Raw genomic sequence first — 108,322 nt, 5'->3', positions numbered from 1 at the left:
TTTTCAATGCAGGCATCCAGAATATCTGCAGAATTTTCCAGAAGCTCAAGATACTTACCAATCCTTTCCCTAAAGCAACTGAGACAGTCTGCCCACTTATTAGACCTGTACCCCTAGAATGGCCTGCGACAGCCTATCCCTCAGGACAAATACTTCTTTTTTTATGTCAGACTGGCTTTGTGGCTTTTGCCTCAATCGGCCCCTGCGGCTTTCTTTTTCCCAGAACACTCTTTCAGTTTGACTCAAATCTGTGTTTCTTGAATTACAGTTCTTAAGGCCCCCCAAATAAATGTTCTTCTTATCTGCAGCTTTCTGTGGGTTTTGTTTTGGGGGTGAGGTTCACCTAGATCATTCATCATAAGGACTTTGGCTTTATTTTGAGCAAGTGGAGAAAACACTGGCGGGATGAAAAAGGTCTCCCTTGCTACTATGTTGTTGAACACAGGTGGTGGGGACAAGGGCTGATGCAGAGAGACCAGGCAGCTGGCCCTGGAGTTGATGCAGAGAGAGATACTGATGCTCACACAAAGGTGGGAGCTGTGGGATGGTGAGAAATGGTTTTGCTCTGGATGAACTTGAAGGAACAACTAACAGGATTTTGCTGGTGCACTGGGCTGTGAGATGTTGAGGAAGTGTTTAGCCTGAGCAGCTGGGAGAATGAAGAACCTTAAAAATCCAGCAGGGGGACTTCCCTAGTGGTTCAGAGGTTAAGAACCCACCTGTCAATGCAGGGGACATGGGTTCAGTTTCTGGTCCGGGAAGATTCCGTATGCCACAGAGCAACTAAGCCCATCAGTCAGTCAGTTCAGTAGCTCAGTCATGTCCGACTCTTTGCGACCCTATGGACTGCAGCACGCCAGGCTTCTCTGACCATCACCAACTCCTGGAGCTTGTTCAAACTCATGTCCATCAAGTCGGTGATACCATCCAACCATCTCATTCTCTGTTGTCCCCTTCTCCTCTTGCCTTCAATCTTTCCCAGCATCAGGGTCTTTTCCAGTGAGTTAGTTCTTTGCATCAGGTGGCCAAAGTATTGGAGTTTCAGCTTCAGCATCAGTCCTTCCAATGAATATTCAGGACTGATTTCCTTTAGGACTGACTGATTGATCTCCTTGCAGTCCAAGGGGCTCTCAAGAGTCTTCTCCAACACAATTCAGAAGCATCAATTCTTCGGCACCTGTGCACTGCAGCTAAGCCTGTGCACTGCAACCATTGAGCCCGTGCCCTCGAGTCTGTGCTCTGCAACAAGAGAAGCCACTGCAATGAGAAACTTGCACACTGCAACTAGAAAGCCCGTGTGCAGCAACAACGACCCAGTGCAGCCAAAAACAAGTAAATAAGTTGGAAAAAAGCTAGCAGGTAGGACAGCAGTGGTGGGGGGAGGGGGGTGGATCTTTATGGTCATTCCTCAGGACTGGGTGTTGATGCTGTCTGTCCATCTGCCTCTGTGAATTCTCCTTTGCTTCATATACTCACCTCCAGGTTCCAATTGTTCAAATGAGGACAAAGAGTCAGGAGTTTTTAGCTATAGTAAAGTCTAAATTCAGACTTAAAAATGACACATTTTTTCCAGCCTCCGCTCTCACATCAGCATCACATTTTGACAGTGTTCTGACTCTGGTTCCCTAGAGTCATGGCTTCTCAAGCGATGTCCTTTCCCACCGCAATTTCTGCTTTACATTTGTTTGTCAGAGTTGCCCATGTGAGCAGTTTTCCCCAACAAAACCATCTGTACCAGAAGGGCATTCAAGCCTTTAAAGCAGCATACACACACATACACACACACACACACACAACTACAGTGTCTGTAGTGAGTCTTTTCTGTATCTACCATTCCTGATAATGGTATTTAATTTTTAATTACTTTTTTTGTTGGACTATAATTGCTTTACAGTGTTGTATTAGTTTCTGCTGTACAACAAAGTGAATCAGCTATATATATATATATAATATATATATATATATATATATATCCCTCCTGAAGCCTCCCTCCCACCTGCCCCATCCCACCCCTCTAGGTCATCACAGAGCACCGAGCTGAGCTCCCTGTGCTATACAGCTTCTTCCCACTGGCTAGCTATTTTACATGGTACTATATATATATATATGTATATATGTGTGTTATATATATATTGCTACTCTCCCAATTCATCCCACCCCCAGCTTCCCCCACTGTGCTCACATATTGGTTCTCTACATCTGCTTCTCTATTCCTGCCCTGCGAGTAGGTATTTTACAGTCAAATCTCAGCATTTAATCTCTTCTCTACATCAGTGGTCATAGCAAGAGCTCTTGGTCTTGTGTAGCTCAGCCCTGAGGTAATGACTGAGAAGGCCTATCCACAACACACCCACATTTTATGTGTTTGGCCCCTGATTTGGTGGTGCAGGTTTTGGGTTGGTCAAAAGGTCGTTTGGGTAAACCTGAATGAACTTTTTGGCCAAGTTAAAGCTTTTTTCCTGTCCTGAGCAGGCGTGGCCTAGGACTTTGGCTCTCTCGTGAACTCTGCCTGAGATCTCATCCTCACTCAGCAGTGAGATTTCAGAGTCTGGAGAGACCACAGCAGGGCCATGACCTGCTGCAGAAGGAGGTGACGTGTACATGGGAGGAAGTGAGGACCCAATAGTCAACAAAAATTGGTGAGCTTGACGTGCCAGGTGCTGGACTAGAATCACGATCTTGCATGTGTGTTCATGATGCTTCTCCATCATGGAATTTCATGCTTCTAAGGATTGGTGAGAATTTATGATCCCTGCTCATAGACCGAAAGAAACTTACAAGACATACCAACATTATATGGACTCTCTTTGGAGCTTGATTTAAACAAACTAAAGTTAAAATTTTTTTTTCCAAATAACCCAGAAAATTGAACCCAGGAATTATTGTCTGTGTTATTGGGTGTAAATGAATGTGTTTATAGTTAAAGGGTTCCTTTGATGAGGAGTAAGATACTTGGTGGTGGTGGTGGTTAGTCACTAAGTTGTGTCCAACTCTTTGTGACCCCATGGATTGTAGCCCGCCAGGCTCCTCTGTGGGATTTCCCAGGCAAGAATGCTGAAGTGGGTTGCCATTTCATTCTCCAAGGGATCTTCCCCACCCAGGGATCAAACCCACATCTGCATCACAGGTGTATTCTTTATTTCCGCTGAGCCACCACGGAAACCTACTCACATGCTCTCAAGTATCTTTCCTCAAAGAGTAACAGTGCAGTGGAGAAACTGGACAATACCTCTCCTAGATCATAATTGACCACAATTAATATAACCAACATGGGATAGCATGCCTCTGGATCAATACCCTGAGAACAGAAAATCACCCCTGGGTCATTCATCCCAGCCATAGATTTATCACCTGAATCTAACCATAAAGACAACAGAAACCACAGAGATACAAATTCTATGAAATTACTGACCTGTATTCTTTAAAAATGCCAGTATCTTAAAAGACAAGTGAAGTGTGAAGAATTGATCCAGGTTGAAGGAGACTAAGAGCTTCCCCAGTGGCTCAGTAGGTAAAGAATCTACCTGCAAAGGCAGGAGATGCAAGAGATGCGGGTTTGATCCCTGGGTCGGGAAGATCCCCTGGAGAAGAAAATGGCACCCCACCCCAGTATTCTTGCCTGGAGAATCCCATGGACAGAGGAGGGCTACAGTCCAAAGGGTTGCAAAGAGTTGAACATGACCAAGTGACTATGCATGAAGGAGACTAAAGAAACATGACAACTAAATGGTGTCTGCCATTGTGGACTGGACCTTGGTCTAGAAAAAAAAAAGCTATAAAGAAAGTACTGGAATAATCATTTGCATTGGAATGAGGACTGCAGATTAGATAGATATACCAGCGTTGGAGATCCCCATATTGATGACTGTATTGTGGTTGTGTAAGAGAACATTCTTGTTCTTAGGAAATACACACAGAGAATTTAAGGGGTAAAGAGGGCACGATCCGTGTAAACTGTGATGGAATGGTGCAGAGGTGAGTTATAGTATGTACACACACACACACACACACACAGTCTCTTTCTCTTCTAATATTTTAGTGTCCTCGTCCTAGTTAAGTATCCTCCACCTGTACTCATCTTCTCTGCACTCCTCAAGAAGGGAATCTTGTTCGAGATCAGATCCCTCCTCCTTTGCTTGGAATATTCATCTGCTCAGGAGTTCACTTGGTTGCCTCCTCCTCCTCTCACCTCTTGGCTCACCTCTTCAGAGAGACTTTGCTTGATGGAACCTGAACTGTTCCATCTCCCACAAAGCCCTTATTACTATCTAAACATATAGGATTCATTTCTATACTTCTTTTTTCTTTTGTCTGCCCCCTTTTACTAGAATGTACACAGCATGAGAAGAGGCACCTTGATCAGGACTCTGTTCCCCAGTAACTAGAATAGCACCAGAAACCTAGGTTCTCCATATGCGCTTGTTGAATGAGTGAAGGTGGGCTGGGGTGAGAAAAGCTGGCAACATGAACATGATTATTGGAGAGACTGTGAGTATGTGTCCATGCATGTGCTGATGTCTAGCATTCTCTCCTATACCAAGTACTTTTATTATTATTATTTAAATTAGTTTTTACTTTTTGGCTGTGCCATGAGGCATGTGGGTTCTTAGTTCCTCAACCAGGGGTTGAACTCGGTACCCCCTGCATTGAAAGCTCAGAATCTTAACCACTGGATTGCCAGGGAAGTCCCCTAAGTACTTTTTTTTAGAAGAGATAAAGAAAAAATTGTGCATAGTTTGTATTTGAATCTTAAGGTTGATCACAATCAGCAGTTTTAGAGAAAAAGAGGAATCCAAAGAGAGGAACTCTATTCCCATGTCCATAACTTAATTGTAGTATCAGCTGTTTCTTTCTGATGGCAGGGTCTATATTAAAATTGCAGTTAGAATGGAGAAAGGATCTGGTTCTTACTTACATCTGCCTGGATGGATTGTCCTTTTTTTGAGAAGTTTCCCTTCCATCTTCTCCTGTTGAGAACAAGGGTATAATCTCCCCATTCTGAGGGATCAGTGCCTGGATCTCATCTTTGGCTCTCTTCCTTTTCATTTCTTTGTGATTCCTCTTTTATAATAATTTTGTGTGTGGGCCTGTGATGTGTGTGGGCCTATGATGGGGCTTTAGTTACAGTGTGCTCCTTGCATCTCCTGTATCACTTGGGAAGCCTGTTATCAATGCAGATTCTTTAGCCCCAAATCAGAATCTCTGGGAGGGGGCAACAGGGAAACTAACTTTTAAAATTTCATATATTTTTGGAGAAAACTACATATTTCAGACACTAAAAATGTTCTGAAGGATGTGTTGTAAAGAGTTTCCATCTGGCCCTTGTTTTCCAACCACTCACTTCCCTTTCTCAGAAGTATGTATTAGTATGTTTATTTCATATATATTTTTTCTGAAGATTTTTTTTTGTACATAGACAGTTAAATACATGCATACATTTTTCTCCCCTCTCCTTATTACACAAATGATAGCCTACTATACTCATGGTTCCTGTTCATTGTTTTCTTTTCACTTGCCTGTATATCTTAGAAATTATGCCAAGTTTTGGGGGGAGCATTTTTCAGTTATCATTCCTTTTGTTAATTTCTGGTTTAATTCCATTATGATCTGAGAAATGCTTTTGTATGACTTTTAGTCTTTTAAATTTGCTAAGATGTGTCTTATGGCCCAGAATGTGTTCTTTTGAGGTGAGTGTTCCGTGTGGGCTTGAGAAGAATGTGTATTCCTGCTGTGGTTGGATGAAATAATCTATAAATGTTAACTGGACCAAGTGATTGATAATGCTGCTCACATCAGTTATATCCTTATTAATTTTCTGCCTGCTTGATCTGTCAGTTACTAATAGGAATATGTTGGTGTCTCCAATTATAACAGTCAAAAGCAATTTGTCTATTTCTCTATTCAGCTTGGACTTGAACGGCTTGAAGATTGGTATAATCTTCTTGGAAAATTGACCCCTTTATCATTATGCAGTGCCCCCTCTTCATCTCTGAAGAGTTTCCTTGATTATGATTCATGACAAAATGTTTGGTCTAAATTTTCATCAAATCTATAGCAATATTTTTTTTCTGGCATTTTTTAATTCCTTCTTTTTTTTTCCAGCTCCTCTTCTCCATTCCCCACCCCCCTTGTTGTTTCTCTGAACAGCTGCTATGCTAGTTCCAATTTGATTACTCAGTTTTGAATGGATTTCCCACCCCCATGGAGTTGCATATATGAAAGGTGAGTGTATTTCTATCATAGATGCCATAGAAAGAAGTTTTAGGATGGAGTGCTTAAAGGCCTTCTGATACTTCTGCACAATAAAACTTGAGAACTGTTGTTTATGATTTCCATGGAGCTCAAGAGAATTGGTGGGGTATGTGAACCCAGCTAAGCTAAAGCTACATTTCTTAGAATTTCCTTCCTTGTGTGGTTCCAGGTTGGGGTTGATGATAGAAGACTTTTGTGTCGGATCTTGAAAGGTGGAATGGAAGAAGCAGTCTTGTTTTCTCTAATTTAATTTTTATTGACGTATAGTTGGTTTACAACATTGTGCTGTTCTCTGTGTCTGTGAGTCTTTTTCTGTTTTGTAGGTAAGTTCATTTGTGCCGTATTTTAGATTCCACAAAGAGGTGATAACATAGGGTATTTATCCTTTTCTTTCTGACTTACTCGACTTATATGATAACCTCTAGGTCCATCCATGTTGCAGAGAGAGAGAGAGAGAGACAGAGAGACAGACAGACAGACAGAGAGAGTTGCACACTATACGGTTATAGTGTATACATTGTAACAGTTATAGCGTATAACTCCACTATATACATTTGGGCATTCTTTTCTTTTTTCACTATGGCTTATCACAGGATATTGAGTATAGTTCCCTGAGCTACACAGTGGGGCCCTGTTGTTTATCCACCCTACGTATGTATTAGTTTATGTCTGCTAATCCCAAACTTCTAGTTCTTCCCTCCTGCTTCCTTCTTCCCCTTGGCTGCCGCAGGGCTGTTCTCTATGTCTATGAGTCTTTTTCTGTTTTGTAGATAAGTTCATTTCTGCCATATTTTAGATTCCACATACAAGTGATATCGTATGGTATTTGTCATTTTTTTTCTGACGTACTTGACTTAGTATGATAACCTCTAGATCCATCCATGTTGCAGAAACAGCCATTTTTAAAATGCTCTCAAGGTCAGTGGAGGGCATCAGTTGCTATTGCAGTTCAGACACATCATTACTGATCTGCTGGTTTATCTTGTTGGCCTCGAGCAGAAACCTGTAGCTCCTTCAGCTCCTGGTGGGCCTTTTCCTTTGACTTCTCTGTGCTTTTGGTCAAAGGAGAAAATACAGCTCCATGAGGAGAGATGACAGAGTCTGGAGAGTGAGAGCTGCCCTGGGACAAAACAGAGAATGAGCAGCTGTCCATTTACCGCGTTAAAAAAAGAGAAAGGCTTTGGTCCTCTTTATTGCTAGGGAATGAAAAGAATGTGCTTGCCAGATCAGTAGTGTATACCACGTGACAGAAACTGTGTTGTTCTGTTTCAACAATGGTATCACCTCTGGTGTAGCACCTGTGATTGGGACAACTGTTACTTCAGTTTGTATCACTTTGTAGTAGTAGCAGTTGTAGAGTTCCCCGTGGCTCAAATGGTAAAGAATCTGCCTGCAATGTCGGAGACACGGGTTCTATCCCTGGGTGGGAAGATCCCCTGGAGAAGGAAATGACAGCCCACTCCAGTATTCTTGCCTGGAGAATCCCATGGACAGAGAAGCCTGGTGGGCTAAGTTCATGGGGTTGCAAAGAGCGACTAACACTGAGTAGTGAACCAGCAGCTGTCAAGAAAGGTAAATTAAACTGGGATATGATGGGGACTATCATCTTTGTCTCCTTTAATTCTTTGAAGGTGGTACTGATTTCTGTAATTCTTCCCAGTATATGGTATTTCTTCTGATCCACACTATCATGGGTAGAAGAGAAGGCAGGAAATTTCAGAGGCTTTCACTTCACCATTTCTACCTGAAAGGTTGTTGTTGAATCACGCGAATACACCGGGATTCTTGGCCCCCGGAGGAGAAGAATTCAATCCGGGGCCAGAGACGAGGCTTGATCGCTCAGAGCTTTTGTGTAATAAAGTTTTATTAAAGTATAAAGGAGATAGAGAAAGCTTCTGACATAGGCATCAGAAGGGGGTAGAAAGAGTACCCGCTTGCTAGTGTTAACAATGAAGTTATATACTCTCTAATGAATCCAAAGAATGTCTGGAGGTTGTAAAGACCTCATCAGACCTACTCCCATAATTTACATTTTAAGGTAACACTGTCCTCAGGCAAGATACATCCTTGTAAAGACCAGGTCTACTCCCATAATTAACATTTTAAGATAACAGAAGGTTGAATCCAAAGACTGTCCTTAGGCAGGATACATTATTGTTATATAATCCTAAGGAATGTCGAGAAAGAAAAAAAGTTTGTCCTTTCTTCCTCCTTGAGAATTCCAGACCCCTCTCTCCTTGGGGACCCCTAGACTCCCTATCAACTTGCCTAGGAAATGACTCTCTCATACCCTAATGACTGTTACAGAACAGGCCAAAGGAATAAATCCGAGGGGTTTTCCTGTTTTTAAGTATTAATACATCCATCCTAAGGATGCACCCAGGGCCTTGCCAAGCACTGGCAGGTCTGTGCACCCATTGTATATCCACCATGAGATGAACTTGGGCTAGGACACCATTTCTCTCCTGGCTTTCTTTTTATTTCTTTTCTTTTTTTAAAAATATCTCATTTATTTATTTGGTCACACCAGGTCTTAGTTGTGGCATATAGGATCTAGTTTCCCGACCAGGAGTGAAATCCAGGCCCCCTGCACTGGAAGCATGGAGTCTTAGCCACTGGACCACCACAGAAGTCCCCCTATTTCTTTTCTTTTTTAAGAAGAAAGAAAAGAGAATTTTGTTCAAGCTACGTTGAAGATTATAACCTGGGAAACAGATTCTCAGAAGCTCTGAGAACTGCTCCATTGATCAGGAGTTAGAGATGCAGTTTTATACATTTTTGAGACAAATTATGTATCATATTGGCAGGTTAGCATTGTATCCATAGTTCAACCAACAAGGTTTTTTATTTTTCTTTTCAATTATGCATGTGCAGATAAGACTTTGGTCAGTGTAACCCACTGTACCCTTGTATGAGATGAAAAAGAAATATATTAATCATAGAATTACAATATTGCAATGCTGGCATCTGAAGAAAGGGGTTAACTTTTTCTCACAGATTTTTGTCCTCCTGTGTTGAGGAGATCTAGTTAATGTATAATGGAGGTGCACTTTGCACATTGGGAAAGGCCTGCCACAAAGGGGGCATGTCATTTGTCTTCCTTTTTCTTTCTGTTTTAGTTTGATTGTCTTGCCACAGAATATTTATGATTTTCTTCATCAGGTTTCATCAAGTACCAATTGCTAAAGGTCTAAGCCTGAATGTGTACTTCATCTCTTAGCCACAAATGCTATATGTTTCCAGTTATAGCTTTGGAAATAGTCTAGGCTGTATCATCAATTTGTGTTTCATAGGTAGTGTTTATAAACTGCTAATGATCTCTATTAAAATTTCAGTATTAGAATATTTCAAATTTCTTGTACCGTCTCCATCTTCATAACTTCTTCAGCACCTGGAAATTTTTAAAATTGTTTTAGTAAGATCCCCTGATTTTTCAGGGTGAATTGTTTTTCCAAATTTAACATGTTTGGATATGTGTTCAATACATGGGCTGGGTTGGGAAATATATTTTTATGACATTGTGTTCAGTCACTCAGTCGTGTCTGACTCTTTGTGGCCCCATGGACTAGAGCCTACCAGGCTCCTCTGTCCATGGGATTCTCCAGGCAAGAATACTGAAGCGGGTTGCCATGCCCTCCTCCAGGGGATTTTCCTGACCCGGAGATCAAACCCGACTCTTTTGTCTCCTGTACTGACAGGCGAGTTCTCTACTACTGGACCATTGGGGAAGTCCCTGTCTAACATCCTTGAGTTCCATTGCCATACACGCCCCAGTTTCTGTTGCTGCATATTGGCCAGGTATTCAGATTCACAGACTGCATAAGCCATATGCTTCCAGAGGAGGAATTCCCCGCTTGGGTTCTGCTCATACTTGCCCCTAGTCATTGGTTTGAAGGCAAATGGGCAAGATGGAACCAGAGTTAGAGGAGAACAAGCAGCATTTTGTGAACTACCTGCCTCAGGTGTGGTCTGCTGGGGGATCTCCATTTGAATGGAGTCTGTACTGCTTTAGCAAAGGGGAGGGAGCATCTTGGGCCAACCTGGAAGATTAAGAAGTATTGGGATTCCAGGTGGTTAGGCTCTTGCACCCAGATATCCCCATCTTAGGTCTCTGATTCTCACTATCATGTCCTTGATTTTGACGTGAGACCTCTTTAGGCTATTCAATGTTCTTTGAGCTCTGCTAGCCCAGCAGTTTGGTATCCTTGGTGGCTCAGTGGTAAAGAATCTGCCTGCTAATGTAGGAGACGAGGGTTCGATCTCTGGATCAGGAAGATCCCTTGGAGAAGGAAATGGCAACCCACTCCAGTACTCTTGCCTTGGGTGATGGTCATTGTTCTGGAAAATTATCCTCCAGAGAACAGAAGAAGGGAGAATGAAGCAGGTAAGGAGGAAAAGATGACCTGAGAGCACCTCAGTGAGTGGATCCCCTCTGGAGAACTAGAGGGGTCTTCTCAACCCCATGGACTGTAGCCTACCAGGCTCCTCTGTCCATGGGATTTTCCAGGCAGTAGTATTGGAGTGGAGTGCCATTTCCTTCTCCAGCGGATCTTCCCAACCCAGGGATCGAACCCAGGTCTCCCGTGCTGTAGACAGATGCTTTACTGTCTGAGCCACCAGGGAAGTCCCTTGGCTATTGGGAGCCCCTAAAAATTGTTTCAGTTTTGACCATTGGGAACTCCTTCAAACTGGCTCATGTGGACTATTTGACATGATGCCAGTGAACTTTAAGAGCTTCCTTGTTTTCTAGTATGACTCGGTATTGCAAGCTCATTCCTGCTCCAGATAGGAATTCATCCATTTTCCCAAGCAGACCTGGTTCCTTTCCGTGGGAAATGGTATTTAGATAATACAGTCTGGCCACTAGGGGTCCCCATTGGGCTGGTCATTGCTTCTAGGTCGTTTGCCTGGGCAGCGCTAGAAACATATATATATATATGAAAATATCTTCTAAGTTAATACTCATATTTCCAATTCAAACATATATATGTTATTTAAACATATATACCTTCTAAGTTAATACGGATATTTCCAATTCAAATAAAGCATCACATTTTCAAAACCTAACTTTGATTTTAATTTGTGTTTCTTTACTCTTACTCATTAGCATCATTACTTAATTTGCTTTCGCTTATTCTATGTCTGTATATAATAGTTTCAAGCACCATTAATGAATTACTTATTTGCTTTATCCTATTATATGTATATGGAGAAGGAAATGGCAACCCACTCCAGTGTTCTTGCCTGGAGAATCCCGTGGAGAAGGGAGCCTGGTGGGCTGGTGTCTATGGTGTTGCACAGAGTCGGACACGACTGAAGCAACTTGGCAGCATTATATGTATATATGTGTGTTTAATAGTTTTATACTTTTATTATTAGCAATATGACCCCTGAATACAATTTAAGATAACTTTGCAATTCTGTTTTTCTTTTGGACTGTACCCTATAGGAAAGGTAGAAATTGCTGTATTTTCAAGTTATTGAATTAAATCACCTCTATGTAGTTAAGCCATCATCTTGATATATTTGATTTTTTGTTCTCAGCTTTCAAGGATTAATATTTTCTCATGTTGATTTAAATTTGGTTTTATGAGTACTAAACCATTTTATGAGTACTAAACCTGGAAAATCCCATGGATAGAGGAGCCTGGTAGACTGTAGTCCATGGGGTCGCTAAGAGTCGGACACGACTGAGCGACTTCACTTTGACTTTTCACTTCCATGCATTGGAGAAGGAAATGGCAACCCACTCCGGTGTTCTTGCCTGGAGAGTCCTGGGGACGGGGGAGCCTGGTGGGCTGCCGTCTATGGGGTTGCACAGAGTCGGACACGACTGAAGCGACTTAGCAGCAGCAGCAGCATGGACTGTAGCCTGCAGGCTCCTCTGTCCATGGAATTCTCCAGGCCAGAATACTGGAGTGGGTTGCCATGCCTTCTTTCAGGGGATCTTCCAGACCCAGGGATCAAACCAGCATCTCTTACATCCTGCATTGGCTGGCAGGTTCTTTACCACTAGTGCCTCCTGGGAAGATCCCAACCATTTTCCATTGCATTTTAATTTATTCTTCCATTTTTGAAAACATACATTGTCTCATTTTTCCTCCTTTTTTTTGGTAAAGGTAGAATACTATACCTTTTATCTTGCACCTTGCTTTTTTCACTTAGCTGTGTGTCATGGAATTTATTCCACAGTGGTACATAGGAAACATTTTTTTTTTTCATAGCAGGATTATTCTCCATTGTATGAATTTATCCAGATACAAATGGAAGACAGCACCAAGAGATTTGGAACCAGTAACGAGAAGGATAGAATTATCACTTAGTGTAATGGGAAAGACAGCAAAAGGAACAGGTTTTGGGGGGAGTATCAAGAGTTTGTTTGAGGAGGCATTTTGTTTGAGATGCCTGTTAGACATCCAAGGAGAGTTATTAGTAGACAGTTTTGACTAGATGAGTCTGAAGTTCAAGGTGGACAAAGAGGCAATGGTTGCCTCAGAGCAGAGTAAGGAAGAGGCTGGAGGAAATGTAAACTTGTTTTCGCTGACCTATTTCTGCCAGCCAGTCTTCTGCTCTGGGCTCTAGCCAGCCCATCTGCCTCCACCTCTTTGAGCTACACTGTTCCCACCTCCCCAGAGGTCTCTTACTGTCCATGTCATTAGTTCCTGGAATTTATGTTCTCTTGAAGCTCTTCCCTGTTTGATTTTGGGGAAGGGAGCCAACAATCTATGCCAGGAACCAGAAATTCTATTTGAGTTTTAAAATTAAACAAGGGAGAGGAATATTTATTTTTTCAAGAGGAAAAAATACGGGAGGAACTGCAGTTTATTGCCTCTTTTCAAGTATCCTATGAAAACATCCCAAAGAGACTGAACCTGATTAGAGTCAGGTTCAGGAAAACAAAGGTTCAACAAAGCTGGGAACTACAAACTGAGAAAATAAAAAATTGACTCTTTTTGAAGAAATGTTATAATACAAGGCCTCTGAAGTTCTACTATGAGTAAACAAGTGTCATATGTCCTTAAGAGGTATTTCCCTAGGCTGTAGCATGCATGGGAAAGATTTCAGTTCATCCGTATTTGATAGACAAGTTACAATCAACCTTAAATATGATCACTGTGAAAATAATAGAAGGGATAGATTATAAAATGAAACTAGGTGACATAATTTGAGGTCAATAAAATATAAAAAGATATTTTAAAATTTCAATGGAAATTAACATCTACATTTTATATAAGTTCTAGTGATTGACTCTAGGTTCTTAGTATTTTTTCTTTTCTATTTCTTTCCTGGTAGCAACTTAAAATTTTTTTTTTACAAGTGTTACCTGCTTATTATCCAGTAATACAAGTGAATATGGAGTCAAAAGTGAGAGTTCTCTGATAAAACTCTCCTTTCATGAACTCAAGACAATATATCTCCCAGAGATAAACATTCTTGGCAATTGTGTATTTCTCTTTCCTGTCTTAGTCTGCTTAGGCTGCTCTAACAAAAATATCACAGATGGGGTAGCTTATAAACAACAGAAATTCATTTCTCACAGATCCAGAGGTTGGAAAGTTCAAGATATAGCAGATGAACCTGCTTCCTGGTTCATAGATGGTCATCTACTTGCCATGTCCACAGGCAGCAGAGAGACGAAGGAGCTCTGTAATACTCTTTTAAAAAAGATGTTATTTATTTTCGGCTGTCTCAGGTCTTAGTTTCGGCACATTGGCTCTCTAGTTGTGGTTTGTGAGCTCAGTCGCCCCATGGCATGTGGGATCTTAGTTCCCTGACCAGGAATCGAACCTGTGTCCTCTGTATTGAAAGGTGGATTCTTAACCCCCTGGCCCACCAGGGAAGTCCATGAAAGGCTCTTTTATAAGGGCACTAATCCTAAGACCTTTCAAGGTCTCACCTCTAAATACCATCACATTGGGGATTGTTTCAACATATGAATTTTTTTGGGGGGGGACACAAATATTTAGTCCCTTGCACCTTTTTATACACATTAAACCATTTTTACATGCACACACATAAAATAGATCATTATAAATTCATTTCTGAAATTTATCATGGGTATGTTCTCATGTTAGTACATTTAGATTTATGTCATTATTTTGAATAGCTGAAATTCATCTTGTGCACATATTAGTAAATTGTATTTTTATTTAATTGAAATGGCATACAAAAAGATCAAACTGAAATGAACCATGCCTTCTTTTATTCTTTTTAAGATTTATTTTATACCTTCATTTAAAATTAAACATTGTAAACTGAAGTAGTACCTGGTCATGGATCCCAGTTGTATCTCTTCTTTTCTAAGTTGCCATTTTGTAACTTCTGTCCCTTCCCTAAAAGAGATCACAAATCCACTGATCTGTACTGTAAGGCTAAGGTGTGGAAAGCAATGCTTTTTGTAATGGAAGCAAATAGACTCTTGCATCCCTTATTTTTAAGACTGGGCAGTGGAGGGAAATATTTTCAACAATTTTTCAGATAAGAAAACAGAGATGTAGGATTAAAATTAAGGTTAAAAAGAATTTGTTAGGGATTCTATGGGATAGGCAGAAAAACTTCATGCAAAAACCCTTTCTCTAAGGTGCTTTCTCTTATTTAAGGTTGGCCTAGTAAAGAAGAAAGGAGTTTCATTCTTAGACAAGAGAACAAAACCTCAAGTCTTTGAGGTTAGCCCAGAAACAGAAACAAGGAGAGATTTCTGTGATGTCATAGGTCAAACTAGCTCCAGGTACATTCTCTTCTCTAGGTAATCCAATCTTGCTCTTCAATGGCCATTTTCAGCTTTTAGAATACATGTCTAAGGTCTTTAGAGATTTAAAGCCCAAGCAGTGAGAAAAAACATTTCTAAAGGGAAAGAGAAATTAATGCTATCAAAAACCTTCTCTCTAAGGAATATGAGGCTTGACTGCTGAAGGAGAAATTAATGTCAAAGGAAACTTCTTGCATTGGGGAACAGAACTTCATGTACTTATGAGAAAGAGGAAGGAGGGGGGAGAGAAAATATTTTTGATAGAAAGGAGGAAATAACTTCAAGCAAAATTTCTTAAGAGCCCTGCCTGATTCAGTATTTCAGGCCTCAGAAGGGTTACCATATGGAATGAGGATTAGGCCTTGTTTGCTGTGGCTTTGGGAGGGCAAATTAGATTGTGGGGTGGTGGTCATGGGTAACCATCATGACATAATCCAATAGTGGATTTCAGCTGCATAACCACCAGCTCTTAGGAGCTGATAATGTCCAAGCAGGGATGAAGTTACTGAGGATTACAGAAGCAATTCCTACTTGGTGGGGATTAGATTGCAGACCTCTGAGACCTTGCAACATTGATATCAGCGCTATTAAACACACACTTGAATCCCCTTCAGCTGGTCTGACACTGGACACGGTGGAGAGGTGGGTGTTGTGGGTGTGTGGCTCTGTTGTCATAGACTTTTGGTGAATGGGGTGGTGAGGACCTTAGGAAATATTTCTAGCAGAGCCTCATCAGTCCAAGCAGTCTGATTTAAAATATATTGCATGGGACTTCCTGATGTCCAGTGGTTAAGATTCCACACTTCCACTTCAGGGGGCCCTGGTTCGATCCCTGGTTGGGGAACTAGGATCCCCCATGCTATGTGTCCAGAAAATACATGCAGTGAAGTGAAGTGAAAGTTGCTTAGTCGTGTCTGACTCTTTGTGACCCATGGACTATACGGTCCACAATCTCCAGGCCAGAATATTGGAGTGGGTAGCCTTTCCCTTCTCTAGGGGATCTTCCCAACCCAAGGATTGAACCCAGGTCTCCCGCATTGCAGGCTGATTCTTTACCAGCTGAGCCACCAGGGAAGCCCAAGAATACTGAAGTGGGTAGCCTATCCCTTCTCCAGCAGATCTTCCCAACCTAGGAATCAAACCGGGGTCTCCTGCATTGCAGGCGGATTCTTTACCAGCTGAGCTACTAGGGAAGTGCTTATATATAATATATATATATATATATATATATATATATATATATATATACACATATTGCAAAATTCCTGGGTGTGGGTGGAGGCAGGGTCAGAGAGCTACCCTAAGGAGAGAAACTGGAGCTGGCGGGGCAGTGCTACAGAGTGGCCCATGTGCTGGAGGAGATTTAAAGCACTTCCACCAAGAAACTTCAAAGCCTGGGATGTCCTGAGGCACAGACCCCCAACAGAAACCCCCTTTGTCCCTATCTGAAGGCTATTTGTCCTTTAATCTGAAATTGCCATTCTAGATTTACATAGAAGGCATGAAATTAAAGTTAGTGGATGAATAGCATCTGAGGCAAATACATTGAGTGTGATTAAAATTAAAGAAGATTTTTATTATTCCATTTTAAACTAAATTTTTGGCCAATTATTTTCCTTTATACATAAGAACATGTAGTTTAGCATGTACTAGAAACTGGAAGAGATAGTGTGTTATCAATGAGATTAATATTTTAAAACCTGGGTAATGATGTCATAGAAGACAGATTTAAAATTAAATTGTTATTCCACTTGGAAGTTAGTCAGTGTTAGTGGCTTGGTCGTGTCCAGCTCTCTGTGACCCCATGGACTGTATCCCGCCAGGTTCCTATGTCCATGGAATTCTCCAGGCAAGAATACTGGAGTGGGTCGTCATTCCCTTCTCCAGGGGCTCTTCCCAACTCAGGAATTTCACTTGGAAAGAATTATATAAGATAAAGCCAAAAGGCAATGAAGTGAAATTCTTCAATGTGTAACATTTCTGGCCCTAGTTTCAAGGTGAAAGAGAAACAAGGTACACAGATTTTTCTCAAAAGAGAAGTCAACTTTCAGTATTGAAGGCTGAAAAGAAATCTGTATTCTGAAAGAGCAAGTTAACATTATGTGAAATGTCTCTATCAGAAATCTACTTGTCTTAAAAGATTTTATTACTGAAGGAGAGAGTGGTTGTCTGTAAATAAAAATCTCTGCAACAAGACAGCGGAGTTTCACTACTTTAAGGTCAAGGTATTAAAGAGAAACATAAACATGTTTCACGGGAATGAGGAAGTATAAAAGAATAAAATCTTATCTCTTAGGGTGGTTGAATGAAAATGAAGTAAATGTGATGATAATAAGTACTCAGTTGTGTCTGACTCTTTGTGACCCTATGATCTATAGCCCGCCAGACTCCTTTGTCCATGAAATTTTCCAGGCAAGAGTACTGGAGTGGGTTGCCATTTCCTACTCCAGGGGATCTTCCCAACCCAGGGATCAAACTTGCATCTCCTGTGTTGCAGGTGGATTCTTTACTGCTGAGCCATCAGGGAAGCCCATAAGAAAATAGCTTCATGTAAATCTAAGAATCCTACTATAGCCCATGGAATTCTCCAGGCTAGAATACTGGAGTGGGAGTATTCTCCAGGGGATCTTCCCAACCCAGGGATCGAACCCAGGCCTCCCACATTGCAGATGGATTCTTTACCAACTAAGCCACAAGGGAAGCCCAAGAATCCTACTAATAGTCTTTAAAGCTATTAAATACTGATGAGGCATAAACAACACCAAAACCCCTGAGGTCGTTAAGGAGACAGAGTGAAGAAGAGATACGTCTAATGTCATGGATGAGTAACCCCATGCCATACCTTCTCTCTAAATAATCCTCCTTGGTTTTATTTTTAGATTCTTCCCAAATTAGGGCAAGTGTCCTTTCTCAGTTCAACTATATGTTGATGCTTTTTGATCCTGAGATGGAAATTTCAGAGCCCCAGAGCTAGAGGCCATCAGAGGATTTCTGATCATTGTGACCTTTATGACTCCTGTCCTCTGCTTGATGTTGTTTCCTTAAAGTTCCCAGTGGTCCAGGGACTTCCCTGGTGGTCCGGTGGTTAAGAATTTACCATTAAAAACAAAAAAAAAGAGGAAATAAAAGAATTATCCTGCCAGTTCAGGGAAGGTCCCACATGCCGTGGAGCAGCTAAGCCTGTGCACCACAACTGCTGAACGCCACGTTCTCTCGAGCCTGTGCTTTGCAACAAGAGACGCCACTGCAATGAGAAGCCCAGGCACTGCACCTAGAGAAAGCCAGCTCACAGCAACGGACCCAGCACAGCCAAAAATGAAAAACAGATACATTTTAAAAATTAGAAAAGTTCCCCTCGGTCCTCCGCCCAGACTCAGTGTCTTTGTCCATAAGGACATGGAGGCGAGAGGGCAGTTGAGTGTCTGCAGGTGTGACCTGGTGACATGTCCAAGGACTTGGATTGTTTTTTACTCCATGTGGTAGAGCAGATACTGTGGGTTCATGGAGATGTGCCATGACATCCTCTACTTCATTTGGGTCACCAAAGGGCAAGTTTACTCCTGTCCTTTTAGAAACATGAAAACATACAGCTCGGTGTTTTCTGGAAAGAGCAGCTTTTAATGGTGTAAGAAAATCATGACACTTGGGTTTGCTGTTCAGCCTGGCTTCTGGGAAGAAGTTTTAAGCACACCTTGCTTAAGTACAATAATTAGAAAAGTGTTAATGTTAGTAGCTCAGTCATGTCCAAGTCTTTGCGACCCCTTGGACTGTTAGCCCACCAGGCTCCTCTGTCCATGGGATTTCCCAGGCAAGAATATTAGAGTGGGTAGCCATTTCCTTCTCCAAGTGATCTTCCCGACCCAGGGATCGAATCTGGGTCTCCTGCATTACAGGCAGATTCTTTACCGTCTGAGCTAACAGGGAAGCCCAAAGTGAAAGTGTTAGTTAAGAATGATAATTAGGAATAGTTTCTTAATCTCATCTGCTTCCCTTGAGAAGAAAGAATCACTGTATGGCTGGATTATGGTCCTTGGCTCCACACTGAGGTATCTGTACCTCTTATGTGCTCAGTCGCTCAGTTGTGTCCTACTCTGTGCAACCCCATGGACTGTGGCCCACCAGGTTCCTCTGTCCATGGGATTCTCGGCAAGAATACTGGAGTGGGTTTCATTTCCTCCTCCAGGGGATCTTCCCCACCCAGGGATTGAACCTGTGTCTCTGGCGTCTCCTGCATTGACAGGTGAATTCTTTACCACTGAGCCACCTAAGAAACCCTATCTGTACCTCCTACATTGATTGTTAAAAATTGGACTAGAGAAGGAGAAAGTAGTTTGGGGGAGAATCTTTCTAAGAACAGGAAGAAGAGAAAATAATACTGGGGAAACCGATTGTATTTAATATAAGAGAACAAAACTTAACATCTATCAAACCAAGACACACAAAAAGATTATTTGAGGTTATTGAAGGTTTTGGGGGCCAGTAAATTCATACCCGTGTTCCCTGCAGAGTTCTGATTCAAGGGAGAAGAGACCAAAGAGATGGGCAGATGGAGATTAAAATATCAGCTTCACTGTGGAAAGAAAGCTAAACTGAATGACACAGCTTAGATCTGTGGCCAAAAGGGCTTGCACATTCTTTCTTTGAATTTGAGAGGCTTGCTTAGTCTGGCATAGCAGGAAAACTGCAGGTTCCTTAAGCCACAGCAGAGAGGAGAACAAAAATGCACTCTCACAAAGCAGGCAGATCTCTCCTAGTCTTCCCTTCCTTGGTTTTTCTGCAGCATTTCACCCCCAATCACTGCCTCCCACCAAATTCCCTTGGCCATCCTTTGATCTCACTGGCTACTCCCACTGGTTTCCTGGCTGGTTCAACCTGTTTTCTATGAACTATGATGCTGAAATGCTGCAGGGCCCACTGTCTCCTCCCTTCGCTTCCACTCCTCTCTGCTTTATACTCACTTGTTTAGTGACCTCATTCAATACCAAGCTATATGCTAATGCCTCCCAAATTTACATCCTCCCTTAGGTATGCGTGCTAAGTAGCTTCAGTCCTGTCCGACTCTTTGTGACCCATGAACTATAGTCCACCAGGCTCCTCTGTCCGTGGGGATTCTCCAGGCAAGAATAATGGAGTGGGTTGCCATGCCCTCCTCCAGGCGATCTTTCCCACCCAGGGATTGAACCTGCGTCTCTTTGGTCTCCTGCACTGGTAGGCGGGTTCTTTACCACTCGCGCCACCTGTGAAGCCCGAGGGCGTCTCTCTGAACTCCAGACCCTTATATCAGCTGCCTAGTCCCCATTTCCACTTGCACGTCTGATTGGATGTCCAGTTTAGCACATCCCAGCACAAACCTCTGACCTTCCCTTTCCAGCCTGCTGCTCCTCTGATCCCCTTTTCCAGTTGCTCAGGCCAAAGCTCCAAAGCCTCCTTGGTTCCTCTCTCTCTCATACCTCACATTCAATCTGTCAGCAATTCCCCAGGGGTCTACCTTCAAAATAAATTAAGAATCTTAACACTACTTCTCACCTCTGGGACCACCACCCTAGTCTGAGCCACCATCAGTTCTTGGCTGAATGATTGCTGTGGCCAAAAGTTGTTCATCACTCCTACCATCCTCATAGTCTATTCTCAGAACAGCAAACTGACCCAAAAGAATCCCTTTAAAACAAGTTTTATTTACTTATTTATTTTTATTGAAGCCTAGTTGATTTACAACATTGTGTTAGTTTCTGCTATGCAGCAAAATGAGTCAGTTATTCATATAAATATATCCACTTTTTTGATTCTTTCCCCATATAGGTCATTCCTGCTGCTGCTGCTGCTAAGTCGCTTCAGTTGTGTCCGACTCTGTGCGACCCCATAGATGGCAGCCCACCAGGCTCCCCCGTCCCTGCGATTCTCCAGACATTACAGAGTATTAAATACAATTCCCTGTGCTATACAGGAGGTCCTTAATACGTAGCATTTTTGCATATATTAGTGTGTGTATGTCAATTTATCCCTCTCCCTGCCCCTCTCCCCCTTGGTAACCATAAGTTTGCTTTCTGCATCTGTGACTCGATTTCTGCTTTGTAAATAGGTTCATTTCTACCATTTTTTTTTAGGTTCCACATAGAAGTGATAAAATCCAAGTCTTTTAAAATCAACACTTCTGTGCCCCTAAACTTTAAATCATTCCCTGTTTAATATACACTAAAAGCCAGTTTTTGTTCATACCTGCAAAGTCCACATAACCTGTTTCTGCTCGGGCCGTATCTGAGCTCATCTTTTGCTAATTTCCCCCGAGAACCATCCTTTCTAGCCACATTCTTGCTGGTCCTGAAACAGTCCAGGTATGCCTTGGGCTTTTCACCTGCTATTCCTGCCATCTCCATGTTGAAATCCAGGTTCAAATGTCGCCCTCTTACTGAGGTCTTCTCTAACCATCAAATTCAAAATTGGAAATCTCCTCCCCCATTGCCAGTCACTTCCACACTTCGTTTCCCCTTCCCTGTTCTATTTTTATCCATGACATTTATCACCATCTGATACATTGTATATTTTATTTACCTATCTTGTCCCTGATCTGGCTCCATTATTTTGTTTGTGGGTCTAGAATAGAGCCCAGAAAGTAGCAGTCACTCAAATATTTGTTGAATGAATAATTTAAAAAGTGAATGAATGAATACGTACCAAAGGGGAAGCAGCCATGCTAATGTGCTTTCCTTCCTTTTTGCTGACCTCACCAATCAGAAAACACTTCTTCCATGGTGCTCTAGCGGAAATGCTGCTGTATGGAAATCTGGAATTGGGAATAAGTGTTCCTCCAAAAAGTGATGGAGAGAAATATAAAAACCCATATCAAAGTATCTCCTCAAATAAGACCAGTGCTGGATTTTAAGACTGCTGAAGCAGAGGAAAGATTGGCTTCATGCAAAGTTGTCCAAGTGAAGAATAAAACTCAGGTTTTCATGATTATCTCATTCAAGGACTTCCCTGGTGGTCCAGTGGCTAAGACTCCATGCTCCCAATTCAGGGATCTGGGTTTGATCCCTGGTCAGGGAACTAGATTCCACATGCCACAGGATATCCTGCTTGCCACAACTAAGACCTAATGAAGCCGAATAAATAAATAAAAATATTTAAGACTGACTCTTACAAAGAAATAGATGACCCAGTTGTGTTGGGAAGGAGAGAATACCTTTATGCAAAATTTCATCTGTAAGTCTCCACCTGTGGTCTCTAAGAATGGGGTAAGGGAATAAAAAAGTAATTACTTAGATGAAAGAATAAAATGTAGAGGTTTTGATGACTAAAATAAAAAAGAAGATTTATGATAAGAAAGAAGTAGAATGAGATTTGAAGAACTGGATACATAAAAGGCAGCTTTATACACATAGTTTCTAGAAAATTTTCTCAGAGCCTTTAGCTCTTTAAGGACAAGTGCTTGGAAGGAAACCAAAATAAAAGAAAAAAGAATGAATAAAAATATTTGTGGTGGCAATGGTGGAGGAGATTCATTTGTTTCACAACATCTGCATAGTCTATGACTACTTACATCCTCTCGCCTCTGCCATTTTTCCTCTCAGAACTTCAGATAACACCCTGGAAATGACAAACCCCAGGCTGATAAACTAAGCTTGTTGCCAAACCCAGAAGAATGGCCACAAGTATTATACATGGCAATCAGGTTTTATCAGATTATATTAGAGACAGATTATAATAAAATATTTAAGGAATAATAAGGTGATGATGAAAAATATTTACAAAATAATTTTTATGACAAATATTTGAGAAATAATTTTTAGGTTTAATGTAATTCAGAAGTTACCTTATTATATAGGCTTCCCTGGTGGCTCAGATAGTAACAAATCTGCCTGCAATGCAGGAGACTCGGGTTGGATCCCTGAGTCTCGAAGGTCCCCTGGAGAAGGGAATGGCAATCCGCTCTAATGTTCTTGCCTGGAGAATTCCATGGACAAAGGGAACCTGGGGGGCTACTGTCCATGGGGTCTCAAAGAATCCAACATGAATGAGCAACTAACACCTACATTATTATAATATGCTTCAAATAAGGAAAGCTGAAACTGTTAATTGTATAGGAGTGATAATGGCTGGGGCTTCCCAGGTGGCGCTAGGTAAAGAACCCACCAATGCAGGAGACATAAGAGATGTGGGTTCTGTCCCTGGGTCGGAAAGATCCCCTGGAGGAGGGCATGGCAAGCCACTCCAGTATTATTGCCTGAAGAATCCCATGGTCAGAGGAGCTTGGCGGGCTATAGTCCCTAGGGTCTCATAGAGTTGGACACGACCGAAGCAACAGCATGCAGCATGTGAATGATGGCTAGTATTCAGTATGATTGTATGTTAAGGAGAACTTACTTTTTATATACTATACCTCATATGATGGCCATTTACTTTTCCTTGTAACAGATCAATATAGAAGGTAAGAGTTTATTTCCATACGTGTGTGTTGGGCTGTCATCTAAGGCGATAGTGATGCCTGGGGCATCACTCAGGGCAGAGAGATCCAGGGAGCCGTGGTGTCTGTATGTGATTTGGTTCAGTCCTCAAATGGTCCTTCTCTGGTGGCTCATAGGGTAAAGAATCTGCCTGCAATTCCGGAAATGCAGGTTCGATCCCTGGGTTGGGAAGATCCCCTGCAGAAGGAAATGGCAACCCGCTCCAGTATTCTTGCCTGGAGAATCCCATGGACAGAGGGCCCATGGACAGAGGAGCCTGGTAGGCTGCAGTCCACGGGGTCACAAAGAGTCGGACAAGACTGAGCGACTTCACTTTCACTTTCACTTTTCAGATAGTTCAGTCCTGTGGGTGCCTGGCTGCTGGAGTGGCGGGCATGTGTCAGGCTGGGAGTAGATAACTCGCATTTACAGCCAGGCTCCTGGGAGAAGGAATGTGAGTTTTTAAAGTGTTAACAGGTTGTATACTAAAAAGATAAATAGCGTCCACACTTTCCTTCTTGCTAAAACAGAAAAGCAGGTAAAAAGTCAGAATTTGTGCCTGGTCTCCACTTCTGGTTTCCTCTATTTTCTCCACATAGGAGCCAGCTAGATGCTATATGGACAATAAAAAAGGCTGAGCACCGAAGAATTGATACCTTTGAACTGTGGTGCTGGAGAAGACTCTTGAGAGTCCCTTCGACAGTAAGGAGATCAAACCAGTCAATCCTAAGGGAAATCAACCCTGAATATTCATTGGAAGGATTGATGCTGAAGCTCCAATACTTTGGTCACCTGATGCGAAGAGCCGACTCTTTGGAAAAGACCCAGATGCTGGGAAATATTGAGGGCAGGAGAAGAGGGCAACAGAGGATGAGAAGGTAGGATGGCATCATCGACTCAACGGACATGAGTTTGAGCAAACTCCTGGAGATGGTGAAGGACAGGAAAGCAGTCCATGGGGTCTGGTATACTGCAGTCCATGGGGTCGCAAAGAGTTGGACACGACTGAGTGGCTGAACAACAACAAGATGATACCACTTTTATTGATAAAAGTCTTTCAGGGTCAAGGCCTTGAGGTCATTGGTATGATCTGGCTCCTGTTACCTCTTACTTGTTACCACCAGCTCTTTGCACAACTGTCCTCCAGGCCCACTGCTTTCCTCCAGAAAACCAAGCTCTGTTCTGACATGGGCACAGTCAACTTTTACCCATTCTCTAGGTCTTAAGTTCTCAGAGAGTCATTTCTTCGCCCCCATCCCCCAGTTAAGCTGTGTTTCCCGTGTAACTGACTCGTGGTACTGGGTTCCTCTCAGTCATAGTGTTTATCACCATTCAAAATGATAAGACTATTTATAAGTTGCTTAATGTCTGTCTCCCCTACTAGATTGCTAGGTCTTTGAAGGGAAGGGTCTTGCAGAATTTGTTCCCTACTTCATATCCAACTCTGGGGAAAGAATTGGCCAGGCGTGGCCCTTGAGAAGGCTATAACCAGTGGACTCTAGGGCCCTTGATTCCAAGTGTCAGTGTTGCTTATTCTCTATTATGATGTCTTGTGGAGATGCAGAGATGACCAGAGGTGATTATTAGAAAAGCTGAGTCCACCTAACTGGAGGGCCAGTTGGAAGTCATGAGGCATGTATGGAGTGTATAAGCATTTTTGAGGGTTACATGTGCAGTGGGACTGGGTTTCCTGAAATCAAACAAGATGGGTGCTTGGACATGGCACTGATATGAAGAGGTGCAGTGAAAGAATTTGAGAATATCTGGATTACAGGAATCAAGGAATGTGAACTTAAGAAGAAAACATTTATAAAAAGTGGTATCCCCTGATTAAAAATTGATTTTTTTCTAACTTGACTTTATTCTTCTCAATAATGTGATATTCATTCATGAATTCCAATTTATCCAACAGACAGCTGAGACAATGTGCTTTGCATTGTGTAGGGCTAAAAAAGATGAAAAAAATCTCACTTCTTTTCTTAAATAACTCAACGTTTTGTGGTAGACAGATATTCAAATCATTACAACACTGCTGCTTATGATAAATCCTCTGAGAAGGGAAGAAAAATGAAGTCTTCTAGTATGTTAGTTATACAATCAGCAGCACTCTAACTTACTGACTTTGAGAGCATTACTCAGGAGTCAATCAGTGAACAGGAAGTGTAGAACTAAAAAGACTTAACCAAGGTCTAATATAAATATTAACAAATCAGTACATGTCCTGACAAATCAGAGCATGTCTGACTAATCAGCTAGGAATTCCCAACCAGTTAGAACAAATGTTGGCCAAATATCAGTCACTTTCAACACTGAATACCTATCAAGAATCAGGTACCATTTTGAAGGGGTTTTTACTTTGGCTAGTATGCTATAAATGAAGCAAATAGTTTTCCATTTTTTGTTGTTATTTAGTTGATCAGCCATGTCCGACTCTTTACGACCCCATAGACTGCAGTATACCAGGCTTCCCTGTCCTTCACTGTCTCCCAGGATTTGCTCAAACTCATGTCCATTGAGTCAGTGGTGCCATCTGACCATCTCATCCTCTGTCTCCTCCTTATCCTCTTGCCCTCAATCTTTCCCAGTATCAGGGTCTTTTCCAGTGAGTCAGCTCTTCGCATCTGGTGGCCAGACTTTTGGAGCTTCAGCTTCAGCGTCAGTCCTTCCAATGAATATTCAGGGTTGATTTCCTTTAGGACTGACTAGTTTGATCTCCTTGGAGTCCAAGGCAGTCTCAAAAATCTTCTCCAGCACTGCAGTTCGAAAGCGTCAATTCTGGTGGATCTGTTTTTAATTACTGTCTTTCTATTTTTTTGTAAACTTTTTATTTTATATTGGACAGCAGTTGGCTAACAATGTGTTAGTTTCAGGTGTGATGACAAAGTGATTCAGTTATACACATATATGTATCTATTGTTTTTCAAATTCTTTTCCTGATTAGGCTGTTACAGAATATTGAGTAGAGTTCAATGTGCTATACAGTAGGTCCTTGTTGGTTATCCTTTTTACAATTGTCACTCTTCAACATATGTGCCAGCTAGGGACTTGTTAAGACTTTGTTTAAATCTCAGGGCCCAGGAAGCATTTTATAGTCTAGGTTACGCTAGACTAGTCTAGAAAGTTCTATTGATTAGAAGTCTATATGAGTTGAAGCTGGATGAGCCCTATTGTTTTATGTTTGTTTATTTTTGATGAGTGGGGAAACAACAGTTTTATTTTGAACATATTAATTATGATATCTATTACATTACCAAATACATATTTCAAGTAGCCAGTTGGTACACACAAGCTTGGAAGTCTATGGAGACGTTTAGATGGAGAAAAAATGTGTAATAATAGATGTAAAGAAATGGACATACAGTTTCTGAGACAAGAAGAAAGATCCCAGGATTGAGCAATGAAATATTCCAGTAATTAGAAGTCAAATAGAGGAGAAGACAATCCCCTCTTTGTCCCCAGTACTTACGGCAATACCACGTGTCCAGTGATTACTGAGTTAAATTGTTCCTTCTCCATATCAGAGTAAGAACAAATTGTAGGATGACCTTGAGCCCCTATGTTTTATTAAGGGATGCTCTGGGAATATCCATCAACAGAAAATTGAATTAAAGATTTACTGAGCATGGCCCTGCCCATCAGAGCAAGACCCAGATTCCCCCACAGCCAATTCTTCCCATCAGGAAGCTTCCACAAGCCTCCTGTTCTTATCCATCAGAGGGCAGACAGAATGGAAACCACAATTACAGAAAACTAACCGAACTGATCACTTCGATCACAGCCTTGTCTAACTCAATGAAACTATGAGCCATGCTGTGTAGGGCCACCCAAGATGAACAAGTCATGGTGGAGAGTTCTGACAAAACATGGTCCACTGAGAAGGGAATGGCAAGTATTCTTGCCTTGAGAACCCCATGAATGGTATGAAAATACAAAAAGATATGATACTGAAAGATGAACTCCCCAGGTTGGTAGGTGCCCAATATGCTACTGGAGAAGAGTGGAGAAATAACACCAGAAAGAATGAAGAGATGGAGTCAAAGCAAAAACAACTCCCAGTTGTGGATGTGACTGGTGATGGAAGTAAAGTCCGATGCTGTAAAGACCAATATTGCATAGGAACCTGGAATGTTAGGTCCACAAATCAAGGTAAATTGAAAGTGGTCAAACAGGAGATGGCAAGAGTGAACATTTTAGGAATCAGTGAACTAAAATGGACTGGAATGGGTGAAATTAATTCAGATGACCATTATATCTACTGCTGTGGGGAAAAATCCCTTAGAAGAAATGGATTAGCTCTCATAGTCAATAAAACAGTCCAAAATGTAGTACTTGGGCAGAGTCTGAAAAAAGACAGAATGATCTCTGTTTGTTTCCAAGGCAAACCATTCAGTATCACAGTAATCCAAGTCTATGCCCTAACCACTAGTGCCAAAGAAGCTGAAGTTTAACAGTTCTATGATAACCTACTCAATATGCCAGCAAATTTGGAAAACTCAGCAGTGGCCATAAGACTGGAAAAGGTTAGTTTTCATTCCAATCCCAAAAAGGCAATGCCAAAGAATGCTCAAACTACCACACAATTGCACTCATCTCATATGCTAGTAAAGTGATGCTTAAAATTCTCCAAGCCAGGCTTCAGCAATACGTGAACTGTGAACTTCCAGATGTTCAAGCTGGTTTTAGAAAAGGCAGAAGAACCAGAGCTCGAATTGTCAACATCCGCTGGATCATTGAAAAAGCAAGAGAGTTCCAGAAAATCATCTATTTCTGCCTTATTGACTATGCCAAAGCCTTTGACTGTGTGGATCACAATAAACTGGAAAATTCTGAAAGAGATGGGAATACCAGACCACCTGACCTGCCTCTTGAGAAACCTGTATGCAGGTCAGAAAGCAACAGTTAGAACTAGACATGGAACAACAGACTGGTTCTAAATAGGAAAAGGAGTACGTCAAGGCTGCATATTGTCACCCTGCTTATTTAACTTCTATGCAGAGTACATCATGAGAAACACTGGGCTGGAAGAAGCACAAGCTGGAATCAAGATTTCCGGGAGAAATATCAATAACCTCAGATATGCAGATGACACCACCCTTATAGCAGAAAATGAAGATGAACTAAAGAGCCTCTTGATGAAAGTGAAAAAGGAGAGTGAAAAAATTGGCTTAAAGCTCACCATTCAGAAAACTAAGATCATGGCATCCGGTCCCATCACTTCATGGGAAATAGATGGGGAAACAGTGGAAACAGTGTCAGACTTTATTTTTCTGGGCTCCAAAATCACTGCAGCCATGAAATTAAAAGTGATTGCAGCCATGAAATTAAACGATGCTTACTCCTTGGGAGGAAAGCTATGACCAACCTAGATAGCATATTAAAAAGCAGAGACATTACTTTGTCAACAAAGGTCCATCTAGTCAAGGCTATGGTTTTTCCAGTGGTCATGTATGGATGTGAGAGTTGGACTATAAAGAAACCTGAGCATCGAAGAATTGATGCTTTTGAACTGTGGTGTTGGAGAAGACTCTTGAGAGTCCCTTGGACTGCAAGGAGATCCAACCAGTCCATCCTAAAGGAGATCAGTCCTGGGTGTTCATTGGAAGGACTGATGTTGAAGCTGAAACTCCCAGTACTTTGGCCACATGATGCAAAGAGCTGACTCATTTGAAAAGACCCTGATGCTGGGAATGATTGAGGGCAGGAGGAGAAGGGAACAACATTGGATGAGATGGCTGGATGGCATCACTGACTCAATGGACAAGGGTTTGGGTGGACTCCAGGAGTTGGTGATGGACAGGGAAGCCTGGCATGCTGTGGTTCATGGGGTCGCAAAGAGTCAGACATGACTGAGCAACTGAACTGAATTGAATGATGACCTACAAGACCTTCGAGAACTAACACCAAAAAAAGATGTCCTTTTCATTATAGGGGACTGGAATGCAAAAGGAGGAAGTCAAGAAGGCAAGTTTGGCCTTGGAGTACAATATGAAGCAGGTCAAAGGTTAACAGAGTTTCACCAAGAGAACGCACTGGTCATAGCAAACACCCTTTTCCAACAACACAAGAGACGACTCTATGCATGGATATCACCAGATGGTCAATACCGAAATCAGATTGATTATATTCTTTGCAACTGAAGATGGAGAAGCTCTACACAGTAAGCAAAAACAAGACCGGGAGCTAACTGTGGCTCAGATCATGAACTCCTTATTGCAAAATTCAGACTTAAGTTGAAGAAAGTAGGGAAAACCACAAGATCATTCAAGTATGACCTAAATCAAATCCTTTACGATTATACAGTGGAAGTGACAAATAGATTCAGGAGATTATATCTGATAGAGTGCCTGAAGAACTATGGACGAAGGTTCATAATATTGTACAGGAGGCGGTGATCAAAACCATCCCCAAGAAGAAGAAATGCAAAAAGGCAAAATGGTTGTCTAAGGAGGCCTTACAAAAGAAGAAAAGCGAAAGGCAAAGGAGAAAAGTCAAGATATATCCATCTGAATGCAGAATTCCAAAGAAAAGCGAGGAGAGGTAAGAAAGCCTTCCTCAGTGATCAATGCAAAGAAATAGAGGAAAACAATAGAATGGGAAAGACTAGAGATCTCTTCTCTGGAGAAGGAAACGGCAACCCACTCCAGTATTCTTGCTTAGAGAATCCTGTGGACAGAGGAGCCTGGTGGGCTGCCATCTATGGGGTTGCATAGAGTCAGACACGACTGAAGCGACTTACCATGCATGCATGCATTGGAGAAGGAAATGGCAACCCTTTCCAGTATTCTTGCCTGGAGAGTCCCAGGGATGGAGAAGCCTGGTGGGCTGCCGTCTATGGGGTCGCACAGAGCCCCACACGACTGAGGGTACTTAGCAGCAGCAACAGAGATCTCTTCAAGAAAATTACAGATACCAAGGGAACATTTCATGCAAAGATGGACACAATAAAGAACAGAAACTGTATGGACTTAACAGAAACAGAAGATACTAAGAAGAAGTGGCAAGAATACACAGAAGAATTACACAAAAAAGATCTTAATGACCTAGATAACCACCCAGAGCCAGACATCCTGGAGTGTGAAGTCAAGTGGACCTTAGGAAGCATCACTAGGAACAAAGCTAGTGGAGGTGATGGAATTCCAGTTGAGCTATTTCAAATCCTAAAAGATGATGTGAAAGTGCTGCACTTAATATGCCAGCTGAGAAAATTCAGCAGTGGCCACAGGGCTGGAAAAGGTCACTTTTCATTCCAATCCCAAAGAAAGGCAATGCCAAAGAATGTTCAAACTACCACACAGTTGCACTCATCTCACACACTAGCAAAGTAATGCTGAAAATTCCCCAAGCCAGGCTTCAACAGTACATGAACCGAGAACTTCCAGATGTTCAAGCTGGATTTAGAAAAGGCAGAGGAACCAGAGATCAAACTGCCAACATCCATTGGATCACAGAAAAGCAAGAGAATTCCAGAAAAACACCTACTTCTGCTTCATTGACTACACTAAAGCCTTTGAATGTGTGGATCACATCAATATGTGGAAAATTCTTGAAGAGACAGGAATACTAGACCATCTTACCTACCTCCTGAGAAACCTGTATGTAGGTCAAGAAGCAACAGAACTGGACATGAAACAATGGACTGGTTCCAAATTGGAAAGGAGTATGTCAAGGCTGTATATTGTCACCTTGCTTAATTAACTTCTGTGCAGAGTACATCATGCGCAATGCCCAGCTGGGTAAAGCACAAGCTGGAATCAAGATTGCTGGGAGAAATATTAATAACCTCAGATATGCAGGTGACACCACCCTATGGCAGAAAGCGAAGAAGAACTAAAGAGTCTCTTGATGAAACTGAAAGAGGAGAGTGAAAAGTTGGCTTAAAATTCAACATTAAGAAAACTAAGATCATGGCATCTGATCCCATCACTTCATGGCAAATAGATGGGGAAACAATGGAAACAGTGAGAGGCTTTATTTTTTTGGTCTCCAAAATCACTGCAGATGGTGATTGCAGCCATGAAATTAAAAGATACTTGCTCCTTGGAAGAAAGCTATGACCAACCTAGATAGCATATTCAAAAGCAGAGACATTACTTTGCCGACAAAGGTCCATCTAGTCAAAGCTATGGTTTTTCCAGTAGTCATGTATGTGTGTGAGTGGAACCATGAAGAAAGCTGAGCGCCGAAGAATTGATGCTTTTGAACTGTGGTGTTGGAGAAGATTTTTGAGAGTCCTTTGAACAGCAGGGAGATCAAACCAGTCAATTGTAAAAGAAATCAGTCCTGAATATTCATTAGAAGGACTGGTGCTGAAGCTGAAGGTCCAATACTTTGGCCACCTGATGTGAAGAGCTGACTCATTGGAAAAGACCCTGATGCTGGGAAAGATTGAAGGCAGGAGGAGAAGGGGCAACAGAGGATGAGATGGTTGGATGGCATCACCGACTCAATGGACATGAGTTTGAGCAGGCTCTGGGTGTTGGTGACAGATAAGGAAACCTGGAGTGCTGCAGTCCGTGGCGTCTCAAAGAGTCAGACGAGACTCAGTGAGTGAACTGAACTAAACTCAGAACATAAACCTGTTTGTCTTCGTGATAAGCCATGCAACTCCTGATTAGAGAGTGAGGTTCTCTGTGATGAGAAGTAAATATGCCACTTGTACCTCCCCTTTTCAAACTTCCTGCTCTAAATGCAAGGCTGGTATCATAGGGTCCTTGGCATTTGCATCTCATCCCCAGATTTTTGCTGAGCACTTCCTTTTCTTTTCTCCATCTCCCTGCTGTCATTTCTTAAACATTAGAGGGATAGTGAGCTGTTTTTAAAAATAACTTATTTTTAAATTTGTGGTTATGCTAGGTGTTTGTTACTGCTGGCATGCTTTTCTCTAGTTATGGAGAGTGGGGGCTACTCTTTCTTGTGGTGTGTGGGCTCTAGAGCTTGGGGTCGGTAGTTGCAGCTTGGACTTAGCTGCTGCTTGGCATGTGGGATCTTCCCTGACCAGGGATCGAACCCGTGTCCCTTGCATTGGGAAATGGATTCTTATCCTCTCTGCCACCAACGTAGTCCCCATGCTATCACTGTTATTTGCTATAGTGACAGAAAGAAAGTGAAACTCTCTCAGTTGTGTCTGACTGTTTGCGGCCCCATGGACTATACAGTCCATGGAATTCTTCAGGCCAGAATACTGGAGTGGGTAGCCTATCCCTTCTCCAGGGGATCTTCCTGACCCAGGAATGAACCCAGGGTCTCCTGCATTGCAGGCGGATTCTTTACCAACTGAGCTATCAGGAAAGCCCATAGTATTTTTCTTTTTTGATCTCATAGGTATTGCTCCCTGATTCAGTCTCTTTGGCACCCTGTAGCAGCGGGGACAATACCCTGAGCCTGAGGCATGTCTGCCAGAGAGTTCAGACTGGTCCTGGCCCTGCTGACAGATGGAGGAATGGTCATCTGTGGAGAGGCTGAGGAGCCTCCCAGGAGAGCTTGTCCTTAGATGCAGCAGCAAGTCCTAACTCAGGACAAGCTCAGTTCCAGAGCGAAGCTTTAGTCCCTAGAAAAGAAGAATTGTTCTAAGTAGAGCAGAGCCTGAAGACCCTCCCCAAAACCGAGAACTCAGGTCTGTATCCTGTATAGATAGGGGGTGACTAGGGTTGCAGAGACTAGCTCGAAGCTCACCAAACTGTTTCCTTTTCTTCCTATACCCATACCCTCCCTGGCAAACCTATTTTGCATCTAGTTAGTCGCTCACTTGTGTTGACTCTTTTGCAACTCATGACTGTAGCCTGCCGGGCTTCTCTGTCCATGGGATTCTCCAGGCAAGAATACTGGAGTGGGTTGCCATTTCTTCCTCCAGGGGATCTTTCCAACCCAGGGATCAAACCTGCATTGCAGGCAGATTTTTTAGCATCTGCACCACCAGGGAAGCCCATTTTGTTTCTAAGCTCTGGCTAAATAAATGTGGGCAGAGGTCACATATATCACCTCCAGTCCTGGCCCATAAAGCTTCCCGCATGATCAGAAGATAACAGATGATCCAGTGGGGGATTCGAAGGCCCTAGGGAGGAAGAAGCACTAGGCAGAAGAAGCTGGTTCCCTGAATGACCTGGAGGAATAGAGTCTCAGGGCTGATTATCCCCACCTTCACCTTGACCTTGCCATGAGCAGAAATGACCTGATTCTTGAAAACCACTGAAGTTTTGAGATTGTTGATAATGGCAATAATCTTGCTCCAACTGACTCACTGGGTAAAAACAAATAGCACTGTTTAATGAAAATACTACATTTGACCTTGAAGAAAGGCAGCATGGCATTTGTTTTTCTAATCAAGTGTAACACAGAAGAGTACAGTCTTTCCCCCCTGCCTCTGCCCTGAACAGCTTTGACATTTCAACAGCGCTCAAATATGAGGTGGCACTGGCTGGTGGGAGATACAGGAAGAAGTAACAGTTTCTGAAAGGAGGCAGAAATGGCCATGAGGCTTGGGGTGGCTCCAGTGGTGCCAGGAGTGAGGGGTGGCAGCTGCTGTGGACACAGAGGTACTGATTTCAAGAGGAAGTGGTGAAAGCTTGTAGGAGAGTCTTGACCAATAAAACGGAACATATTGTCTAGAGAATGGGAAGTACCAGATGATCAGATTTGCTTATGAGCCCATGGAGGACGCTCAGAGATTTTTAAGCAATAAGCAGTGGCCACAGGACTGGAAAAGGTCAGTTTTCATTCCAATCTCAAAGAAAGGCAATGCCAAAGAATATTCAAACTACTGCACAATTGCATTCATCTCACACGCTAGTAAAGTAATGCTCAAAATTCTCCAAGCCAGGCTTCAGCAATACGTGAACCATGAACTTCCAGATGTTCAAGCTGGTTTTAGAAAAGGCAGAGGAACCAGAGAGCAAATTGCCAACATCTGCTGGATCATCGAAAAAGCAAGAGAGTTCCAGAAAAACATCTATTTCTGCTTTATTGACTATGCCAAAGCCTTTGACTGTGTGGATCACAAGAAACTGGAAAATTCTGAAAGAGATGGGAATACCAGACCACCTGACCTGCCTCTTGAGAAACCTGTATGCAGGTCAGGAAGCAACAGTTAGAACTGGACATGGAACAACAGACTGGTTCCAAATAGGAAAAGGAGTACGTCAAGGCTGCATATTGTCACCCTGCTTATTTAACTTATATGCAGAGTACATCATGTGAAATGTCGGACTGGAAGGAGCACAAGCTGGAATCAAGATTGCCGGGAGAAATATCAATAACTTCAGATATTCAGATGACACCACCCTTATGGCAGAAAGTGAAGAGGAACTAAAAAGCATCTTGATGGAAGTGAAAGAGGAGAGTGAAAAAGTTGGCTTAAAGCTCAACGTTCAGAAAACTAAGATCATGGCATCTGGTCCCATCACTTCATGGGAAATAGATGGGGAAACAGTGTCAGACTTTATTTTTTTGGGCTCCAAAATCACTGCAGATGGTGACTGCAGCCATGAAATTAAAAGATGCTTACTTCTTGGAAGGAAAGTTATGACCAACCTAGATAGCATATTCAAAAGCAGAGACATTACTTTGCCAACAAAAGTCCGTCTAGGCAAGGCTATGGTTTTTCCAGTGGTCATGTGTGGATGTGAGATTTGGACTGTGAAGAAAGCTGAGTGCCAAAGAATTGATGCTTTTGAACTGTGGTGTTGGAGAAGACTCTTGAGAGTCCCTTGGACTGCAAGGAGATCCAACCAGTCCATTCTAAAGGAGATCAACCCTGGGTGTTCTTTAGAAGGACTGATGCTAAAGCTGAAACTCCAATACTTTGGCCACCTCATGCGAAGAGTTGGCTCATTGGAAAAGACTCTGATGCTGGGAGGGATTGGGGGCAGGAGAGAAGGGGACGACAGAGGATGAGATGGCTGGATGGCATTAACGACTTGATGGATGTGAGTTTGAGTGAACTCCGGGAGTTGGTGATGGACAGAGAGGCCTGGTGTGCTGTGATTCATGGGGTCGCAAAGAGTCGGACACGACTGAGCGACTGAACTGACTGAACTGAGGGCTTCCCTGGTGGCTCTGACGGTAAAGAATCTGCATGCAATGTTCGAGACCCTGGTTCAATCCCTGGGTCGGGAAGATTCCCCGGAGAAGGGAATGGCTACCCACTCCCGTATTCTTGCCTGGAGAATTCCCTGGACAGAGGAGCCTAGTGGGCTACAGTCCATGGGGTCATAGAGTTGGACATGACTGAGGGACTAACACACTGGGCATCACAATGGTCATAAAAATCAGCAAATACGGTTTTCCACCACAAAGTATTGGAAGCTTAGGCGGTTGAGGAAGAATAATCCCACTGCAGATCCTTGTAGGGAGACCAGAATAGGTTCTGTGGCTTCAGCTGTGACTGTCAGATATAGAATTTCTTTTCTTCATGGCAGGCACAGTGGTCAGAGGGGGGGCTGTCTTCAGGCTTGTCTCCCCAGCCCCCCTTGTTTCACTCCTCCTAGAGAGGTCAGTTAAGAAAACCAGGAAGCCCAGGTGTTTGCATTTTCCAGGGTGCCCTCAGTGTGGGGGTGGGGTGGGGGGCGGTTTGCACAGCAAGGCACTTAAGAACGCCAGGTGACTAGAGAGCATGTCACACGTTTTCTTTAGGTAAAAGTCGAGGATTCTGATTTGTTCGGTGGCTGCTTTGAATTTTTTCTTGTAATTGAACGAAAGTACATTAAATGTGAGAAACGCTTTTTAAAGCTGTGGTTCCTGTGTTAAAATGGGGGGAAAAAGTGCAGGGGATGGGAGAGATTTCTGGAGTTAAGAGAGCCAAAGAGGAGGTAAGGTCAGGGAGCCATGAGGGAGGGACTCCTTGGCATCCGTGTCCCCCTGAAAATCATTTTGGGAGAGCTGGGGTGATGATGGGGAAAGGGGGAATGCCCAAAAGATTAGGCGTAAAAAGGGCTAGAGATGCCGTATCTGTGGGATGCATATACAATCACACACACTTACGTGCTGCACAAATGTAAGTGCTGTGGGTGATGATAGCTGTTCTTTTTTTTAATGCATGCTATTATTCTCTTTTCTTTTTTAGAATTTTATTTTTATTTGTTTGTTTTATTTCAGGGGCCACACATGTAAGAGCTTAGTTTCCTGAAAAGTGAAAGTGAAGGTGTTCGTGGCTCAGTGCCTCTGCATGGACTGCAGCCTGCCAGGCTCCTCTGTCCATGGGATTCTCCAGGCCAGAATACTGGAGTGGATTGCCATTTCCTTCTCCAGGGCATCTTCCCCACCCAGGGATCGAACCTAGGTCTTCTGCATTGCTGGCAGAGTGTTTACCCTTCGGTCTCTGACCCAGGGATCAAATCTGTGCCCCCTGCAATGCAAGTGTGGATTCTTAGCCACTAGACCACCAGGGATGTCCCAACAGTACAGTTTTAAGCAAAGTTTTAATCAAACTTTGTACAATTAAAAATTTAAAAAAAATTTGGCCATACTGTGCGGCTTTTGGGATCTTAGTTACCTGGCCGGGGACTGAACCTCGGTCCAAGGCAATGAAAGCCTGAGTCTTCACCACTGGACCACCAGGAAATTCCCTTGTACAATTTATTTTACTTTCATCACATAAAAAGGGACTTTCACTAAGAAAAATGGACAGATTTTCTCCTTCCCTGCTTTCCTGTATTTCTGGCTATTTCAGTTCACAGGCATCGTCTCCCAGAAACTCAAGTTCCTATCCTACAGCAGAAACTGATTCTACTCAGCTTAAAGGTTATTTTTCTCAGTCTTTGTATCTCAAGAATGTGTTCCAGTTAGCTAATCTAATATCAGGTAAGCCTCTACTGGTTTACTGTGACCTGTCATGGTGCTTTTCTTAGATGACCCACATAGATGTCAAACGTGGTTTTTAATCATACCTCCAGAGAAGTGTCAGTGGACGTTTCGGGAATGGTAGTACACACAAAGAATAAACAACTAATTTTACTAATCTCTTAAAGTATTATTAAATTTATTACTAAGTTAATTAGGGGGCTTCCCTGGTGGCTCAGAGGTGAAAGCGTCTGCCTGCTTTGTGGGAGACCTGGGTTTGATCCCTGGGTCAGGAAGATCCCCTGGAGAAGGAAATGGCAACCCACTCCAGTATTCTTGCCTGGAGAATCCCATGGATGGAGGAGCCTGGTGGGCTACAGTCCATGGGGTCACAAAGAGTCGGACACCACTGAGCGACTTAACTAACTAACTAAAGTACTATTAAATTTATTATGAATTACATTGTCAAAAAGTAGTAAATTATTAATAAAAAGGAGAGCTAACACAAAACACGCAGTGGCACACATGGTTCTGTGTGCTTTGCATGTGTCCATTTAATTCTCAAGGGCTTCCTTGTTGGCTCAGAAGGTAAAGACTCCACCTGTAATATGGAGGACCCAGGTTTGATCCCTGGGTGGGGAAGATACCCTGAAGAAGGGCATGGCAACCCACTCCAGTATTCTTGCCTGGAGAATCTCATGGTTAGAGGAGCCTGCTGGGCTATAGTCCATGGGGTCAAAAAGCATGGAACAAGCGACTCACCATGCATGCTCATGCAAACATGGCCTGGCTCCAGAATCTTCCCTCTGTTGACATGAGTGATATTATATTTTTGTGTGGGGTAAAGTGCAGTGGGAATAACTGTTAGAATGCTGGGATTACCCCCACAGGACAGTCCTAGGACTGTTTCTCATGCAAATGAGGCAGTCCAAGTGAGAGATCTCTTAGAACTTTTGTTTGCCATCTACTACTGCGGGCAGGAATCCCTCAGAAGAAATGGAGTAGCCATCATGGTCAACAAAAGAGTCCGAAATGCAGTACTTGGATGCAATCTCAAAAACGACAGAATGATCTCGGTTCGTTTCCAAGGCAAACCATTCAGTATCACAGTAATCCAAGTCTATGCCCCAACCAGTAACGCTGAAGAAGCTGAAGTTGAATGGTTCTATGAAGACCTACAAGACCTTTTAGAACTAACACCCCAAAAAAATGTCCTTTTCATTATAGGGGACTGGAATGCAAAAGTAGGAAGTCAAGAAACACCTGGAGTAACAGGCAAATTTGGCCTTGGAATACGGAATGAAGCAGGGCAAAGACTAATAGAGTTTTGCCAAGAAAATGCACTGGTCATAGCAAACACCCTCTTCCAACAACACAAGAGAAGACTCTACACATGGACATCACCAGGTGGTCAACACCGAAATCAGATTGATTATATTCTTTGCAGCCAAAGATGGAGAAGCTCTATACAGTCAACAAAAACAAGACCAGGAGCTGACTGTGGCTCAGACCATGAACTCCTTATTGCCAAATTCAGACTGAAATTGAAGAAAGTAGGGAAAACCACTAGACCATTCAGGTATGACCTAAATCAAATCCCTTATGATTATACAGTGGAAGTGAGAAATAGATTTAAGGGCCTAGATCTGATAGATAGAGTGCCTGAAGAGCTATGGAATGAGGTTCGTGACATTGGACAGGAGACAGGGATCAAGACCATCCCCATGGAAAAGAAATGCAAAAAAGCGAAATGGCTGTCTGGGGAGGCCTTACAAATAGCTGTGAAAAGAAGAGAAGCGAAAAGCAAAGGAGAAAAGGAAAGATATAAGCAGCTGAATGCAGAGTTCCAAAGAATAGCAAGAAGAGATAAGAAAGCCTTCCTCAGCGATTAATGCAAAGAAATAGAGGAAAACAACAGAATAGGAAAGACTAGAGATCTCTTCAAGAAAATTAGAGATACCAAGGGAACATTTCATGCAAAGATGGGCTTGATAAAGGACAGAAATGATATGGACCTAACAGAAGCAGAAGATATTAAGAAGAGGTGGCAAGAATACACAGAAGAACTGTACAAAAAAGATCTTCACGACCCAGATAATCATGATGGTGTGATCACTGACCTAGAGCCAGACATCCTGGAATGTGAAGTCAAGTGGGTCTTAGAAAGCATCACTATGAACAAAGCTGTCCAGTTGAGCTATTTCAAATCCTGAAAGATGATGCTGTGAAAGTGCTGTACTCAATATGCCAGCAAATTTGGAAAACTCAGCAGTGGCCACAGGACTGGAAAAGATCAGTTTTCATTCCAATCCCAAAGAAAGGCAATGCCAAAGAATGTTCAAACTACTGCACAATTGCACTCATCTCACATGCTAGTAAAGTAATGCTCAAAATTCTTCAAGCCAGGCTTCAGCAATACGTGAACCGTGAACTTCCTGATGTTCAAGCTGGTTTTAGAAAAGGCAGAGGAACCAGAGAGCAAATTGCCAACATCCGCTGGATCATGGAAAAAGCAAGAGAGTTCCAGAAAAACATCTATTTCTGCTTTATTGACTATGCCAAAGACTTTGACTGTGTGGATCACAAGAAACTGTGGAAAATTCTGAAAGAGATGGGAATACCAGACCACCTGATCTGCCTCTTGAGAAATCTGTATACAGGTCAGGAAGCAACAGTTAGAACTGGACATGGAACAACAGACTGGTTCTGAATAGGAATAGGAGTATGTCAAGGTTGTATATTGTCACCCTGCTTATTTAACTTATATGCAGAGTACATCAAGAGAAACGCTGGACTGGAAGAAACACATGCTGGAATCAAGATTGCCGGGAGAAATATCAATAACTTCAGATATGCAGATGACACCACCCTTGTGGCAGAAAGTGAAGAGGAACTAAAAAGCCTCTTGATGAAAGTGAAAGAGGAGAGTGAAAAAGTTGGCTTAAAGCTCAACATTCAGAAAACTAAGATCATGCCATCTGGTCCCATCACTTCATGGGAAATAGATGGGGAAACAGTGGAAACAGTGCCAGACTTTATTTTTTTGGGCTCCAAAATCACTGCAGATGGTGACTGCAGCCATGAAATTAAAAGATGCTTACTCCTTGGAAGGAAAGTTATGACCAACCTAGATAGCATATTCAAAAGCAGAGACATTACTTTGGCAACAAAGGTCCGTCTAGTCAAGGCTATGGTTTTTCCTGTGGTCATGTGTGGATGTGAGAGTTGGACTGTGAAGAAGGCTGAGCGCCGAAGAATTGATTCCTTTGAACTGTGGTGTTGGAGAAGACTCTTGAGAGTTCCTTGGATTGCAAGGAGGTCCAACCAGTCCATTCTGAAGGAAATCAGCCCTGGGGTTTCTTTGGAGGGAACGATGCTGAAGCTGAAACTCCAGTACTTTGGCCACCTCATGGGAAGAGCTGACTCATTGGAAAAGACTCTGATGCTGGGAGGGATTGGGGGCAGGAGAGAAGGGGACGACAGAGGATGAGATGGCTGGATGGCTTCACTGACTCGATGGATGTGAGTCTGAGTGAACTCCAGGAGTTTGTGATGGACAGGGAGGCCTGGTGTGCTGCGATTCATGGGGTCGCAAAGAGTCGGACACGACTGAATGACTTCCCTTTCACTTTTCACTTTCATCCATTGGAGAAGGAAATTGCAACCCAGTCCAGTGTTCTTGCCTGGAGAATCCCAGGGATGGGGGAGCCTGGTGGGCTGCCTCTATGGGGTTGCACAGAATCGGACACGACTGAAGTGACTTAGTAGCAGCAGCAGCAAGTCACATCACCTTTATAGATCTCAGTTTTCTCTTCAGTAAAACATGAAGTCTCTAAGGTCTGCTTCAGTTCTAAGATAAATAATGTCTTCAGCATTCCTGGACTAAAATGCCTACCTCTTGGTGCCTGAGGGGAAGAAACAGGTCTGATCTTGCGTTCTTCGACCTTTCAAGCTGGAAGCTGCGGGGTAGGGTGCTGAGTGGATCCCTGTAAAGAACTGGTAACCAGAGATGAAGCTTAGAGCTCCAGGGGAAACCTCGCCTTTAACCTGAGAAACGTAGAGAAACACACTTACTAGGTGCTTGCTGTGTGCTACGCGTTTTAAATAGATTATGTAATATCATCCTCACAATATGCTCCTGAAGTAGGTGCTATTATCTCCATATCTAAGCTGAAGCTTAGTCATACAAGTGACTTGCCCTGCGAGGGATGTGGGCGGAATTCAAACCCGTCTGACTCCAAAGCCCAGGCGTATTTCACAACCCTTGCCTCCTATCTATTATCTCATTCCGTGCTCACTGCAAGCAGTGGGCTGTATCAGATCCCCATTTCACGGAGGAGGAGAGTGAGGCTCAGCGCGGTGACGTGACCTGCCCAGTAAGGCATCTGTCCCGGAGGGGGCGGGGTGGAGGGGCAGGAGCGCGCACGTGGGCGCGGAGGCGGCAGCGGACGCCTCCTCCAGGCCCTGCCACGCCGCCCGGCTCCCACCTTTTCAGGTCCCGGCCCCGCGCACCTCCACTGCGAACTACACTTCCCGGCAGGACGCGAGCGCGCGCACGCGCACCGGGGCCTCCACCATGGCGACCGTGCTGTCCAGGGCGCTCAAGCTCCCCGGTAAGCTGCAACCTCGCGACCACCCCGCCCACGCCGGACTTGGTGGGGTGGGGACTCCAGGCTCCCGGGGGCGAAGCCTATCGGAGTCTGGCTCCAGCCCGAGCGGAGCTGCAGGCGCGCGGAGGCGAGACGGTGCAGCCCCCCCGCGGGCTGGGGTCCACGCGCCACCAGGGGGCAAAAGAGGCGCCTGGCGGGTCGGAGGTTGCCGGCGCGGGGCGAACCTGGGAAACGCTGGGGGAAGGACCCTGAAGGCGCGCCGGGATGGTGGCCTGGCGCTGCGGCGGCGGCGGATGTCAGGGCGCGCGTCGCCGCCGTCCCCAGGGGAGGGCGATGAGGTTAGCATCCTTTCCCGAGCGCCGCGAAGGACCTACGGGAGGGTCTCCAACTCTTTCCGTCTTGGGCTGGACTGGGGGTTGGGGGCAAGAGGGCGGCAGGATGGCGAGTGACCCCTTTGGAGCAGCCTCCCCATTTAATGACAACATTGATGCTGCGGTGAGGTAGGTGGAACAGGTATTTCCCCTTCTAAAAAATTAATTATCTGTCAAATTGACTTGTCCAGGGTCGCACAAACAGCATAGGAAAAGCCTGGACTTGAACATGGGGGGTCTTCTGACTTTAGATTCTGGGCCTTGGGTTCCACTTGTTCAGCCTCAGGCTCTCAAGCCTGAGCATTTATGAGGATAATTTATTTGCACCGGTAAGTTGCAGATAATGGATGGAATATTCTTTTAAGGAGGCACTAGTGGTGAAGTCAGAGCTAATTCAGTACTTGGGGGCAACAGCTCCAAGGTTTTGGTTTTCCTTTTAAACCTCCAGAATGGAACTGTCCTGCTAGAAACTTGCTATTTTAATAAAAGTATATTTATTCTGCTCAAATACATTTTAGATTTTAAGGCTGTAGAAAAATTTATGCTTTTATCTAAATAAGTTTGTTGTTATTTTGATGTGGACCATTTTTAAAGTCTTTATTGAATTTGTTACAGTATTGCTTCTGTTTTATGTTTTGGTTTTTTTTTTTTTTTCTTTTGGCTGTGAGGCATGGGGGATCTTAGCTCCCCGACCAGGGATCAAACCTACACCCCCTGCGTTGGAAGGCAAAGTCTTAACCACTGGACTATCAAGGAAGTCCCACCTAAATACATTTTAAACATTAAACTATAAACTGTTTGTTTGCTGGTAAGTTGTTAGTGAGAAACGCAGCTGCTTGCCCAGCATGGGTAGAAAGGGCTGGTTGGGTGTCTGGCGGATACCCAGTGGAGGGTCCCTGTTCTCAAGGAGTTTCCAGTCTGCTATACTGTGCCACAGCTGACACTGGGTTGGTTGTGAATTTGATATGAATTTGCATTTCTGTCCCCAGATTTCATGACTTCAGACACTTTTTCTTTGCACATGGTCTCATTATAACTTTGGAAGGAACGTTGATCTCTCTGTTGGAGTGTGTATGTAACACTGGAATAGAATGGGGATAACCCTTAACCTGCAGGATTTATTTTGAAGAGAGTAGCCGTGTATATCCTTAGTGTAGGGTAGTGTCCTCCCATGGGCTTCTCAGGTGATGCAGTGATAAAGACTCCACTCAGGAGACTCGGCTTCGATCCCTGTGTTGGGAAGATCCCCTGGAGGAGGAAATGAGAACCCACTCCAGTATTCTTGCCTGGAGAATCCCATGGACAGAGGCACCTGGCAGGCTGTAGTCCATGGGGTCACAAAGAGTCAGACATGGCTGAGCACGCCTACATAGCATAGCATAGCATAGATATCCTCCCAAGGGGTAATGGGATGTCAGACATATTTAGCTTTGTTTTTCCTTTTCTTTTAGATTCTTTTCCCCCCTCGCACCCCCTCTGAAGTGAAGTGAAGTGAAAGTTGCTCAGTAGTGTCCGACTCTTTTCGACCCCATGGACTGTACAGTCCATGGAATTCTCCAGGCCAGAATACTGGAGTGGGTAGCCTTTCCTTTCTCTAGGGGATCTTCCCAACACAGGGATCGAACCCAAGTCTCCTGCATTGCAGGCAGATTCTCTACCAGCTGAGCCACAAGGGAAGCCCCTCGTCCCCTCTCATATAGCTAATTGTCATTCTCAAAGGCTGGAAATGCAAAACAAAAAATCTTGCTTTTGAAACTCTTGAGCTGTTTTGCATGCTGAGGCTTCATCGTTGCTCCTGGAGTATTCAGATGCAGTAAGTGTGTCAGCTGACCGGGTGGGGGAAGCACAGTCTGGTCCTGGACCTGTGTGTGTGGACGGCAGTAGGGCCCTGAGCACTCAGGTACTCTCGACACTTTGAGGTCCAGGCTGTTGTTGTTCAGTCGCTAAGTCGTGTCCAGCTGTTTGTGACCCATGGACTGCAGCACGCCAGGCTTCCCTGTCCATCCCAACTCCCGGAACTTACCCAAACTCATGTTCATTGAGTTGGTGATGGGTCCAACTGTCTCATCCTCTGTCGTTGCCTTTCTCCTCCTGCCTTCAATCTTTATCAGCATCAGGGTCTTTTCCAATGAGTCAGTTCTTCGATCAGGCGGCCATAGTATTGGATCAGCATCAGTCCTTCCAATGAATATTCAGGATTGATTTCCTTTAGGATTGACTGGTTTGATCTGTTGGCTGTCCAAGGGACTCTCAAGAGTCTTCTCAAACACCACAGTTCAAAAGCATCAATTCTGCGGTGCTCAGCCTTCTTTATGGCTCAACTCTCACATCCATACATGACTACTGGAAAAACCATAGCTTTGACCACACAGATGTTTGTCGGCAAAGTGGTGTCTCAAGTTTTTTAACACGCTGTCATAGTTTTTCTTCCAAGGAGCAAGTGTCTTTTAATTCCATGGCTACAGTCACTGTCCACAGTGATTTTGGAGCCCCAAATGAAATCTAACACCATTTCCACTTTTTCCCCATCTGTTTACCATGAAGTGATGGGACCAGATACCATGATGTTCCTTTTTCGAATGTTGAGTCTAGGCCCAGGTACAAAGGCTGTATGTTTTTTTAGGTGATGTGGGTCTTAGGGGCTTTTTTCTCATGCTTTTGCTTTTCTCCCTCTTACCCTTTCTCCCTTCTACCACAAATACAACTGTTAGCTTTTATATTAGATGGAAGTTGCTTTCTGAAAGCCCTTTTTGGGTACTCTATAATTGGGTCTGTGAAGCTGTTATCCTGTTTTGGCTACTGTATCATGTTACTTTAGTTAACATCCTCACTGTTTTTTTCTTTTTTTACATTGAGTATCATTGATGTATAATCAATGTATAATATCATTGATGTATTGTATTAGTTTCAGGTGTACGAATAATTTGATATTTGTAGATATTGCAAAATCACCACAATGACATCCTTACTATTTTTATGTGTAAGGAAGCAGAACAGAATGGTGGTGAAGAGCATGAGACCGACTTGGATTAATCCACTGTTTATCAGATTCTCTTTAACCTTTAGTTTCTTCATATGTACTAATAATATTATTATGGAACCTTTCACTGTTAGCCATACAGTAGGGTTATTTGGGATAGTAAAAGAGATGGATGTGCTTAAGAAGTTTGTTGACCTTTGATATATGTTAATTATTCAGTAAGTGTCAGGCATTATTATCTTCATCATTAGCACCATGATCCGGAGAAGGCAATGGCACCCCACTCCGGTACTTTTGCCTGGAAAATCCCATGGACGGAGGAGCCTGGTGGGCTGCAGTGCATGGGGTTGCCAAGAGTCGGACCTGACTGAACGACTTCACTTTCACTTTTCACTTTCATGCATTGGAGAAGGAAATGGCAACCCACTCCAGTGTTCTTGCCTGGAGAATCCCAGGGACAGGGGAGCCTGGTGGGCTGCCGTCTATGGGGTCGCACAAGGTTGGACACGACTGAAGCGACTTAGCAGCAGCAGCAGCAGTATGATCTTTACAAATGTGGTAACTGGAGGGAGGCCTGATGTAATGTGCTCATGGCCAGTGTCCATCAACCTGGTGAAGAAAGAGCAGTCCCTGGGATGTTTTCAGTTGCATATCCTTTCATCAAGCTCAAGATGGAAAGACGTTTGGCCGACATGCATAGAATGCAGTTAATTAGTAACAGAAGGACAATGTGAGATTCATAAAGCAGCTGGTGGGGCATCTTATCTCTTAAGAATATATATTTTTAGTCCATTTAAAAGTTTAAAGGTCAAACACTGAAGGGAATAGAAGAGCATAATGTTATTGTAATGGTTTGCTTTATTATGTGTAACATGGAATGATTCTGTGCCCTTGGATAAACTAATTCATGATGGAAGTGATTTACCTTTAGCTACAGTAGAGTGTAGGCGAAAGTCTGTGTAAAGTATAGTGCATGTCACAGAGTAGGACACACTATAGTATGTTTTCCTGAAAACACTTGGGGCTGGTACAGTTGCATCTCTTTCCTGTTGATATTTTCCTCTGTCTCATTTTTGGATTGCTATTTGCCCAGCATCCTCTGTCTTTCTAAAAGTGACAGTCGTGGGAAGCTTATTTACACTGATGTATTCTGAAATTCGGAGAAGGCAATGGCACCCCACTCCAGTACTCTTGCCTGGAAAACCCCATGGACGGCGGAGCTTGGTGGGCTGCAGTCCATGGGGTCGCTAAGAGTCGGACACGACTGAGTGACTTCACTTTCACTTTTCACTTTCATGCATTGGAGAAGGAAATGGAAACCCACTCCAGTCTTGCCTGGAGAATCCCAGGGACAGGGGAGCCTGGTGGGCTTCCCATCTATGGGGTCGCACAGAGTCGGACACGACTGAAGTGACTTAGCAGCAGCAGCAGCAGCATTCTGAAATTGGGCTTCCCGGGTGAGACTAGTGGTAAAGAATCCACCTGGCAATGCAGGAGATGTAAGAGACACAGGTTTTATTCCTGGGTCAGGAAGATTCCCTGGAGAAGGAAATGGCAACCCACTCGGACAGAGGAGCCTGGCAGACCACAGTCCAGGGGTTGCAAAGAGTTGGACACAACTGAGAGTCTAAGCACATTCTGAAATCAGTGTCTTCTCTTTATTTTCTGAAAACCTTTCATTGACTAAAAATGTGGGTGGTGGCTGAAATCAGCAGACAAGATGTTGGTAAAGTTCCCTGAGCTTTGAAGCATGGATTGGATGTTACTCCTCAGCCTGAGTGTAACTTTAGGCAAGTGATGTACTATATATTTCACTCTTTTTCTGTGAATAGATAGAAAAAATATTTTACTTAGGACTTCTGTAATTGAAACTTGCTGTAATAATTAAGTGGAAGGTTGTTTTTGCACGTTCTGGAAAAATACATATTAATAGTAAAAAAGTCAATATTTATTTTCCTCTGTAATTTAGCCAAGCACTGGTTGTAATCTGTGATCCCTTAAAGAAAGCGTATGTGATCTTTTGTTCTTGCCTCTGTACTTCAGAAATATCATGTCTGGGTCAGTTCTTGGATTTTGCAGTCTCATTTTCTTTCTTTGAGGATTTTTCCATATTGCCGCACTGTCATTTAGTAATGTTTTGCTGTGGAGAAGTCAGCCTGATTTTTGTTCCCACCATTCGTGACTTGCTTTTTTTCTCTTGGACTGACTGGCTGCTCATAGGATTCTGTCTTTGTCCTTGAAGTTCTTTGCCTTTACTAGGATATATTTCAGTATTGATTGCTCTGTATCAGTTTTTCTTTTTTTTTTTAATTTTATTTTATTTTTAAACTTTACATAATTGTATTAGTTTTGCCTCAGTTTTTCTTGAGACTCAGTGGACACCTTATTCTGCAGTTTCAGGTCTTGCTCTACTGTAGGAACCTTTTTCGTATGGGCTTCCTTGCTGGCTCAAATTATAAAGAATCCACCTGCAATGCAGGAGACCTGGGTTCGATCCCTGGGTTGGGAGGATCTCCTGGAGAAGGGCACGGCAACCCACTCTACTATTCTTGCCTGGAGAATCCCATGGACAGAGGAAGCTGGTGGGCTACAGTCCATGGGATCCCAGAGAGTTGGACATGACTGAGCAACTAACCCTTAACTGCAGGAGCTTTATTCGTATGTCTTTTAAATCATTTTTGGTTCCATTCTCTTTTCTATGTTCTTCTTCAGTTACGTGATTGGATCACTTTTATCCTCTATATCTGTCCTTTTCTTTCTAGTCCTTTTAAATACCTTGCTGTTTTTCTTATGAAGTGCCGAGATAGTACAGCCTTCAAGCCACACTGCCTGGGACTGAATCCTTGTACTATCGCTTATTTGCTGTTTAACTATGGGCCTTAAACTTCCAAACCTCAGTTTCCTCGTCTTTAAAATGGAGATAAAATTGTGTCTGCCTCAAAGAGTTGCTGTGATAATTTACTGAGCTAAGGCAGTTAAAAGGCTTGAAAGAGAGTATAGTAAGTGCTCAAAACTTTCAGCCCTTGTTATTTCTGTTTCATCTTGCTTGATTTTCACAGTCTAACCTTTACATCTCTGATGCTCTTTTCAGCCTTTCGGCTCTTTTTGCCAATCCCAATAAAGATATCCTTTGTAAGACTGTTTTATTCTTTCCTTCCATCATTTTCTTGAGTCCTCCTTGTTACATCTTTACATCTTCTCTGTTGAATCATCATTTCTTCTTAGAAATGTTCTGTTTTTCCATGAGCCCTTATTTCAGAGAAGGCAATTGCTTCAATTTCTTGGATTCTAGGGGGAAGTATCTGTTCACTATTTCTTCCATTTCATGGTATCACTTGTCCAGCATTTGTTCTGTAGCTGGGTTTTTGTTTGCTGGGTTTTGTTGTAATTTCTTTCTTGAGTGTTTGTAGAACTTTGCAGTAGCTTATGGACTGAGTACTAATGATGGCTGTGTTCTGATTTCTATTCGTATTTGGATGGGCGGCTGTTTTACAGCCAGCTATTGGCTGACTGGTGGGCAGAGGCCGAATGAATTTGGGCAGCTGAGGCTGGAACCTAAGCTAGGCTGTCAACTCAAATCCCTTTCCCACCAGCGCTCTTCCTTTGTGGATGTTGCTTTCGTCACAGGCTGGCATCTGTCGCAGGGCCTCAGAATGCTGGTTTAGCATTTACTTCTTTGTTTCTTATTGTGCGTGCATGATCAGTCATGTCCGATTCTGCGACCCCATGGATGTAGCCCACCAGCCTCCTCTGTCCATGGGTTTTTCAGGCAAGAATAGTGGAGTGGGTTGCCATTCTCTCCTCCAGGAGATCTTCCCGACTCTCCTGTGTCTCCTGCATTGCAGGCCGATTCTTTACACTGTAAGCCCTTGGGGAAGTCCCTTGTTACTTGTGCCAGTTGTCAGTTTATTGACCCTGAGCTCCACATTCGCTTTTGTTGTCTGATCTGTAAACGTGGATCTGGACCCTTTAAATTCCAATTCTTCTTCTGGGCTACAGTCTCCCCATTCCAGGATACCTTTTGGATTTCTCTTCCCAGGTTTATATTTACTTTCCTTTCACTGTTTAATCAGTCTCTGCATGTAACTGTCCTGTTTGAATTAGTGGCTGGTTTCTGTCTCCTGATTGGACCCACACTGTCCAAAAAAATCCGCCCCTTGAGAACTGCCAATGTTACCTTTTCTAACCTGCTGCACTGCCAGCCTGCTTCTTGTAAAGAGAAAAGCTCGTTCTCTTTCTTCTTCAGTCTTATCTTGGCTGTTCACACTGTGGTGTTGAATGAGGCTCATTGATGCTTCTGGGACCCCCACGCTTTGTCTTTCTGAGCAAAAGATTATTTGGTTTGGCTTTATATCTGGGGAACGAGGGAGGCAGCACAACTGATTGGTTAGAGCCGTGGATTCTAATCAAATTGCCTGATGTTGAATCCTGGCTTTTCTTGTTAATTCTGTGATCTCAGGCAACTGACCTCTTTATATTTTAATCTTCTTGTTGATAAAGTGGGGATAATAATGGCACCTACCTCCTGGGGTGGTTGTGAGGATTAAATGCGTTAACCCCTGTAAGCGCATGGGCCAGTGCCTGGTGTAGTAGCTCTTAGTACATTTCCACTGGTCCTCCAGGTCATCACTATTATTAATTGCGTGAACTCGGCTCCTTGCTGGAGACCTGAGATGTATGTCCCTATTCTTAATATACTTCCTCAGTTGGATGCAAGTTTCACTGCCTTTGGCAACGACTTTTCATAAATTACAGTTTGGGGATGTGGCTGTTTCCTTTTTTATTCTTTTTCTATTTTTGTTTCTTTTTCTTCCCCTCTGGTTTTAGGGAGAGACTGACAGAAAGGTCATCCTTTGCCATCGTTAACTAGCAGCACATAATCTTTTTAGAGGGACCAGTTCGACAGAGGCTTTGATTTTCAAACAATGCTTGTAATTTATAGATTTATTAAAGAATTTGTACAAGTCTCTGCAGCATTTGCAGTCAAGTTCTCTTCTTCCCTGTGATAGTATATCATAAAATGAAAATGGATTTCCTTTAAACTGTTTTTTTCACTAGTATTACAGTCATAATTTCACTTTGGCAGAGATGCTGTTTTAGGCCGTATTTGTTGCATGCTGAAAACTGACTAGGAAAATGGAATTCAGTTAGTGTTCATGCTGAATTTTTCACTTGATGCTAAAAATCATGTAATTGTAGGATGGCTTGAGCATATGTAGAAAGTGCTTTGGAGTTTTAGTTGAATCAATTGTTGAATCAGTTTTAGCTGAATCAGTGATGGGACAACCAAGAAAGCTGGCCTGATCCTAGGTGGTGGTGATTGCTGTTCAGTTGCTAAGTTGTGACTCTTTGTGACCCCATGGACTACAGCACGCAAGCCTTCCCTGTTTTCCACTATGTCCGGAGTTTGCTCAGATTCATGTCCATTGAGTCAGTGATTCTATCTAACCACCTCATCCTCTGTCGCCCCCTTATCCTCCTGCCTTCAGTCTTTCCCAGCATCAGGGTCTTTTCTGGTGAGTCAGCTCTTTGCATCAGGTGGCCTAAGTATTGGAACTTCAGCTTCAGTGTCAGTCTTTCCAATGAATATTTAGGGTAGATTTCCTTTAGGATTGACTGGTTTGATCCTAGTTACAGGTTTTGAATTGTAGTGGCCTCTCTGCCCTCCCCTGGTCAGACCACACCCCTGGGACCATATTCAGGTCTGGGAACTGTCTTTGAAGAGCATGGACATGTTGTGTCCAGAGGAGAGGGACTGGGGTGTCATGGACACCTGAAATAATACTTCTTCAAGTAATGGGTTGAAGAGGTAGAGATATTTAACCTGGGGATGAGGAGATGGGGTGAGGGCAGAGGAGAGATAGAATACCAACAGTAATAACAGAAGCTGAAATTTATTGAGCTTGACTCTTACGTCAGCACCGAGAACCATGCATGTATTATTTAATCCTCGTATCAGTGGCTCATTGGTAAAGAATCTGCCTGCCAACGCAGAAGACGCAATGCAGGAGACACAGTTTCAATCCCTGGGTTGGAAAGATCCCTTGGAGAAGGAAATGGCAACCCACTCCAGTATTCTTGCTTTGGAAATTCCATGGACAGAGGAGCCTGGTGGGCTACAGTCCATAGGGTTGCAAAAGAATTGGACACGACTTAGTGATTAAACAACCATAATAAGCCTGAAATAAAGGCATAAACTCCTCCAGTTGCTGGCACTTAGGGCAGGGGGCGGCTTGGGAGGAGGAAGGTTTAACCCCCTCTACCCTCGTAAATGTCCGCCTCCTGCCACCCCAGCAAAGACACGGTCTAAATAAAACTGGGGTGCTTATTGTGTAAACTAGTGTCAAGACAAGTCCTCCATCTCCACATGCCTGCTAGATTCCACCACTCCCAGCCTGCAGGATCAGAATAGCAATTTTCAGGTAACCACTGTTTACTGAAACATGCGCTGAAAGGGTGTTAGACTCTCAGGAAGATTCTCAAAACTAAGTTTTTGGTAAGATGTCTCCAGGTGACTTTCAGCATTTGACTTTCTTCGTGGTTTCTGTAGAAACAGTTTTGTGCTAAGTCGCTTCAGTTGTGTCTGACTCTTTGGGACCCTATGAACTGTAGCCCACCAGGCTCCTCTGTCCACGGACAGAGGCAAGAATACTGGAGTGGGTTGCCATTTCCTCCTAGAGGGTATCTTCCCGACTCAGGGATTGAACCTGAGTCTCTTACGTCTCCTGCATTGGAGGAGGGTTCTTTAACACTAGCACCACCTGCGAAGCCCAGAAACTACTGGGAAGTCACACATATTGGCCTGTGAGGAGCGGTGTGCAGAGAACAATGGTTCTAAAAGTTTAGAGGAGTCATGGGACAGATTGGAACATCACCACTCTACGAAAATCGAAGGAAATATACACATTAGGTGTATGCAAGACCCATGGAAGAGCCATGGTCGTTTCGTTACTGAGAATCACACAAACTAACAGAACTTTTTAAAAAAAACTAGTATTTGAAGTTAGCTATTTTCTATTTCTTTTCGAATGTTCTTAAATTCATGAAAGTGATAATTTTAGAACAGCAGTGCCCAACCTTTTTGGCACCAGGGACTGGTCTGGTGGAATACTAGATCCCTCTCATGGGCTGTTTACAGTAGGGTTCACACTCTTATAAGAATCTAATGCCGCCGCTGATTTGACAGAAGGCAGAGCTCAGACAGTGATTTGAGTGACGGAGTGTGTATGTGCGTGCGTGCGTGAGCGCCCAGTCACGTCTGACTCTTTGCAACCCCATGGACTGTAGCCTGCCAGGCTCCTCTGTCCATGGGATTTCCCAGGCAAGAGCACTAGAGCAGGTTGCCATTCCCTTCTCCAGGGGATCTTCGTAACCCAGGGATTCCGCATCCCTTGCATTGACAGGCGGGTTCTTTACCAGCTGAGCCACAGGGGAAGCTAAGTGATGGGGAATGGCTATAAATACAGATGGAGCTTTACTTGCTCACCCACCTCTTGCCTCCTGCTGTGTGACCCAGTTCTCTGTTGGGGAGCCCTGTTCCAGAACACTGTGATTTTCTTTCTTTTTCTCCCCCATCCTTTCCCCCTTTCACTGGCATCTGTTTTTATAGATGGCTCTGTGGTCCAGGCTTATCAGCCTAGACCTGTTCTGTTCTGTGTGTTCTCCTAGGTGTTTCCAGTTTCCATGTGTTGACTGAGGGGTCTTCCTTGCAAGTCCCCCTTGACCGTCTGGGTTTCTCTCTTTTCAGGGAAGAAAAGTCCGGACCTGGGGGAGTATGACCCCCTCACACAGGCCGACAGCGATGAGAGTGAAGATGATCTGGTGCTTAACCTGCAGCAGAAGAACGGAGGGGTCAAGAACGGGAAGAGCCCACTGGGGGAGGCACCGGAGCCCGACTCAGATGCTGAGGTTGCAGGGGCTGGGAAGCCACATCTCTCCGAGGTTACCCCTGAGGGGTACCCCTTGGAGCCCTTGGGGGCCCTGGAGCAGAAGGCGGCCTCCTCCGTTGTGTCCTGTGTGCGCACATCTGTCTTTCTGCTGATGCTGGTGGTCTCCATGGTCCTAGTGCTCGTGTGTGCTTTCCTGATCCCCTGTCCCCCTCGAGACCTGCACAGCACGTGGAGCCGCCACCTGGGTCCCCAGGGAGGTAAGCGGCTGGAGGGGGTAGGGTGGGGGGGTTTCAGTCTGTAAAACTCCATCGCGTGTCATTCTGGAAAGTGCCTGATGACATTGAAAATTTCCTTCAAGTCTTTACATGTTAAAGCGTGTCACCTACCATTTCTCTTGCTGTGTGCAGAGACGGTTTGGAAGTTAAGGTTGGACATAAGACAAAGATGGATCAGTACCGTTCCAAAATCTTGGGAGGATGGCTGGCTGTGTTTCTACTGGGGGAAGGTCTTATTTGGACACAGAGAGGAGAAAGCCCTGGTTTGCTGGGCTCCAGATGTGCAGCTGAGGCTGGATCAGGGGAGGGCAGAGCCGGGGGAAGGAGGATTCACAAAGAAAGTAAGGCTCCCGTCCTGGCCAAGCCAGAGGCCTTGTAGGGCTCCTGTAGGGCACTTGGGCGGTTGCTGATTGTGGAAGCCCAGTCTCAATTGAATTTTCAAATAATTTTTTAAAATTTATTTTTTTATTGAAATATAGTTGATTTGGGGGGCTTCCTTGGTGGCTCAGAGGGTAAAAAATCTGCTTGCAGTGCAGGAGACCTAGGATCAATCCCTGGGTGGGGAAGATTCCCTGGAGGAGGAAATGGCAGCCCACTCCAGTATTCTTGCCTGGAGAATCCCACGGACAGAGGAGCCTGGTGGGCTACAGTTCATGGGGTCACAAAGAGTTGGGCAGGACAGAAGGAATAACAGTTTCACTTTCATAGTTGACTTACAATGTTGCATTAGTTCCTGCCCTACAGCAAAGTGATCCAGCTGTATCTATATCTATAGCTTCTTTTTCAGATTCTTTCCACTGTGGGCTATCATAGGGTATTGAGTATAGTTTCCTGTGCTTTGCAGTAGGACACTGTTGTTTATGAAATAATTTCTTTTCCAGAAAAAGAGGGTTGCTTTCTTGTGGTAACTTTTTTTTTCCTGCTCTTAATGGTTGGAATGGTGCTACCCAAGTAATTCTGGCTATTTGACTCATTTTGGAGCAGGTTTCTTTACTTTTTATTTTAATTATATTTTTTATTGAAGGAAAGAGTCTTTAAATTTTATGGTGCTCTACAGTTTTCAGAAGTTTCTCACCTGTAGTTTCTTATAATCCCATAATAACCTCTTTTAAAAAAATCTTCTGTGTTGCTCTGCCCTTCTACTGGTAACCATTGGTTTGTTCCCTGTAGCTGTGAGTCTGCTTCTTTTTTTGTTATAGTCACTGTTTTGTTGTATTTTTGAGATTCTACATATAAGTGATCCTGAACAGTATTTGTCTTTTGTCTGCCTTATTTCATTTAGCATAATACCCTCCAGGTCCATCCATGTTGCTGCAAATAGCAAATTTCATTTTTTTTTTATGACTGAGTAGCATTCCATTGTATATATGTATGCATATTTGTAATCGGAGAAGGCAACGGCACCCCACTCCAGTACTCCTGCCTGGAAAATCCCATGGACAGAGGAGCCTGGTAGGCTGCAGTCCATGGGGTCGCTGAGGGTCGGACACGACTGAGCGACTTCACTTTCACTTTTCACTTTCATGCATTGGAGAAGGAAATGGCAACCCACTCCAGTGTTCTTGCCTGGAGAATCCCAGGGATGGGGGAGCCTGGTGGGCTGCCGTCTATGGGGTCACACAGAGTTGGATATGACTGAAGTGACTTAGCAATAGCAGCATGCATATTTGTATACAGGGTGTATATCTTTTCTTTTTAAACTTTTTGTTATGTATCAGGATATATAACCAATTAACAATGTTGTAATAGTTTCAGGTGAACAGCCAAGGGACTCAGCCATACCTACAGATGTATCCATTCTCTCCCACACTCTCCTCCCATCCAGGCTGCCACATAATTTGAGTAGAGTTCCATATGCTGTATCTTTATTGAGATCCTTGTTGGTTATGCACTTTGAATATAGCAGTGTACCACATCTTAACTTTATCCATTCCTGTTGATGGACACTTATGTGGTAAAGCAGGTTTCTTTAATACAACTTACTCTGAATCAAGTCTGGAGATCCCATCTAACAGTTAGTGTTGAGTGGTCCTGTCTCTTGTAAACTGAACCAGGCGGAAGGGGCTCAGAACACACAAGCCCAACTGTGGCACTTTGGCGGATTGGCTGTTGTGTGTTGAAGGTGTTTGAACAACAACAGGTGCAAGAGGGCCACTGATCTTCGAGCCTTCCTAAAAGCAGGAGATGAAACTCCCAGGTGAAAGAAAGATGCTCTCCGTATAGCAGGAGAAAAGAACAATCTTATCACCTGAGGTTGAGGCCGAGAAAAGTCTGTGCGCATAGACCTTATAATTCCCCCAAGTGTCCTTCACCTCCTCACCTTATCCCCTCTGCCCACCAAAGGGTTCCGCTGTCCTGAGTTTCCTGTCGGTATTCCTTTCCTTGTGTTTAAAGTTTTGCCACATAGATTTGTATCCCTAAATGATCCATCCTTTAATTTTGCTTGTTTTTGAATGTCATATAAATATAATCATGCAGTCTTCTGTGACTTGCTTTTTTGTTCAGCATCTTTAAAGAAAATGTTTGAGGTTTATCTGTTATCAATGTACTGTCACTAGAATTTCTTTATTTTCACCATTAATTTTCCGTGGTGTGAATATCCTGTGATTTAGTCATCCATTCTACTGTTGGCGAGCATTTAGGTGGTTTCTATTTTTTAAAAGTAAGTAATACCAAAAAAAAAAAAAAATTAATACCACTACCCTGGAGAAGGAAATGGTAACCCACTGCAGTATTCTTGCCTGGGATATCCCATGGACAGAGGAGTCTGGCGGGCTACAGTCCATGGGGTCACAAAAGAGGTCGGACACGACTTAGCAGCTAAGCAGCAGCAGCAGTACCACTAAGAAGATTCCGGAATGTGTTTCCTGATGGAGTATGTAAGGATTTCCTTTGAGCATAAACCTGGGAGTGAAATTGCTGGTTGGCAGGGTGTGTTGTATGTCTAGGCATGCGTGCGTGCTAAGTTGCTTTAGTTGTGTCAGACTCTTTCGCAGCTCTATGGACTATAGGCTGCCAGTCTTCCCTTTCCATGGGATTCTCTAGGCAAGAATACTGGAGTGAAAAAAAAAAAAAATACTGGAGTCGGTAGCCATTCCTTTTTCTAGGGGATCTTCCTGACCCAGGGATCAAACCTGTGTCTCCTGCTTTGCAGGCAGATTCTTTACCACTGAGCCACCCGGGAAGCCCACACATCTAGGAGTTTATATTAAATCATTTTCCATAGTGGTTGTACCAGTTTGCACTTCCACCAGCCACGTGTGAATTCTCTCCGAATTTGACAGTCAGCCTCTGACTCACACTGTGTGTGTGTGTGTGGAGGGGTAATGCTGCCTACCTTGTCACTGCTCGGTGGACGAGGAAGTCCAGGCCTCTGAGGACACCAGGGGTGGGGGGCTGCCCCGTGAATGCTTGGTGGAGGAAGGACTCTAGGCTTCCCTTGTATGTGGAAGCCTGAGTGCTGCTGGGCGAGGATGAGAGTCCAGCCTCCTCACCCGACTTCTCTGACATGACCCTGGGGCGAGAGGGGCCTTGTTACTTAGAAAGGGTTTCCATTTGGCCTGTCCTGTGGGCCTGGGTGGGGCCACAGTTTTATCTGTGGTTTTTGCCTGGAGTAGAATGGTTATTGTTGAAAACTTCTTCGTCTTGCTGGGCTGCACCTTTCCTGTCCTTTGGCTGGAGACCAGCTTTTCTGGGGCCTTCCTGTGTGTCCCTGTTGGCATTTCTGGGGTGCCAGTTTCTGCAGCACCCTGCCTGGGATATGTGAGGTCAAAGAAAGCCCAGGGGAACCCCCAGATTGTCCTTACTCGGGGCTTACCATCCGCAGCCGATCTGCCTTCTCTCCACCTTCCAGAATCTTCTCATGTTTGACTTACGTTTAATGCCCAGAAATTCTAGCTGTCCTTAGTGAGAGGCACAGGCAGAACTGGGTCTGTGTATCTCATCCAGGAGCTGAGATCTGCCTGGTTTTTATGGTGCATTCCCTGTCCAGCCTGGCGCAGGGCGCTGGCCTGTGTCACTTGCTGAGGGCTCTGTGCCTCTTGTGTCCATCAGGTGGGGACCTGTCACCGTTGGACCTGGCGGATGTAAATGGAGACGGCCTGCGAGACGTGCTCCTCTCCTTCGTACCAGCAGGGAACGGGAGCGCGGCCGGTAAGAGGGTGGATTTTGGAGGCCTGGGTGGGAAGAGCTGGTTGATTGGAGGGTGTGAGATAAGAGAGGCACTGGGGTTGTGAGCTGATGGGTCTACAGTGAGGAGAAAGCCCTTGGCGATCCCTCGTACCCGATGAAACTGGTCATCCCTAGGTATGATATGATACACAGACCCACTTCTGCCTGTGCCTCTCACTAAGGGCAGCTAGAAACCCTGGGCATTAAACATAAGCCAAGTTCACACAGGAGCTTGTACATAATGCCTGTTGGAAGAAGTCATGGCAGGTGAGAGCTGCAGGGCACTTTCAGTGGCCTCCCTGTTCAGCGACGACCCTGAGATCCAGAGACAAGGTTTCTTGGCCACACGCCTGCCGTGAATAGCACCAGCGCTTAGGTTGCTTGAATTTTCCCTGAGTCAGTTCTACCAGGCCTCTTAGATGATAATAAACATAGGCTCTCATCCCTGGAAGAAAGCTTTTACTGGTGTTCTAACATATCCTTACGCATGTACGTCTTGCCTGGGTGTTTTCCTCTAACCCCATCTGTTTGCTCCTCTGTCTCTGCTCCCCGTCCTACTCCCTGAGGGATGAGAAGTGGACCCGTATGCATTAAGTCAGCAGGTTCCCCAGTCTGCAGGCTTCCATTAGGTTTGGCCAGTGGGGAGCACAGGCCATAAGCTGGAGGAGAGGCAGAGTAACAAGAGGGTATTTATTTCCTGGGCTTTCCCCGCTGGGTCTCCTTGATCAGAGGTCACAGTCTATCTCAAGGTGGTCCTCCTACGGACCTTCCTTTTCTGGCTTCTGAGACTCCCTTCCTCCCCTATCTCTTGGGCCCTGGGAGTGGTCACAGTTCTGAGGGACTGTATTGTCTCTTGTGATTTCTCTACACCCTGACCACATCTTTATGTCTTTATTAAACCTTCACAACTTACCCTACTTGAGTGGGCTGTTTTTTTGGGGGACCCCAGCTGATGCATGTCAACTGCAGAAACAAAAAAGTTACATTTTCAGTATAGGTACATGGGGCCTTTGGGTTTGTCCTGCCGTCTTCATTTAAGTGGATTTGAACTGCAGTCTGTAAACTGATACAGTAGCTATGGTTGGAGGCAGAGAACACCCTCCTAGGACTTCCCAGGAGTCTTCCTACTAGTGCACGAGACACAGGAGATGCCAGTTTAGGAGATGCTGGTTCGATCCCTGGGTTGGGAAGATCCCCTGGAGGAGGAAATGGCAACCCTCTTCAGTAGGAGAAAATTGCCTAGAAATTTTCTCTTGCCTGGAAAATTCCATGGCAGAGGAGCTTGGCCCCACTATAGTCCATGGGATCACAAAGAGTTGGACACAACTGAGTGACTGAGCACGTACGCACAACCTCCTAGCTACTTTTTAATCATTCATAAATAATTAAAAGTTTAGGTACATTGTAGAGAGCATTAGAAATATCTTCCCAGGGCTTGTGCAATATGTAGAAGCAATTTGGGTATAATTTTTTTTTTTTTTTTTTATGGGAAGAACCTCTAGCCTAGAAATTGACTTATATGGTTGAACTTTAATTATATATTTTTTCTGCTTATGATTGATCAGCTTTTGAAGTAAAAACTTGCCCCATTCACTTTTTGGAGATTTTTTTTTTTTTAGTCATTTGGTATTTTGCACGGTTTGCTATATATCAGGACTCAGTCAGTGGTAAGGCCATGAGTTTGGACATAAGATGGACCAGCCTGATTTGGTTATAGATTATAAAAAATAATAATAAAGTGAACACATGGTACTTTGTATGTGCTATGTACTGTTGTATATACATACTATGAATAGATTTGTCCCTCAGTGTTCCTGTAAGTCAGACTAATGTTATTATCCCTATTTGCAGATGGGGAAAACTGAGGCATAGTGAGGTGAAGGAGCTTGCCTGAAGCCCCACAGCTGGCAGTGGTAGAACTGGGATCCAAATTGTACAGCCTGGAGATTCTGGGGAGTTCATGACCTTGACCCTTATGTCAGACTGCTGTGCGTGTAACCCCAGCCAGTGGGTTCAAAGATCTGTGCCACTGGATGTGAGGAGGACTGCGTTTCTTATATGACCTGCTGTGCTCCTTACATAGAGCTGCACTGGTTCTGTTGAGCTAACAAGGAGAGTGGTCTCTGCTTCAAGGAGTCGTGGTCTGGTAGAGAAGGGCTTACCCATCACCACCCAGAAAAAGATGAGTCACAGTTGATGTGGAGTTGGTAGGGACGTGAAGAGGGAAGGACAGCCAAGTCTGTTAATGAGAGAATCTCTGGGAAGTCTGGGAGATAACATGTATTGCCACAATTTACCATGTAAATTGCTGCTTCTAGCAACAAGTTCCGAAAGAGTGAGCCAGTTTGTTACTTGCTTTTAGCTTGTTTGTTTATTTCAATTTTTTGACCACATTATGTGGCATGTGGGATCTTCGTTCCCTAACCAGGCATTGAACCCGTATCCTCTGCAGTGGAAGCTTGGAGTCTTAACCACTCCACGCCCCCAGTAAGTCCCCTTGGTTGTATATATTTAATTAACAGTTTCAAGGACTAGGTACAGTGAAGCTGTAAAACTTACATGTCCAGTCCTTATTAGCTGTTGCCAGAAATGGGGAAGTGAGTTGGGCCGTCTGCCCGTCCTGAAAGTGAATGTGAAACTGGCAAGAGAGAACACGATGCTTCTGATAGGGTTGCTGCCTAATGTAGAGGATTGTTTGTTAAAGAAGTGAGCTGCGTTTATCCTTTATCAGCTGTCCTTGGACCTCAGTACTAAGTTTGCCCAAGTATTCTTGCCTGCTGGGACCAAATCAGCTGAGTCCATGGAACTCTAGACCAGGGGACCTCCTGATATCGCTATGTGTCATCTTCTGGTTTAGTTTTAAAAAAGATTTTTTTCTGCTCTCAGCATTTGCTAGCAGTGATTACAATTCAGGCACTTTGCTCCCTTCTCTCCACATATTCTACATTGGTCTTAATTTTCGTGTTTTTTGGCCACACCATGCAGCATGTGGGATCTTAGTTGCCCAACCAGGGATCGAACCTGCACCACCTGCATTGAAAGTTCAGAGTCTTAACCACTGGGGCACAAGGGAAGTCCCTCGATCAGTCTTGAATTTTTGAGCATAACCTTGCCTTCTGGGTTTTTTGTTTGTTTTGTTTCCAACCACTCCTTTTTCATGTTCTTGATTTTGCTCCTTTTATTCAGAAAGCAGTTGGCTGCTTTTTGTGCCAGGTGCTTTGCAAAGCACTGAGGATGCAAAATGAATGTGACAGGCTTTAGCCTTAAGGATACCCCTGCTTAGCAGGACCAAGGTGACAGACATGTCAATAGGCATGTTGTAAGAGTGAAGGCGCGCACAGGTCCCTGGAGGAGGTCACGGCAGCTCACCTTACATGAGAGATGTGTTGCACAGATGTGACAGGTGCCCCGTTCGCAGACCTTTTCCCCAGAAATACGGGAGGGAGCTGAGCACACAGGTCCTTTAGGTTTTCTGGTCCCCTGCTCATATCTCCTTCTCATCTCCTTGGCTTCCTCCCTTTGCTGTCTCTTGTGTGCTTTTAGGTGTCTCAAGACCCCCTGCTGTCCTCGTGTGCCTTTCGGGGATGAACGGCAGCACACTGTGGTCTAGTCCCCTCCCCGAGGAAGCCCGAGATATTACCTGTTTGGATCTGACACCAGGGAACATGGCCAAAACTGTGTGCCTGGTGACAGGGACACACAAGATGCTCAGTGCATTCAACGGGACATCAGGTAAAGATCGTTGGCCACGAGAGGGCCCTGGGAGCCCTCGTCTTCGATTAGAACAGTCTGGTAGGGAAGGGACCGTTCCACTCACCCATGGTGGGAGGTCTGATCTCCTGCTCTGGAAGGTGGATATTAAGGGAAATAAGAGAAAGGGTTTAAGTAGAGTATCACATCCATGGTTCAACCTGTTTGGTGATAGGATAGGGCTAAATTGAGTTATCCAAACAGAAACTGCCCCAGGGCTTTCGGTTTTGAAATAATCTCCCTACTGTGTTCTTTGTACAGAAGACAGTGGAGCTTTGTCTCTTTTGTATTTGATATATAAGGGTTCACATGTGAACTTGGGCATTAACCAGTTAAAAATAGGCCAGTGAAAAAACTTAAGGTTTGTGGAGGCGTGTTGGTTTGGCCTCTTCTCATCTTATTGGATTCAGACATATGTGACAAAAGAGATAGAAAAAAGGCAAGTATTATGAAGGCTCCTTACAGAGTCTTATACTTCTGAAAGGTTGTTGTTGAATCACGCGAATACACCAGGATTCTTGGCCCCCGGAGGAGAAGAATTCAATCTGGGGCCAGAGACGAGGCTTGATCGCTCAGAGCTTTTGTGTAATAAAGTTTTATTAAAGTATAAAGGAGATAGAGAAAGCTTCTGACATAGGCATCAGAAGGGGGCAGAAAGAGTACCTGCTTGCTAGTGTTAACAATGAAGTTATATAATCCAAAGAATATCTGGAGGTTGTAAAGACCTCATCAGACCTGCTCCCATAATGTACATTTTAAGATAACACGGTCCTCAGGCAAGATACATCCTTGTAAAGACCAGGTCTACTCCCATAATTAGCATTTTAAGATAACAGAAGGTTGAATCCAAAGACTGTCCTTAGGCAGGATACATTATTGGTATATAATCCTAAGGAATGTGGAGAAAGAAAAAAAGTTTGTCTTTTCTTCCTCCTTGAGAATTCCAGACCCCGCTCTCCTTGGGGACCCCTAGACTCCCTATCAACCTGCCTAGGAAATGACTCACTTCCAAGGTGCTCTTAACCTTGGACTCAAATAAAGCTGGATAAGTAGCCTCTCTCCTAGATGTAAAGATTGGAGTCTGGGAATGGGGTTCTTCTGAGTGAAAAAAAACATTTTGCATGTGAGTTAACTCCAGAACTGAAGTCATCTTTTATGGTTTCTCTACTCCTCTGAACATGTGCCAGAAGGAGTGGGTTGGGCTTCTGTTTGGCTGTCCTTGGACAGTTCCTTAGTAGTTGGAATCATCTTTAACAGATCAATTCCTCCATTCCAGACAAGGGGGCTTTTCTTTCTTGAACAAACTTCATCATGTCCATATTACCTAAAAAACCCAGGTGTTGGGTTATTATATGGGCTTGATAGCCAGATGCTTGCAGATTTCGGTTCACACTCCCTGCCTTTCTCCCCAGCAAGGTACAAACTAAAGAGAAAAATGTGTAGGAGTTTCTGTCGCTCAGCTCGTGGAGTCTCTTTTCTGGCCTGGGAGCCTAGCATCTGCCTTTTGCAGAGGCAGAAAGCGCTCATTGTGATCAGCATATTGATCCTTCCCCAGGGAAAGCCATGTGGACTTTAAACCCAAACTACTTATCCAATGGGACCCTGGCCGCCCCAGCCGTGGTACTGCCGGACGTGGATGAAGATGGTGTTAGAGACCTCGCGGTTCTGGCCATTGGGGAGTTGCAGGTATGTGCCATGCTCAGTGGTCCTTGTCTCTTACAGGGAAGGCAACTTTGGTCACTTCCTAGTATCATTATTAGAAACGCTGCTTGAAACCGCCTCATTGTAAGGGCTTAGCTTTCAGTAAATTCTGTTTGTGAGATCAGGTGAATAAATTGCTGGTATGAACCCATCCACCTGGTTCCATTGACGTGGAGCTTGGTGGAGCTTGGGAGCCAAATAGGTAGGTCTGTGTTTGAATTCCCGCTCTACTGCTCTGTGCTCTTGGTAAACCACAGAGCCTGTCCTAGCTCTGGTTACATCGTATGTAAAGTGGAGATGTTATTCTACTTGCAGGATTGTTATGAAAATTAGAACTAACATATTTCAAATGCCTGGAGTGGTGCCTGTTTTTCACCAAGAGTATGTATTGTATTGTTGATTTTGCAGTGGAGCTTTGTCTCTTTGTATTCAACATACAAGGGTTGACATGTGAACTTGGGCATTAACCAGTTAAAAATGTGACAGTGAAGAAACTAAGGTTTGTGGAGGCACGTTGGTTTGGCCTCTTATCATCTTATCATATTTGACATAAGTGACAAAAGGAATGGGAATATATTAATATGTTTAACTTTTATTGCAACTATAAATCAGTGAGACAGACTGATAGAAAGTCCATAGGATATATATATATATATATATGCATACATATATAAAATTGTAAGTGAAACAAGCAATAACAACAGGGACCAGAAAAAAAAGAGTTGTTGTTTAGGCTGTGACTGCAGACTGATTCTGGTACAGTAATCCCTAAATTTTGCTCCTCAATTTTTGCTTTGTTGGAATTCCAGTGCCCAGCAACTAGTTGTTCTCTGCACAGATAAAATAATAGTATGTTCCCTAAATCACAGGAAGGAATATATTAATGGCCAGAATTGTCTCAGTTTTAAGTTTTTGTTCCTGAAGCTTTTCTCGGAACTTCTGTCAGACTTTCTCTTAGACTTTTTCTCAGACTGTCTAGCCTGAATCTGCCAGAAAAGTCTCATGGACAGAAGAATTGAAGTATTGGCCAAGAATATTTGTGGACAAATGTGTCTATAGGACATTGTGGCTTATTGTAATTTGACTAGACCTCATGATTTTTGTAATGCATACATGGAATGGAGTTATTAGTACAAAATATGCAAGTGAGATTATTTAGAATGGAATTAAATTTGTCAGTACTTTATGGTTTTTTGTCAAGAGTGCCCTACCAGTCACAAGTTTGAGGAGCCGTGTGCTGGTACCTCAGATGATACCTTATGTTCATGAGATGAGAGAAAAGAAGAGAGATCGTGAGGGAAATTTCCAAAGATGAGTCACTTTTAGGAGTCCTTTCTGTTTGTTTTTCTTCAGTTGGCCAGTTGGTCTCAGAGAAGATTGAACCAAAATGTCTAGAATGCTGCACATAATCTTTTTTCATTCTGGTCTCTGTGAATAAAGAGACTGGGGAGTCGGGAACATTTTAACAATTCCATTCATCAGGGAGTAAGTCTCAGAAGGTTCATCTGTCAGGGAGTGGGAAGTATGGGGAGTTTAGTTTTTGTTTTTTTGTTTTTTTAAGGAACTATGGTTGTTAGCAGAAGCACAGCGAAACCTCAGACAGATTTACATGTCCCGAACAAGGTTATAAATCTTGGCCTTGACTCCTCCGTCTGGCTTCTTGCTGGCCAGCAGCAGGGGACAGGACGATGGTTCAGACCTGACTGAGGGGCCCTCCATGCTGAGGAGGCTCTGTTAAAAGAGTTGACTTCTCACCTGGTCCTACTCTGTGCCTGGTTTTTTTTTGGTGGTGGGGGTAGGGGTGTGGATGTGGACCAGTCTCCATTCGGTCTGGAAAGTGATAGGCAGGAGCAGCAAAATCTTGGAGGAGTGGTGGGTTCATAGCCGTCGCTTCGTCTTCATACTGACCTTCTGACTTCTGTACCAGCGACAAAGAACCCGAGGAACACGCTTGCTGTCCGCTGTAGACGTGGAAGGGGGAATGAGGCGTGTCAGGTCTTTGACTTCAAGGAGCGGCATTCTTAGATCTGGGCTTAGAGTGAGGCGGCCTTGGGACGTCTGGACCGGCTGGGGTTAGAGAGCGCATCTGGGCTAGCACGTCAAAGGGAGTGGACCTTGGAAGCCATGACATTAACGCTCTCACACTGCGCTGTAGTCACTGATACACTGTTCCAGACACGTGGGCAGCCATACCCTCTGAGTCCTCAGGCTGATGGCAGTAGCACTGATTTGTGACATAGTTTATTTCATTCTTGGTTCACTCTAGAAAATTCTGTCTTATGGGTGAGAAATCTGCTTTCTCCTAGCTTCCATTCATTGTGCCCACATCAGCCCCGTAGAACACTCTGAATGAATCTAATCCTCTTCTACATGAACGCTCTTTTGCTGGAAGCCTGGTTCCTCTAAAGCCTGCTACTGTCAAGGCTGAAAAAAAAAGAGGAAGTGTTAGTTGCTCAGTCGTGTCTGACTCTTTGTGACCCCATGGACTGTAGCCCACCAGGGTCATCTGTCCGTGGAATTCTTCTGGCAAGGATACTGGAGTGGACAGCCATTCCCTCCTCTAGGGGATCCTTCCTGACCCAGGGATCGAACCTGCATCTTTTGTGTCTCCTATGTTGGCAGGCAAGTTCTTTACTGTCTGAGCCACCAGGGAAGCCTAAATAGCTAGTTTCTCGTACTGTTCCTCATGTAACATGATCCAGACCCCTTCTTTCTTGATTTCTTTCATTTTTCACTCCACTTTGTCCATATCTCTTTTATGTGGTACCCATAAATGAAAACAGTATTCTGTTTGTAATATAACTAGTTATATGAAATAAAGAAATTGTTACTTCTTCTGATATTGACTCCATATATCTATAAATGCAGCCAAAGATGGTGATAGCCTTCCTGCTTTTGTTTATAATCAGTTAAAACACCCATATCTTTCCCATTACTTCTTTCATTCTTTTTTCCTTCCAGTTTTATTGAGATATAGCTGACACAATAGCACTGTATAACTGATACATAACACTGTTTAAGGTGTTACAGCAAAATGATTTGACTTATATACATCATGAAACGATGACCACAAGAAATCTAGTGAACATCCGTTATCTCATACTGATGCAAAATTAAAGAAATAGAAAAAATTTTTCCTTGTGTTGAAAACTCTTAGGGTTTATTCTCTTAACTTTCATATATGACTTAAACTGTAAATGTACTTATTTATCTTATTCCTGGAGTTTGTCAGTTTCGACCACCTTCCTTCAATGCCCCCTCCTCCCATCCCCTGCCTCTAGTAACCATGAATCTGATTTCTTTTTCTAAGAATTTGTATATAATTAACCTGCAATACTGTGTTCGTTCCTGGTGTACATCATACTGATTTGATATTTCTATATATTTCAAAATGATCACCACAGTAAGTCTTGTTACCATGAAATATCCATGTCTTTTAATTAACGGGCCAATTTTTTTCTTCCAGATTTTGACCCACCTTCCAGCCTAAGACTTTTTGGAATTTTCAGTTTGTCATACAGCATACTAGCTATCTCTCTCAGCTTTGTGATAAACCTGAATTCTGTTCATTCATGTCTTTGATAAAAGAATGAATAATAGGAGTAAGATAATAGCTGGGTGAGGTGACATTCCACTAAAACTCCCTCTGGGTTGGCGTTGGCCCCTTCTTGGGGTAACCATATCTCTTTATCTTGTCCATAAGTATTCATGACAATAAACTCAGTGAAAAGCTTTACTGAAATCAAGACAGCAATGTAGTCCTTGTATTTCTCAACCAGTGCCTCTATTCCCAAAAGAAAACCCTCTCGTGCAGGGGTTGGCAAACCATGGCATGCAGGCCAAGTTTGGCCCACTGTTTGTTTTTGTAAATAAAGTTTTATTGTCATGCCTATTCATTCACATATTGTCTATGGCTGCTTTTACACTAGAGTGGTGGAGTAGAGTAGTTGCTGCAGAAATTACCTGGCTGGAAAAACATAAAATGTTTACTGTCTTGCCCTTCCCAGAAAAGGTTTGCTGATCTCTGCTTGAGAGTGAGGTTGATAGTGGCCAGGCCAGACATGTATGTTATAATGGGAGCACTTGGCCTGCACTGATTCTTGTGGGACCAAATATCGCTGGGAATTTATGGGTATAGGGGTGGGTAGTGACTGGTTGGTCCTGTATGTAGCTCTAGGCTAGAGTTCTATTCTTCAGGAGACTGCTCCTCAGCAATAGCTGTACTTTGGAGAAATTGCCCAAATCACCATGCAGGTGCCCCTGGCTTGTATCTAACAAGGGAATGGGGCATTTGTTTCACTTTCTAACTTCCTGGGAAATACAGCAGGGCAGGTGTGGCCTTGGGCTTTTCAACTTTGGGAGGTGTTTCTGACCCCTTAGCTAACAGGAAGGAATGACTGTGGAGACATGACTTGATTCGGTAACAACAGGGTTTCTGTGGACTCAACCCCGGTCTTTCACTTCATCAGCCAGATCTGTGTTTTCTGCTGGTGTCTGGCCGGACAGGGAGCCCCGTGGGCCGACCTGTGAAGTACAACATCGTGGGAGTGGGCAACCTGATTGGCCCTCAGGTTTACATTACCACCAGCGGGGCCGCCTACATCCTGTTTGGCTTTGGTAAGAAGCGAGGCTCATTTTTGCTGCTCTCCCCATGGGTGTGTGGTGAGGTCTCCCTGGGCGATGGGGAGAAAGCCTGGAGTCTCTGACACCAGCCCTCTGTCACCTCCTCTGCCGGGGACCCCCTGCCACAGGGTATTCACTCTGTTGTCCCTGGCCGCCTTCTCCAATGAGAAGACTGCCCAGCATCTGCTTAGCCACCTCCCTACTGGCTCCCTGTGTGAATCCATCCCTCCGCCCAGGCTCTGGGTCTCCCACTCCTGTCCTCCCCCTGGGAAAGTTCTGTTGAGTTCAGCTTCTCCATGTTGGTTCTTCTGTGCTGTTAGGTAATATCCAGGCTGTTGCCCTGCGGGATATTTTCGTTCAGGCCCAAAATCGAGACAGCTTACCACCTTCCCTGCAGATAGAGGAACCTGAGTGGGAGAAGCGGAGATCCGTCAACCTGTCTGAGCTCATTGATGTTTACAGGTGAGCTCATTGATGTTTACAGGTGGGCAGCCGCCTGGTCCTGCCATGGTGAGACCTGAGCCCACGCATGCCTGGAATCTCGGTGTCTGGAGGGCTGGCAGACACGTGGGCACAGGTTTGGGGATAAAAATGGTGCCTGGCCTTCATGGACCACCTCCCAATCTGGTTGCGGGGAGTTAGAAGTGCTCTTCTCCTGGCGACCTAATGTGTTGATGTCTGTGTGTGGGTGATCACTTTGCATACAGCGGGCAGAGAAGGGTATTTGTTTGCAGTGGGAGTCAGAGCAGGGCAGTTGAGACTGGGGAACCTCAGGTAGGGAAATGGATTTATTTAACAGAACTGCTTGTAAAACTCTGCTAAAGGATCAGCCCTGCTGCATTCCTGAGTTTTTCTCTTAAAGAATCATTGTGGCAGAGGCAAAAATAACAGCCATGAAATCTTTTTTTGTTTTTTGTCCCTCATTTTTTTCCTAACTAAAAGCATGTTATTTGTCATATGCAGTGGATGTTATCCATTTCACCCTGGGCTTGTGTAATAATTATCTTTGTTATTTTTCTACCAGAAGCTTCAGACCGCCTTCTAGCATTTTCTTTGTTGTTTAGTGCTAAGTTGTGTCTGACTCAGTCCTATCCAACTCCTTGAAACCCCATGGACTGTAGCCCACCAGGCTCCTCTGTCCATGGGATTTCCCAGGTAAGAATACTGGAGTGGGTTGCCATTTTCTTCTCCAGGGCATCTTCTCGACCCAGGGGTTGAACCCATGTCTCTTGCATTGCACGTGGGTTTTTCACTGCTGAGCCACTGGGGAAACCCAGCATTTTCTTAGGCAGCATCATATTGTGTCAGTGTATTTGACAGATGTTAAATAGAGTGGTCCTAGTTGTACAAAGGAAGAAATATTGGGCTGGTCAAACAGTTCATTTGAGTTTCCCCTTAAGATCTTACAGAAAAACCCAAATGAACTTTTTGACCAACCCAATAATTTGATGAAGTGTCGAGTGTGAGCTGGTGCTGAAACTCCAATATTCTGGCCCCTTGACGGGAGAAACCAGCCCATTAGAAAAGACCCTGATGCTGGGAGAGATTGAGGGCAGGAGGAGAAGGGGGTGACAGAGAATGAAATGGTTAGATACCATCACTGACTCAGTGGACATGAGTTTGAGCAAACTCCAGGAGATGCTGAAAGACAGGGAAGCCTGGTGTGCTGCAATCCATGGGATCACAGAGTCGGATACAACTTAGTGACTGAACAACAACAATGACGAGAGTATGAGCTGCTGTCCAAGCTTAATGACAGTTTCAGGCATCCTGTCCCGACCTCTGGCTCCTTCCCTGTGATTGTTCTCAGCTCTGTTATCTTTCCAGAACATGCAATATGAGGGGCACTTTTCTTGTCTTTTCCTTCTGAAATTGCGTAAATTTTCTAGGGCTCCTTGATTTCTAAAGAAACAGGAAAAAGAGATTCAACTGAAACAGCAAGAGTGCCCCTCTTTTAAAAAAAAATTTTTTTTGGCTACACCATGGAGCATGTGGGATCTCACTCCCCCTCTCAGGGAGTGAACACATGTTGCCTGCATTTTAAGCATGGAGTCTAAACCACTGGACCACCAGGAAGGTCCCAAGACAAGATACTGCTAGGAGACTAATGCAAGGGTCTGTACAGACATCTGGACTTAGAGGATTAGCCAGAATATGTGGGTAGGAATTTCACCCCAGCCTGAGACTTTCGGGGTCTCTCGTTTAACTCAGCGATGGGGTGGAGCTCCTCCAGATGGTGAAGGCACCGGATTCCAACAGCAGCAACCTCCTGATCACAACCACACAAGGCCTCGTCCTGCTTCGGGGGCAGAACCTCACCCCTTCCTGGGTCTTGGGCCTCCAAGGCCTGCACAGGTTAGTGATGTACTCCTACTCACTCAAAACCGCCTGGAACCATTGCTTGATGTTAATATCTGGAGCTGGTGCAAGGGGAGGGGGGTCCCATTCTCCCCTTCTGGTCCTTCACTTCCCATCACTCACATTGCTCTCACTTGCAGCCAGCCTACTCCGGGGTATTTCACGGATGATGAGACGACAGATTTCCTTCTTCAGATACCGAATGGAGTTGGGATGAAAAAGGTAAAACCTGGGGATGAAGATCAAGTCAGAACATATATCCAGGATGAACTTGGTGTCCAGGCCTGCGCTTGGCATCATGAAAGATAGAAAGAACCTGAAAACACGGTCCCTTCCTTCCAAGAACTCCAAGTGTAGCTGCGTGGGTGATACGAGCAGTCACAAGGCAGTGCTAACGTCTACAGCAGCAGAAGCTTTTCTTGCTGCCCTGCTCCTTGTGTAGCAGTTCCTTGTGGATTCTCAGTGTCCATGTGCTTTCTGAAGTCTCTTGCTGGGGAAAGGCTGGTATCAATAAATGTACCACTTCAGTTTATATACTGAGATTTCAGAGAAGGTGGGCCAGCTGGGGAGGTGGGTTGTCATGGAGGACTTCATGAAGGGGGGAAAGGTGATCAGGGCCTGGCAGTTGAATTGCATTTCTAGAAGAGGGGCAGATCCACTCAGGAGCTCCAGAGGCCCTGAGATGGATGGTGGCGTGTATTCCAAGGTCACCAATGTTGTTGTTTGGTTGCTAAGTCGTGTCTGACTCTCTGTGACCCCATGGACTGTAGCCTGCCAGGCTCCTCTATCCATAGGATTTCCCAGTCAAGAATACTGGAGTGGGTAGCCTTGTTTTCCTGTAGGGGGTCTTCCCGACCCAGGGATCAAACCCAAGTCTCCTGTGGCTCCTGCATTGTAGGCAGATTCTTTGCCCGCTCAGCCATCAGGGAAGTCCCTGGGATTTTGGCAAATGAGAAGCTGTTTTGTTCTAGAACTGTGAGATATGAGGGATTTGGGGTGATGAGCAAATATACATGCAGCCAGGAATTTTGAATTCCCCTTAATTATCTTTTGAGAGATACAACTGAGTGAGTTTTCTCTTATTTATTTTTTGCCTGTTCAGAGTTTGCTCTTTTAAATTTGAGGCTCCCCTTGGTCTGAGCTGCACCTGCCAGGATGCACGTGGCAGAGTCAGACTCTGAAACGCAGGGGATAGGATTGAGCTGTCACCTGATCGTGTTCCCCTAACTGTGGTTGGCCATGGTCACCAGCAGGAAGGGACAGAGACGAGGTGTGGGTTTTAGCTCCTCCACAGCAGAATAGCTGCTCTGCCCAGGACCTCCCCAAGTACAGAGTAATCGGTGTCACTTCCTGTCTCTGAGCCTCTGTTTCCTCATCTGACGACGAGAGGAGGCCTTGATGATTTATAATGTCCCTTCCCACCGGGAATCCTGCAGTCCTTTGGGCTCTGTCTAGACTTCTGGTTGTTGTTGTTCAGTTGCTAAGTCATGTCCGAATCTTTGTGACCCCATGGACTGCAGCACACCAGGACCCCATGTCCCTCTCTGTCTTCCAGAGTTTGCCCAAGTTCATGTCCTTGTCCAGACTCCTGGACCTAGTTACGTAATGCTCCCTGAACACCCCATTGTTTGCATCTGGTTTAAGCTCCGTTAATTTATGTGGCGTTTGCGTGTCTGTGGGTTTTTGTCTGGTTTTGTGTTTGTGCGTTTTGCTGTCTGTCTGAGGATGGGTCGTACTCATCGCCTTCTCTTCTGCAGGTGATGGTGGTGGATGGAGACTCTGGCCTGGTCACGTGGAGTTACAGCATCCCGTGTCACATGAAAGAAACTCCGGCCACGTCAGCAGCCACTGTGGAGCAGAAATCTGTCTTCCTCTTCTGGGCTGAAGGGCTGTCAGCTGCATCGCCCAATCCCGTGAGTGAGCCTAATGTCAGATGGCACCTGCTCTTGAGGCTGACTGGGTCTGGAGGTCTTATTAGACCTGCTGTCTTCCGAGCGGTTGTGGGTAGAGACAGTGGCCTGGATGGGTGGGAAGCCCAGAAGGGAGAGCGTGTGTGTGTGCATGAGGCTGATTCGCTTCACTGTGCAGCAGAAACCATCTCACTGTTGTGAGGAAACCACGTTGTTGTTTCTAGTCGCTAAGTCATCGCTGACTCTCTCCATCGGCTGAAGATGAAGGTTCCCCTGGGGGTTCACGGGAGAGACGTTCTGATGTGCAGAAGGCAGATTTGAGAACAGATTTCTTTTTGATTCAGTTACTTACTTAATTTTTGGCTGTGTCGGGTCTTTGTTTCTGTGCGGGCTTTTGTCCAGTTGGAGCGAGTGGGCGCTACTCTCTCGCTGCAGTGGCTCCTCTTCTTGCAGGGCATGGGCTCTAGGGTGTACGGGCTTTAGTAGCTGCAGCACGTGGACTCAGTAGTTGTGGTTCCTGGGCTCAAGAGCACAAATTCAGTAGATGTGGTGCATGGGCTCAGTAGTTTTCTGCACTCTGGCACGTGGGATCTTCCCAGACTAGGGATCGAACCCACATCTCCTACACTGGCAGGCACATTCTTCACTTCTGAGCCACCAGGGAAGCCCTGAGAACATCTTCAGTACTATCCTGAGGGGCTTTAATGGGGTTGAGGAGATGGGGGTGCTGCCTCTGCCAGGTGCCAGGGGGTTTTGAGTAAGACTCACTCTGATTTAGTTCAGTTAAACCCAAGTTGATCAGCACCTACTGTGTGCCAGGGACCTCAGGGTAGACTGGGGACAGTGCAGCCTTCTGGAGGACGAGCAGATGATCGTGGGTGAGGGGAGCCTGACGGAGGGGGAGTCCTGCATTCATCAGCCATGCACTCTAGAACTTAACCTTTTCTGAGTCTCACGCTCTTTATCTGTTAATGCAGATGCTAATATAGTCCCTCGCTTTAGGATCAGATTTCCATTGATGATTGTCCTAACTTTGAAGTTCCCTGACGGATGACCATGGACATTCTACTTAACATTTAACTTCCTGGTTTCCTCACTTAATAAAATGAGGGACTCAGACCAGATGACTCTCAAATGTAAGCGTCTACAAATAAGCACAAAACAAAAGCAGGCTACAAATGCTCTAAGGGGATGCAGCTACAAAGTTTAGATGGAAGCACAAAAGGAGGAGGGTCTTCGTTTTGTGGAGGGGGTCGGCGATTAGGGAGCTTTTCCCACAAGAGATGACATTGAGTTGGAGACCTCGTGACAAGTGTTTTAATGTGGAGGTGGCTCTTGAGGATGATGTCCAAGGGGAAATGAAATTGGCCAAGGACAGGTAAAGCCTGTGAAGTGTGAGCTTGTTTCACAGACCTTCTTGGAGCATGGATGTGCAGGCACATAATCATAGGAGGCTGGGAAAGGCTGATTTAGGTTACATGGTGTAAGACCTTGGTTTTCACATGAAGGAGTTTGGGCTCCATTCTGTAGGCAGTGAGGAGGGACTTTCTTTATTTTTTTTTAAACTTCTAATTTTATATTGGAGTGGCGCTAATATAAATAAATTTAGTATAATATAAAGAGCCCACCTGCTAATGCAGGAGATGCGAGACCCGGGTTCGATCCCTGCTGGAGAAGGGCACAGCAACCCACTCCAGTATTCTTGCTTGGAGAGTCCCACGGACAGAGAGGAGCCCTGGCGGACTACAGTCCATGGGGATGCAGAGAGTGGGATTCAACTGAGCAGCTAACACTTTCACTTTCACATAGTTGATTAATGTGTTGGTATCAGGTGTACAACAGAGAGATTCAGTTATATATATACATGTATCTCGTCTTTTTCAAATTCTCTTCCCATTTAGGTTGTTACAGAATGTTGAAGAGTTCCCTGTGCTATACTGTACACCCTTGTTGGTTATCCTTTTTTTTTTTCAATAACTTTTTATATTGGCGTATAGCCAGTTACCAGTGTTGTGATAGTTTCAGGTGGACCGCAAAGGGACTCTGCCACACATGTTATCCATTTTAAATATGGCAGTGTGTACCTGTCAGTCCCAAACTCCCTAACTATCCCTTCCCCCTAGCCTTCTCCCCTGGTAACTTAGGTGTCTGTGACGTGAATAGGCTATTTTCTTGTCATGTGAGTTGTCCATGGTGTGGGATTCTGGATACGGGAAATCCCTCTTACGCTTTGTGGGTACTGGTGGGAACGGGGTTGTGAGCTTCCCGCCCAAATGACCCCCGCCTGCTGACAGTGGAGGAGCAGGGCTGACAAGGGGAGGCACTGGGTAACCCATTCAGGGGGTTCCTGTGCTCTACGGCCTTGTGTCTGCAGAATATCAACCTTGCATGGAGTCAGATGGTGAAGAAAGTTCCGATGTGCATTGCTTCTGCCTTAGGGGGTCAGGAGACTGACACTGAGATCTTGGGATTTTTGTTTTTGTAATTAATGAGTGTCTGATCCATGTCTTAGTTATTTCAGGAATAAGATTTTTATGATTTTCTTTTTTTTTTTTAGCTTGACACTTGCAGTTGGCTTTGCTATCCTGTGAAAGCAGGAGTCTTTGGTTCACCGTGTTTTTATAAGCAGGCTTTCCCTTGACAAAGCCCCTCCTGCTGCCGGGAAAGAACCGTTCCTGATACTCCCAGAGGCACCAGACTGAGGGCGCCATCATTTTCTCTCCTGGGGCATGCCTATTTTCTTTCTTCCTTTCTTTTTCCTATGAGGGAGAAAGCATTTTCCAGCTCTGGTGGTTTGATGAAGTTAGTGTTTAGTCAGTGTTTTGAGATTTGAAATGACATGTCTCTCGTACGTGGAGTTTCTCTCACACACACCTTGGTGTGGGATCTGGTCTTGGCCTCGTAAGGCATGAGTAACCCCCACTGTCTCTGCCGTCCTTTCATCTGAGCAACGTTGTACGAGGGAGAGTGGACTGACCTTTGCTCTCCCTGCTTCTCATTGTCAGGATGTCGTCCTGGGAACCGAGCCACCCAGCCTTCACCACCTCTACCTCCTGCATCCCACCTTCCCCTCCATCCTCCTGGATCTGGCCAATGCCACAGGCACTGTGACCGCTTCAGAGGGTAAGTCCCTGGGGGTGATGCAGAGGAGGGGAGGGGAGGTGCTGGCCAGGTGAGGGGGATGAGGGTGTGTGCTGTGGATGAGAGCAGGACTCTAAGTTGTTCAGTTGCTAAGTTGTGTCCAACTCTTTGCGACCCCATGGACTGCAGCACACCAGGCCTCCCTGTCCATCACCAACTCTGAGTTTACTCAAATTCATGCCCACTGAGTCAGTGATGCTATGCAACCATTTCATCCTCTGCTGCCCTGTTCTTCTACCCTCAATCTTTCCCAGCATCAGGGTCTTTTCCAGTGAGTCGGCTCTTGGCATCAAGTGGTCAAAGTATTGGAGCTTCGGCTTCAGCATCAGTCCTTCCAATGAATATTGAGGACTGATTTCATTTAGGATTGACTGGTTTGATCTCCTGGTTTGATCTCACTGGTTTGACTCGGTGTGCCCTGAGCGGCTCCCTGCATTGAGCGGCTCCCTGCATTTCCCTTGGTACCATGGTGCCTGGGGCCACTGCCCAAGAGCGCCCTCTGGGGTTGTACCTGACTCACAGGGTGAGGACCCACAGTCCCCAAACATGCTAGAATGCTAGAAGCTATGGGGCAGTGCTATCCCATCCCCAAGGGTTCAGGGAGCTAATGTTTCAGCAGCCGTTTACCAATCATCAGCTGTGGGCCAGGCACTGCACCCACTGCTGGGAATACAAATCAGAGTAGTTTCTCAACCCTGTAGGAGCTTAGGAGCCAGAACTCACTGCAAAGGATAAAACAGAGGCAGGATATTTCCTCAGGGCCTTTGTTTAGGCTCAGTGCATGCTCAGTCATGTCCGATTCTTTGCGACCTCATGGACTGTAGCCCTCCAGGCTCCTCTGTCTATGAGATTTGCCAGGGAAGAATACTGGAGTGGGTTAGGCTCAGTAGAGACTTTCTTACTGCACATGCCCAGTGCATGGAAACTGGAGCCAAGAGGAAAAGGGAAGAAAAATCACCTTCAATCTGACCAGTCATAACCACTAACATTTGCAAGTGTTCTATTTCATGTTGTTCAGTTGCTGAGTTGTGTCCAACTCTTTGCGACCCCATGGCATACAGCACACCAGGCCTCCCTGTCCATCACCAACTCCCAGAGTTTGCTCAAATTCATGCCCACTGAATCAGTGATGCTATGCAACCATTTCATCCTCTGCTGCCCTCTTCTACCCTCAATCTTTCCCAGCATCAGGGTCTTTTCCAGTGAGTCAGCTCTTGGCATCAGGTGGTCAAAGTATAGGAGCTTCAGCTTCAGCATCAGTCCTTCCAATGAATATTGAGGACTGATTTCATTTAGGATTGATTGGTTTGATCTCCTTGGAGTCCAAGGGACTCTCAAGAGTCTTCTCCAATACAGTTGAAAAGCATCAGTTCTTTGGTGTTCAAACCTTCTTTATGGTCCAGTTCTCACATTCATACGTGACTACTGGAAAAACCATAGCTTTGACAGTGCTGACCTTTGTCAGCAAAGTGATGTCACTGCTTTTTAATACACTGTCTAGGTTTGTCATAGCTTTCCTTCCAAGGAGCAAGGATCTTTTGATTTCATGGCTGCAGTCACTGTCCGCAGTAATTTGGGAGCCCAGGAAAATAAAATCTGTCACTGCTTCCACTTTTTCCCCTTCTTTTTGCCATGAAGTGATGGGACCAGATGCCATGATCTTACTTTTTTTAATGTTGAGTTTCAAGCCAACTTTTTCACTCTCCTCTTTCAGCCTCATCAAGAGGCTCTTTAGCTCTTCTTTGCTTTTTGCCATTAGGGTGTCATCTGCATATCTCAGGTTATTGATATTCCTCCCAGCGGTCTTGATTACAGATTATGATTCATCCAGCCTGGTATTTTGCATAATGTACTCTGCATATAAGTTAAATAAGTAGGGTGACAGTATACAGCCTTACTGTACTCCTTTCCCAATTTTGAACCAATCATTGTTCCAGTGAACATTACATACTGGTAATTAAGAATCAAGACCATTTTTATTGCAACACCTGGTTTATAGAGGCAGAATAAACACTAACTTGGTACATAGCTTAGGCCACGAGGTACTGACAGTCTAGGAGTTACCAGAATTTCTAGTTTGTTGTGCTCCCTTTTCTACCACAGTTGGCCAGTCCCCTTACTTCCTGATCTTGGGCTTTCTCAGAAGTAGCTTTGGGACTTACCTGGTAGCTCAGTGTAAAGAATCCACCTTGAAATGCAAGGGACATGGGTTCGACCCCTGGTCAGGGAACTAAGATTCCACATGCCACAGAGCAGCTAAGCCTGTGTGCCACGACTACTGAAGTCTGTGCGCCACAACTAGAGAGTCCATGGGCCACAACTGGAGAGTCTGTGTGCTGCAGTGAAAGATCCCACGAGACGCAATGAAGATCCAACGCATCCAAAATAAATAAATTACTAAGTAAAAAAAGGTAGCCACTTTGGAGAAGCCAGGTACAGAGACAGAGAGTTTGCCGCTCTGCTGGCCAGCAGCTGCTCACCAGCATGCACCCATTGTCTAGTCGGTACCTTGTGTTGATTAGCGCTCAGTAAACATCTTGTATGAATCAGCAGAGGAGGAAATGAGCGAATGAGTCTTGAGCCCAGCCACTCTCCTGTGAGTCCAAGTCTTCTGTCCTCATTGACTGCTCTCCTTTGTATCCTTCCTCAGTTGGGATCAACGACCTGTGGAAAGATGCCTTTTACGTTACCAGGACCACAGGGCCCAGCTCTGAAGGGCACCCGGCACCCCTGGTGGTCAGCAAGCTCAGTCTGCGGTGGGCGCTGATGGAAGGCCAAATGGTCCAGCTGGAGGAGACCACCCCCAAAATCGGCCGCGGAGAGCTGCGCAGATTCCTCTCGAGGATAAAGTTCGTCGCCTCTCCCTACCAGGTGACAAGCTTGGGAAAGAAATTGTGTGGTTACTCTTGAGGGTGAAGGGCAAACACAGCCAACTCCAAGTCTGCTCTTTAGAAGGTCAAGTGTGTGGGTGGGCACCTTCTTGAGTTGCTGGGTATCAGGAAACAGCTGTTTTAGACCAGCATTATTTTGTAGGGGTGAGTGATGACCTTGAACTATATTGCTTGGTTGTTCTGAGCTGGAAATGGTACCCTCTCTCTTAAAGGAGACATTTGGAAGTGGGGGGTCATGGCTTTTACTGTTACTCCGGGTCTTTCCTGGGTAAGGCTGGTGATGCCAGCCTTGTGCAGGGCTTGTGGCAGTTACCTACTGTGAAGAACTCTTATTGTTGTTGTTGAACTGCTAAGTTGTGTCTCTTTGACCACATGAACTGCAGCATGCCAGGCTTCCCTGGCCTTTACCATCTCCTGGAGTTTGTTCAAACTCATGTCCATTGAGTCAACGATGCCATCCAACCATCTCATCCTCTGCTGGCTTCTTCTCCTCCTGCCCTGAAGTCTTTCCCAGCATCAGGGTCTTTTCCAGTGAGTTAGCTTTTCACATCATGTGGCCAAAGTATTGGAGCTTCACCTTCAGCATCAGCCCTTCCAATGAATATTCAGGGTTGATTTCCTATAGGACTGACTGGTTATTTTGCTCAAAATGCACCTCCTGCCCTCCTCAATACGACAGCCTAGTTCAATGTTCAAGAATGTATCGTGGAAAAAGATAAGGTGTCTGGGCCTTTCTGGAGGGATACTTGTAAACTCTGGAGGCTAAGACAAAAGGATAGGGAAATAGAGGGATATTCTGACCTTGAGAGCCCTTCCATGTCTCTACCATGAAAAAAATTAAAGTCACTGATTCGTGCCCTTTTCTCCCTAGATCTAGGCTGCTGGACTCTGCAGTTCCAGAAGAAGTGAACGGAGTGTCACTGTCCCTCCCCAGCGGGTGTAAACATAATTCTTTGGAGAGGAGGACTTCTGTCACCCCTTTCCACCTCCTCTGCATGACCATCGCCAGACACTTGGAAAGGCACTTGGAGTTCTTTGGTAACAGCACCACCCATTCGGCTGGGGTGTCTTACCTGCGTGCCCGACCCCTGGATTAACCCCTTCTCCTAGGCACTCTGTGTGGATAGTGGGGAACTGTGAATCTTACTGTTTTATTTTTTGTATGTCTAATTTATGAACCCTGGCTGGGAAATTCCAGGGAAGTTCTTCCTGGAACGTTTTGCTGTGCCTAACGCCCTGAGCGTGCATTTGTGTGTTCGTGTGGTGATGAAGTCTTCTCTAGATACGCACATCCTAAGCTCCCAGGGACCCAGGTTTTCATCCGTCTGAAACACATCTTGTTGGTTTGGGTCCTCTTGAGACAGGTCGCCGACCTCTGACTTGGAGGGCCCCTCAGCCTCTCTCCCCTATTCTCCCCCGGCTGGTACCTTGCCTGCCCCCTGACCTTGGCAGCAGCAAGAAAGACTGACGTGGGGATAGCACGAGCCAGCCAGAATTCTCATTTCTTCCTCGTCTTACGCTTCCTATCTTGTCTCCTCACATATTCCTTCTCTCTAGATGTAGTGACCATAACAATTAACCCTGATTGGTGTGAGGTGATACCTCATTGTAGTTTTGGTTTGCATTTCTCTAATAATGAGTGAGGGCTTCCCCAGTGGCTCAGAGGTTGTTGAGCATCTTTTCACGTGTTTATTGGCCATCTGTATGTCTTCTTCCTGGGAAAGACTGAAGGCAAAAGGAGAAGGGGACGGCAAAGGATGAGATGGTTAGATAGCATCACCGACTCAATGGACATGAATTTGAGCAAGGAGATAGTGGAGGACAGAGAAGACTGGTGTGCTGTAATCCATGGGATTGCAGAGAGTCAGACACAACTTAGCAACTGAACAACAATAACATATCTTCTTTGAAGAAATGTCTGTTTGGGTCTTCTGCCCGTTTTTTGATTGGGTTGTTTTTGTGCTGTTGAGCTGTGTGAGCTGCTTATAGATTTTGGAGATTAATCCTTTGTCAGTTGCTTTGTTTGCAATAATTTTCTCCCATTCTGACTATCGGAACGGGAGCAAAAGTGGTTTAAATACCCCCTCCCCTTCCCCCCACTCCCTCCACCATCAAGGCCCAGAGGTTACGTCTCAGTTGATATTGTTTTGCCAGTCATGGTCATTGTTATCATGTTTACTTCAGATGTGCTTATGTGTATGCCATCCTCAGCTTAGAGGAAAACTCAAGTCAGGAACGACTGAGGCAGGCAGCCTCAGCCCCCTTCATCTCCACTCTGCTTCCTCAGCATCTTCTCCTCCTGGGCATCTTCCTTTCTGCTCTTTTATTCAGGGAAATTTCTGCTCTGCTTGCACGAGAGCCAAGCTGCTTCTGGACTTTGACTCTGGCTCCTTGAGCCCAGCATGCAACCACTCTGCCGTGTACACTCCTCCTCCTTGCAGAGCTCTTGAAGCAGAGTATTTTGAGAAAATGTCTCTGTAAATACTATAGCTTTTATAAGTGGTGAAATTCTGTAGGGTTGTCTCTAGCGCTTACTCTTCCTTCTTCTGTATGAATACGTTACTTTATCAGGTTCTCTGTTAAACGTCTAGACCATTGTTCATACAGCAGGGAGTCCCACATGAGCCGGAGGAGAGCCACTTTTGTTCTGGAATAATTTTGATAAGTCATCCCTGAGTACACTCAGGTTCTCTCGTGACTTAAACCTGTGTCTTTTTAGCTTGTGTTAATAGATTACTCGACTTTAGAGATTACAGAAAATTGGGATGCCAGATTTAAAGGGATATGTCTGAATTGCCCACTGGTAGGCATTGTGACCTAACAGAAGTTGGTAGCCAGAGCTCTAAGCAACCATGGTGCCCAGCCTGTAGACTGGTCTTTTAACCAGGTTTCTGCCCTCTCATCCCCTCTGCCTTAAGTCCCTGAAAGCAAATTTGGTTCTACCTCTTTGAAAGGCATGTGTGGGTCCAGCTTATTGTAAACTTAGGGGAACAATTAGAAGACATCCAGGAGCATGGGATTGATTCCAGATTCACTTCTAGGGTTTGAATCTGCCTGGCTAGAAGGGTGTAGGATCAAGTTTGGTCTAGGAGAGAATCCTAAGGACTAATTCAGTCAGCTGAATACCTAAAGCCTGAGTGGCCATCCTATGGCCCGGGGCTGGGCCACCTGGTGCCCTGCCCCATGAAGACTTACTGGGAAGCCACCCACTTTAGGCAAGAGTCAAATGCAGAGTTGTTTACTGAGGATCTGGTTTGAGAGGGACTCTTGAGGGCAGAAGACTGTATTTATGTTGGGCGTGTCCCAGAAACACATCAGTAGCAGTTAGGGGAAAAAAACTCCCTAAATTCTTTGTGGTGTGTTTGCAAACCAACTTAACATAGACTGTTTTGACCCTGATCATTTTGAATCTCTCTCTGGCTAAAACAGCAGGACACAGGTTTCCTCTTTCTCTTGCAGCCAGTACAGTGGGGTGTACATGGTGGATAAAGATCGAGGAAGCTTCATCTGACCGGTGTGGGTGCTGGGCTGTTGTCAAACATGTCCCTGAACTTCCCTCTCTTCTCAGGCAACCCCCTGACCAGACGTCTAAGACAGGAAGGGCTCCTCTCCTCCCCTGAGCTCCACTTGGGGTGCCAGCAGAGCCCATCAACCACTACTTAGAAACGGTACTGACTTCTGATAACACAAGTCTGTTCCTTCTCCCAGCACCTCCTTTTTACATCCCTTATGAACCCTCCACCCTAGATAACATCTTCCCCACCATCCCCCTTCCAGAGGGTCTCTGCCACCTTTCCTCGTGTGGTCCAGTGGCTTCCCCTCCCCACCCCCGCCCCTTCGAATGTGAATGGCCATCCTTAGTACCCGTGTTTAAGGAGAGCCGGCTGGTACGTTGTCAGGAAGCACTATTTAAAATGTGAATTGTTACAGAACAAATAAACACTGTGTATAGGAGCATACGTGTGTGCCGCTCACATTTTTTCCAGCCGTCAAGGATGGTGTGTTCTCCTTGATGGAAGAGGGAAGGGGCGAGGCGGTGGATGTGAGCCGGAGGCTCAGAGAGGAGTGTCAGCTGCAGCCTGATCTCTGGGGAAGCGTCCCTTGGTTTCTCCACTGGGGAACCGCTGTCCTGTCCTCATGGTCTCGGTGGGCTGGTTTTTTGTTTTTGTTTTGCTGCACCCACTGCTTGTCGGATATCTCAGTTCCCTGACCAGAGACTGAACCTAGGCCATGGCACTGAAAGCCTGGCATCCTAAGCATTAGGCCGCCAGGGGACTTCAGGGGGGCTGTTTTGGGGGTGGCCTGTCCCTGCAGGCTGTGGGAGCCTTCTCACGTGTCCTGCTCTCCTGGTCTCTCCAAGGATAATGTGTAATTAATATAGTAATTAACATGGTGTGATGTGGTCCCTACCAATGGGTGCAGGACGCTGTGGCAGGCACCTGCTCTACACGGCATAGCTCCTAGTACTGCCTCCCCGTGTGTGGCTTTAAAGTCAAGTGCGCCACGGCTGAGCTGAGCCCTATCAACCACCCATCTCTGTTCTCCTGACCAGCCTGATTGCCCCTAAAGGGCAGGATCTGTATTTTACTCCTTTTTTTATCTCCCAGAACCCAGCACATAATGAACAATCGAATTGAGAAGAACTTCTGAATGAGTGAGATGTGGGGTGGGGGGCGGTGGAGTGGGGGCAGTGAGACTGAGCTGTTTTGGAAAAGGGAGCCAGGGCGCTGGGCACCTGGGCATGCAGCCCTTGGACTTAGACTTTCAATACCCTTGTTCTTAACCTCTGAAAGTCACACTCAGGAAACAGACTGTGGCTTGAGCACGTGTTGGTCACAGAGCAACGTGTAAGGTGGGGCTTCGGTCTGCTCTCCAAACCCCCTAACTCCTAACACTCTTCTACAGATGAGCCAGCTGCTTTGGTCTCAGGCTCCTGGCTGGTGCCTTGTTGAAGTTCCTTGTCATGTAGTTCTGAGTAGAAGTCTACCCCTTCGGAGATGGAGCGGATGGGCTGACAGTGGAACTGGGGGTAGCTGGTCACGGGGCCCCCCGGGTGGGCTGTGCACGCCAGCTGCTGCAGGAAGCACTGGTGGTGATGTGGTTGGCAGCCTGGGGCTCCTCGGAAGCTCTTGCTGTGCCTGCACTTGAACTCCAGCACCAGCCGGGTGTAGGTGTTGAAGGTGGTGACCGCCGATGCCATGCAACAGGTAAAGGAGACCCAGGCCGTGCTAGGGACACACACACACAAAATGGGAAATTAAGATGCTTTCTCACAGGTTTGAAAGAAAAATATCAAGGTCCCTTCCTACTAGTCAACTAGGGGATGCCTCTTAGGGATTTAGGAACATGAGGGTGTCACCTTTCACATATAGATAAAGAGCAGAGGTCTGAATTTGGTCTGTCCTAGGGTAAGTTCTGAATGTTTTGTAGTAAAAAACCATGATTCATATGGGGTTAAAGTCAGGAGTTTAACACTCATTTTCACTGCACTGATTCGTTGTAAGTGCTGTGTTCTTTCATACCTGGTGGCCTATTTTATACGTGTGTATGTTTGTGTGTGTTGTTGTTTAGTCACTAAGTTGTGTCTGTCTCTTTTTCAATCCCATGAACTATAACCTGCCAGGGTCCTCTGTCCATGGGATTTTCAAGGCAAGAATACTGGAGTGGGTTGCCATTTCCCTCCTCCAGAGGATCTTCCCCACTTAGCGATCAAACTTGCCATCTCCTGTATTGACAGGCAGATTCTTTACCATCTGAGCCACCAGGGAAGCTCTGTGTATATGTGTATACACACACACATACACTCACTCCTGCCCCGCCACACACAATTTTTTGGACTACTGCAGTTTCCCAAGCTGCAGTTACCCTCATATAATCTCAACAATTCCACAGACCTGTAGCTCATCTGACACAGTACACGCAGCCCAACGCACTACCTCTTGCCTTTCCCTGACGTGTGTGTGTGTGTGAGTCACTCAGTCGTGTCCAACCCCATGGACTATAGTCTGCCAGTCTACTGGAGTGGGTAGCCGGCTATTCCCTTCTCTAGGGGAATCTTCTTGACCCGGAGATTGAACCTGGATCTCCTGTATTGCAGGCAGATTCTTTACCCTCTGAGCCACCAGGGAAGCCTGACACACACATATTTCCTGCCAAAGATTTTCCTGCACTCAGATACTTCTTCCGTCTTCCTTGGTTTTCAGCCTAGCTGTCGTAGGGTCTCCAGAGTTGAGCCTCTGGGAGGCATTCAGGAAGCCCTGAGTACACATCCAGAGGCATTAGTATAGACTTCTCTAGTGGAAACAAGGCCTACAGTGCAAACAGTGTGGTTCTTGGCCCAAAGAAATTTGTAAAAGATGGAACAGAAGCTGGATGGATTCAACAAAGAGAAAAAGACACCAGGGAACCATATCAAACACACTCCTAAGAACCGGGAAAGTCAAACCCCTAAGTGCCTCACCATCGTGGGAAGCCCAGGACACCAGGAGTTGGGGGGGCATTGTTAGGGGGTGGATTTCACGAGGCTGTGACAGTGGAAGGCCACGCGCCGCTGCTGTGCGTTCCCCTCTGCTGCCTGTGACAGACTAAGATGCTTTGGTGGGAGTTTTGAAGTCTGAGCCCTGCAGTTGAAATGCCAAGAATGGCTCGAAAAATGGACAACAGCTGAGAAACGATGAGTCTGGAGATGAGCTAAACTGTGGTAGGGTGGCTGATGGAAAGATCAGAGACCCCCGAATCCAATAGCCCGTTTATACCATGAGGAAAGGGGATGGGATCCTGTGACAGACAGGTATAGGCTTCCATGTGCCTCTTCGGCACAGAAACTCAAGCCTGGCACTGTCTTTCCAGCACTGGTAAATGCTTAGCACTCAGCCCAGATGGTTCATAAAGACCTAAGTCGGCATCTGTGTAGTGAATGGAGAGTGTCCCTCAAGGGAGAAGGTAAGAAACCCACATAAAGGGGATGTTACCCTTGAATGTATGTGTTTCATCATGGTCTCTGCTTCCTTCTTTATAATAAGATAAGTCTAAACTAACTGAGGAGAAGGCGATGGCACCCCACCCCGGTACTCTTGCCTGGAAAATCCCATGGATGGAGGAGCCTGATAGGCTGTAGTCCATGGGGTCACTAAGAGTCGGACACAACTGAGCGACTTCACTTTCACTTTTCACTTTCATGCATCGGAGAAGGAAATGGCAACCCACTCCAGTGTTCTTGCCTGGAGAATCCCAGGGACGGGGGAGCCTGGTGGGCTGCCATCTATGGGGTTGCACAGAGTCGAACACGACTGAGGCGACTTAGCAGCAGCAGCAGCAAACTAACTGAGCCCTTAGTTCTTTAAGGGTTATGGGGAGACTGTTTCATTTCTAACACAGTTTGGTGGAATAAGAATGGAGACAGGATGAACTTATTCATTATAGGAGGAGAGTGGGCAGCCATTCACAGAAATGGAATCCAGATTTCAAGGCTATTTCTTCATTTCTCTGTCTCCCAAGTATTTTGAATCATAAAATATTGGGTTGGCCAAAAAGTTTGTTCAGGGTTCTCTGTAAGCTTTTATGGAAAAATCTGAATGAACTTTGTGGGCAACAGAATATATAAAATGTAGAGCCTCATTTCCATAAACCATGCAAAATCAGTCTCATTTCCCTAGGACGTCCTACATGTCAGGTGTAGAAGCACTTCTTAACAGCTTTATCAGCAGAAAAACTTGACAATGTCCTCACGAAAAATAAGCCGGAGGAATCCACTCTGTACCTCTCCTTGGAAGGTGGGGAGAGAATGGGTATGGCCTGCTGGTCCAGCCCTCTGGATGATTGACAGGTGTCTGGGATGAGGGATGGAGAGAAGGAAGGAGGACAGAGAGCAAGTGCCTAGCTGAGGGCTGCCATTAAATGGAGGTGGACCAGGGAAGAAGAGAAAGGCGGCGGAGGTGATAAGCACTTACTAGAAAGCCCAGCCATAGTTCCAAGCGTGTGGCCTCCAGTCTTCTGGACCCAAGTTGGCCGTTGCCTGGAAAACCTGTGAGTACATCATATGGCCCACCATCCCCAGAAGGCCTGCAAAAGAAACAGGGAGGCAGCACCCTTAGAGAAAGGCTGGCACTGCCATCTACCTATAGGGACTACGATTTGGGAGCAAATCATATTCCCTATCTGGCATCAGGGCTACCCTGCACTGGGGGCTCCTCCTTGAAGGCATGTTTACTGTTGGTTCCCCAGATGTTCGGTTTTGAGCTATGGGAACATTTCTAGTCAATGCTGCACGCTGGGCTCTCCTCCCTTTTAGGTCTTTCCCATCTGCATCCCCAACGTGAACCCTCTCCTTCATCATCTACACTAGGGGCTCCAACCTCTGGGGTCTAATGCTTGATGATCTGAGGTGGATCTGATATAATAATAAAAGAAACAAAGCGCACAATAAGTGTAATGCGCTTGAATCATCCCCAAACCATCCCTTGCCCCCAGTCTGCAGAAAAATTGTCTTCCATAAAAAATGGTCCCTGGTGCCAAAAAGCTTGGGGACCACTGATTTACAGGCATCTCTTACTTGATCCAACAGAGTCCGGCAAAGCTGTATGCATGTCACGACTCAGAAGTAATAAACCAAACCGTATTGTACATAATGAGAAAACTTGCAAGTAGAAAGAACCCAGAGAGAAATCATTTTGCAAAGTACGTAATGACATAATCTAGCATTTTGCATGCTGTTTCGGTTTAACTGCTGGGCATACACACTGGGGAGACCAGAAGGGAAAGGGACACGTGTACCCCAATGTTCATCGCAGCACTGTTTATAATAGCCAGGACATGGAAGCAACCTAGATGTCCATCAGCAGATGAATGGATAAGAAAGCTATGGTACATATAAACAATGGAGTATTACTCAGCCATTAAAAAGAATACATTTGAATCAGTTCTAATGAGATGAATGAAACTGGAGCCTATTATACAGAGTGAAGTAAGCCAGAAAGAAAAACACCAATACAGCATACTAACACGTATATATGGAATTTAGAAAGATGGTTAACAGTAACCCTGTATACGAGACAGCAGAAGAGACACTGATGTATAGAACAGTCTTGTGGACTCTTTGGGAGAGGGAGAGGGTGGGAAGATTTGGGAGAATGGCATTGAAACATGTAAAATATCATGTATGAAACGAGATGCCAGTCCAGGTTCAATGCACGATACTGGATGCTTGGGGCTGGTGCACTGGGACGACCCAGAGGGATGGTATGGGGAGGGAGGAGGGAGGAGGGTTCAGGATGGGGAACACATGTATACCTGTGGCGGACTCATTTCGATATTTGGCAAAACCAATACAATATTGTAAAGTTTAAAAATAAAATTAAATTAAAAAAAAATAAAATTAAAGACGCCTGTGCTGTATCTCCTGGCTCCATTCTTTAGCTTTCTTCGGGGCTCCTTCCTTCCCTTAGGACAGAGATTCCAGCTGCCGGCTAGGCTTCAAAGGCAACAGGTGACACCCAACCCCCTCTGTAGCTCCTGAGACCCTGCTCACCCGACAAGACAGAGGAGATGGCAGCAAAGGCGCTCAGCTTGAGGCTGCAGCCAGGGTTCCCCGTGAACAGCAAGTCCGTCAGTAGCAGGATGAAACTGATGAGTTCAAGTCCAATGTAGGCAAACTGGGCTCCCAGTGATAACCAGAGGATCTCTGTCAGAAACCAGAGGAAGAAGAACCCTCACCCTGACAATTAAATAACTGAACGAGCGGTGAACAAATGCTGCCCATGAGAAGTGGAGAGCCTCATTAGCACCAGAGGAGAAGACAGAGTTGAAAGCAGCTGCGACAGTCCTTGACCAGGGGGCTCTTGGCTATCAGCTCTCACTCTACGCAGTATCCCATACACAACCATGCTTAACTCAGTGTAAATACTCTTAGGGAGACTGCAGAAGAAATCATCCGGTTTCCACCAAATCTTTTAGGGATGTAACTTTTGCTACTTATTTGTTTCTTTTCTTAAAAAATTTTAATTCTGGAACCATCTATTTTGTTTCTCTTCTTCCTCCCCTCAGGCCTTGACTCCTTCCTTTCTATGTTACAAAAAAATGTATTACATCAGTGTTAATTTTGCATTGGTAGAGATAACCTAACCAACTATCATTATGTTTTGGTACTAAGGGATATACACATTTCAATAAAGTTACTGAAATGCAAAAAAAAAAAAAAAAATGGAAAAGGAAAAATTCAAGCTTTCTACATGGTTACTTGGCAACAGGAGTAGGTTAGAGCTGTTGGTAGATTTCTGTTTGGGAACTTTATTTGTCCCTGCTGATGCTTTTTTGTGTTCCTGCCTGGGAATGAGTGTCAGCCAGGTGGGAGTTTGAATCAGCCTAGTGGGAGTTAGTGTCACCCTGTGAGACTCAGAAGAAAAGAAAAGCAGGAGATCACAGTACAGTTTAGATCCCCAGAGGCCCAACTCAATGGTAACTAAATTTATCATCAAACCCACATACTTGCCACAAGCCCCAAGGGAGGGTGGGAGAGGGAAGCCTTCTCCATCAACCGCTTCCCTCCAAATCTGAGAGTGGGGTGACGTGGGCCTTGCAACGTGGCAAATTCCAGTAGTCCTTTCTCACCTCTCTCGGTTGGTGGTGTGAGTTCAAGGAAACTTCGGCACCTCTCCCCTGAAATAGACAAGGTACAAGGAGGTGAGGTACTGCCCTGGTTGAGGGACACAGGCTTTTCCTAATTGCATCCTGGGGGCCTGCCCAGCACATGGGAGGCAGGCCATAAATGTCTCTTTGGAAGCAGGGAAGGATGCAAGGATGGATGAACAAAATAGGCCAGAGCCATCCAAGATTAATTTCTGCCTCAAGTCCTGATTTTGAAGAGGACACTCCCCGAGTCACCCAGGGGGTGTTTCCAGCGTTGGTTCACCAGCTCCTTCTGCTCCTGCTGCTGGCTTGAGTGGCTCTAAATTGTTTCCCGGACTGGAGTCACAGCAGTGCTAAATGGCACAATAATAAATATAAATGGAATTCTCTCAAATCATCTCACCCCGTCCTTCTCCCACTGAGTCCAAAAGTCTGTACTTTACATGTATGTGGAAATGTACACATTACCACATGTAAAATAGATAGGTAGTGGGAGTTTGACATATGATGCAGGGCACCCAAAGCCAACACTGTGACAACCTGGAGGGATGGGGTGAGGAGGAAGGTGGGGGCTTCAGGATGGGGGGACACATGTATGCCTGTGACTGATTCATATTGATGTATGGCCAAAGCCATCACAATATTGTAAAGTAATTATCTTCCAATTAAAATAAATAAATTAAAAATGTAAAAATAAATGGATATACCCAAGAGTTTATAATCCTTTCCCATCTCCTTTTCGCCTTAGCCCAAACTGGGAGAAGCTGTAGACTGCAAATTGTACACAGTTCTGGGCTTTAGGAAAATTTCACCAAAGGGGGTCTTTGTAAGCTTTGAGCAGGGATGAGGGAGCGTTCTCTGCTATTCGCCCAAGGACAAGTCCCCACCTAACATGCTGGCATAGCGCCTGCTTTGAGAGTGTACGCCCCGCGACCTGAGACCTGAGAGGGTCTGTCTGCGGCTCCTCTGGGGAGAACTTCCACGATGTATTTATCCTCCCTGGGCTTCACTTGCCCTGCCTTTTCAGTGGCAACAATAACACTTAGAATGAGAACATGCTTCTAGGATGCTTTAAGGGCCATCTACTCTGATGCCTGCATCTCAAAAATGAGAAAATCAATGCCTGTAGGAGTGAAGTTGTTCCTGTAAGGTTACAGCTGGTCAGAGCCCAGGCTTTTTCTACGATAGTCTCCTTGTTTTGTCTCTAAATGGCAACTCTAGTTGGCAGGAATGGGAAGTCTCATAACCTTCAAAGTCTGCATGAGACTGTTGAAGGGGGATGCTGTTTGAAACCAGCGACTGTCTGGAGGTGAAATGCCCGATGGATGGAATTTCGACCTTATGACAAAGGAGTCTGATGTGGAAGGGATACAATGGAGAAGGGGGAGATGCTGAGGCTAGGGGTGAGCCCTGCAGGTGTGAACGAGGGAGGGCCACTTCCCTCTGTGAGGGAGGACAAGAAATCAGGCAGCTGGGGGCGAGGCAGCTACCTGGTTCTTCCATGATCTCCGCACAGGATAGCCACATGCCGCTCCTGAAGGCATGGAAGGTGAACCGATCATCCCCGGTCTCCCAACTGTAGTGCACCACCTCCGGGGAAGATGTGTTGGTGCCGCCCCCATCCAGGGGCACCGGCACGTCAAAGCACTTGGCTGGTAGACCTTTCCCGCACAGGGGCTTGGGCACCTTCTGTGTGCCCACAAACCAGTAGTTGCTGAGCAGGGATGCTGTGGAGAGGCTGAGTGATAGCATGTTGAGGACGGCAGATAGGCGTGTCCGTTGGCTAGAGAAGCCCTTCGGGAGCCCCATCTGTAATAAGACACACACACGCGGAGCCTGATGTTAGAGCCTCATCTGAGATCCGAGATCAGCACCCTCCCCCGAGGGTCCCTAAACTCCATGGAGCTGCTTTCCTCCAACACAGTGGGCGCGACCAGCCCTTAGGAGTTTTCTCCAAGTAGCCTTGGGCAAGCTCGGCTCCAGGAGCGGCCTAGAGCAGGCGCTGAAGCGATGATGTTTATTTCAACCGGACCTTATTATATTAAAACGCTTATTGGGGATAATCTGAACAAGCATCAGATAGTAATGTGATTAAGCCACTGAGCTAGTGTGCATCTGGTTGAGAAAAAGGATTGGGCGATCACCAGATGTTCCTGCTGGTAATCTTTGGTTTTGTCTTCAGGGAAAAGTAGTGGGGAGGTATTTGTTGTTGTTGTTGTTGTTACGAGGATTTACTTAAATAATACAAACAAAATGTTGGGCACTTATCTGACATATAATAATGGCTCACATGTTAAATTCTCCATTCCTCCAATCTAACAAAAAATATTTATACTCCTTTTAGTTATAAATGGGTTTTAATTTACGACTATCCTATATAAGGTTTTGATGTCTTCCTCCCTGGTAGCTCAGATGGTAAAGAATCCACCTGCAATGCAGGAGACCCAGGTTCAACCCCTGGGTCAGGAAGATCCTCTGGCGAAGGGAATGGCAACCCAGTCTGGTATTCATACCTAGAGAATTCCATGGAGAGAGGACCCTGGCAGGCTACAGTCCATGGGTCTCAAAGATTCAGACATGGTGAGTGACTAACGCTTTCACTTTTCCTGTGCTAGATTCCTCTGAGAGGAGTAAGGGGGCATATATCCATGGGATTCTCCAGGCAAGAATAGCGGAATGGGTAGCCATTTCCTTCTCCATGGGATCTTCCTGACCCAAGGATCGAATCTGGGTCTCCCACATTGCAGGAAGATTCTTTACCATCTGAGCCACCAGGAAAGCCCATTTATCCTATTAATGAATGTTAAAGAGGATGCTCCCTAGGGGAGCAGATAGAGGCACCGGGCTCTTGAGGGTGGGAGGGCAGAGGACCAACGGGATGCTGCAACCCTTGGAGAGGAAATAGAGTGGTGGGTTTTGAGAGAGGTGGAGATCTGAGTGCAGCTTCCACCCACAATGCCTGAACTGAGAGAATCTCAAATGCAAGGTGGCTGCGTGGTACCCATGGAGGCTGGGCACTGAGCGCCCTGGCCTTGGAGCCATAGGAGGGTGTCCTTGGCGGGTGGACAAGGAACCTGCAGGTGCAGCTCCACAGCCCAGTGTGGTTGCAGTGCCCGGGGGCGACCCGGTGGGTGGCTGCAGAATGAAGGCAGCCCCCGTGGCTTTGGCTGGAGCCCTCGGCCTTGTCATTTTTAACCTAAAAGAAGGGTGAGATGAAAATGTCCAATATTAGATGTTTCAGTGCTGGGGAGTGGTGGCGTGGAGCCAGATTGAATTTGACTTATTAATAAAAATAAAGAGATCTGACAGGTCTCACACTTTGCATTACGAAGCAGTTTGTACTGTTATATTAATATATACTGAACGGAAAAGAAGCCCATACTTAGTTGCTGACAGACACTTCTTAAAGTAAACCATCTTGAGCTTTCTAAGGGGAATCACTTACATCAGAATTAATCAGACCCAAATCTGCTTAGTTTAAGAGATGTAAATAAAACCATAGCTAAATAAGACAGGCCCATAAATCTGCCTCTCTCATCATCTCCAGCTGAACATTTTCTACATTAAACAGGCAACTTTATCTTAGAATCATAATAGTTTGTTCTTTATAATTTTTAGGGGCTAAAACAGTACATGCCACAGACAAAGTGCACTTTTTTATGGCAATAAGAAATATACCAGATTCATATGTAGATATAAGCCAATAAGGAAAATGTATGATAAAACAGCTTCTGTAAAGCAATTTGCTAATAAGATTTTTTTTTTTAAAGCACTCAACAAATTAACTCCAGCAAGAATTGTTGGTTCAAGACTCTGGGTGACCTTGGTGAGGACTCAAAAGCCATGATACCTGGAAGGGGGGGTGGTCTTATATTGCCAGATATGGAAGTCATTATAAGCCCCTTTTCTTCTCCCAAAAGAATGTTTTCATCTTGTTTTTTAGTTTTGAAAATCCTATTGGTTTTTGTCATTGTTCTGCTCCTCTTAATTAGTTACCTTTTCTATTTTTATATCCATTGCTTGAATAGGAAACAGACTTCAAGGTACAACATTTTCATCCATTATTCTGTATAAAGATGGAACTAAGGATTCAGGCAATTCTACGTTTTTGATAACTTTATTTTCAACCCCATATTACTTGGAGATTTAGCCACTATCCCATCAGATTTTAAAATTTTACCCTCAATCCATTTAAAATCATACCTATTTACAAATTATTCATCAGGTTATTCCGAAATAAGAGTCATGAATCCCCTCATCACAGTACAACCACTTTGTAGCAGCTCTAAGGTGACAACCAATTTAAGAAGTTGAGAAAGAGAATGAAAAAGAGCTTGGGAGAATGAACTTATGGTTACCAGGGGGAAGGGATAGTTAGGGAGTTTGGGATGGACATGTACACGCTGCTATATTTAAAATGGATAACCAACAAGGACCTACTGTATAGCACAAGAAACTCTGCTTCATGTTTTGTGGCAGCCTTCACGGCAGAGGAGTTTGGGGGAGAATGGATACACGTATACGATGGCTGGGTCGCTCTGCCATGCACTTGAAACTATCAGAGCATTGTTAATCAGTTATACTCGAATATAAAGTAAAAAGTTTTGAAAAGAGAAGAGAGCTTGGAATGAAGTCCAAAGACGCTGTTCCCAGGAGTGTCTACCAAGGACAGACTCAAGGAAACTCATTCAACGATTATCTTGATAACTGAATGAGAATCCATTCAAGAATCTTCAAGAATTGTCTTCAACACCCACACTGCCATACCCTTCACTACATATTTTATTCTTCCCCCTAAAAATGCCTTTCTCTTGATTTAGAAGAACAATCTAATTTGGCAGTCGGTTTCCTTCAGGGGATCATGGAGAAGAAATAGCGGCCACAGACACGTTCTATCTTTGCATGTACTGACAAGCCCCAAGCCGAGGGGACTCTTCAGTCTCTAAAAAAGGGACAGTGTGTGGCTTCAGACACAGGCTCAGACCACTAGGAAATATAGATTGAAAATCTATACTTTTCAATAATTAATTTCTACCAATTTTCAGTGATTCTTCCATCAACATAAGTTAATGGCAAAACCTCAGGATTAACACAGACTAGTAAGGACAACAAATGGATGAGACTGGCACATCTCTTAAAAGAAATCAGGAGCAAAACAGCTATGAAATGCGTGTTCCAAACAATAAGAGAGGGAAGCTGGTTACCTTGACCATGGTCCTTGTCTCACAGCTTGTCCAGAATGACTGCAGATGCCATCTGTGCTCCAAATCCCTTTGGTTTAGTGTTGGAAGAAAGAAAACTCCTTTTCCATTTCCCTCCCACCTCCTCCCACCCCTCCCCTCTGTCATATATTTTGGAGTGCTTCATGATTAAACGCTGCCTTGTGGGGAACTTGGGCATTTAAAAATTGACAAGGCACTCATGGTCCAGTTGTCCTGAGCGATTACACAGAAGAGCTTGCCATTGGGGATTCAGCACAAAGACGCAAGGACCCACATGTGCAGAGTGAAGAAACAACAAAATTCTGTAAAGCAATTATCTTTCAATTAAAAAATAAATTTAAAAAGTGCACAGTGATTGAGTGTCCATCACACTGCCACTCCCTAGGAACCTGGTGGGAATGGATTGGGCTTGATTTTATGGCAGACAAAACATCATAGAGTCACCATTGCTTTGTAGTAACTTTTGTCAGTTCCCATTCCCTTGTGTCGGGTTTTCCATCCCCTTCATAAGCCCTGTGATCTGCAATGTCAGGGGCCTCATAGAGCCATGGGTATGGAAAGGCTTCCTGGTGTCACGGGTGGTCTCCACTCTCCAGTGAGTGACATTAGTAAGAATTATTATAACATCCTGAGACCATCTGTGTGTTAGGTAGTGTTGGGGGTAAGCCTGCAGAGGGAGGAGGATTGGAGAGAAATAAATCCCTGGGTTAGCAAAGCTGTGGCTATCTACCATGTCTCTCCCAATCTTTGGGCAAAGGGATAAATTTGTTTTTTAAAGTACATTTCTAAAACTTAAACAAAAAGCAAACAAACCTGGCAAATCAATAAGGGTTTGATTGCATATCTTTTGTTGTCAGTCCCCTAGGAATACAAATGGTGCTTTCTGTCCTCAAAAACTGTGCCAATTAATTGGGGTTGAGAAGGTGGGGAGACTGCTGTGTTCCCCTGAGTACCCAAGGACCTCATCCTCCTCATCCTGGCAGATGCTCTTCCTTCCTTCTTCCTGGAATGTCTTCTCTTCTTACCCAAGGATCTGCCTCTTGTCAAGATGAACTCAAGTCACTCATTTTTGAAAATGCTTCTTCCTAAGGACCATTCCCTCCTCTCTGTCCTTGTCCGCTCCCATGGTGCTTTCTATATTCCAGCTGTTTGTCTTGATTGTAAAGTCCTCAAAGTCGGCTCCATATTTGAGAGCAGTAGGGGTCAATTCTGATCAGCATCAGAACCATCTTTGCAACTTTGGAAGATATGCAGATTCCTATGCTCCATCCTGAGCTGCCATAGTGGTTCTGGGGTGATGCCCAGGAACCTATAATTTTAGAAAACTTTTTGCATACACCCGGGGATGGAGTTCTGAATTTCCGGTTCCACATGCGAGGAACTTGGGAGTCACCACTCTGACCACACAAGTAAAAAAACTGAACAGACTGAAAACTATATAATAGGGAATTAACGTGCCATAAAAATCACACCTGTTTGACTCACTTTGGGCTGACATTTAGTGAAAGCCTCTCTGCCCTGCCCTGCCCTTCCGCCACGTCGACCAGATCTGCCACCAACCGAGTCATGATGCTCACATCCTGTGTTTGTGCAGTTGGTTTGGGGACTCAAAGGCAGGCTCCCCTTGGAGCATTTGAATTAGTCCACATTCTGCCAAATTAGTCTTTGATCTTGATCCTGTCACCCGATATATTCTGTACTCTATTTTTTAAAAACTTTTAATTTCATATTGGGGTATAGCCGATTAACAAGGTTGTGATAGTTTCAGGTGGACAGCAAAGGGACTCAGCCATACTTGTATCCATTTCCTCCTAAACTCCCCTTCCATCCAGGCTGCCAGGTAACATTGAGCAGAGTTCCCTGTGCTGTACAGTATGGTTTTGTTGATTATCTATTTAAATATAGCAATGTGTACATGTAGATCCCAAACTTCCCAACTATCCCTTCCCCTGATCCTTCCATTCCCCCATCCACCATAAGGTCTGTGAATCTGTATCTGCTTTGTAAATAAGTTCATTTGTATAATTCTTTTTAGATTCCACATATATGATTCCTCCTAGGTCAGGAAGATCTGTTGGAGAAGGGATAGGCTAGTACTCCAGTATTCTTGGGCTTCCCTGGTGGCTCAGCTGGTAAAGAATCCAACCGCAATGCAGGAGATCTGGGTTCTATGCCTGGGTTGGGAAGATTCCCTGAAGAAGGGAAAGGCTACCCACTCCAGTATTCTGGCCTGGAGAATTCCATGGACTGTATAGTCTGTGGGGTAGCGAAGAGTCAGACATGACTGATTGTCTTTCACTCACTCACTATACGATTCCACATATAGGGATATCATACCGTATTTCTCCTTATTTGTCAGCCTTATTTAACACCCTGTTTGACACATGTGTGCTTCAGTCCAGGGGTGATGTCTGTATTACCCAAAGACCCTTTATTTCCCTCCTCTCCTTTAAGAAAAGGGAGCGGAGAATTTCTGATTCCTGTTCGCCATTGAATTGGCTGTTGGTTTCTGGCTGCAGTTTTCATCTCAACGCTGGATGGCACTATCTTCCCATATTTTCCTTCTTCAATCGCATGCTTCCCCACACCAGCAGCAAAGGTGGGTGGAGGTGGCTGCCCCACCCCACAGGCTCGCACTGCACTCTCTTTTCTTGCCTTGGCCTCCTCCCCACACAGTAATCTATAGAAGCCATGCGTCAGCTTTCTGGAATTCAGGGCTCACAATGAACTCTGGAGCCATCCAGCTGCTCCCTCGAGAACATCTTGTAAGATTGTTTCCTGTGGCACATTTTTCTGTGGCCAGTTTTAGTTTTCAGTGACTCAATAGGTCCTCAAATACTTCCCATGGGAAATACAACTCCGAGGTATCAGAAAATACTGTTCAACAATGTTTCCTGATGAGTTTTGTGCACATTTTTCTTGACTTAATCGTATCCTCATTCCCTTTCCACCCCAGAAGAGTGACCAATTCTTTTCCCTTCTCTCTGCTTCCACCCTGCAAATACTTGGAGACACTTCTCATATCCCGCTTGAGTCACCCTTTGGCACAGTCCTGTCTTTGGTTTTTATTACCTCTGCTCATAAACTGCACCTCCTGTACCTTAATAGCCCGAAATATGCCCTCTCCAGGGAAAAGGAGATGGGAGCAGCAGTCTCAGATGGGTTACGTGAGGAAGTCTAGAGGTAGATTTAGAGAGTGGAGCTGATGAAACTTCAGCTCTGTGGTCCCCCACTTACTCAGGCCCCTTCCAAGATGCTTATTATTTAATTTCTACTTGTCATTTTATACTATTTTTTTAAAGAGGGCCTTCCAAATTATATTATTTTAGCCTTCCCAAAGCTTAGCTCTGGGCTTTTCTAGTGGCTCAGACAGTAAAGAATCGGCCTACAATGCAGGAGACCTGGGTTTAATCCCCGGATAGGGAAGATCCCCTGGAGAAGGAAATGGCAATGCAATCCAGTATTCTTGCCTGGGAAATCCATGGACAGAGGAGCCTGGCGGGCTACAGTCCATGGGGTCGCAAAGAGTTGGACACGACTGAGAGATTAACACTAAGGCCTAGGTCTGGGAGAGGGGCCTGGCGGGCTACAGGCCATGGGATTATAAAAAGTCGGACATGAGTGACTTAACATGCACATACCTGTAGGAAGCTGTGCAGTTAGTGTGCATGCTTGTTTGACTGTGCCCCCCACCCCCATGCCCTCCCCAAGAACCCTGGGCCACAATGTTCAATTTCCTCTTTTTGACAAAGCATGAGTTTGCCTGCCTGACCACAAAAATCAGAGTCGAGTATCCCACTCACGTCCTTTCATTGTAATTTGAGCATGTTAGGTTTTTGTTCCTTCTCTTTCTTCTCTTAAAGTAATTGCTAGTCAATGCCACATAAATATAATTTGAGTAGGCTCAGAAGCTCCTGACTCAACACAGATGAGAAGATTCCGTGTCTCAGAACATTCCTGAACTTTGGCGTGTTGGACCCTGACCCCCTCAGGATACCTCCACAGGGATGTACGTGCAACTGAACGTTTGTGACATCACAAAGCCAAGGGCTGGGACCAACCTATCCCTGCTAAGGTCCTCAGTTACTGTGCCCTGCACTGTCCAAAACCACATTTACTAGGTATGAAAAAAAAGAGAAATTGATCTTGGGACACCCACACATACTTTGTAAACAGGAATTCAATTTGGTTTGTGACTACTCTGGCGATTAGAAGTGATTAAAACAATGGGGTAGAATGCTGAGGTGCTGAACCAGTTCAGTTCAGTTCAGTTGCTCAGTTATGTCTGACTCTTTGGGACCCCACAGACTGCAGGCCAGGCTTCCCTGAACCAGGGAAGATTGTAAAGCACAGCCCTTCCCTCAGGTCCAAGCCTGGGCTATGGATTCCAGGTTTTGTTTGTTTTTTTTTTTTTTTTAATTCTCACACATATCCATTTTGGCATCTTGTCCCGAGAAAGGTTTGTTTGGAACAGTTGTTCACTCACTCACTCGTGTCCGACTCTTTGCCACCCCATGGACTGCATTACACCAGGCTTCCCTGTCCTTCACTATCTCCTGGAGTTTGCTAAACTCATGTCCATTGAGTGGGTGGTGCTATCCAACCATCTCATCCTCTGTTGTCCCCTTCTTCTCTTGCCCTCAATCTTTCCCAGCATCAGGGTCTTTTCCAACTAATTGGCTCATCACATCAGGTGGCCAGAGAATTGGAGAATCAGCTTCAGCATTAGTCCTTCCAATGATATTCAGAGTTAATTTCCATTATTTTGGGACATAGATAGTATACTCTCTGTCCTCCCAGGAGTCAGATTTCTGACCCAGGCCCTATTAACTAATTCTTTTCTGTTACTAAGTAGACGAAAGGTTACAATACAGTGTAAAGGTTTCAGTTGTTATTGGCTCTGGTCTACACTGCTCTATTCTGTGTGCCTTCTCCTGTAACTCATCACATGGTTTACTTGGCTGGTCTGTTCACTTGACTAACTTTCTAGATACAGTGGCAACTATGTCTTATTCATTGTTGATCCTCAGAGCCTAGCCCTAACAGCCACAAATGAATGGAATGAATGAATGAAGTGCATAATGGAAACCTGGCTCACGAATACAATTAGGAAGACCATGGCTGAAGATAAGATCTTAAAGAAGTGTCCAAACAGCCTTCTATGGTGAAAGGGACAGGGATCCTCCTGCTTCACATACGAAAGAGCAGGGAGAAGTTGCAAAGAGGGTCCACAGACACACCCTAGGCCTTTCTACACAGGAGCACCCTGAGTTTCATCAAACAGACCCTGTGCCAATACGCTTCCTCCCACCTGTGGAAACATTCCTGCTGTTTGACCTGCCAAGCCCAGAAAACAGCAGTGATCTCACGAGCAAGTATTATCTTCAGTTCACAGAGACCGGGGTACAATCAGATTGCTCACAAGCCAGTGACAGTCTGGAAATGTTGTGTCCTTTCCCAAGCCCTGTGATTCCCTCCTGGTTGGAGCCCTTTCGGATGGTAGATCGCGAATGTCCAAAGTTCTGAGGTTCTGTAGCCTTTATTACAATTATTACTTCAATGCCTCACACATGACACATTTACTAAGGATGATTAGCAACGTTGGCTCAGGACATTTTGATATCCGCTTCCCAGCCCTAATGGGAAGTCTAACATCACTAAAATGCCCATGCCGAGTGTCCAAAATACTAAAGCCACTACAGGACATTGAGCTCTGGGGTTTCCCAGCTTCAGGTTAATTCCTAATGTAATCATGCTTTATGTTCACATGGGCCCAGACACTCACAGAATAAGAAAAGGACTCCAGTTTTCCTAATACGGGTCCCGAGTTCTGGGAACACCTACTTCTGTGCAGTGGGGAGGGCCAAAGAAAATCATTTGCGGGGGCTCTCCTCTCGGTGGCTTTTCCCGTTCCTCTTTTTAATGGAATTGTTTGAGGGCTTTTGCGAATGCAGTCATTTCCAGGAGAGGAAGCCGCCTTCTTTCATGCCTCAAGCAGCTGGAGTGAATCAGAGGGGTAGTCCCATCTGGGCATCCTGTGGGGCAATCGCTCACGCGGGGGTGACGGAGCTCTCGGGGGACTGCTGGGGCGGGGCGGGGGTGGTGGGGTGTCGGGCACAGACTGGCGGGGCAGGGGCCTAACGGGAGTGGCCTCTAAAGGGGTGCCCCGTTTGCATCCGGCATGCGCGCCCCACCCCGTCCCTTCCTTCTCTGCCCTCTCCCCCGACTTCCCCCGGCAGTCGCAGAGCCGGAACGTCGGGTTAGTTCCCGCGGGCCTCCTCCCATCCGCTAGTAACACGCCCGCCCTCGGTTTACTACGGCGCCCGGTCGCCTAGCAACGGGAGAGCGTTGCCAAGGTGACGCTTGGAGCCTGTTTTGAATCGTTTGGCTAGGCCCAGCCCAGCGGCGGAGCGCCGGGATGTCCCGAGCGGGTGGGGCTCCCTGCCCGGGGCCTCTCCATCTTCCTGGGGGGACGGGCGGGGACGGCGTCCTGGGGGGACGGGTCCTCCCAGGCGGGGTGGGCAGAGGGAGTGCGGAGATCCCCGTTCATCCCCCTGAATTCCGCTCACGAGCCGGTGGGCAGAGGGTCGGGAGGAGCTGAAACCCAAGTCTAAGGTCTCCGCGCACCCTGCCCCCTTCCCCTAAAGGTACGCCCCGGCTCCTGTTCTGCAGAAAGGCCTTGTCTCTGCCTCATTTCGTGGGTCCGAGAGACGGAACTTCGAGGCCACCAACCCACAGCAGATCTGAATTCTAGTCCCTGCCCCACTCCATGACTCTAAAGATTTTGGCCAAGTTCCCTAACCTCCCTGAGCGACTGTTTTCTCGGAGGCGAATTAAAGAGAGTTGTCCTCCTCGGTTACGCCGTCCCTCTCCTAGACGGTTTGGCAGTTCTTGCCTGGAGAATCCCAGGGACGGCGGAGCCTGGTAGGCTGCCGTCTATGGGGTCGCACAGAGTCGGATACGACTGAAGCGACTTAGCAGCCACGGACGTTTAATCCTCACTACCCGGAGAAGTCAGAACCCCAGTGTCTCAAGGCCACACGCTCGTAATCGCAGAGTCAACTTGGAAACCACCTGAGTCAAGGCCAGGCCGCCCCTCGGTCAAGGCGAAGCCTGGTCACCCTTACCTGTGGCCCAGTTATGAAAGCGCACTCAGAATGAGGCAACAGATTGCCTCCTTTAAACTTCACAGGTGTATACTGATAAACGGACTCTCCCATCATTTCCTCTGTATCTCTCCTCGTAAACCAATAAATTTTTTTTTTCCACTACGGCTAGTCCTAGCTGTATTCACTTCTGAGGGTTGGCCTATTCATGATCTAATCGCTTAGGGAGATTCTGAACCAGGGAAGTGGGCTGAGCCCAATAATCTGGTGGTTCTTCAGAACTGTGAGCTCTTTTCTGAGGCTCCAGAAGTGTCTTTTTTTTTTTTTTTTTAAGAAACTCCTTTTCTTCAGATATCTCTCACTTCCAGCCCATAAACAGCGCACCACATTGCTCTGTGTGTGTGTATTTTATTTCTCAAGCTAATTGTAAGTTTCATTTTTCTCCCCTGCGAAAGGTAAGATATAGGAGAGTGAACATCATTTTTTTTGTTTGTTTGTTTTTAGTAACCCTGTGAGCTGCAAGTTGGGAGTTGCCAACTTTCTCAAAATGGAAGGCAAGTCACTTCCAGATGTGCCTTCTCCACTAAACAAGCCAAGATATCTTTGTTGGCTGTGAGTGTCTTTCTGGGTCTGGAAGTGTCTCTGCAGATTCTGAGACCGGGAAGAGCCCAAGATTGTGCCGTCCTTTCTTAGTTCCAGCAGATTTTGGATTGGAGCTGGTCATGGGAATGCCTCAGCATCTCTTTGAGTTCACTGGAGTGATAGTTTATCACTGCTATCACTTCCGTGCCACTGGGCCTTTGCCAGGGACTAGATTTTGTAGTAGAAATCATACAGATGGAGAGGGAAAAAAGACCTAGAAGGCATTAAGCTGCCCTGGAAGCAGAGGAAAGGTGTGATAAGAGACAAAGGAGGAAGAAATGGAAATTTTAATAGATGATGAAAGAACAAGAGGCCAAGGTAGGGCCATCACTGGGTTTATCAATAAAAACTGGGCTCAAGTAACACATTTTTACTCCATTTCAGATAATCCTACCGAGTGTTCTCAAGCTCCTTACGATGAGTTTGTATAACCCATATTACACATCCAATAGTAATGGGACTACACATGAGATAGTCATGAGATTTCAAAATTTAAGGTACCTACCTTCTGGGTGAGACAAACATTTTGAATCAGCTGAGAGGAATTGCTCATTCACTTTTGAAGTTATGAGGCAGAGGGGTTTCAGTGTTTCTTCTGTTATGTCTTAATTGGTTGCATGGGATGAACCTTGAGTGTGAAGATGAATCAGAGCCCCTCTTGCCAGCAGAGGGGTCAGGTGGTATGAGGTAGGCTGGAGAGGGTGTCTTCTCATAACCAGGACACGCTGGGGTGGGGCTGGCTGACCCAGGAGGCTGCCTCTGTGACATCACAGTGGCAGGCAGGGGTCTCCCTGCCGCTCACTCTGCCTCCTGCCCCCACCCTCAGAAGGACTGGGGCCACTCTGGGGTTACTGCCCAGAGGCCAGCATGTCTCTTGTGTCCTCCAGATCTTATGCTTTTATTGCTGTGCATAAGAATCACCTGGGCATCTTAGTAAACTATCAGCTTCTGAAAGTCGGGAATGGCTCCCAGGGGACACTGACCAGCCCTCACAGGGTTGTAAGACCTTAGACCAGTGCTGTCCAAGAGAAATGCGATATGAGCCACAGATGTAATTTAAATTTTCCCAGTAGCCACATTAAAAAAAAAAGTAAAATTGAGACACACACTGCAATCTAACAATGATATTTTATGCAGTGCTGTTGTTGATGTCAAAGGCAGGCCTCCCTCAAACAATAAAGTTGAGTCCAATGGAAAAAGTACGCTAGTAAATGTTCTAGTTCATTTAGACTAGTTCGCTATTTTAATAAGTACATAACGAGGATTTAGGAGCTTCTATTAAAAAATATTACTTTATTTATGGTTGTGTTGGGGCTTCGTTGCTGCTGGTGGGCTTTCTCGAGTTGTGGCAAGTGGGGGCTGCTCTCTAGTTGCAGTACGTGGGCTTCTCACTGCCATGGCTTCTCTTGTTGCAGAGCACAGGCTCTCGGGCACATGGCTTAGTTGTGGCTCGTGGGTTCCAGAGCTCGGGCTCAGTAGCTGTGGTGCACAGGCTTAGTTGCTCTGCGCCATGTGGGATCTTCTGGGACCAGGGATGGAAACTGTGTCCCCTCCATTGGCAAGCAGATTCTTAACCACTGGACCACCATGGAAATCCTGCTTCCATTTTAAAAATGTAAATTAAAATGAAATAAAATTAGAAATCCAGTGCCGCAGTTGCACTCCTCCAAGGGCTTAAAGAGCTTGGTAGCTACTGGACAGCTCAGCTCTGGAGCATCCCCAGAGAAGGTCATGATGGACAGAAATTAGCACTCAAAAGAACTAAGAAACTAGTAGATATTCACTAATGTTATTTTAATAAGTACATAATGAGGATTGGAGCTGTTAACACTGAGGCTTGAAGAGTGTTTTCCAACTAAGGGTCCAGCTGGGGGCTTTCTGCCCTGTGCAGTGTCCAGCTTGGTCCACCTCTGAGCTTTCACCTAGGTACCCCTCACTGAGATTCCTTCTTTTTCCTGTCACCCCACCTAAGTCCTACATGACCTTCAGGGCATATGATCCCACCCTAAATTCCATCCAGAGTCTTGCCCTGTTATTCTAGCCATCATTTCTCTGCCCACCCTCAGAGCCTGCATTGCATGGATGGTCTCACTGTGCTATAGGGGGCTTTCTTCCACAGGCTCTCACACTGCTTGCTTTGTTTCAGGAATGTTAGCCCATCTCGCTTATGAAATTCTAAGCTGCTGGAGGACAGAACCTACTTCTTTATTTCTATTGTGCTTAATATAGTGCTAAGGGTGTAATAGCTGCTCAACATATTATTTTGTTGAATGGACTGATAGCTAAGGGAATGTCCAAGATAAAACATCAGATCTAAAAGTAGCAATAACTTGAACAAAAGGAATAACACGCCTTGTTCTTGGCACATCTCAATTTGATCAAGATGTCAGGTCTCCCTAAGTTAATTTATAAATTTAATGGAACCCTGATACAAATACCAAGGAGCATTTAAAAAGAGCAAGACAGATTGATATTAAATTCCTATGGGAAAATAAATGCACGAGACTAGCTAGGAAAACACTGGAAAGAAAGAGCTCAGAGGGGGGATTGTGTGTGTGTGCTCAGTCGTGTCCAACTCTTTGTGACTCCTTAGACTGTAGCCCGCCAGCCTCCTCTGTCCATGGAGTTCTCCAGGCAAGAATATTGGGGTGGGCTGCCATTTCCTCCTCCAGGGGATTTTCCTGACCCAGGGACTGAGCCTATGTCTTCTGCATCTCTTGCATTGCACTGGCAGGCGGATTCTCTACTACCTTGCCATTAGACTTTATAGCATGCTTTAATATGTCAGAGGGGGATTAGCCCGAACATATAGCATGCTACAAAGCTTCTACACTTAAAATAACGTGGTACTGACTGGTGCATGGCTAGATAAACAGACCAGTGGAAGAGAAGAGAAAGTCCAGAAATAAGCACAGCTACAAACAAACACCCAGCATCTGACAAGGCTGATGTCTGTAATCATCAGGGCAAAGATGATCTTCTAACAAATAGTGTTGCCACAAACTGATAGCCATTTAGGAAAATATAAAGTATATCCATTTTTATACCATATATAAAAACAAACTCCAAATGAACTAGAGATCTGAATGCAAAAATGAATTATACAAATACCAGAAGAAAGCATGGGTAAATTTCTCTACAACTTAGATGTAAATAAAGGCTTTCTGAAAAGTGAAAGTGTTAGTTGCTCAGTCCTGTCTGACTCTTTGTGACCCCATGGACTTTGCGAGCCCACCGGGCTCTTCTGTCCATGGATTCTGTGGGCAAGAATACTGGAGTGGGTTACCATTTCCTCCTCCAGGGGATCTTCTTGACCCAGGGATCTAACCTGGGTTTCCCATGTTACATGCAGATTCTTTACTGCCTGAGCCACCAGGCTTTCTAACTATGCCTAAAAATACAGCTAGTAGATAAAAGATGGATTTGACTACACTGAAAAACAAAACAAACTTCATGGCAAAAATCACCATAAACAAAATAAAAAACAAACTGGGAGAAGATATCTGTAATACATATGACAGATAAAAGATTAATAACCCTAATATATAGAAAAAATTATAAAAATTAAGGAACGAAAATGGCCAAAATTCCTATAGAAAAACTGGCAAAATTCAGAAACAGGCAAGGCACAAAAAGAGACATATAAATGGCCCTAAATACATGAAAAGATGTTCAACTTCATTTATTGTAAGAGTCAGGTCGATTAAAACTACAAGAAAATCATTTCTTATTTGTCAGATTGGCAAAACTGAAAAGTCTGACAATAAATCCCCTATGATTATACAGTGGAAGTGAGAAATAGATTTAAGGGACTAGATCCGATAGATAGAGTGCCTGATGAACTAAGGACGGAGGTTCATGACATTGTACAGGAGACAGGGATCAAGACCATCCCCATGGAAAAGAAATGCAAAAAAGCAAAATGGCTGTCTGGGGAGGCCTTGCAAATAGCTGTGAAAAGAAGAGAAGCAAAAAGCAAAGGAGAAAAGGAAAGATATAAGCATCTAAATGCAGAGTTCCAAAGAATAGCAAGGAGAGATGAGAAAGCCTTCCTCAGCAATCAATGCAAAGAAATAGAGGAAAACAACAGAATGGGAAAGACTAGAGATCTCTTCAAGAAAATTAGAGATACCAAGGGAACATTTCATGCAAAGATGGGCTCCATAAAGGACAGAAAGACCTAACAGAAGCAGAAGATATTAAGACGAGGTGGCAAGAATACACAGAACTGTACAAAAAAGGTCTTCACGGCCCAGAGAATCATGATGGTGTGATCGCTTACCTAGAGCCAGACATCCTGGAATGTGAAGTCAAGTGGGCCTTAGAAAGAATCACTACGAACAAAGCTAGTGGAGGTGATCGAATTCCAGTTGAGCTATTCCAAATCCTGAAAGATGATGCTGTGAAAGTGCTGCACTCAATATGCCAGCAAATTTGGAAAACTCAGCAGTGGCTACAAGACTGGAAAAGGTCAGTTTTCTTTCCAATCCCAAAGAAAGGCAATGCCAAAGAATGCTCAAACTACCACACAATTGCACTCATCTCACACGCTAGTAAAGTAATGCTCAAAACTCTCCAAGCCAGGCTTCAGCAATACATGAACCGTGAACTTCCAGATGTTCAAGCTGGTTTTAGAAAAGACAGAGGAACCAGAGAGCAAATTGTCAACATCTGCTGGATCATGGAAAAAGCAAGAGAGTTCCAGAAAAACATCTATTTCTGCTTTATTGACTATGCCAAAGCCTTTGACTGTGTGGATCACAATAAACTGTGGAAAATTCTGAAAGAGATGGGAATACCAGACCACCTGACCTGCCTCTTGAGAAACCTATATGCAGGTCAGGAAGCAATAGTTAGAACTAGACATGGAACAACAGACTGGTTCCAAATAGGAAAAGGAGTACATCAAGGCTGTATACTGTCACCCTGTTTATTTAATTTATATGCAGAGTACATCATGAGAAATGATGGGTTGGAAGAAGCACAAGCTGGAGTCAAGATTGCCAGGAAAGATATCAATAACCTCAGATATGCAGATGACACCACCCTTATGACAGAAAGTGAAGAGGAACTAAAATGTCTCTTGATGAAAGTGAAAGAGGAGAGTGAAAAAGTTGGCTTGAAGCTCAACATTCAGAAAATGAAGATCATGGCATCTGGTCCCATCACTTCATGGGAAATGGATGGGGAAACAGTGGAAACAGTGTCAGACTTTATTTTTTTGGGCTCCTAAATCACTGCAGATGGTGACTTCAGCCATGAAATTAAAAGATGCTTACTGTTTGGAAGGAAAGTTATGACCAAACTAGATAGCATATTGAAAAGCAGAGACATTACTTTGCCAACAAAGGTCCATCTAGTCAAGGCTATGGTTTTTCCAGTGGCTATGTATGGATGTGAGAGCTGGACTGTGAAGAAAGCTGAGTGCCGAAGAATTGATGCTTTTGAACTTTGGTGTTGGGAAGACTCTTGAGAGTCCCCTGGACTGCAAGGACATCCAACCAGTCCATCCTAAAGGAGATCAGTCCTGGGTGTTCATTGGAAGGACTGATGCTGAAGCTGAAACTCCAGTACTTTGGCCACCTCATGCGAAGAGCTGACTCATTGGAAAAGACCCTGATGCTGGGAGGGATTGGGGACAGGAGGAGAAGGGGACGACAGAGGATGAGATGGCTGGATGGCATCACCAACTCGATGGACATGAGTTTGAGTGAACTCCAGGAGTTGGTGATGGACAGGGAGGCCTGGCGTGCTGAGATTCATGGGGTCGCAAAGAGTTGGACACGACTGAGCGACTGAACTGAACTGAACTGATGAGTGCTTGCTCCCTTGATCACAGAAATTCAACTAGGAATTTCCCGTTGAAGTTGCACCTCAATAGTATGAAAATAAATATACACAAAGTTGTTCACTGCAGTGTTATTTGTAATTGTAAAATATTGGAAAGTACCTATATCTCCAAGCACAGGAGATGGGTTGAATAAACTATGGTATATACACACAATGAAATACTGTGATCTGTATTTGAAAAAAAACCCCACAAAATAAGGGCAGTTACTCTGAACTATTAATATCAAATGATTTCTAGGAAATACTAACTGAGAGCATGGAAAGTACAAAAGAGGATACATAGTACACCATCTTTTGTGTAAAAAGGGAACGGAAATAAAACATACGTATACCTTATTGTTACCAAAAGAAACACAGGAAAGATAAATCAGAAAACAATCAACTTGATTACTTACTGGAGGGAGGGGTTGGAAGTGATTCAGGAGGGAGTGACACTTCTCTGTGAATAATGTTGTTTGTATAGTTTGACTTCTGGAAGCATGTTAATCTTCTACATATTCAAAAATAAGGTTAAAGCAAGATGGGAAGGGAAAGAGAATCTAAACCGAAAACGAATGAATCCGGTTGTATTTCAATCACACTGAAGGGAAAAAAAGCAAAAGAAAGAAAGAATCTAGTAATTCATGAAAAGGTTGCTTGACTATTTACCTTCTGTCTTGACTGAGGTTGAGGAGGGTAGAACTGCAAACAACTCTTGAACTTGTTTTAGTATATATTCTTAATTATCTCGTGGTAAGATATGTCAAGCAATTTTGAAACTATTTTAGATGTACTGTGGTGTTGGGCAAATGAAGGAATGTGCTAATGTAGTCAGGAGTGAGAAATTCTATATGGGAAAGTGAAGTCACTCAGTTGTGTCCGACTCTTTGTGACGCCATGGACTGTAGCCCACCAGGCTCCTCTGTCCATGGGGATTCTCCAAGCAAGAATACTGGAGTGGGTTGCCATTCCCTTCTCCAGGGGATCTTCCCAACCCAGGGATCAAACCCGGGTCT

At 44.8% G+C, this 108,322-nt stretch overlaps 2 protein-coding genes across 7 annotated transcripts; one reads left to right on the top strand and one right to left on the bottom strand.

Annotated features, from left to right (window-relative positions):
* Positions 1–41,592: 41,592 nt before the first annotated feature.
* On the top strand, positions 41,593–81,841 carry FAM234B (family with sequence similarity 234 member B). 4 transcript variants are annotated; one of them, XR_009736609.1, is made up of 14 exons: positions 41,627–41,828; positions 52,924–53,322; positions 57,394–57,492; positions 61,054–61,242; positions 62,816–62,946; positions 67,431–67,578; positions 67,905–68,046; positions 69,796–69,939; positions 70,083–70,164; positions 71,700–71,855; positions 74,858–74,975; positions 77,644–77,864; positions 78,756–78,922; positions 81,453–81,841. XR_009736609.1 is itself a non-coding variant. In XM_061417813.1 (13 exons), the coding sequence occupies exons 1-13, from the start codon at positions 41,792–41,794 to the stop codon at positions 81,462–81,464; spliced, it is 1,878 nt and encodes a 625-aa protein (XP_061273797.1). In that variant the 5' UTR covers positions 41,593–41,791; the 3' UTR covers positions 81,465–81,841. The 4 variants fall into 4 exon arrangements, 3 of the variants coding, with proteins under 3 accessions (XP_061273797.1, XP_061273795.1, XP_061273796.1); XM_061417813.1 differs by lacking the exon at positions 78,756–78,922 and having other exon boundaries at positions 41,593–41,828; XM_061417811.1 differs by having other exon boundaries at positions 78,756–81,841.
* Positions 81,842–82,696: 855 nt separating this feature from the next.
* GSG1 (germ cell associated 1) lies at positions 82,697–102,218 on the bottom strand. Of its 3 annotated transcripts, none has more exons than XM_061417816.1 (6): positions 101,983–102,218; positions 89,998–90,316; positions 88,490–88,537; positions 87,411–87,563; positions 85,834–85,945; positions 82,697–83,112 (listed from the first exon to the last, which is right to left on the bottom strand). In XM_061417816.1, exons 1-6 carry the CDS (start codon positions 102,028–102,030, stop codon positions 82,773–82,775), a joined length of 1,020 nt encoding a protein of 339 aa, XP_061273800.1. In that variant the 5' UTR covers positions 102,031–102,218; the 3' UTR covers positions 82,697–82,772. The 3 variants fall into 3 exon arrangements, with proteins under 3 accessions (XP_061273800.1, XP_061273801.1, XP_061273799.1); XM_061417817.1 differs by having other exon boundaries at positions 87,411–87,534; XM_061417815.1 differs by having other exon boundaries at positions 88,367–88,537; positions 101,983–102,217.
* Between the last annotated feature and the right edge of the window lie 6,104 nt (positions 102,219–108,322).

Source organism: Bos javanicus, chromosome 5, assembly GCF_032452875.1.
Source record: "Bos javanicus breed banteng chromosome 5, ARS-OSU_banteng_1.0, whole genome shotgun sequence".
Classification (NCBI taxonomy): Eukaryota; Metazoa; Chordata; class Mammalia; order Artiodactyla; family Bovidae; genus Bos; species Bos javanicus.
This window is presented reverse-complemented; position numbering and strand designations above follow the sequence as displayed.

Excerpts from the sequence above, each read along its gene's own strand:
- GSG1 (XM_061417815.1), bottom strand. The coding sequence starts at position 102,030 with ATGAGCAATTCCTCTCAGCTGATTCAAAATGTTTGTCTCACCCAGAAG. Across the intron at positions 88,538-89,997 it reads GGAGATCATGGAAGAACCAG|GGGAGAGGTGCCGAAGTTTC; the intron begins GTAGCTGCCTCG and ends TGTCTATTTCAG. Across the intron at positions 85,946-87,410 it reads CATCTCCTCTGTCTTGTCGG|GCCTTCTGGGGATGGTGGGC; the intron begins GTGAGCAGGGTC and ends TTTCTTTTGCAG.
- FAM234B (XM_061417813.1), top strand. The coding sequence starts at position 41,792 with ATGGCGACCGTGCTGTCCAGGGCGCTCAAGCTCCCCG. Across the intron at positions 69,940-70,082 it reads GGCCTCCAAGGCCTGCACAG|CCAGCCTACTCCGGGGTATT; the intron begins GTTAGTGATGTA and ends TCTCACTTGCAG. Across the intron at positions 70,165-71,699 it reads ATGGAGTTGGGATGAAAAAG|GTGATGGTGGTGGATGGAGA; the intron begins GTAAAACCTGGG and ends TCTCTTCTGCAG.